The 107,086-nt window shown below is 35.3% G+C and overlaps 1 protein-coding gene, 3 long non-coding RNA genes, 9 other non-coding genes and 1 pseudogene across 13 annotated transcripts; 8 read left to right on the top strand and 6 right to left on the bottom strand.

Moving 5' to 3' along the window:
- Nucleotides 1–119: 119 nt before the first annotated feature.
- LOC127845347 (uncharacterized) lies at nucleotides 120–2,646 on the top strand. Its single transcript, XR_008033186.1, has 3 exons — nucleotides 120–200; nucleotides 1,122–1,285; nucleotides 1,680–2,646. It is a non-coding gene; the product is annotated as an uncharacterized LOC127845347 (long non-coding RNA).
- A 21,280-nt stretch (nucleotides 2,647–23,926) lies between these two features.
- Nucleotides 23,927–54,648, top strand: LOC127844747 (uncharacterized). The gene is made up of 5 exons (XM_052375207.1): nucleotides 23,927–24,187; nucleotides 26,780–26,929; nucleotides 27,327–27,449; nucleotides 53,087–53,202; nucleotides 54,636–54,648. Exons 1-5 carry the CDS (start codon nucleotides 24,110–24,112, stop codon nucleotides 54,646–54,648), a joined length of 480 nt encoding a protein of 159 aa, XP_052231167.1. The 5' UTR covers nucleotides 23,927–24,109.
- Nucleotides 39,260–39,331, bottom strand: Trnam-cau (transfer RNA methionine (anticodon CAU)). The gene has a single exon. It is a non-coding gene; the product is annotated as a tRNA-Met (tRNA).
- Trnaa-agc (transfer RNA alanine (anticodon AGC)) lies at nucleotides 39,461–39,533 on the top strand. The gene has a single exon. It is a non-coding gene; the product is annotated as a tRNA-Ala (tRNA).
- Trnam-cau (transfer RNA methionine (anticodon CAU)) lies at nucleotides 40,711–40,782 on the bottom strand. Its single transcript has one exon. It is a non-coding gene; the product is annotated as a tRNA-Met (tRNA).
- Trnam-cau (transfer RNA methionine (anticodon CAU)) lies at nucleotides 42,371–42,442 on the bottom strand. The gene has a single exon. It is a non-coding gene; the product is annotated as a tRNA-Met (tRNA).
- Nucleotides 42,572–42,644, top strand: Trnaa-agc (transfer RNA alanine (anticodon AGC)). The gene has a single exon. It is a non-coding gene; the product is annotated as a tRNA-Ala (tRNA).
- Trnam-cau (transfer RNA methionine (anticodon CAU)) lies at nucleotides 43,207–43,278 on the bottom strand. The gene has a single exon. It is a non-coding gene; the product is annotated as a tRNA-Met (tRNA).
- On the top strand, nucleotides 44,569–44,641 carry Trnaa-agc (transfer RNA alanine (anticodon AGC)). Its single transcript has one exon. It is a non-coding gene; the product is annotated as a tRNA-Ala (tRNA).
- On the bottom strand, nucleotides 45,821–45,892 carry Trnam-cau (transfer RNA methionine (anticodon CAU)). The gene has a single exon. It is a non-coding gene; the product is annotated as a tRNA-Met (tRNA).
- Nucleotides 46,020–46,092, top strand: Trnaa-agc (transfer RNA alanine (anticodon AGC)). The gene has a single exon. It is a non-coding gene; the product is annotated as a tRNA-Ala (tRNA).
- A 4,627-nt stretch (nucleotides 54,649–59,275) lies between the features above and the next one.
- Nucleotides 59,276–77,023, bottom strand: LOC127844746 (ankyrin repeat and SOCS box protein 5-like; annotated as a pseudogene).
- A 1,315-nt stretch (nucleotides 77,024–78,338) lies between these two features.
- LOC127846790 (uncharacterized) lies at nucleotides 78,339–88,279 on the top strand. Its single transcript, XR_008033674.1, has 8 exons — nucleotides 78,339–78,539; nucleotides 80,252–80,313; nucleotides 81,092–81,153; nucleotides 82,863–82,924; nucleotides 83,699–83,760; nucleotides 85,457–85,518; nucleotides 86,294–86,355; nucleotides 88,057–88,279. It is a non-coding gene; the product is annotated as an uncharacterized LOC127846790 (long non-coding RNA).
- A 14,987-nt stretch (nucleotides 88,280–103,266) lies between these two features.
- LOC127844908 (uncharacterized) lies at nucleotides 103,267–105,182 on the top strand. The gene is made up of 3 exons (XR_008032960.1): nucleotides 103,267–103,367; nucleotides 104,068–104,266; nucleotides 105,103–105,182. It is a non-coding gene; the product is annotated as an uncharacterized LOC127844908 (long non-coding RNA).
- Nucleotides 105,183–107,086: the final 1,904 nt, after the last annotated feature.

Raw genomic sequence — 107,086 nt, 5'->3', positions numbered from 1 at the left:
GTGGCACGAAGTGAAATATTTCAGAAATGTCCGTATGTCATTTCAATTCAACCGTAGTACACCAGAGCTGTCAATATGTTCTAGCCATTAAACTGAAAATAGATGGCTCCTTTCTGGATACAGGTTTGAATCCGAACCCGTTATCGCCTGTGTACGGCTGCACGAAGGCAGGAATCATTCATGCTACACGATGTTATGTAGTAAGTTGAAAACACTATTTATATCTATGTTGATAACACGAAACACAAGATATGTGATCAGTTTCATTGTCGCGAAGGCAGGGACAAACTGTTTCGATCTAGTTTGAGAAATACTTCACATTAAATCATTAAAGTTCTAAACGTTTTGAGTAAATTAACGTACATTCTGACAGACCCCGCCAACACTTATGCTCGAGTAGAAATGCTTTACATTCTGTGTAAACAAACGTCAATATAATTATTCGTTTCTCTTATGATATTAACATACTATGTGGAGCTTCCCCAGTCCACACATAAACAAACATGTTTATGAAGGATGCAAAGCTCACATTAAGAAACATCTTTATTAAAGCGAGATTATACGATTTTGTCAAATATTTATTATTTATATAAAATGTTTAAAAAAAACTTATTAAACATATATTTTAATATAAATTAAAATAAAAGTTGAGAAGAACCTGTGTCGAAAAATGCGAAATAAGCCAGATGTTTAATTCTGAAATCGAAAAAGGCTGTACAGTCGAATTCGCCAGCATGTAAATCATACATGTACGATGTGAATCTAAATTTAGTTTAACGGTTCATTTTCAATTCCTGCAACGATATCTACACTCTGGACCCAACCGGCTTTTCCACTAAAGTCCACTCTTTACGGAGACTCCGAAGATGGACGAAGTGTTACGATTCATTCATATCTATTCATCCGACACACGAACACTAACTAAAAAGACGAATGCTTAGGTTATTGTAGGAAAATATGTACGAAATATCTTCGTCACAATCGCTTATTTGTCTTTGCTGTATTTTATGAAATTCGTCTTCAATGTATAATTTTTCTTGCCTATTTTGTGTTATTGTAACATATTTTATCAATATATTACACTTTAACACATATACAAAATCGTATAATCTCGCTTTAAGGTATCCGAGGCTGCCAAGAAGTCAAATATCCGACTCAACGTGCTGTGTCCGGCATTCGTAGACACGCCCATGTTTAGACGGTTGGCGGCAGGGGACGCTACTCAGACTATCGGCGGGGACCAAACAGCCGTGACGGCGTTCATTGAGCGCATTGGAGTACTCAGGTACTGTTAAAATTCAATTGGTTTGCACGTCGATTGGTCATTTGCCAAATGACACAAAAAGTGTCGCGTCGCTTGATCTGCATATGTTTAGTTTATTTTATTTTATTTTTACGAAGTAATTTTGTAACAAACAGTTTTTACACAAGTGTATAATATCGCAGCATATTGATCTTTCTTTATTCGGCCCGAAAACGAAAAAAAAAGTATCCGCCGTGAACGTCCGTCTGAATTATAATCTTTCGGAACAGATGTTTCGGGTTTTGTGAAACGAAGATTTTTTTGATAATAGCTATCTCATTCCTACTGATGCCGTAAAAACTGTTAAAATTTAGAAAAAAAAAATAAAAATAAAACACTTTTGTAAATGTGACGGTTGGAAGTTTGCATGTTTCAGCACAGAAGAGGTGTCGGTGGCACTAATTGACATTCTCACGGATGAAACGAGAAATGGGTTGATTTTGCGTTGCGCGAAAAAGACTGGAAACGTTTACAGCACGCTTACCGTACAAGACGTGTAACATTATTTCATGCGGAGGAACTTGATAAGAAGGCGAAAAGGTTGAGAAGAATCCACATTTCTATAGTATTACTTTCAATATCTCTTTAATTGAGCTTAAAGACACACACTATGTGCCAACCGACAGGGCTGAAAAAACTACGAGTGTTAGTGTTAAATATATGATACATTGTATGTAATCTTCTACCATTATTTGTGCGTTAACAGAGTTCAGGAATTCATATTGTACAGAGAGAACATATCGTTTTAGAAAAATCTACCAGTATGTGCAAGAAAAATGTATTGAACAAAAAAACTACAATTGTGAGTCGCGCTTTTATTTTTCAGTGTGTTCAATTCATATGTCAGCAGAAAGTCATACTTTATATACCCATTTGATTTGTACATTAATGTTTAAGTTCTCTCATTTTAAACTGTTCAGTTAATTACCATTAGTAATTAGTAATTGTTTTGGAATTGATTAATAATTGTATGTGAATATTTAAGTCTTACACATTTGTTAAAAGTAGCAATTTCAAAAACGCACACTCCTATAGAAATGACTGTTTTAAAGAAAGAAATAGTTGCATTTAGGATTTCTTAATTTGGAAAAGATTAACTCATGTTCATTGTTTAACATACCAACAAAACTAATACAAGTAATGAACCAAAGACATTTTAAATGTTTTGTCTTCTTCACGCAGCCGAGGCGAACGTCGTTATGTCTTAACTTTTAAAGGGATTTGTTCAAATATTTTGGCATTTTTTGTGTAGTTTATCATTAATTTTTATAAGTTGATAAATGTAAACATCAGAATTAATGAGCCCCACCATAGAACACAAATATAATTTAAGAACAAACAGATTTTTTTTTATTCTAGCTGAGCTTGGACGACGGGCTTTTTGATTGAAAATTCTTTTCTTAATCACTATTCGAGCTTAGTGTTTAAGGCAACGCAAAATGACAACTTGAATTGTAAGGTTCAAATCAGAGCTATTTAATATGCACTTTTTTGTTTTTATGTCTTAAAGCGAGATTATACGATTTTGTCAAATGTACATTAATTTATATAAAATGTGTTAAAACGTATTAAATATATATATATATATATATATATATATATATATATATATATATATATATATCAATATAAAATTTAAATACAATGTTAAGAAGAACATGTGACGAAATGCGAAATAAGCCAGATATTTAATTCTGAAATCGAAAAAGGCTGTACAATCGAATTCGCCAGCATGAACATTATCATGGCATGTACGACTGTGAAATATAAACTAAGTTTTAACGGTTCATTTTAAGTTTTTGCAACGATATCATTCATACGACACACGAACACTAACTCTGGTCGGACATTAATTTGTATTTGCTGCATTTTATGAAATTTGTCTCTAATGTGTAATTTTTATTGCCTATATTTGATCAATATATTAAAATTTATCACACATAAATAAATCGTGTAATCTCGCTTTAATAGAAAATAACAGCTTTTAATTTATAAAGAGATATGCGCGCACATCGGTGATTATCCAATACGTACCATTTCTCACAGACGTCAAGACCAGTTTCAGCTCTCCGTGTGTAGTCCGGTCGCGGGGCCGTCTGCAGACGGAACCTGTGATGGCGTTACCGGACGACATGAAAACAGTTTTGGCGGGAAGTTTGCAGCCGCAAATCCCCCTTTGTCTAAAATTCATTTTTTCGTTAGCAATTCATATGCCACAAGGCTTAACAAAATGTAGTTTGTGTGTAAAACATAGTGATAGAATAACCGCAGCCCAATACAATGACTCAGTGCTACTTTAGGCAATGTGACGTCTTTCATGCACAATGGATAGTCTCTGAACTAATAGTATTAAGAAGTAATACCAAAATTGGATCAATATCAAATCCATCTCAATACATATATATTCAACATGCCAAGGCACATATAAAAAGGCAAATATTATTAAATACACCCGACCTGATAACATCCTTCGAAATGTCCGAGGAATTCCCGTCAATATATCCAGATAGCATGCAGCGGACGACAAATTAAAAATCTCCGTCCCGAGTTTGAAGAGCGTGGCGACCAAAAGATGGTCGTCTGCGGTCACTATGGTGACGGAGCAGTTCTGGCATTCGGTATGATCTTGTGTGCTGATGGCTTGAAACGGAAAGAACCATAGACCCGTTTAACGATTTGGTCTGCGAGCAGTGTTTCGTGATGTCAACTTAAATGAATATTGACGAGTGGGGAGTTAAGTATTATTCCTTTTACAATAATGATGATGATGATATAAAAACAATATATGCAGCATGAACAAGAATATTAAAAATCAATTAAATGTAAGTATATAAATTCGCGAAATGCAGTGTACTGCATATATATTCTTTTTATTCCACTTACAGCCTTAAAGAATCGCTAGGCATGTCGAATCATCCTGGGAAAATAACTCGTCCACTCTGCAGACACAATGCTCAAAGTAAATATCAAAATAAGCGACCAAACAGAAAGCTCCATTGAAATAATATGTTTTTACAGTATATAAAATCCTAGTTCTAAATGGTTCTCAGCACACGCCTGAAACTGGCAATACGTTTTTGGCATAATAATGAAGAGTGGTAAACATGTAAATGCGGCAAAATCTGAATTTGACGAGATTATTTACATATATTTGCATATTATTTTAAAGATAATTTGCGGATGATTACCAACAATCAGTTCCGAAATAACAATCTCTTGTTTTCAGCTTGCTTTGTTGGCGCACCGGAATGTTGTTGTTGTTTTTGATTTTTTATCGAGTGCACCGGGATTGTCTCCCATATGGCCATCGCCCCCAGAAAGACGTGTTAGTTGGTTACGGGGGATAGTGCAAGATACAGGAGACACCCAGTTCCAGAGGTGACCCTGGGCTTTTAGTGCCCGGTGTATAGCACCTAGTACACTGCACCTCGGTTTAAACGTCTCTGCGAAAGACGGTTAGAAGGTTAGGTGCAGCGGGGGATCGAACCAGCGATCTCTGGATGTGAAGCCAGTGTGTTACCACCAGACCACGGATCCGCTACACCGGATGTGTGTAATTGTTATACGCATTTATCTGCGAGCCGTTGTGAAACACATTGGTTAATAACGAATAATTACCGACAATTGAGTTGTTAACGCAATAAATGTGTGATAAGTGTATGGTATGCCAAATCTAAATGTGTTCGTGATTTGATATTGATATGTAACCGTATGTTATAACGTGTTATGTCTGAGAAAGTGCTACTATCAAACCAAACGTCACATAGTGGTTTATATAAATTAAATTTTTATCTCTTTCTTAGCAAAAGTCTAAGCGCAGATAAAATCATGTTTTACCGATATAAAACTATCAATAAAACACATCTCGTTCCGTTTCTACAATACGTATTCTTTTATTTGGCATGCACATGTTTTTCGGCGTAAGCTGTATTAAGACAGCTTTTCACCTTACCTGACCTTTGTAAGTGTCCAATAAAATTCAAAATAAAATTTCCCGCGGCTAGGTACGAATGAATACACTTCATTTATTCCATTGGCTGATTTGAGTATACCACCAGAACATTGGAAACAATCCGGCGTCTTTGTAACACTGTTTTTACTGCATGAAACAATTTTATTTCTAATGAAAAGGCTTAATAGATAGAACAGTTTTACACTCAATTCTCGACATCAATACAGTTTGTGCGTGCACCTTTTTTTTCAGAGAATTACCAGCGCAACGTGTTTATACTTAAAGGCTATGTTCTCATATTTAGTACTTACTTCCATATTCTTGTCAACATGTTAACATGTAAAAGTATAAAGAGCAGTGGAAGCGATGCCTCACTTTAATACATTGCATTTCAACCCTCGAGGTATCGGGTCAATTCGCGGCCAGTGTATGAATGTCAGAGTTTATATACAGGTCATCACCGGAGTTCGCGGCCAGTAAAATAATAGTTATGTAATAAATACGCTATCCGTGAACTAGGTTACCTGGAATTTTCTTTAGACCAGAAATATGTAGATTCTTAATGTGTTTTCAACAATACAATGATAAATATTATTTTTGATTAATTTAACAATAATTATTCCACCATATTGACCAATGTATTAAGCATGAGCGCGATGATTATTGATACTGTTAATAATCGAATCAAATAGCAATGTCCGACAAACCACTAAAACAGGTTTGTTCGAAGAACGCGCCTATAAATACGGATACTTCGCGTGTGGCCGGTTGACTCGTATGATTTAATTTCACTTCCATTCTTCTTTTGGTTTTCTGTTTTGTATCTATAGGTTTATGACCAGCAATATGTAATAATGTAAAAAAAAAGCCGCGAAAACTCCGCGTAACATCCCGTACTGCGTGTGATGCAGCTAAGAACTGCACAGAAAAAAGACATTCGCTATCCTTGATCTCATTCATTGAACTATCAACGCCGTATATCTTTTTTAAAGATACTTCTTGTTATAAATATTTTGGAGTAATTGAAATTTAGTGTTATGCAATTTATTTACAGGACACAGAAGTTTCAATAGTTAAACATTTCATATATTGCCTTCAATATCATTGTAAACATATGCATGAGCCACATATTGCACAGGCTTTCCCATCGTGGCAAATGAATTTAAGCTATTTTGTCATTTTTTTAAATTAATAAAACTTGTTAAATCCCATTCTGGTGATTGCTGATACATTTATACGGTAAGTTGTTGTTTCAATTTGTGTTACCTTTAACCCCAGCCTCGTCAAAAATATAAAGAGTAACAGTTTGTTATCCATATTATTTTCACGAACATCTTTTATGGTAGACATTTATACTATAATTATAGTTCATTGTAACACGTGTTGTTCCTTCCCTTAGACGCCTTGGTAGAAACGTGTGTTCATAGTAGTTCCATTAATTTAAAGGTTACTTCGATTGCGATTTATAGCATCTTATGCCCCAAAATATCTATGCTTAACCCCTAGGTTAATGATACATTATATACAAATTTTATACGTATTACGACATTCGACATTGTGAGAAAATCCTTCGACCCCATTGCGACAGGCACTGGTTATGTCTTAAAGTATGTGTAGTGGAATAGATATACGATGAGTAAATCGCTCTCATTTCAAACTTATACATGTATTTATACTGGGCACATTGACATTGCTGTCGTTTCCACATGTATGGAATAAGTCGAAGTTGCCGCACATTACAGTGTGTTTGTTGTTTTTCACACAAAAACAAAACATGAAAAGTTTTTTTTTTAGATTATAGATAGCACAAAAAGTACTGCGTACAATCGATTTACAGTCATCTTTGTAAATACCAGTCGATATGCCTTTTAGACTTCATGTTATATACTCATCTACGTTGGTGATTTGTGTGTTTTTCTGACTTAATACTTTTATACAATATATCCATCTTGAATACCTGTAACAAATCATGTTTATCGGCCGACAATCATCATCTACCAGTTATTTGTTTGTTCATGACCATAAGACATTTGTGACAGTGGATTAGGCCTTGATATACCTAAATCCATGCCTTGCTAAAGTGGTTTAAGAAATAAAACATGACGTCGGTGAGGCGATGTACGGCATACACATAAGTCAACCGGTTCACCGAAATCATCCTGCTCTGTGCTTGTATTGTGGTTTGAGAGTTTGATTATTAGATATATATTTTGTGTATCTTTGTTTGATTGTGCTTTAACTATTGTGGTCGTTTTATAATTGGAGCATAAAGTCGACGAGTCGCCGTACGACATACACCTAAGACAACCGGTCACCGTCGGTAATATGAGATAATATGTAACATTTGTGGTTTGCTAAAATGTGGGAATCGTTTAGGGATTAACGCGAACTTAATTACACCTGTTTTCCGCCATATAATATTAGTTGTCCTTCATTAGTTGTCCATCAAGTACACAATTATGTTAAGTTATTTTGAACTTGTTTTTGTGACAATGATTTCAACACAATATGCAATAATTAATGGACAATAACAGTCTGTAATTTTACTGGATTTGCTAATTTAATCGTCAACCTATGATACGCCGCTTGTAGCGAAAGTTGTAAAGCGAGTATTTTTAATAGTTATCTTAAACAGTGTTTTGTTCTTGAGACAATTTAATTTAAAAAATCTTAAGTTTTATGAGATCACAAAAGATCACAAACAAACATAATATATTATTTAAATTAGAACTAAATCCACGAAGTCCCCGTGAATGCCGTCATACTGAATAATAAATAGGCCTGCCGCTGTTGCAGCGAACTCTTCGAAATGTACATAATCATCGTTACGTATAACGGTTCGGGAAGATAAGTTATATAATAGTTATATAATAAATAAAAGTGACTTATATACTGAATTGTTATCGATTTATTAAATCTGGATATTCACTGACTTCAAAAAAGTTGCATAAACATAGTAACTTTGGCTATGTAAATTGCTTGTACTCGGATTTGCGCGCAGTGTAGAACTTGCAACCGACAGCAATCGTTATGAAGAGCATGATCAGGCAAATAATTGCAGCGACCCCGAGCAAAATGATTGCCAGATTCGCCTTGATTCTATTGCAACCGATTTCGTCGGATCCGTCGTCACACTGATCATTGCCGTCGCATACGCCGTTTTTGTTTATGCACTGGCCGCTCTTGCACGTGAACATGTCGAGGCACGTGATGTTGTGCAGCTTGCAGTCGTTCTCGTCTGATTCGTCGCGGCAGCCGGCATTTCCGTCGCAGACGAGATATTTGTCCACGCATTCACCGCTCGTTTTGCCACTTGAACTGGCCCGCGCAAGTCCGTGTGGTTGAACAGTTCTGAGACAATAAGAGACATATTTTGGTTTGAAAATGATGGATTTGATTTCTTAGTTTAACAATTTTATTTGAATAACAGAACAGCACTAACGTAAGCGTGTACAGTCAAACATGATACATCCAGAAAACGTCGTTTGATTCTTTAGTAAAGGGCGCTTTACTTTAATGACTTAAAATACCAAGTTACAAGTGCGAAGTATGCGGAATATGAATCAATTTTAATCAAGGAAACGTTGTAATACACTCATATAACTCTCAGAATGATCTAATCACTTATTAACTTGTAAACGGGAGATCCATGATAGCAAAATTTAATGTTTTACTGTACGCAATATAAAAACGACAAATACTCCGTTTTTGAAGCAATGATGTGATAGTGTTATGTTACGTTATTAATTGTAATTTCTTCGGAGATATGCGCGACACATCAGTGATTGTCCAATACGTACCGCTTTTTTACTGACGTAACTACAAGTTCCAGCTACGCCGTGGGTCGTTCTGGTCGCATGTCGTCTGCAAACGTACCGTGATGGCGTTACCAGACGACTTGAAACAGTATTGTCGGGAAGTTTACCAGCCGCAGATGCCAACTTCATCTCAAATGAACTTTATAATCGTTTGCGAATCCCATTCGACTTGGCTTCTGGATATAAAAAGTAGTTTCTGTAAAGTATTCTTATTGAATAACAACTCCGTTAGAATGTCGCAGTGCTTTTTTTACCAAGATGTCACGTGTTTCACGCAAAAATACTTTTCTGTATTAATACTATGAAGTAACAATACAAACTTAGATGAATATTAAATCCTGCTTCAGTATATAATGTATTCAACCTGCCAAGACACATACGAAATGCAAAATTATATATAAAAATATACCAGACCTGATAAAATCTTTGAAATTTCCGAAGAATTCCCGTCAAATATATCCAGTCTGTTATATCGCATTCAGCAGCAGAGGAGTTTGAAATCTCCGTCCCAAGTTTATAGAGCGTGGCGACCAAATTATTGTCGTCTGTGGTTACAATGGTAACGGAGCAGTTCTGGCATTTCGGTATGACCTTGTACTGATGGCTTGAAACGGAAATGACCATAGACCCGTTGATCGATTTCGTCTGCGAGCAGTGCTTCGTCATGTCAACTTAATAAATGTAAATTCAGTGACTTAAGTATCACATCTAACGAAGAAAATAATAATAATAATAATAATATTAAGGATAATAATGATGATAAGGATAATAATGATGATAATGATGATGATGGTTGCTGCTGCTGCTTCTGCGCTGCTTGCTGATGATGATGATGTTGATGATGATGAACATACGTTATGACCGTTATCAAAGTTTTGAACGGTGTTGTATCTTATTTCCATAGCACCAGCACACACAAGAATATAAAAATAGATTCAAGTATATAATTGTGTCTGAAATTCAGTGTGCATTGTATATATGTTAATGAAAATCCACTTACTGGCTCGAGCATCGCTAGGCATGTTGAATCATCCTGGGCAAAAACTCCTCCACTCTGCAGACATATGCTCAAAGTCCAAATTAAAATCAGCGACCCAGACACACAGCTCCATTGAAATAATATTTGTATTAGTTTACACTGTATGAAACCCACGACCAAAACTGGTTCAGAGCGAACACCGGAATAATCAATACAGATTCAAATTAGAGATGTACATCATGAAATGCGGAAAATTATTGATTGTCGCGGACATGCATATATATCTCGCAACATTATTTAAATATCTTTGCTGTTGATTACCAACTGTTACAATCGAGATTCATAATGACAGTAATTTGCTTGCGTTTACTGCGTTTGCGGAGCGGAACTATATAAATGATATACGTATGCTTCTGTTTCTATATTCACTCAAGTTTTAATACATTAATAAGAATCGATTCTTGTTTTCATATTCTGTTCCTACGTTAACAAAATTACTGACTTTTTTAAGTTATATATTCTATATTTTTCATATTGATAACGTAAAACGTCAAATACGATTATCGTTTAAGACATTTAATTGCTTTTATTTTTCAAATCTCGCTTTGCAGAATCAAAATCAGAATCTAGCTAAATCAGCATTCAAAGCGCTGGAATAGGAGAGCGAAGAAAGATTGTTTTGAGGAAATGGAATGAGACGGAATCTAGAGATGCGTAGTATAATGGAATGAAGACGGAATCTAGAGATGGGTAGTATAATGGAATGAAGACGCAATCTAGAGATGAGTAGTATAATAATAATAACATAAATATCAGCCATGACGGAACCTAGAGATGAGTATAATAATAATAATAATCAATAAATATCAGCCATGACGGAATCTAGATGATAGTATAATAATAACATAAATTCAGCCATGACGGAACCTAGAGATGAGTATAATAATAATAAATATAAATATCAGCCATGACGGAATCTAGAGATGAGTAGTATAATAATAATAACATAAATATCACCCATGACGGAAATCTAGAGATGAGTAGTATAATAATAATAACATAAATATCAGCCCATGACGGAATCTAGAGATGAGTAGTATAATAATAATAACATAAATATCAGCCATGACGGAACCTACAGATGAGTAGAATAATAATAATGACATAAATATCAGCCATGACGGAATCTAGAGATGAGTAGTATAATAATAATAACATATATATCAGCCATGACGGAATCTAGAGATGAGTAGTATAATAATAATAACATAAATATCAGCCATGACGGAATCTAGAGATGAGTAGAATAATAATAATAATATAAATAGCAGCCATGACGGAATTAGAGATGAGTAGTATAATAATAATACATAAATATCAGCAATGCTCCTGTGAAATGAAGAAGGAACCGAGAGATGAGTAGAATAATAATAATGACATAAATATCAGCCATGACGGAATCTAGAGATGAGTAGTATAATAATAATAACATAAATATCAGCCATGACGGAATCTAGAGATGAGTAGAATAATAATAATAATATAAATATCAGCCATGACGGAATCTAGAGATGAGTAGTATAATAATAATAACATAAATATCAGCAATGCTCTGTGAAATGAAGAAGGAACCTAGAGATGAGTAGAATAATAATAATAACATAAATATCAGCCATGACGGAATCTAGAGATGAGTAGTATAATAATAATAACATAAATATCAGCCATGACGGAATCTAGAGATGAGTAGAATAATAATAATAACATAAATATCAGCAATGCTCTGTGAAATGAAGACGGAACCTAGAGATGAGTAGTATAATAATAATAACATAAATATCAGCCATGCTTTGTGAAATGAAGACGGAATCTAGAGATGGGTAGTATAATAATAATAACATAAATATCAGCCAAGACGGAACCTAGAGATGATAAGTATAATAATAATAACTATAAATATCAGCCATGACGGAATCTAGAGAAGAGTAGTATAATAATAATAACATAAATATCAGCCATGACGGAACCTAGAGATGAGTAAGTATAATAATAATAACATAAATATCAGCCATGGCGGATTCTAGAGATGAGTAGTATAATAATAATAACATAAATATCAGCCATGACAGAATCTAGAGATGAGTAGTATAATAATAATAACATAAATATCAGCCATGACGGAACCTAGAGATGAGTAGTATAATAATAATAACATAAACATCAGCCATGTACGGAATCAAGAGATGAGTAGTATAATAATAATAACATAAATATCAGCCATGACGGAATCTAGAGATGAGTAGAATAATAATAATAACATAAATATCAGCAATGCTCTGTGAAATAAAGACGGACCCAAGAGATGAGTAGAATAATAATAATAACAAAAATATCAGCCATGAACGGAATCTAGAGATGAGTAGTATAATAATAATAACATAAATATCAGCCATGACGGAATCTAGAGATGAGTAGTATAATAATAATAACATAAATATCAGCCATGACGGAATCTAGAGGTGAGTAAAATAATAATAATAATATAAATATCAGCCATGACGGAACCTAGAGATGGGTAGTCGTATAATAATAATAACAATAAATATCAGCCATGACGGAATCTAGAGTTGAAGTAGTATAATAATAATAACATAAATATCAGCCATGACGGAATCTAGAGTTGAGTAGTATAATAATAATAACATAAATATCAGCCATGACGGAATCTAGAGATGAGTAGTATAATAATAATAACATAAATATCAGCCATGACGGAATCTAATGATGAGTAGCATAATAATAATAACATAAATTATCAGCCATGACGGAATCTAGAGATGGGTAGTATTAATAATAATAACATAAATATCAGCCATGACGGAATCTAGAGATGAGTAGTATAATATAATAACATAAATATCAGCCATGACGGAACCTAGAGATGAGTATAATAATAATAATAATAATAAATATCAGCCCATAACGGAATCTAGAGATGAGTAGTATAATAATAATAACATAAATATCAGCCATGACGGAATCTAGAGATGAGAAGTATATAATAATAACATAAATATCAGCCATGACGGAATCTAGAGATGAGTAGTATAATAATAATAACATAAATATCAGCCATGACGGAATCTAGAGATGAGTAGTATAATAATAATAACAACATAAATATCAGCCATGACGGAATCTAGAGATGAGTACGTAGTAATAATAATAACATAAATCATCAGCATGACGGAATCTAGAGATGAGTAGTATAATAATAATAACATAAATATCAGCATGACGGAATCTATGATGAGTAGCATATAATAATAACATAAATATCAGCCATGCGGAATCTGAGATGAGTAGTATAATAATAATAACATAAATATCAGCCATGACGGAATCTAGAGATGAGAAGTATAATAATAATAACATAAATATCAGCCATGACGGAATCTAGAGATGAGTAGTATAATAATAATAACATATATATCAGCCATGACGGATCTAGAGATGGGTAGTATAATAATAATAACATAAATATCAGCCATGACGGAATCTAGAGATGGGTAGTATAATAATAATAACATAATATCAGCCATGACGGAATCTAGAGATGAGTAGTATAATAATAATAACATAAATATCAGCCAGACGGAACCTAGAGATGAGAAGTATAATAATTATAACATAAATATCAGCAAATATTCTGTGAAATAAGACGGAACCTAGAGATGAGTAGAATAATAATAATAACATAAATATCAGCCATGACGGAATCTAGAGATGAGTAGTATAATAATAATAACATAAATATCAGCCATGACGGAATCTAGAGATGAGTAAAATACTAATAATAATATAAATATCAGCCATGACGGAACCTAGAGATGGGTAGTAGTATAATAATAATAACATAAATATCAGCCATGACGGAATCTAGAGATGAGTAGTATAATAATAATAACATAAATATCAGCCATGACGGAATCTAGAGATGAGTAGTATAATAATAATAACATAAATATCAGCCATGACGGAATCTAATGATGAGTAGCATAATAATAATAACATAAATATCAGCCATGACGGAATCTAGAGATGGGTAGTATAATAATAATAACATAAATATCAGCCATGACGGAATCTAGAGATGAGTAGTATAATAATAATAATAACATAAATATCAGCCAAGACGGAACCTAGAGATGAGAAGTATAATAATAATAACATAAATATCAGCAATGCTCTGTGAAATAAAGACGGAACCTAGAGATGAGTAGAATAATAATAATAACATAAATATCAGCCATGACGGAACCTAGAGATGAGAAGTATAATAATAATAACATAAATATCAAGCCATGACGGAACCTAGAGATGAGTAGTATAATAATAATAACATAAATATCAGCCATGACGGATTCTAGAGATGAGTAGTATAATAATAATAACATAAATATCAGCCATGACAGAATCTAGAGATGAGTAGTATAATAATAATAACATAAATATCAGCCATGACGGAACCTAGAGATGAGTAGTATAATAATAATAACATAAATATCAGCCATGACGGAATCTAGAGTTGAGTAGTATAATAATAATAACATAAATATCAGCCATGACGGAATCTAGAGATTAGTAGAATAATAATAATAACATAAATATCAGCAATGCTCTGTGAAATAAAGACGGAACCTAGAGATGAGTAGAATAATAATAATAACATAAATATCAGCCATGACGGAATCTAGAGATGAGTAGTATAATAATAATAACATAAATATCAGCCATGACGGAACCTAGAGATGAGTAGTATAATAATAATAACATAAATATCAGCCATGACGGAATCTAGAGATGAGTAGTATAATAATAATTACATAAATATCAGCCATGACGGAATCTACAGATGAGTAGAATAATAATAATAATATAAATATCAGCCATGACGGAACCTAGAGATGGGCAGTAGTATAATAATAATAACATAAATATCAGCCATGACGGAATCTAGAGATGAGTAGTATAATAATAATAACATAAATATCAGCCATGACGGAATCTAGAGATGAGTAGTATAATAATAATAACATAAATATCAGCCATGACGGAATCTAGAGATGAGTAGTATAATAATAATAACATAAATATCAGCCATGCCGGAATCTAATGATGAGAAGTATAATAATAATAACATAAATATCAGCCATGACGGAATCTAGAGACGAGTAGTATAATAATAATAACATAAATATCAGCCATTCTCTGTGGAAAGGTGGTTTAATGTTTGTGCGTTAAGTGTAGTCACAGATTAGCCTGTGCAGTCCACACAGTCTAATCAGGGATAACAGTTTCCGCCTTAACTTCAATATAAAGGTTTCAAATAAGCATTTGTCCGTAAATTAAATAGCACCTTTTAACATATTATTTAACAATGCTTGAAACAGTTACATAACTTGTTTATTGAGTTTGGTTTAAACATATTTATTTCGGAATGCATATACATCAAATAAATACACAGTAATATGTGGATTGACCTGGAAGCTGAACTTAGCTTATTGTAGGTCGTTCCACGAGCATGGATAAGCGATGCATTAGGCGAGAAGGACTTCACTACATAAATGTTAATGAAGAGTGGTTGTGGTGGAAAGTACATGTGTATAATTAAATTGAAGTAGGGTTTAAAGGGGCCTTTTCACAGATTTTGGCATTTTTTAACTTATTCATTAAATGCTTTATATTGATAAATGTAAACATTGGATCGTAAAAGCTCCAGTAAAAAATCAAGAATAAAATTTAAAAAAGGAAAAGAACATTGCCCGGAGCAGGTTTCGAACCAGTGACCCCTGGAGTCCTGCCAGAGTCCTGAAGTAAAAACGCTTTAGCCTACGGAGCTTTTCCGCCGAGTATACATTGTTAACGTATTTTATACGTTATATAAGCAATGTTCGTAGTTTCACAAAATTTAACGGCAAAAACAGAACTCACCAAATTATTCAATCGTTTCGTGTTGCAACGCTTTATAATTTTAGGTTTTAATAAATCGTCAAAAGATGCATATAATGGCTATATTAGACCATGGTAAATGTTCAGTATTACTGTTTCCTCACAAATATCATAACTAAAACGAAAATTTGCGAATCTGAAACAACTTTTTTCAATTTTGTCAATTTACCAAAGCGTGAAAAGATCCCTTTAATGTGGGAAAAGTAGATGAGTATGGATACATAGATAAAGTGGATGTGTAAGTGATAGTAGGAAAGAGTTAGAGAAATGGAAGCGGAGATAGAGTGGTAGAACGAGGTTGGAGAAAGAGTTTGAAGGAGCTGGGGAGCACGTTATACTAATGTGGGAATTGGTACCGAAGGCGTCTTATCAAACGTTTAGATGTATCAATAAAGGTATGTACAGCTGCAAAAATAGTGCAGTTGTCTTCCAAAGAAAGAATAGGATTTCCAAAAAGCAATACCTTGGTTGAGGGTAGGCAGAAGTGCGATACACAGTTCAAGAGGCGCACTCGAATGGTGGAGTACAATGGGCAGTGTAAAAAATAGTGGCTAGCTGTTTCTTCTTCGCCACAAGAGCAAAGAGGGGATTGTATAATGTTTTTACTAAACAGGTCATGTTAAAGCACACTGCAGTTTGTGCGTAGTCGCGTATGCATTATCTGGGATGTACGTTTGCCATAGTAATAATATTTTGGAACTTTGACTGCTGATGATAGAAGACCTCTTTTAAATGTGTGGATGGATGATGCGTTCGAGGTTTCGGTTGAAAGGCTATTGAAAGCACGAGTTGTGGATGGGATAAATGAGTTGTAGTAGAGCGCAGTTCTAGCTCTAGGGACATAAAGTGATTGATTATTCCTTAAATTATAGCGGTCGTTGGTATTCATTGGTGGACATAAGTCAGACAGATAGGATCGGGTTAGGTTATTAGTCATTTTGTAAAAAAAAGAGTGAGTTTATGTTTGGCTCTGCGATTACTTAAAGTTTCCGATCCGACTTCTTCCAAAAGCTTTTGGATAGAGATTAATTTCGTGGCACCTGTGACTATTCGTGCAGCCTCATGTTTGACGTTTTCTAACAGTTCTTGGTCTTGTAATGTACAGTTGTCGAAAACGACATCGCCGTATTCGAGGTAAAGGACGAATAAATGATAAGTACATGGTTTCCAATGAGGAGCGATCTAAATTAAATTTTAACTTTTTCATTACGTGTATTCTTGTGTAGGCCTTATTAACTATGTACTCAATATGGGCGCCCCATTTAAGATCTTTCGTAAAGTAGAGTCCTAGATGTTTATGTTTTGTTACTTCGCTAATGGCGACGTTATCCATATATACAGGGGGGTGTTGAGTTGTGTTTGTCTTGCGACTTATGATTATCGATTCCGTTTTCTTAGGATTAAAACTGACAAGCCACGTTTTAGCCCATTTATTGATTCTTTCGAGGTCGGAGTTAAAGCGGGTATATACGATTTTGTAAAATATTTATGAATTTATATAAAATGTGTAAAAAACTAATATATATATATTTCAATATAAATTAAAATAAAAGTTAAGAAGAACATGTGTCGAAAAATGCGAAATAAGCCAGATATATAATTCTGAAATTGAAAATGGCTGTACAGCCGAATTCGCCAGCATGTATACCATACACGTACGATGTGAATCTCAACTTAGTGTAACGGTTTATTTGAATTCCTGCAACGATATCTATTCATACGACACACGAACACTAACTCCGATCCTAATACAAGACGAATGCTTCGGTTATTGTAAGAAAATATGTACGTCTTATCGGCTCGGGGCGCTAATTGTCTTTGCTGCATTTTATGAAATTGGCTTTAATGTATAATTTTTCTTGCCTATTTTGTGTTATTGTAACATATTTTATCAATATATTACAATTAAACACATATAAAAATCGTATATACCCGCTTTAAGTATAGCTGCAGCGTTGACTGGATTGTCGACTACAACATAAAGGCTAGTGTCGTCGGCAAATAACCTGATGTGTGCATGAATATCTTTTACAATATCATTAATGAAATTAAAAACAAAAGAGGTCCTAAAATTGAGCCTTGGGGTACTCCAGCGTTGATATGAGACCAATTGGATTCTGCGTTTGGGAGAACAACTTTTTGTTTGCGGTTAGTAAGGTAGGATTCGAACCAGGATAAGAGACAACCTCTTATGCCTATATTGGTAAGCTTAAACAACAAACCCTTATGCCATACACGGTCGAATGCTTTGCTAATGTCGCAGAATATAGCTCTGACCTCTTTTCCAGAATCGATAGCCTCGCTAAAGAAGTTATAGAGATACGTAAGCTGGTTTATTGTTGAGTCACCAGGGACAAATCCAGATTGTAAGGGGGAGAGGATCTGATGAGTGTGTAGGAAGTTAAATGTATATTTAAATACAATTTTTTCAAATACTTTTCCAAGTGTGCTAAGTAAAGAGATAGGACGATAGTTGGCTGGGTTAGATGAGTCTCCCGATTTGAATATTGGGGTGACAAAAGCTTCTTTCCAAGGTTCTGGGAATACAAAGGTGCGTAAGGAAGTATTGAAAATATCACATAAAGAAAGAAATAGTTAAGTTGAAAGTTCTCTCAGGATGCGGTTATTTACTGAATTTGGGCCAGAAGCTTTTTTTTAATGGTAAGCCTCGTAGCACTGATTCAATCTCAGTTGGAGTGACCACAAGGGAGGTCAGAGTTTCGTTGTTATGATATATGAATTGCCTTAGGTTAGGTGCTTCTGAGTCGTCCAGGAGAGTTTGTTCTGTGAAGAAGTTGTTAAGGACAGTAGCTTTCATGGTGTCGTCTTCAATAATTGAATCTTGATGGATAAATGAGGGTATGGATGATGTCGAGTAAGGTCGAATAAAGCTTTTCAAACATGACCACCAGGATCTAGAATTTGGCGTTGATTGAAGCTTTTCAGCCAATTTGTCTTGATGATTTAGTTTTGCGCGTCTAATTTCGGCCACAACTTTGTTTCGCAAAGTCCTGAATTTGAACCAGTCGCGTTCAAGTGTTGTGTGTTTGGCTTTGCGAAACAACCGTCGACGACACCGAATGAGATGTTTTATGTGAGTGGTTATCCAGGCTGGTTCGATTGGGCGAATTGTTATTAGTCTGTTTTGAATATAGTTTTTCGCCGTGGATATTATGTACTCGGATATGTTTTTAGAATAAATATTAAGGTCGTTATGCTTTTTAGCGTCCCAGTCGGTGTTAGCCATAACTTCGCAAAGCGCTTCGTAGTTGCCCTGATCGAAAATCCCTATATGGCGCTTAAATGTGCGTTTATGTGCCTTTTTGAAGTTAAGAAGACCATAGATGGGGCAGTGATATCTAATATTTTGTTCAAGACAGGGGTCTCCCACCCCCAATGAGTGAATAAGGTTAGGCTCAGAGGTGAGTATTAAGTCAATTATTGAAGAGGAACGCTCAGTGTAATGTGTAGGGTCATTAATGGTTTGGTAGAGGCCGCATTGGTTGCACAACTGTTTGAGTTTGTTGTTAGGGTCCTGGAAGTTGATATTAAAGTCACCGGTTATAATAATGTTGGTGATTCCCGTGTCAACAGCAAGATGTATAGAATTTTCAATGGCAGCATGTATATGTGCAGGTGTATCTGGGGGTCTGTAAAATACGCCGAACAGGGTATGTTTAGAAAATGTAACAATTTCAATCCAGATTGATTCAGTACCATTGATTTCGAGGTCTGTGCGTCTTTTGTAAGGTAGATTATTTTTAATGTAGACTAAGACACCACCGTGGCTGTCTCCAGGCCGATCTTTTCTTTCAGGGGGTTAAAATCTGGAAAATACAGATCTTGTATAAGGACGTTTCAGTGAGCCATGTTTCTGAGAACGATAAAATGTCGAAATCTTTAAATTCGGTATATAAAATGTCTAATTTCTTGATGATACTTTGGACGTTGTAGTGCATAAAGGATAAGTGGTTACTTAAATCAACTGATTGAGAAGAAGAGGTGAATGATGTTGAGGCAGATTCTAGGTTCTGTCTCGAAATAGGACCGAGATTGGGTGGATGTCACCACATAGTAAGATAAAAAGAAACATGTAGGCGACATAACACACGAATGACGAAATCAGAAATTTTAGTAACTCGCATGTCACCCGATATTAGATCTGTGAATTTCCGAGATTACGATATTTGAATTGGTATACGGTGTTAATGGTCTGGCAACCGTGATGGTTTGTAGATGATGTAGGATAGAATACTTCTCCACTTGAAAGAGGACCATGGTGCATAAGAAAGAGATTACAAGACGCCATTGGTATTTGAATCGTATGTTTCTCGTGTAGACGCAACACTTGCTAGTCATCATGTAATGCCTGTGCTGAAAATGCATTAACGCTAGGCACGAGAAACAGTACCGGAACCATCGGTAGTTGGGATACGAATTCCAAATTATACCAGACTCCATGAGGTGCTCCAAGAAGTATAGTGAAGAGGGTTAGGAACAGAAGACAGGAAGAAGGATGAAAGAAGCAAAAAGGCATGTCTCGCATGTCTCGATTGAAGTAAGAATTAGTGGCTATTAGGAATGGGGTTGTGTTTTAAGTTTGTGGTTAAGCGTTCAAATACAATGCAGTTGCCAAAAGGCTAATTTAGTCAAGTTGAAATGAAATACTGGTGAATCAATTTAGTGATGTGCCTATGTATGCGTGTATGCGTGTGTGTGTATGTGTGAGCGTGCGTGGCAAAACGTGTATGTTGGTGTTGGTCCATGTAGATGTGTAAGAGGTGTGCATGTGCGCGTGGACCTAGACGGGCGTGAGAGACGACGTTATGGTTTGACCTGACTTAAGAGATTCAAATTTAAATCAGAAATGGGAAATGACCTAAAAGGAAAACACATTATACACAATTAAGATAACACACAAATCCAACCATGGTTAAGTAAAGAGGTATGTCCAAGAAAGTTATCCCGGCTTTGGGTAATGGTCATTTTGTTAACAGCTTCTTTTTACATTGTTAACATTTACAACAATTGGCAGGAAGTGTTTATGACAATGTTAAGAGAAGGTATTACAGTTCACTACATTAATTTAAAAAAAGAGAGCTGAATACGCGTGCTTGAAAAGAAATCAGGATAAAAATAGTTACAGTGGATTCCTTGGTTATGGTTGGAATAACAAATAATAAAAAATGACACACTGATTATTGATACAAAGCACATACAAATTGTAAACACAACGTTTGAATGTGAATGAGTAAATATCGTGTGTTTACTGGTTTATCTTCACTGTCCAAAATAGAAAGCGTTGTCTAGCGATATGGCTCTAAGTCCTGTGGGGAAACTATGCGTAAGGTAGGAGTGCCATCGTCGTGTTTAGCTTTGATGAGAATGTTTCCACCAGAAGACCATGCCCCAAAGAGATTGCCTGCTTTGACAAGCGAACGAGCTTCGAACAAGAGATTCGAACGAACAGATGTAAGCTGTTCATTGACGTAAATGAATTTGAACTTGTCACCAATGTCCTTCAGACTAGTGCGTTTAGTGTTAAGTTTCTGTCTGGCTCTGTACGTTGCGAATTTCTCTTGGGCCCGTTTGCTTTGGTCTACCTAGACGGTGGCTTCTATCGATGTCGGCGACATTTATATTGGTTTGAAGGGCCTCGCAAACTCCAAGGACCAAGTCGTCGGTGTTTTCACTATCAGATTCTGGTAATCCGGAATTCCGCAAACAGTTGCGCTTACTGTATTGCTCAGCTGCGTCGGAACGGAGTTCAAGGTCGCGAACACGTTTTGTAAGGACTTCGTTAGAGGATTTCAGGTTGCTGTTTTCTTCTTCAAGTTTGCTAACTTTGGATTTGAGACCGAAAATCACGCCCTCGACAATCGTTTGAATTGATGACTGAAGCATTACCTCGATGTTGCTTTGTATAGTGTCTTTGAGCGCAGCGGCGATAGCCTGAATAGCGTCCTGACCCAGGGATATATTCGTTGCCATGGCTATGTTTCGAGTATTCGTGTCGCAGGGTTCTGGAGATACGTTAAATTTATGTTTTTTGTAATCCAGTAAAAATTCTGGTGACGACAAGTCCCTCTTTTTAGTATTTTGAATCGGTGTCGATGTATTGGACATACTACAAGGAACACAATGGGTGAATGCTATCTTTTGCGAGAAGTATACTTCACAAAATTGGCTAGCAGAGTCCGATAATCACGAGTTTGATAAGCACGAGTCCGATAAACACGATAATCACGAGTTGTCTACGGATCAACATTGGAGTAACGGTATTTCAATGTCCTGTTGTACAAAATCTTGTAATGTACATGCATTTTTTAATACTTTTTCATAATAACAGTCAATATCAGTAGCTAAAAGAAAACTCAACGTAAGCGTGAACGCTTTAGTACCTTAAGTTCCTCTCAGGTTCAAAATCCCATTCCTAAATCACCGAGTTAGCCACTAAAACATCTCATTTAGCTAACACAAAAAACAAACAAGCTTCTCGCCATATTACCGGAAGCATTTTCCTGTTTATTGAGTTTATTGAGTAAACTAAACAAACACAGTGAATTTCATAAGTTAGCTTTTCATAAGAAATAAATCCACGAAGATAAACTAAATATTAAATATTCCCACAGCTGTACGAGAAGATAAATACTATAATAAATAGAAGAGACTAATATAGTTTCGCGAACTTCAAAAAGGTCGCTAAAAATTGCTACTTCGGTTAAGCTAGTGGCTTGTAACCGGAATTGCGTGAATTGTAGGACCTGCAGCAGACGGCAATTATAATAAATAGCATAATGATGCAAACAAGTCCGGCGACCACGAGCAAAATGATCGCCAGTTTAGCCTTGATACCATGGCAACCGATTTCGTCGGATCCGTCGTTACACTGTTTCAGGCCGTCGCAGACACCATTTTTGTTGATGCACTGTCCGTTCCTACACGTGAACATGTCGAAGCACGTGATGCAGTCGCTCTCGTCTGATTTGTAGCGGCAGAAGGCTTTTCCGTCGCAGACAAGATTTTTGTCCACGCATTCTTTGCTCGTTTTGCACTTGAACTGGCAATAACTCGTGTTATTGACAAATGAAAACCAGACACATAAATTGTTTATCAGAATTACGTTATGGTCATGAGCTAGGTTAGAAATCATTAAGCTAAAAAATAAATGCTTATCGAAACCCTATATATTTTCCAGTAGTATGTTGAGTTTTCTAAGAAATTGTGATTAGTGCAGAACACATTCAAATGTGATGAACCCAGCTTGCCTTTTCCAATCGAAAACCGTGCATGAAAAGCGTTTTCCTTTGAAAAATGTTTCATTTACAAAATGAGTATTTTTATACAATATGGCTACATTTACTTATTAAGACTCAATATTATAATGAAAGAATTAATATTCGTCGTAGTATTTGCGTAGACTGGATATGATTTCGGTTAATTACCGTTTGTTCTTACTTAAATTATGAACTTATTAATATTTATATGTATATTATCTTGTAAATGATAAATAGCAAAGGAATTAATAACTGTAATGAAACGATTAATTTTCAAATACAATGATCATGATTTTTCTGTAAACAATGGTAAGTGCAGTAACTGGCTCAATAGCGTGCGTAGTTCTCATCGAATATTTCAATAAACCCCGAGTATTTATAAAAAATATGTAACAATCTAATTGTGTTATCTGTAAAGCACTTGCTTAATCTGCGATTAAATTTTCTTCAGGATAATGTATGATCAGGCGATACGTGACCGCTTTAAATAGCTGAAGCCACAAAAGAAGCGCAACTAAAAACCTTTTGTTCCACTTATAAACTGTAAACACATCGCACCTAAATGCGGTCATGTCAAATTAAGCTTACATTCGAAGAAAAGCTATGATAACAAACATATGCAATATATCGTTTCTTTATAGCGGACATATTTAACAATGATTTATGGCAAAAATATAATAGTTAATTGGCGAAGTATGTTGTGCCGATATAACCAGCTCATTTAGTGTTTGATTCAAAATCACCATTTGGAATTTTGGAATTTCGCAAATGGATGGATTTACAGGTGTGGATTTCAAGAAAGGGCTCTCGCGATTTGTGCATACGCTGCTCGATTCCTCGTCGAAGGTTTGTTACATTACCTTATCAATTTCGTGCCAATAATATCACATGTGCACATCATCATCATCATCATCATCATCATCATCATCATCATCATCATCATCATCATCATCATCATCATCATCATCATCATCATATCATATCATCATCATCATCATCATCATCATCATCATCACCACCACCACCACCATTATCATCATTAGTATTATTATTATTATACAAATGATTGTTATTATTATTATACAAACTATCGTCGTCATCATCGTCGTCGTAATCGTTTCGCCGTCGTCGTCATAATTGTCATCATCGTCATCGTTGTCATCGCCATCGTCCTTATCATCGGTATCATCGGCATCATCATCGGCATCATCATTTTCATCATGAGCACAAGCAACGCCATCAGCACCAGCACAAGCATACTATTCCTTTTCGTCCTTTGAACGAGATTCGAACAGTCGTTACTCACATATATGCAGCGATTCCTTTGTGCCCAGGGAGTCACCGCATGAACTTCATCGTTCACTTAACGCATTGAAATACGACCCATAAACTTGTTCACCTGCTCTCGTTTTCAGATTGACGCGCATTTGCGACGTTGACTTATTAGTATATTTTCTCGTTTTTTTTAAATTGTTTTGCATATTTCACATCATTAGCGAAAGTATTAAGGGGTGTTGCAGCAGTTTATTTAACCGAGGATATATTTATAGCAACACCGATGATGCTATTATCACAACTCAATATTTTTGTTATAAGTATCATCAGAAATGACCGAGTTGGTTCATAATATAATTGTCAGTGGTTCGATCCCAGGTGGGGTTAACTTTTTTTTTACTTTTTTTCTTTAATTTCATTTTTGTTTTATACTGGAGCTCTTTAATCCTGTTGTTTACATTTATCAATTTAAAGCATTTAAACACAAACTTCAAAACATGAAGGAATCTGTGAACATGTAAATTATTAATGATTAAGCTCGAGTTTGATACTGTATGGTATTATGTTCGTGATTAAATTGTTTTTTTATTAATGTCTTTTGGTAAGCTGTTGTGATCCCAGTTAAGATTGTAAACAATTTCTAATGTTTATGCATATTTCTAACAATCTATGTACCAGTACTTGGATTTTGCCTTATTGCTGTATTTTATGAAATATGTCGTCTAGACGGTAGGGATAATTTAAACTAAAAATCTCTGTTAAAAATGCGGTGACCCCCTATTTTTATTTGTGTTTTATGAATTCTATTTTAATAAAAAATTAAATTTCATTTATGTGGTTACAATAGTAAAAAAATGATTAGAAGTTTTTTGATTGACATAAAAATTATAAAAAGTAAATTTCTTAAAATGTAACTTGTGTACTCCATTTTATTGGTACTGTGTGGTATAATTAAATGATTTATGATGTATCTTAGCTTATATAATATCTACATGTTGCCAATTTCATAGGTTATTAATTATTTTAACGCAATTAGAGATTTTTCAGTTTTATCGAAAAAGTACGTGTCATATAATGTTGAATAAAATCAAAACAAGGCCGGTGACCGTATGTTTTTATTTCATTTTTTATATAGTATTTGTATATATCTGAAATAAATCTCTGTTAAAAATGCGGTGACCCCCTATTTTTATTTGTGTTTTATGAATTCTATTTTAATAAAAAAATAAATTTCATTTATGCGGTTACAATAGTAAAAAATGATAAGAAGTTTTTTGGTTGACATAAAAATTATAAAAAGTAAATTTCTTAAAATGTAACTTGTGTACTCCATTTTATTGGTACTGTGTGGTTTAATTAAATGGTTTATGGTGTATCTTAGCTTATATAATATCTACATGTTGCCAATTTCATAGGTTATTAATTATTTTAACGCAATTAGAGATTTTTCAGTTTTATCGAAAAAGTACGTGTCATATAATGTTGAATAAAATCAAAACAAGGCCGGTGACCGTATGTTTTTATTTCATTTATTATATAGTATTTGTATATATCTGAAATATAAATTTCGGATAAAAATTTATTTGATGGAAAAAAATCAGCAAAACTGCAACAACACCCCTTAACAGTATCAAAATACATTTAAATCAACGTATAACAGTTATTCCACCGAACATTATTAAGCAATATGGTATCGATTATTGAATTATTACCAAAACGTGATCAGCTAAATTAGTTAACTTTAGACAATATCGATTAAAAATCACTCTTAAGCTGTTTAAGTAATCCGCTATAATTATCTTGACCTTTAGTCCTTTAAATATGTAACATTAAGTTGTATAATTTAATTGCATTAAATTATTCATCATTGTGTACAACGTAATGAAGGAATTATAAATGATGTGTTATTATTTTAGTTACATATGAGGGTGTAATAATCGATGTGCATATGAAAGTTAGTATAACTACTCACGATAACACATTAAATAAAAAACGTATCTGTATGTATAACTGTTTAGGAACATTACTTTACATTCAGAAAAAAGTGCGTAACACATCGAATAGAAATTATGCATAGTCTTGCTTCTCGTTCTTCTAAGACGTGCGAATTTCAAGTACGCATTCAAAATAATGTATTGCCAATTTTCATTCTCAACCTTGCAGTTAGTAGAAGTGGAACAAGTTTTTGAACCAAAACCAGCTCCCGATGTACGTCAGTTTACGTTAGAAGACGTCAGCTTCCACTCCGATGCGTCATCATGTTGGATTGTGATTGCCGATAAAGTATATGACGTCACGGACTTTTTGGATACGGTACAATATAAAAGCTAGTTTATTTATTTTACATACGATAAATATATATGCTAGTTTATTATTTTACTCAATTAATTCTGGCAGACGAATAAAGTGCAATTCGTTTTGCAGTAATTATGTAAACAAGAAATGGTTTTCGCTTAGATCATAAATGGTAGATTTGAATGTTGATTATTGTTTATGGCATTTAACGAGCGAAACCAATTTCTCAGTATATCCACACAATGTTAGTTTTGGACCCGTGGTGTATTTCTGCTTAAAATCTTAATATTTTAAATGCATGATTGTAAAAATGAGTTTTGTGTGAGCGATTTATTTATTACAGACGCCATATTTTCCATTCTACTCAACAAAATATTATTGTAAAATTATTTCGCTTATTTCTTAACTTTCCCAGCATCCAGGAGGCGAGGAAATAATTCTGGAGAACGCAGGATTGGACGCGACCATTTCATTCCAGTCAAAGGGCCACTTCGCATCTGCGGTCGACACGATGGCGAAATACTGCATAGGCGAGTTGGTAATCATATATGCTTCACCAAACTCGCCAATGTTATTATTACACGAGTATTTGTTGAGCTATTCACCGCGCACTTGCCTGAACACATTCGTCGCCAAGCCATTATCACTATCATATTTGCTTGAACCAACTCGCCGATGCTATTATTACACGAGTATTTATTAGAGCTATTCACCGTGAACTTGCGTAGACACATTCGACAAACCATTATCGCTCTGATATATTCTTGAACAGACTCGCCGATTCAATTTTAGAATGCATACTTGACTGAAACAACTAGCAAGTGCCATAATAGCACGTATTTGTGTTCACTTCATGTATTTGCCTAAACTTAGTCGGCATAGCTGGTGCTCCATTCAACGCACACTGGCGTGCATCAACTCGCCGGTGCCATTAAAGCTTACATATTTGCCTTAAAAAACTCGACAGTCTCAGTACAGAATGCATACTTGCTTGAACTAACTAGCCAGTGCCGTTATAGAACTCAAACTAGCTTAACCACATAATCGATGACATAATAGCACGCATATGTGCATTAACCAACTCGCCTGTGTCATAATAACACGCTTACTTTCCATAACCAAGTCGACATTTTAACCGATTACTTGCCTGCACCAACTCGCCATGGTCGATAAAGAACGCGTTTTAACTTTAACTAACTCGTCATTGGCGTGAAAGCCCGCATAGAACCAATAAGCCGTTTCCATTATGATTTATTGCACGCGTACTTGCCTGAATTGCGATAATGGCTTGGCGAATGTGTTCAGGCAAGTGCGCGGTGAATTGTTCTAATAAATTCTCGTGGTATAATAGCATTGGCGGGTTGGTTCGGTGCGGATGCATTATATTACGACATCGACGAAATGGATCTAATAAGCGTGTTGGTTCAGTTACATTGAAGTACGTGTGTTATAGAATGGGCGAGTAAGTTGGCAGGGTTTTTATCGCATTGGCGACTTGATTATACCAGGCGCGAGCACGAAAAACCTTGCACACGTTCTTTAATTATCCGCTTGAATCAGTTATAACAATATTTATGTTAAAGAGATAATACTTGCTAGATCGCGTTTTATCCGAAGCATTTTACTAGATATATATAATTTCTTTAATTGTCGGAACTTCTTTCACAGTTGAATGCTTATTTTGTAAAATATTCAGCACTGATTTGTCTTCTTTGCCTGCAGAAAAACAACTCGCAAGTCGTAGTAGAATAAGTTAACGGTTACATGTTAGTGGTGTTTTGTTTCTTTTTAGGTCGGTAAGATGTTAGACTAACGATCGAATGTTCTCTTTCAGCATGACCGCAGGTTCAAAACGACACGTCCACCGTTTTGAGATGACGATAAATGTGTTACCTGTGTGCTAATTTATATAATTTATTATTGTTATTTTTAATAATTATTTTTTTATTATTATTATCATTATTATTGTACAATAAATATCTTACAAAAACCGTATTTTATCTGTTTAACTATTGTTGATATCGCGTTTATTAACAGAACAATTCATGTTTGCAGCTACGTCGTTCCCTGAAAAGTATGTTTTTTGCCTGAGTTAATATACATGCACACGTGCATATGTACAGTTTTGTTCTATTCATTGCAAATAATTCAAACATATATGCAATCGTTGTGTGTTCAACTTTGTATTGTAATATATCTTGAAGTTCTTATTCAGTGTTATTTTATACGATAGTTTCGTTTAACATACAAATATTAACCTGCATGTTTTAGGATGATAACGTTTGCGATGTAAATAAAAATGGTTTACTGTGGGGGGGGGGGGGGGCAACCAGGGAGGGGTCCCCCCCTCCCTATTTATATATTTATTTATTTTTTGGAATTTGGCACTTTGTAAGGTGAATTTTAATGTTTTGTTTCAACAAGAGTACATTTTATGCGTTCAAATCACTTTGCAACAACTTAATGCTTAAAGTACATGTATGAACAAATATATAAATATCGGGCATAATGCGCATCTATTGAAGTGTACAGTAAATACAGTGCATGATCTTATATACTAAGAAAAAGAAAAATAAAGTAAAAAAGTAAGACAAATAATACATGTCTGTCTTAAATACAAGTCTCAGTCTGGTTTGTTATTGAGAGCAACGTTTAAGTTTTAGCTGTTCCACTTCTAGGTCACTGCAGTTAGTTTTACTTTTTTAATATCCATAGTTGTTTTGCACATGTTTTTTTTTAATCTGTACAGTAGTGTTTGTCAAAATGCCTATTTATCCATTTTAACATTATACATGTTAGAGTAACGAAAATACATATGAACCTGAAATCATCTTCTTTTCCACGTACTGTGTTACTAGAAGCAACTCATCATCAGACATCTCTCGACGAAAAGCCTGAATTGCGGTTTACACACCTGCTAACATTCAAGCTGAGATATCAACAAACGTCTTAAATACCAGTCTCATTCTGGTTTGTTATCGAGAGCAACATTTAAGTTTTAGCTGTTTCACTTCTTGGTCAATGCAGTTAGTTTTATTTTTCTAATATCCATAGTTGTTTTGCACATGTTTTTGTTTAATCTCTATAGTAGTGTTTGGCAACATGCTTCTTTATCCTTTTTAACTTAATACAATCATGACTTACTCCGCTAGTCCATATAGTCGAAATTTGACAGCTGTCAAAAATGGGAATTTCCCAGTTTCTAAAAATAGAAACAAGACGAACATTGATGGGCAACAGAGTGAGCCGGAGGTCAAGAAGTAGGACGGAGAGGAGAAGATCAAAGTTCGATGCGCTTACATGAACATTAACGGATTATGTAGTAAAAGGACTGACAAATTGAAATCGGATTTTGTAAAGAAATTATTCGATAACAATGATTGTATTTTATTTACAGAAACATGGACAGATGCTTTTTCAAATTTACATGTAGATGGTTTCGAACATTACGTTTTGAATAGAGAAGATATTAAAAGCACAGCAAAACGAAATTCAGGCGGTATTATTGTTTATATAAGAAATAACCTAGTGTCAGATGATAGTTTAGTTTTTACATCAAAAGATGACATTATTTGGGTTAAACTTTTTGCCAAAAAGTTAGGTACAGAGAGAGACTTTTTTTATAGGTTTATGTTATGTGATTCCAGATGATAGTAGCCGCCAATCTATGGATGAGACTAATGTTTTTGATAGGTTAATTGATTCCGTTATATATGTAGAAAGTTTGTCCGAAAATGAAAATTATTATGCAATTTTTGGAGACTTTAACTCACGCACGTCAACTTTGCCTGATTATGTAGAAAATGATATTGTGAACAATTTCAATATTGATTTACTGCCTGAGGGGTACCAGTCTGATATTGAATTACGTAGGTTTTCATTAGATAAAACGTCTGTCAACAATAATGGAAGACTTATGTTAGATCTTTGTAAGCAAACGGGCTATAGAATTGTAAATGGTAGAAAAGGCAATGATAATACGATAGGGAAACATACATTTGTAAGCAATAGGGGATGTAGCGTGGTGGACTATTTGTTATCCAAATATGCTATGTTCAAGAATATTTCCATATTTGATATCGATGTTCCAAATATTGTCTCAGACCACTGTTTAATGACCGTTACATATACATTAGACTCAGTAATCAGTAAAAATACAAGTGATAGGTGTGATACAAAAGAGTTTGAAAGTGTAAACTATAAATATGTATGGAAGCCCGACTTGAAAAATACTTATATTGAAAATTTAGAGAGTGAAGAATGTTTAGAAAGCTTAGATGTTTGACGAATAATATAAGGGCTAGCATGACATGTGATGATATAGATGTGTGCATAAATAATTTCGAAACTATTTTAGACAATGTTGCCTCACCTTTTGTTAAAAATATATGTACAGACAATAGTAATTATGTTGTTTACTCGGAAAGTTCACAGCCATGGTTTAACGAGGAGTGTTTTGAGAAAAGGAATATTTTCTTAAGATGTCTTAATCAGTATAGAATTAGCCAAAATGATAACACAAGAGTGAATATGGTGAAATCTAGGTCGGATTATAAGTTGACAATAAGAAAATGTAGATACAATTATGATAAAGAAAAAACAAATAAACTGTTGAGTAACAGGCACAAAAATGCTCGTTTATATTGGAATATGTTAAAGGAATCTGCTGGTATCAAAAAGTCAAATATATCAATGTCAATGTTTGAAAATTATTTTAAAGCTGTTAATAACCCAGAAGATAGGTATTTTACACCTGATGAAGATATTATGTATTTTATTGATAGGTACGAAAATGATGAATTTAAAATTATGTTCAGTGAATTAAACACATGTATAACAATTACGGAAATAACAGCAGCCATTTATCAGTTGAAAACCAACAGGTCAGGTGGTCCTGATTTTTAATAAACGAAATGTATACTGTCGGTAAAAATGCATTGATGAACGTTTTTTATACATTGTTTAATAAGATTTTTGAAAACGCATATTTCCCTAAGCGATGGTCGGAAGGCTTTGTGATTCCACTTCATAAAAAAGGCAGTATAAATAATGTGGATAATTATCGTGGTATAACTTTATTGAGTAGTTTAGGAAAGCTGTTTACTAGGATTATAGATAATAGATTGAAATCATGGGCCGAAAAGTATAACGTGTATATAGAAGCCCAAGCAGGATTTAGGGCAAATATGAGTACGGTAGATAATATATTTGTGCTTAACGGTTTAATAACACATGTTCTGAATCAAGGGAAACAACTCTATACATTATGTGTTGATTATACTAAAGCGTTTGACTATGTGGTTCGTGAAAATCTTTGGTTTAAGCTGATACAGCTGGGACTTAGAGGTAATATACTCAATATTGTTAAATCAATATACGATTCTGTTAAGTCTAGAGTTAAGTATTGCAATAAGTTAAGTGATGAATACACATGCACTCTTGGGGTACGTCAGGGGGAGTGCTTATCTCCCTTTTTATTTTCCATGTTTATCAATGATTTAGAAGATATGTTTATTCATAACAATGCAGATGGTATAGATGTTAATATGTTTAAGATATTTATGTTACTGTATGCCGACGACATTGTCATTTTTGCAAATTCGGCTGAATCATTACAGCGTAGTATTGATATATTATATGATTATTGTTTAACATGGAAACTGAAGGTAAATGTTGCTAAAACAAAAGTTATGATATTTAGAAAAGGCGGTTCTATTCCAAATGACATTGCTTTTTATTATAATGGCGAACCAATTGAAATAGTTAACAAATTCTGTTATTTAGGTGTGGTTTTTACTACAGGGGGTTCGCTTAGTACCGCACAAAGTACTTTGGCCGGACAGGCACAGAAAGCCATTTTTACTTTGAATAAATACTTGTATAAATTTACTTATATACCGCCAAAACACAAGTTGGAACTTTTCGATAAGCTTGTATCGCCAATTTTGAATTATTGTTGTGAAATATGTTGTTTTGCGAATGACTTATCAATTGAGACTTACATATGAGATTTTGCAAAAAACTGCTCGGTGTGAAGAAAACTACTCAGAACGATTTTATATATGGCGAATTAGGCAGAGTATCTTTAAAAACTATTCATATGTATAAGGCTATTAAATATTGGTTACGAATTCTTCAAACGAAAGAAAATAAGTATATTTTTCTTGTGTATAATTTATTAAAGAATGATTTAGAATTGTACCCCAATAAAACAAATTGGTGCTCCTTATTGAAGAACTTATTATGTTCGCTTGGTTTTGTTGATGCCTGGACTTTTCAAGGTGTAGGTAATAATGACATGTTTCTATATATTGTAAAGCAGAGATTAAATGACCAATTTATACAGAACTGGTACGCCAGAATAACTCAGTCTAGTAGAGCTTTATTCTACAACACAATTTCATCTTTTAGATTTCAACCATATCTGGAATGTTTTAATATTAGTAACTTTTGTCAATCGTTTTCTCGTTTTCGAGTCTCATCGCATAGATTGCATATTGAGGCTGGTCGATGGACCAGACCTTTGAGTACCCCAATAAGTGATAGAAAATGTGCAAGGTGCAATACAATTGAGGATGAATATCATTTTGTTATGGAATGTGTAATGTATACTGACATTAGGAAAAAATATATTGGCAGAAAATATTGGTTTAGACCTAGCATGGCTAAATTTGTAGATCTTATAAAGTCAGAAAATGAGAATATACTTAGAAACTTAGGAACCTATATTCATAAAGCATTTATTATTAGAAATGAGGTAATGTATAGAAATTGACATGGTAAAATTGATGCACAATGTGTTTCGTGTGAAACTGTAAATACATGATTTCCGTGTGTTTCTTTGTACTTTAATTGTATATATTTCATGTTTTCATTGTGTTTCTGCTGAAACTGTTAATATGTCTGATGTACTATATATGTTCCTTGGTATATTACAGAAACCACACGCAAACTATGTTTACATGTTTGTTGGTTACTGTTACATACATTTTGTTATACGGATAATAAATATGATATGAGGCCTTTATGCCGTTTTAATTGTTAAGTATACCAGACTATGATAGCGTTGCTATTTACAACCGTTATGTATTGTAGTGAAATACGATTACATTATAACATTTACATGCATTTTTCTATTACGATGAATAGATATGACATGTTGCATTAATACCCTTTGTATTATTATATTTACCAGGCTATACTAGCGTTGCTCTGTACAACTTTAAAGTATCGTAGTGAACTAATCTGAAATTGTTAAAGTAAAGTTAATTCTGCTGTTTATGTTAATATCACACCATATAAACGTTCTATCGTATGAATTGATATGACAAAAACATCTCTAATGTCTGTCTTACTCGTTAAATCATAATGTAGTTCAAGATCTTACAATTAATATATTATAACGTGTCTTTATAAGTCTAGTTTCCACAATATTTGTCTTACATGTTTCTTTCGGTAAGACAAATATATGAAAAGTGGTTATTAATTGTTAAGTACAGATGTAAGTGATAGCAGTTGCCTATGATATCAGTCTTACATTTTCGTTTCGGTAAGGCATATATATCTATGGCACTCTTAATGTTAATTCCATAGATGTTAAAATACCCTCTGTGATAGATATATAATTCATACAAGTTAAATGATTAAACTTTATCATATTTTTGTATTTAAAGGTTTCTTTGCGATTGGTTATTTTACTTGTTTTTCGGAATAGTAAAATTGAACTAAATTTATAAACATATCCGAAGTGGTCGATGTAGAGAAACCATTTAATGCAGGATAAAGTGGTGTAATATGGCATATTTATGTAAATGTGTATATATAACTACTCTTTTGTCATTGTTTGTTAAATCGATGTATATGTTTAGAATACAGCCCTAAAAGGCTTCTTTTAAACAACATACTATCATGCTTATATGATGCTATTTGATAGTACGAAACAAATCAAGATAAATGTATGCTACATTTTAAAAACCAATTTCTATGTTTCTAAATTGTTAATAGAATATCATCTAATAATCGGTACAAGGACAAAAATAAATATAGGCAGCTATACTACCCAAAGTAGTTGATTGAAAAACCTCTAAGATAAGAACATATTGTATAATAGTTTAAAATAGATTGGTTAAATGCTTAGAAAACGTTTCAGAATTATCTTGCATGTATGTTTTTTGAAATATTGTTCTCAAAGTGATCTTCTCCAAATGTTGGAAACATACAACTACAACTTTTGTAAAAATGTTGTATTCTAGTCTACACTGTTCGTCAACACTTGTATTGTATATATGTCCTCGTGGGCTTAAATGCCTTATTGGATTGAAATAAACTGTCTGTCTGTCTGTCTGTCTGTCAAAGTAAAGAGCATCCATTTGTACCTGAAATCGTCATTTTCACTTCCTGTGAAAGAAGAAGCAACTCATCATCAGACATCCCTCGACAAGAAGCCTAAATTGCGGTTGACACATCTGTTAAAAATACAGGCTGATATATAAACAAACAGAAACAATATAAATCTTAAACTCCAAATCATTTGCCTTCATTATATAAATTGTATGTATGTATTATTGAAGTCTAATAAGTTCTAACCTAGTGAACAAACGTGGAGAAATGAGAATATACTTAACATTATAAGTTGCATCTTTTACTGTGGCAGAAACAATTTTGAATGCCAATAGGAAAGTATGCATGGCTTACACCAGACTTATATTTCAGTACATGTATTCTACTCTGGCATGTTTTTCTATCCGGTTCATGAAAGAAGGGCAACTGATATTTTGTTTATTGTATAAGATTGTCAATATAATAAATAATTTATTTTGAACCCTTGACATACCTTTACTCTTTTTCTTTAATGCAGCCAGTTCTCGGCCTTCCTCATAGAACTCCACAAACTTGTTAAAGGCCATTTTGTTGACCCATACGTCGTCGAAAGGATCGGATTCTCTTGGATTGGATTCATCTCTCTCCACTTCTGCTACTAGGTATCCAGCGCACCCAGCAGAATTCTACAAAGTCCATTTGAATGACATCCCCTATAAAAGACATGCGCAAATAAAGAACTAAATATTGGCCAGGACAAGTGAAGATTATTTTTAATAGGGATTTTTTTTTATCATTCTTAATAGGACGCGAGTCCTCACTGATATAAAGACACTGTGTACGTTTGATAATAATCTGATCACAACTGTGATTTTGTAAGTTTCATATATAGACATATAAGGAAAATACGCCCCGCCCCCTGCTAGACATGTTTTACATAACATGATTTGAACAAACTATACAGAGAATCACATAAAGTCTCCTCCTGGCAAATAGTGTTGACTGGTTGTTTTGAAGAAGTTTTTTAAAGAAAGGGAACGGGTTGAGCCTTCACATCTATCAAAATATGTAAATGTATGTAATTCAAACCTGAAACAGCCGAATTGAATTTCAAAGCAACCAAGAAGATGTCTCGAATTCGTTATGTCGCCCCTAGCATTCTGGACTACAGTATCTGTCTGTTTTCTGACGGCAGCAGCTGACAGGGTTTTTTACGGTTGTTCTCACAATGCTGACTCTTGATTATTCTCACCTCAGCAGAGTCATTCAGTAAGAGGGACCTATTAGGATCTCGTCGAAACGAAGGCTTTCAAAATGTCACAATCTATAATAAATATATTTTGTTAATGAATGCCTCTTTAAAAGAGTATGTCTCAATCAACAGAGAATATATTTTTGCTCGAATCCAATCAAGTGTTTCAAATGGGAAAACAGAATTTCCCACATGTAGCTTATTGACTGTGTATACTATAACCCGGTTTTACATGTATTACGGGTTGGACTCTCTCGCCGCCAGTATCAATCCATTTTTAATAAATTAATGTTGAAAAATAATGGAAAACATTATTAGAAGAACAACTCAACTTACTATACTAAAAATCAATCTTGAAACGAAATGTCTCAATAAAAGTTTTCCCATGTTCGTTTTTGTGTATGCTTTCAGATGCGTGGGTTACACAGTGTTAATATTTTTAAAATGATTGGGGTTTCAAACCTATGTTCTTCTCTTCGACTCTTGACCTTGTCTTACAATATTTGAATTTTTATAGTTTAATTTATCTGTTGTAAAACAGTAGTCAATGCTTGAAAAATAATTTCTATATTCATTGATTTTTCGTGAATTATATCCCCATCTTTCCTTTGATAGCGTTTCAGATCTTTGTTTATTTATGTTTGATTTAAAACACCCGCGGCTTTACAAGTAGTTAACAGAACGGTTAATATCGGGGGAAATCTGCGTAATTTAAATCACCCTTGACAGAATGATACACATGCTCATATTATCATGCATACAAATGACGTCGTCACTGACAATTCCAAGCGTCAAAATGGTTTCATTTTCCAGCGTCAATACCCGAGTTGCACGGTCAACATTAGGTTTTTAAGTTAATTCGTTCAAAGTAAGTCAACAATGGAAAAGCACAAATACAAAGCAATGGGCGTCGGTATAATAATATATTTGTCAAAAAATTTTCACACTTACCACGTGTAACAATTCCGAATACACAGTAATTAAAACTAAACAATAAAAACACTTTAACTTAAACCTATCGGTCTCCACATACATATCGTCGATCCGCCATATTTGTTTACAAAACAAATGTGGTAGATCCCTGCAATCTCATTGCTCAGAACCTTTCAAATTGTGGTAGCGTTACGTTCAACGATTGGTTAGTATAACCACAATTGATTTTAGCTGAATCGCTAGGGGGATGCCACTCTGCTCTTGTTACTACGTTTACTTTAGGATTTGCAATCTACTGCCATGAAAAAACAACTTAAGTGTATCCATCTACGTATGAATTTAAGTCATACGCAGTGAGCAAAGGTAGTGCTAGAATTATTTATTGAGGGGAATTAGCTTAAGTGGTAGAGCGCTCGCTTAGCATGTGAGAGGTACAGGGATCGATATCCTGATTCACCATTTCTTTTCATAAGCAATCAAATCACGTCTCTGTTTCCTCACTAAACACTAACACATCTGCTTACCAAAGATAACATTGTCATGCTTTGAACATGGTCCGGGTTTGATGTGAACACTTTGCCAGGTTTTCTTTTTTACCTAAATAAAGACAATTTAGCTAAACGTACTATTTTATTCATGATTGTATTAACAAATTAGCGCCTAGACTCTCAGTCCTAAACTCTAGGATTCCTATAACAAGATTATAATTTATAATTATATGTTTTCTTATTTGATAACAATTTAACATGCGCCTGTTCTAAAAACTTCAAAGTTGACCTTACAAAAAAATGTAAACATGTGTTGCACGCCATGTCGAATAACAAGTCACAAATTCGATCGTTTATATGACAACGGCTTTCATTAATTGTAACAAGCAAGCACCTCCGATCTGCATGATAAAACGGCCACTTGTCCAATCATGTTTAGCCGTTTCGATGTTTCAGACTTTAGTAGGCCGGTAGACATTCAAAAATTACACTATTATACACGTGAAGACAGAACTTACGCGAATCACGGTTTACTGTCATTCGCCCTTCGTTATCAAGTCTACCCTCCAGTTCACAGTATACCGCCAATTGTCAATGTCTCATAATAAAGTCAATTACCCCCGAGTTAAACTGTGACTGTGGGCACGTGTCCATACATACAATTGGGTTGTTCAAATACATTGTCGTTTTATTTAGAGATTGAATGTTATGGAATAAGCGGTTAGTTTAGTTTAAACCTATTTATTTTAGCTCGATTGCGTCGAAAGCCTTAGGCTTATATAAACGCTCTCGAGTCCGTTTCCTGGGCCTAGAACCAGTACTTGGTGTCTTTGGGGGAGATCTAAAGAACGCTCCCACGGTGGGGATCGAACCCGTGACCTCCCGGTCGCAAGGCGGACACCATATCCATTACACCACGGCGACCTTAAGCGGTTGAAGGTCATAATCTGGGTTATGGGCCCAGCACGCTTCCACTGTGCCACTCTAATGTTGTTACGATGTATACTGAAGAATTTGCTATTTACTGCCATGAAAAACCCAGCTAAATTTTATTCAGCTACGTTTTCATTTGAGTCATAAACAGTGTGCAAAAGCAGCACAATAATTATCCCATTATGGGAATTAGCTCAAGTGGTAGAGCGCTCACTTAGCATGTGAGACGTACAGGGATCGATACCCTGATTCTCCATTCTTTTAAACCGCTAGTCAAACACCGTGTTTTATGTAACACTTTTGTGCGGAATTTCATTCGAATCATGATTTTGCTTGTTCTATCTATAAACAGTCAAAATTAGAACTAATTGGAACGGAGTCTTGTACTTAGAAGACTTAAAAAAAACTTCAAAACAAAATATCTAGCAGAGCGAGGTTTCGATCCTCGGACCTCTGGGTTATGGGCCCAGCACGCTTCCACTGCGCCACTCTGCTGTTGTTACTATGTTTACATAAAGATTTGCGATTTACTGCCATGAAAAAAAAACAACTTTAGTGTATCCATCTACTATTGAATTCGTGACATAAACAGTGAGCAAAGGTAGTGCTGGACTTATCTATTGAGGGGAATTAGCTCAAGTGGTAGAGCGCTCGCTTAGCATGTGAGAGGTACAGGGATCGATACCCTGATTCTCCATTCTTTTCATTAGCAATCGGACCATGTCTCTGTTTCCTCGCTAAACACTAACACATCTGATTACCAAAGATAGCATTGTCATACTTTGAACATAGTCCGGGTTTGATGTTAACACTTTGCCAGGTTTTCTTTTTTCCTTAAATAATTACAAACTAGCTTTACGTACTACCTTGTTCATGGTTGTACTTAAAAATTAGCGCCTAGACTCTCAGTCCTAGACTCTAGGTTTCCTATAACAAGATTAGAATTTATAATTATATGTTTTCTTATTTGATAACAATTTAACAAGCGCCTATTCTGAAAACCTCAAAGTTGACCTTACAAAAATGTAAGCATGTGTTGCACGCCATGTCGAACAACCAATCACGAATTCGATCGTTTATATGACAACGGCTTTCAATATTTGTAACAAGCAAGCACCTCCGATATGCATAGCTATGATAAAACGGCAACTTGTCTAATCATGTTAAGCCGTTTCGATGTTTCAGACTTTAATAAGACGGCAGCCATTCAAAGATTACACTATTATACACGTGAAGACAGAACTTACGCGAATCACGGTTCACCGTCATTCGCCCTTCGTTATCAAGTCTACCCTCCAGTTCACAGTATACCACCAATTGTCAATGTCTCATAATAAAGTCGCTTACCTCCGAGTTAAAAAGTGACTTTGGGCCAGTGTCCATACACACAATTTGTTTGTTCAAATACATTGTGGTTTTATTTAGAGATTGAATGTTATGGAAACAGCGGTTGAAGGTCATAATCTGAGTTATGGGCCCAGCTTGCTTCCACTGTGCCAATCTGAAGTTGTTACGATGTATACTGAAGAATTTGCTATTTACTGCCACGGAAAAAAAACAGCATAATGTTATTCAGCTAGGTTTGCATTTGAGTCATAAACAGGGTGCAAAAGCAGCTATAAAATTATCTCAGTAGGGGAATTAGCTCAAGTGGTTGAGCGCTCGCTTAGCATGTGAGAGGTACAGGGATCGATACCCTGATTCTCCATTCTTGTAAACTGCTAGTCAAAAACCATGTTTTATTTTACACTTTCGTGCAGAATTTCATTCGGATCATGATTTTGCTTGTTCTATCTTTAAACAGTCAAAATTAGAACTGATTGGAACGGAGTCTTGTACTTAGAAGACCATGAAAAACTTCATAACAAAATATCTAGCAGAGCGAGGTTTCGATCCTCGGACCTCTGGGTTATGGGCCCAGCACGCTTCCACTGCGCCACTCTGCTGTTGTTACTATGTTCACTTAAGGATTTGCGATTTACTGCCATGGAAAAAACAACTTAAGTGTATCCATCTACGTTTGAATTTGAGACAATAACAGTGAGCAAAGGTAATGCTAGAAGTATCTATTGAGGGGAATTAGTTCAAGTGGTAGAGCGCTCGCTAAGCATGTGAGAGGTACAGGTATCGATACCCTGATTCTCCATTATTTTCATCAGCACACGGACCACGTCTCTGTTACCTCACTAAACATTAACACATCTGCTTACCAAAGATAACATTGTCATGCTTTTAACATGGTCCGGGTTTGATGTGAACACTTTGCCAGGTTTTCTTTTTCACTTAAATAAATACAAACTAGCTTAACGTACTACCTTGTTCATGGTTGTACTTACAAATAAGCACCTAGACTCTCAGTCCTAGACTCTAGGTTTCCTATAACAAGATTAGAATTTGTGAATATATTTTTTCTTGTTTGATAACAATTTAACATGCGCCTGTTCTGAAAACCTCAAAGTTGACCTTACAAAAATGCAAACATGTGTTGCACGCCATGTCGAACAACCAGTCACGAATTCGATCGTTTATATGACAACGGCTTTCAATATTTGTAACAAGCAAGCACCTCCGATCTGCATAGCTATGATAAAACGGCCACTTGTCCAATCATGCTTAGCCGTTTCGATGTTTCAGACTTTAGTAGGCCGGTAGCCATTCAAAGATTACACTATTATACACGTGAAGACAGAACTTACGCGAATGACGGTTCACTGTCATTCGCCCTTCGTTATCAAGTCTACCCTCCAGTTCACAGTATACCACCAATTGTCAATGTCTCATAATAAAGTCGCTTACCTCCGAGTTAAAAAGTGACTTTGGGCCAGTGTCCATACACACAATTTGTTTGTTCAAATACATTGTCGTTTTATTTAGAGATTGAATGTTATGGAATAAGCGGTTAGTTTAGTTTAAACCTATTTATTTTAGCTCGATTGCGTCGAAAGCCTTAGGCTTATATAAACGCTCTCGAGTCCGTTTCCTGGGCCTAGAACCAGTACTTGGTGTCTTTGGGGGAGATCTAAAGAACGCTCCCACGGTGGGGATCGAACCCGTGACCTCCCGGTCGCAAGGCGGACACCATATCCATTACACCACGGCGACCTTAAGCGGTTGAAGGTCATTATCTGGGTTATGGGCCCAGCACGCTTCCACTGTGCCACTCTAATGTTGTTACGATGTATACTGAAGAATTTGCTATTTACTGCCATGAAAAACCCAGCTAAATTTTATTCAGCTACGTTTTCATTTGAGTCATAAACAGTGTGCAAAAGCAGCACAATAATTATCCCATTATGGGAATTAGCTCAAGTGGTAGAGCGCTCACTTAGCATGTGAGACGTACAGGGATCGATACCCTGATTCTCCATTCTTTTAAACCGCTAGTCAAACACCATGTTTTATGTAACACTTTTGTGCGGAATTTCATTCGAATCATGATTTTGCTTGTTCTATCTATAAACAGTCAAAATTAGAACTAATTGGAACGGAGTCTTCTACTTAGAAGACTTAAAAAAAACTTCAAAACAAAATATCTAGCAGAGCGAGGTTTCGATCCTCGGACCTCTGGGTTATGGGCCCAGCACGCTTCCACTGCGCCACTCTGCTGTTGTTACTATGTTTACATAAAGATTTGCGATTTACTGCCATGAAAAAAAAACAACTTTAGTGTATCCATCTACTATTGAATTCGTGACATAAACAGTGAGCAAAGGTAGTGCTGGACTTATCTATTGAGGGGAATTAGCTCAAGTGGTAGAGCGCTCGCTTAGCATGTGAGAGGTACAGGGATCGATACCCTGATTCTCCATTCTTTTCATTAGCAATCGGACCATGTCTCTGTTTCCTCGCTAAACACTAACACATCTGATTACCAAAGATAGCATTGTCATACTTTGAACATAGTCCGGGTTTGATGTTAACACTTTGCCAGGTTTTCTTTTTTCCTTAAATAATTACAAACTAGCTTTACGTACTACCTTGTTCATGGTTGTACTTAAAAATTAGCGCCTAGACTCTCAGTCCTAGACTCTAGGTTTCCTATAACAAGATTAGAATTTATAATTATATGTTTTCTTATTTGCATTTGAGTCATAAACAGGGTGCAAAAGCAGCTATAAAATTATCTCAGTAGGGGAATTAGCTTAAGTGGTTGAGCGCTCGCTTAGCATGTGAGAGGTACAGGGATCGATACCCTGATTCTCCATTCTTGTAAACTGCTAGTCAAAAACCATGTTTTATTTTACACTTTCGTGCAGAATTTCATTCGGATCATGATTTTGCTTGTTCTATCTTTAAACAGTCAAAATTAGAACTGATTGGAACGGAGTCTTGTACTTAGAAGACCATGAAAAACTTCATAACAAAATATCTAGCAGAGCGCGGTTTCGATCCTCGGACCTCTGGGTTATGGGCCCAGCACGCTTCCACTGCGCCACTCTGCTGTTGTTACTATGTTCACTTAAGGATTTGCGATTTACTGCCATGGAAAAAACAACTTGAATTTGAGACAATAACAGTGAGCAAAGGTAATGCTAGAAGTATCTATTGAGGGGAATTAGTTCAAGTGGTAGAGCGCTCGCTAAGCATGTGAGAGGTACAGGTATCGATACCCTGATTCTCCATTATTTTCATCAGCACACGGACCACGTCTCTGTTACCTCACTAAACATTAACACATCTGCTTACCAAAGATAACATTGTCATGCTTTTAACATGGTCCGGGTTTGATGTGAACACTTTGCCAGGTTTTCTTTTTCACTTAAATAAATACAAACTAGCTTAACGTACTACCTTGTTCATGGTTGTACTTACAAATAAGCACCTAGACTCTCAGTCCTAGACTCTAGGTTTCCTATAACAAGATTAGAATTTATGAATATATTTTTTCTTGTTTGATAACAATTTAACATGCGCCTGTTCTGAAAACCTCAAAGTTGACCTTACAAAAATGCAAACATGTGTTGCACGCCATGTCGAACAACCAGTCACGAATTCGATCGTTTATATGACAACGGCTTTCAATATTTGTAACAAGCAAGCACCTCCGATCTGCATAGCTATGATAAAACGGCCACTTGTCCAATCATGCTTAGCCGTTTCGATGTTTCAGACTTTAGTAGGCCGGTAGCCATTCAAAGATTACACTATTATACACGTGAAGACAGAACTTACGCGAATGACGGTTCACTGTCATTCGCCCTTCGTTATCAAGTCTACCCTCCAGTTCACAGTATACCACCAATTGTCAATGTCTCATAATAAAGTCGCTTACCTCCGAGTTAAAAAGTGACTTTGGGCCAGTGTCCATACACACAATTTGTTTGTTCAAATACATTGTAGTTATATTTAGAGATTGAATGTTATGGAAACAGCGGTTGAAGGTCATAATCTGAGTTATAGGCCCAGCTTGCTTCCACTGTGCCAATAAGAAGTTGTTACGATGTATACTGAAGAATTTGATATTTACTGCCATGGAAAAAAACAGCATAATGTTATTCAGCTACGTTTGCATTTGAGTCAAAACAAAATATCTAGCACAGCAAGGTTTCGATCCTCGGACCTCTGGGTTATGGGCCCAGCACGCTTCTACTGCGCCACTCTGCTGTTGTTACTATGTTTTCTAAAGGATTTGCGATTTACTGCCATGTAAAAAATCAACATAAGTGTATCCATCTACGTTTGAATTTGAGACATAAACAGTGAGCAAAGGTAATGCTAGAATTATCTATTGAGGGGAATTAGCTCAAGTGGTAGAGCGCTCGCTTAGCATGTGAGAGGTACAGGGATCGATACCCTGATTCTCCATTCTTTTCATTAGCAATCGGACCACGTCTCTGTTTCCTCACTAAACACTTACACATTTGCTTACCAAAGATAACATTGTCATGCTCTGAACATGGTCCGGGTTTGATGTTAACACTTTTCCAGGTTTTCTTATTTTTACTTAAATAAATACAAACTAGCTTAACGTACTACCTTGTTCATGGTTGTACTTACAAATCAGCGCATAGACTCTCAGTCCTAGACTGTAGGTTTCCTATAACAAGATTAGAATTTATAATTATACGTTTTCTTATTTGATAACAATTTAACAAGCGCCAGTTCTGAAAACCTCAAAGTTGAACTTACAAAAAAATGTAAACATGTGTTGCACGCCATGTCGAACAACCAGTCACGTATTCGATCGTTTATATGACAACGGCTTTCAATATTTGTAACAAGCAAGCACCTCCGATCTGCATAGCTATGATAAAACGGCCACTTGTCCAATAATGTTAAGCCGTTTCGATGTTTCAGACTTTAGTAGGCCGGTAGCCATTCAAAGATTACACATTTATACACGTGAAGACAGAACTTACGCGAATCACGGTTTACTGTCATTCGCCCTTCGTTATCAAGGCTAACCTCCAGTCCACAATATACCGCCAATTGTCAATGTCTCATAATAAAGTCAATTACCTCCGAGTTAAACTGTGACTGTGGGCACGTGTCCATACACACAATTGGGTTGTTCAAATACATTGTCGTTTTATTTAGAGATTAAATGTTATGGAAGCAGCGGTTGAAGGTCATATTCTGAGTTATGGGCCCAGCAAGCTTCCACTGTGCCACTCTGATGTTGTTACGATGTATACTGAAGAATTTGCTCTTTACTGCCATGGAAAAAAACAGCTAAATGTTATTCAGCTACGTTTGCATTTGAGTCATAAACAGTGTGCAAAATCAGCACTATAATTATCTCATTAGGGGAATTAGCTCAAGTGGTAGAGCGGTCGCTTAGCATGTGAGAGGTACAGGGATCGATACATTGATTCTCCATTCTTTTAAACCGCTAGAGAAACACCATGTTTATGTAACACTTTCGTGCAGAATTTCATTCGAATCATGATTTTGCTGGTTCTATCTATTAACAGTCAAAATTAGAACTGATTGGAACGGAGTCTTGTACTTAGAAGACTTTGAAAAACTTCAAAACAAAATATATAGCAGAGCGAGGTTTCGATCCTCGGACCTCTGGGTTATGGGCCCAGCACGCTTCCACTGCGCCACTCTGCTGTTGTTACTATGTTTATTTAAGGATTTGCGTTTTACTGCCATGGAAAAAACATTTTATGTGTATCTATCTACGTTTGAATTTGAGACATTAATAGTGAGCAAAGGTAGTGCCAGAATTATCTATTGAGGGGAATTAGCTCAAGTGGTAGAGCGCTCGCTTAGCATGTGAGAGGTACAGGGATCGATACCCTGATTCTCCAATCTTTTCATCAGCAATCGGACCACGTCTCTGTTTCCTCACTTAACACTTACACATCTGCTTACCAAAGATAACATTGTCACTTATTATTACACTTTGCCAGGTTTTCTTTTTTACTTAAATGAATACAAACTAGCCTAACCAACTACCTTGTTCATGATTGAACTTACAAATTAGCACCTAGACTCTCAGTCCTAGACTCTAGGTTTCCTATCACATGATTAGAATTAATAAATATATGTTTTCTTATTTGATAACAATTTAACAAGCGCCTGTTCTGAAAAACTCAAAATTGACCTTACAAAAAATGTAAACATGTGTTGCACGCCATGTCGAACAACCAGTCACGAATTCGATCGTTTATATGACAACGGCTTTCAATATTTGTAACAAGCAAGCACCTCCGATCTGAATAGCTATGATAAAACGGCCACTTGTCCAATCATGTTTAGCCGTTTCGATGTTTCAGACTTTAATAGGCCGGTAGCCATTCAAAGCTTACACTATTATACTCGTGAAGACAGAACTACGCGAATCACGGTTCACTGCCATTCGCCCTTCGTTTTCAAGGCTAACCTCTAGTTCACAGTATACCACCAATTGTCAATGTCTCATAATAAAGTCGCTTACCTCCGAGACAAACTGTGACTTTGGGCCAGTGTCCATACACACAATTGGTTTGTTCAAATACATTGTCGTTTAATCAAGAGATTAAATGTTATGGAAGCAGCGGTTGAAGATCATAATCTGAGTTATAGGCCCATCACGCTTCCACTGTGCCACTCTGATGTTGTTACGATGTATACTGAAGAATTTGCTCTTTACTGCCATGGAAAAAAAACAGCTACATTTTATTCAGCTACGTTGGCATTTGAGTCATAAACAGTGTGCAAAAGTAGCACTATAATTATCTATTGAGGGAAATGAGCTCAAGTGGTAAAGCGCTCGCTTAGCATGTGAGCGGTACATGGATCGATACCCTGATTCTCCATTCTTTTAAACCGCTGGTCAAACACCATGTTTTATTTAACATTTTCGTGCAGAATTTCATTCGAATCATGATTTTGCTTGTTCTATCTAAAAACAGTCAAAATTAGAACTGATTGGAACGGAGTCCTGTACATAGAAGACTTTGAAAAACTTCAAAACAAAATATCTAGCAGAGCGAGGTTTCGATCCTCGGACCTCTGGGTTATGGGCCAAGCACGCTTCCACTGCGGTACTCTTCTGTTGTTACTATGTTTTCTTAAGGATTTGCGATTTACTGCCATGGAACAAACAACTTAATTGCATCCATCTACGTTTCAATTTGAGACATAAACAGTGAGCAAAGGTAGTGCTAGAGTTATCTATTGAGGGGAATTAGCTCAAGTGGTAGAGCGCTCGCTTAGCATGTGAGAGGTACAGGAATCGATACCCTGATTTACCATTCTGTTCATCAGCAATCGGACCACGTCTCTGTTTCCTCACTAAACACTTACACATCTGCTTACCAAAGATAACATTGTCATGCTTTGAACATGGTCCGGGTTTGATGTGAACACTTTGCCAGGTTTTCTCTTTTTTTCACTTAAATAAATACAAACTAGCTTAACGTACTACCTTGTTCATGGTTGTACTTACAAATTAGCGCCTAGACTCTCAGTCCTAGACTCTAGGTTTCCTATAACAACATTAGAATTTATAATTATACGTTTTCTTATTTGATAACAATTTAACAAGCGCCTGTTCTGAAAACCTCAAAGTTGACCTTACAAAAAATGCAAATATGTGTTGCACGCCATGTCGAACAACCAGTCACGATTTCGATCGTTTATATGACAACGGCTTTCAATATTTGTAACAAGCAAGCACCTCCGATCTGCATAGCTATGATGAAACGGCCACTTGTCCAATCATGTTTAGCCGTTTCGATGTTTCAGACTTTAGTAGGCCGGTAGCCATTCAAAGATTACACTATTATACTCGTGAAGACAGAACTTACGCGAATCACGGTTCACTGTCATTCGCCCTTCGTTATCAAGGCTACCCTCCATTTCACAATATACCGCCAATTGTCAATGTCTCATAATAAAGTCGCTTACCTCCGAGTTAAACTGTGACTTTGGGTCAGTGTCCATACACACAATTGGGTTGTTCAAATACATTGTCGTTTTATTTAGAGATTGAATGTTATGGAAGCAGCGGTTGAAGGTCATAATCTGAGTTATGTACCCAGCACGCTTACACTGTGCTACACTGATGTTGTTACGATGTATACTGAAGAATTTGCTATTTACTGCCATGGAAAAAACAGCTAAACTTTATTCAGCTACGTTTGCAAAAGCACCACTATAAATATCTCATAAGGGAAATTAGCTCAAGTGGTAGAGCGCTCGCTTAGCATGTGAGAGGTACAGGGATCGATAACCTGATTCTCCATTCTTTTAAACCGTTAGTAAAACACCGTGTTTTATGTAACACTTTCGTGCAGAATTTCATTCGAATCATGATTTTGCTGGTTCTATCTATAAACAGTCAAAATTAGAACTGATTGGAACGGAGTTTTGTACTTAGAAGACTTTGAAAAACTTCAAAACAAAATATCTAGCAGAGCGAGGTTTCGATCCTCGGACCTCTGGGTTATGGGACCAGCACGCTTCCGCTGCGCCACTCTGCTGTTGTTACTATGTTCACTTAAGGATTTGCGATTTACTGCCATGGTAAAAACAACTTAAGTTTATCCATCTACGTTTGAATTTGAGACATTAACAGTGAGCAAAGGTAGTGCTAGATTTATATATTAAGGGGAATTAGCTCAAGTGGTAGAGCGCTCGCTTAGCATGTGAGAGGTACAGGAATCGATACCCTGATTTACCATTCTGTTCATGAGCAATCGGACCACGTCTCTGTTTCCTCACTTAACACTAACACATCTGCTTACCAAAGATAACATTGTCATGCTTTGAACATAGTCCGGGTTTGATGTGAACACTTTGCCAGGTTTTTTTATTACTTAAATAAATACAAACTAGCTTAACGTACTACCTTGTTCATGGTTGTACTTACAAATTAGCGCCTAGACTCTCAGTCCTAGACTCTAGGTTTCCTATAACAACATTAGAATTTATAATTATATGTTTTTTATTTGATAACAATTACACAAGCGCCTGTTCTGAAAACATCAAAGTTGACCTTACAAAAATGTAAACATGTGTTGCACGCCATGTCAAACAACCAATCACGAATTCGATCGTTTATATGACAACGGCTTTCAATATTTGTAACAAGCAACTTGTCCAATCATGTTTAGCCGTTTCGTTCGGCAGCCATTCAAAGATTACACTATTATACACGTGAAGACAGAACTTACGCGAATCACGGTTCACTGTCATTCGCCCTTCGTTTTCAGGGCTTACCTCCAGTTCACAGTATACCGCCAATTGCCATTGTCTCATAATAAAGTCGCTTACCTCCGAGTTAAACTGTGACTGTGGGCCAGTGTCCATACATACATTTTGTTTGTTCAAATACATTGTGGTTTCATTTAGAGGCTATAGCATTGCAAACCTCAAATATAAAGTATAATGTAACATATGGAAAAAACGTAAAAACGCCGATAATATATTATTTGCAAATATTTTTGTTATTGTGCTACCCTTCAACATAAATATAGAGTTAACTTCATTAAACTCTATGAACTATATATATATATATATATATATATATATATATATATATATATATATATATATATATATATATATATATATATATATATATATATATACAGAGCTAACTTGTGCGTTTGTATTTTTATTTTAGTTGAAAGACTTAACTCTGTATATTACGAAAATTGAGTCCAAAATTGCGCATATTTTGATATTGCCGAAAACAACATTTTGTCGATAAAATCTCAACACATCAATCGTTGACCAAGAATACAGGTTTTGCAATTTGCTAATTAAAAAATAAAGTATAACTATGTTATGGAGCCATTATAAACTGTCATGCTAGGTAATTATTTAAAAAAGACACTTAAACAGCAATATTTCTAACACAAACGTTATTGATCTGTTTGTTAAATTATTGACATTTAACCCTAAATGTCGGGTGGTTCAGTAGAATATTTAAAATAATAATATACTTTTGGCTGCACTTATATATGTGTATCTTAAGTAATTCGTATTTATTTAAAAATTAGCTTGTTCTGTCGCTTGAAAAAGTCCTCAATAGCATGAACTATATATTAAATATTGCACTAAATATACCTTAATTAAATATTATCTTACTTTATTTTCAGTTGTAATTGAATTGTTGAAGTATCTAGGTATGGTCAACTTTAATACCAACGACAGTGTAACATTACCTTATGCTGGAATTAATGAGTATTATTTATATTTCATGTGTATATATTATTAATCGGTATGTATTACATGCGCACACAAAAGCTATTAGATGCGCTCGCGATATTTATCTTCTGCGCACGAGGTGGCTTTTACGAACGCAAGCGATAAGTGTTTCTTGTGCTAGCAAAAGCTTGATTGATACCTTTTTTATGCCCATTACCTATTCCATTAACAGGCGATATATATAACGTGCGCACGTCACGCCGACATTTTACTTGCACGCGCGATACTACGTTACTATGCATTACGATATTACGTTATAGATATCGCGTGCACGCGTATAATCTTTCGAGAGCGCACGCAACGCAATATCGTGCACACAAATAAATAACAATTATCGTCTATACAGCCAACTGTCATGCGTCGGATAAGTTTAACTGATGTTCGTGATTAAACGTCTAATATTGTAACGCACTCTTATCAACCTCACACTGACAATGTGTTTAATGAACTCCAATGTCAAAGCCTATGTATAGTATTTAATCGTTTGAGCGATGCATTTTACGGCAGATTATTTTTTATCATACTGATACCATTGTTATATCAGGTCGATAATCTCTATTGACGCTTCACACATATGAATGTTTTGAAAATATATTGTAGTCCGGAGAAGTTCAAACAATAAATACTGGAGTGGCAAATTCCACTTGCGGATCTTATAGGGGCTACACATTTCACCAGCGGATCTTATAGGGGCCAACGTGGCACACACATACATAAATATGATAAAATATAAATATGCTGTTCTCTTCGCCCGCTCCGTTCGCTAGGCTGCGTAAAATCTTTATTTACGTTAATTAAATAAATCCGTCCTCACGGTTCTAGTGTCTAAATCTGCAGCATAAAGAACACCTGTGCTACTTGTAACGATCTTAGATTACGCTAATAAAGAATAAACCAGCCTTGCTTTTTCTTATTTAAGATCGAATTAAGATATAAAGGCAAAGCCACAAATAATGGCTTTAAATTAGGCCTTAAAATTGAGCTAGCGAGCGAAATAAAAAAGATATATTGTTTTTTTCCATTTTCTGTATGATCAGACGCAAAGAAACCAGGCCCGTAGTCATAGCTTTGAAAAGGGGGTGCGAATTTTTCCATCAACGAATGTTATTGAGCAACAAAGTTTCGAAGCGGGTCGTGGGGGAGGGGGTGTCCAACTCCTGCAATCGGGGGGTTTGGAGGTCCTCCCCCTAGAAAATTTTGAAAAAAAAAGTAAAATCCTGCATTCTAGTGGCTTTTTATCTGTATTAAGAGACTTAAGTTATAGAGCATTTTTATATGAAAATTCAATGTTATTGACTATACTCAGTGACTGATCGACATGAATATGATATAACATACATGTATTCCCCACTGCCATTTTTCAATAAGCACCTTTTTCGATTAGGCACGGAAACACATTATTGTATACCCGAAGCTAGTATGCGCGCACACACTTTGTTTACATATGCAACAACACATTGATATAATATAAAATCAACAATAAGAACGGTATACAATATAATTATTTATTTGAATCTTGAAAAAAATTGTGTATATGACCATTCCAAAATTCTACCTATCCTAAATCAAGCAAATTTAAAGGAAATATTTGACTTTTTTTTCAAAACAACTGTTTGTCTGCTGCTACTGATAGTACCGGAGGCCTAGCATTGCTCTAAACGTGCTAATAGTATATTGTACAACAAACACTGATTAACAAAACTGGTTCTTCTCTAATCTGCATCAAACAGAATTTAAAATGTAATAACTGGTAAATTGTATTTTATTTTTTTTTAAATATTTATATATTTCTAAACGAATTTCAGAATTTAACAATTAAGGCTCCATAGAGACCCTATAACCACACACTACTGGCCCTATGGTCTCAAAGTCCTTATATATGTATACCAGAGCGTTGAAGACAAAAGATTGACTTATTTGCCCATATGTTCAAGATCCGTCAGAGTGCATGAACATTAAACGTTAACGTCCACCTGATCATATATGTTATAACGATTTTAATTTATTATAACAACTCTTTAAGAGTATGGCATATTTCCTAGTGTAAATTTTGACATGATTAAAACATTGTGGGCATGTCTGTATGTGGAGCAGAACAGATGCCATTATGTGTTGGTTAACTACAAAAAAGATACATTGCTTTGTAGAAATGATTTGTTTTCTTGCCATACAACACGAAACAATTATCCTGTCTTGAGCATAGCTGATATTTTTTGTCTGAAAACCCTTTAAACGGCGATACAAAAATGGTTGTACGGGGATATGACAAAAAGACAACGCAGTCTGTCGAAAATGTTATAAATCGTGGTATAATGCAAAATTATTAACCAGTGACGCATTAGTCTTCAGTGGCGATGTAAAATAGGATGTTTCTCTCAACCGAATAAGTGTAAACTAAGTGCTTGTAGTGAAGTTTAGTAATGAGCTGAAGTTAACAGTTAAAATAGCTACATTACTGGCGGCCATATTGGTCACCTGTGGAGATATCGAGTCAAACCCAGGCCCTCCAAAACAAGCTGCGGATGGACCACGCAGAGCTACCTCGACCAGAAATAATTCGACTGTGGACCATGCTACTCAGAGCCCTTACCGGGACTACGACAGGAACACCAATGCCCTCCCAGCCCAACCCCCACCCTCACAAGGGCCGACTACAAGGCAAGGTCAAAGAAGCATTGCGTCCTATGCAACCGCTACGAGCACGCACCAGTCAGTCTCAGGTCAGCAACCATATACCCCATTGACGTCGCATGCACGAAATACCACGATCATTGACCATCAGAGTAACGAAGGAACCGGAAGTAACAACGGTAATGATAACCTTTTTGAATACCTTCGTTCTATGAAGCAGGACTTATTAATGCAAAACAACAATATTTCCGCTGAAATAAACTCAATGAACTCTAAATTTGACTCTAAATTTGACTCACTCCTGTCCAGTATTAACAATATTAAAACTGACTGTGACTTCCTTAGGCAAGAAAATACATCACTTCGTGAACATGTTGCGAAATTGGAAATTAAACTAGAACAGTACGAAAACAACTCTCGTCGAAATAATCGTCGTTTTAATGGAATTCCTGGCAGTGTTATTGAAGATTGGTCTTTGACAGAGAACAAACTAAGGTCATTTCTCCAATCTGAATTACAATTGGGCGATCAAGCGGAACAAATTGAAATCGACAGAGCACACCGAATTAAATCCAGGGACGATCAGAAATCTACTATAATTGCGCAGTTTGTTCGCTATAAAGATTGCCAAATGATCATCTCAAAAGCAAATGATGTATTAAAATCAAGAATTGACTTTTCTGTGCAACAAGACTATTCGGAACGTATCCGTAGGCACCGGAAAATACTAGGTGATCGCATGATTCAAGAACGCAGAAAAGGCAATTATTCGTCGATACGCTACGATAAACTAATCATAAACAATTGCATGTACAAATATGATGAGTTTACACAGCAGATAGTAAACATTGGTCAACGCCGTACTACAACTCAGTCTAGCGATCGTGGGAATACACATGACAGAAGCAGACGATTGGATAATGACATTCACGGGAACAACGACGTAGACCCCCACTATTCAGCGCCTCTCAAGAACACGTGGAAAGTGACAGCGACATTGACACATAGGGATTAGGCCGAGGCTATTTACAGAATAGCACGCCCTTTGAAGATATAAATATCCTCTCGTGGAACGTAAACGGTTTACACAAGTTTGTTGACAATTGTGAAGTGAAAGCATTTCTCTACAATTATAATATAATTGCACTAAATGAAACATGGAGTAAATTTAACGGAGAATTTAACGAATTTTTAGAGTCTTACATTCACTTTGATTTTGTAAGAAATATGAAAAACACATCTATAAGGAATAGTGGAGGTATGAGCGTGTACATTAAAAGCTTTCTTGCGAAACGGATCAATTTTCGCCGTATATTTGATACATTTGATAATTGCATTGTTTTATAATGTGAATTTTCATCCTTTTTTAAGTGTGAAGATATTATTATGTATTTTACCTATATTTCACCAGAAGGATCATGCTATTACAATAGTAAGGAACAAAAGGATGGTATTATAAATATGCTCTCACACTTAGAATGTATTAGAACAGAATATTTTGACACTCCACTTTTTATTGCAGGAGATATGAATAGCAGATGTAAAGATTACCTAGATTTTATACCTGATGATACATTGTTTCATATTTTTGGTAACGTTGAATACGAAGGTAGCTATTTTGATTTACCTCGTTCTAACAGAGATAATCTCCGCGCAAATAATTTTGGCAAGTCTTTAGTCAACCTATGTTGTATTTTTGATGTTCACTTTCTAAATGGGCGATTTTCTAGTGATATTGATGGTAATTTTACCTGTATCTCAAATGATGGCGCCAGTGTGGTGGATTACATGTTAGCGTCTTCCGGTTTATTTTATTACATAAAGGATTTTTGTGTGATCGATCGAGATGAATCTGACCATTTCCCAATCTCATGTTTGCTTAAGCTTAACCAACTACCTAACCCAACACCTGTTAATATTATAACAGGGAATCTTTTACCTATTAAAAGATTTAAATGGAAACAGGATAAACTTACACAATTTAAGGATGATTTTAAACACTGCCAACCATATATGACTTACTGCGAGAATGCATTTCTCAGGGTGTTAATTCAGCAGTTGAAACCATAACCTCTTTGTACTATAACGCAGCTCAGTGTATGCTGGTCAAACCTTTTAGTAAATACACATTTTCCAAGCCCCCGTGGTGGAATTCGATATGTGATACCCTCAAACAGACAAATTATAAAGCATTACGAAAATTTCGAGAAACAAATTCTCCTCTTGACCTACGGACATATAAAGATAAGCGAAATGATTTCAAAAATTATTGCCGATCCTCGGTAAATAAATTTAAGGAATCCAACAGAAAATTATTATTTGACACCAGAAACGATCCCTGCTCCTTCTGGAAAGTTCTTAAAAAAGGTAAAACAATTACGACTGTAGATGATAGTATTTCACCGTCTGAATGGTATCAGTACTTTTCCAGACTTTTGTATGATGAAAATGCTACTAATGTAGACCCATGTACTGATAATTCACATAACCTCGCTGATCCTACAGCCATTGTCTTACATGAACCAATCACAATTGAGGAGATTCAAAGGTCTATTTCTACCTTATCTTTTGGGGAAAGTAGCGGTATTGATGGTATACCAGCAGAATTTTTCAAATATACCACGGATGACATATCTCCTATCTTGATACTTCTATTTAATCAGATAGTAGAAACCGGTAGTATCCCTTTATCCTGGGGTTCTAGTGTCATAACTCCTATTCACAAATCTGGTCCGACATACATTCCTGGCAATTACAGAGGTATATCTATTTCTACCACATTATACAAAATATTTTCTGGCATTACAAATAATCGATTGTCAAATTGGGCTGAAGATAACAACAAGATAGATGAATCACAATCTGGTTTTCGAAAGGGCTATTCAACTGTCGATAATATTTTCTGTTTACATGCAATGGTACAAAAATACCTTTCTAAGAGAGGTGGTCGTTTCTACTGCATCTACGTGGATTTTCGTAAGGCATTTGATAAAATCGATCATAGCAAGTTATTTATCTCCTTAGAGAAGAAAGGCGTGCATGGTAACTTTCTTCGAATCCTTAAAGCCCTCTATGCAAATCTCAAGTCATGTATCAAAATTCAAAACCATATCACTGATTTTTTCCCGTGTAACATCGGAACGCGTCAAGGTGACAAATCAAGTCCGACCATCATTGATGAATTATCTGCCCTTTTACGCAACAGGTGTAGTACTGGTATATTTATTACTGACGATATCCCAGACATTCTTTGTTTGATGTTTGCAGACGATGTGGCCGGATGTGCTGAAACTGCTGCAAAACTTCAACAGCAAATTAATATTATTGACCAATTTTGTTATGAATCTGGTATGGAAATTAATTTGGACAAAACTGAGATAACCGTTTTTCGAAATGGAGGTGCTCTGCGCAAATACGAACACTGGTTTTATCGTGGAAATACAATCAAAGTATCTTCTGTTTATAAATATTTAGGTTTATTGCTAACATCAGGTCTCTCATGGTCGTCTGCCCACTCAAAACTAGTATCACAAGCTCAAAGAGCTCTATTTTCGATCAAAACATTTCAAAAACCTTTTGGCTATTTCTCAACTCCAGACTCATTAAAAATTTTTGACTCTATGGTAAAGCCAATTCTTTGTTATGCGTCCCAAATTTGGGACTATGAATACGTTGATACTATTGAAACTGTTCAAAACAAATATTGCAAAAATATATTACATGTTGCAAAAACCACAAACACGTGTATGGTTCTAGGGGACTGTGGTAGATTACCTTTATGTACGACATACTTTATCAATTATATTCGATACTGGTGTACTTTATTAACCATGCCATCACACAGATATCCAAAACAATGTTACAATATGTTAAAATCGCTTGACGATGCAGGCAGAAAATGTTGGGTAACCAATGTTAAAACTCTCTTATACAAATACGGCTTTGGGTTCATATGGATAAGTCAAGATGTCGGAAACATAAATAGCTTTATTAGAATATTTAGACAGCGTGTTATCGACTGCTGTACGCAAGACTGGCACGCTTCTGTTGAAAATTCGAGTAGATGTTATCACTTTAGGCACTTTAAAAGTCTTTTAAATGTTGAGAAATACTTGTCATTAGATATTTATTTCAAATACCGTGCAGCCATGTCCAGATTTAGATTATCAAATCATAAATTAAATATTGAACTCGGTAGACATAGTGGTATATTGAAAGAAAACCGTATATGTAGTTATTGCCTACAAAATTTAAACACGTTAGTTATTGATTGTGAATTTCATGCCTTTTTTAAATGTCATAAATATGATGATGTTAGAAATTCATATTTGTTTAACTGGTATACACATGGTACTGATCCTCAAGATTTCTATGTACTGATGTCTTCTCAGGATGCTGATATTGTTAGGAAAATCTCTCTTTATGTGTACCACTTGATGTTATTGATATCTCATGAACATTGAAGTTTGACACAACTTAAACTCTTACAACTGTATTAATGACATGTATTTTGGGCCGGAGGCCTTTATGTACAAATAAAGAATTCTGTTCTGTTCTGTTCTTCGGCAATAGTCGACGTAATTCTTTTGATTTACGTCATTTTCGGAAGCTGGAATAACATTCCGTTAATAATATTATAAAATGTACTCTATGCCCTGTCGGTAGCATATTGAATTCAACATTATTGCAACGCTTGAATACGAAGACTCACTGGATTCCGGTAAAAGATCAATTATCGTTTTCGCGTCGAATAAAGTTGGGTTCGTCTTATAGTACTTTTTTTTTTCACTCGTCAAAACAAATTGCGTGCGAACGCACCCAACGCACCCCCTCCCCCTGGCTACGAGTATAAGAGAACGATAATAAAATATGTTGTCCGTATATATTGTGTCGTTCTGCATAACGCATTCAATTCTATAACTATTTCAATAATACGAAATTGTCTCAGATTTTGTTATTTAATGTTGATTATGATAATTCAAATACGAATTATATACGGTTTTTGCCGTTGAATATATACACCAACTATGAGCGAAACCCCCTCTTCTTTTGGAATAATCGGATGCAGGTCAACATGGACTGATGCGGGCGCATTAAAAACAATTCGAATTTAGATAAGATTTAGCTGACTTGAATATAACATGAGTGTATCCCAAAATAATAGTCACTCTTGAAAAACGGGGCTTAATGTATGTGCGTAAAGTGTCGTCCCAGATTAGCCTGTGAAAGTTATCGTTTAAAGGAAGTCTCTTCTAAACGAAAATTCCATTAAGGCGGAAACGTTCTGTCAATGATTAGCCGGTGCGGACTGCACAGGCTAATAAGGGAGGATGTTATACGCACATGCAATTAGCCCCGTTTTTACAATGCGTGGCTAAAATAAATTCCCAGGAGATTTCTTTTTTTTTCAAAGATCTATAAAAATAAACCTTTGTTTTTAATTTAATATGTTTTTTTTATATATTTTGTGTTGAGTGTTGCAGAATCATATTGCAAAACTGACCATAGGCCTTTCCAATCTAAACGAAGAGTTATCGATCCTTTCTATCACATAAAATCTCTGCCATCCCATGAAAATCCTACCAGATTTGGTAGGATTTAATTTTATTGGTTTGAGTTTTAAAGTATTAAACGTAGTATCAGATGTTGTTTTTTTATTTCGAAAATAGTGTTTAAGTTTAGGTGCATTATAACAAATTAATAACCTAAATTAAAAAAAGTAAAAACAACAACGGTACAATTATTGTACCACGTGGCTAGGCTATCATCGCGTGGTTGGTTACGAAAGCAGGGATTTGATCCAGCTATGCTGGTTCCCGTCAAATCTCTGCGCGGAGGCCCCGTCAAATTTCTGCGCGGAGGCCCCGTCAAATTTCTGCGCGGAGGCCCCGTCAAATCTTTGGTGGAGGTTGAGACTTTCATAGAGTTGAATACGTGCAAAACCATCTCACCTTATTTTCAAAATCTCACCTTTATTAAAAGTGTAGAATCATTCTAATATAAATTGCCAATATTCAAAATCAATCCAGCAATGCGTTTAATATTAAAAAATATGCAATGATGTCATATAGTGTTAAAGATAACGGTTTTGTCGGCATTTTGCTGCTGGTAGCATTAAGAATTCATCTGCATCGGCCCCTAGGTCCCAAACGATCTGATACCTTAATTTGCCTTACAGCAAAGCATGCTCATCAGTTCTGCGCGGAACTTCGAGCCACTGAATACGTAGATAGCAAAGTTGAAGGTGGAGTTGAAGAAGCTGACTAGATATGCAACAGAGTAAAAGAACTTAAAGTACTGGGCATCGTACAAGGCCGTGTCTGGATCAACTGACGCGAGCGCAAAGTTCTTCTCCCTCTGGTAGGGGAGGTACACCATACCGACTGACACCGGTGTAACCGTGACGAGGAAAAGAACGCACAGGGCAGTCATTAAAATGAACAATGAACGCGTGACGCTCGCCTGACCGGAAATATTCATCCGCTGACGTCTTGAACGGGAGCGCGCGAGCTGCACTACGATGGTGACGTTGCCAATTAGTAGCAGCGGGAACGGCGCGCCGAAAAATAAAGTAAAGTCTATCCATCTGTAAACAGATATGTCAAATAGATCTTGGTATCCCTTAGAGGACGGTTGGCAATTCGCGCCCTCGTATCCATTCACATCAAATTTCACCAGAATTATTATATTAATTCCGAACACGACTAAAACAATGGTGAAGATGATCAACTAGCGTTTAGTGGGGAACAGCCCAGTTTCACTTTAAGGAAAAGTTTGATGACGTCGTGTTGAACGTTTCCTGTTCTGTAACGTTTACCAATGTCAGATTACTAGAAAACTTTGTAGTTGCATCCATAGTTTACTAACTTTCGATTTTTTTTCGTTAAAACTCCTTTACTTGCACGAGTATTATAAATTTAGGCGTTCATCAAAAGTAACTACTTCCAGAACGTACGGGACTTTGAAAAACAAACATGTAACATGCATTAATCATTTGTAACCACGCTTGAAACTACGTACTACATCTCGTACTGGTTATACGTCACCATTTGTAATCACTAATGGAACGTACATAACTCTACACTATGTGTCGCGGTGAAGCATTCGTTAAACACTAAACATTTACAGACCTATGTTAACTAAAAGCTTTTTGTTAGCTTTTAATCTCTCCCTTTACAAAATGTTAATCAATAAATCGCTCCTTCATGATTCAGTTCGAAGTCATACATTCGTTACGTTACGTTATAAATCGTTATGCCTTTAATTCCATCAGAATTTAAAAAAAAATGTACATGTATCAGATCGATCCCACTTAAATTAATTCCTGTTCTGTAACGTTTATCAATGTCAGATTACTAGCAAACTTTTTAGTTGCATCCATAGTTTCCAAAGTTTCGAAAAAAAATAATTTGTTAAAACACCTTTACTTGAACAAGTATTATAAAGTTATTTTTATTGCGCCATTTTTCCATTTCGGTCTGTCACCTACGTTATTTAATCTCTGATCTGAGGGGACTCCTCTGAACAAGTACTGTTGATTTTTCATAAATTCTCAGCAGATATCGGATCTGGTTCTGTCTAGATAGTTATTTTAGGTGTAATTTGCCTGATTGCTGTGTCATCTATGTTTAGGTTATTAATCTAGTGGGGGGAGAATTTATCATCTCATACTGATATGTTTGTGTTCAAAAGATCAAAAAGGCCTTTTCACGTTTTGGAAAATTGACAAAATTTAAAAAAACATGTTTCAACTTCGCAAATTTACGTTGTTGTCATAATTTTTGTAAGGAAACGGTAATACTGAACATTTACCATATTCTAAAAAAGCCATTATATGCATGTTTTGACGATTTAAAACCCCGAAAATTATGAAGTGTTGCAACGCGAAACGATTGAATAATTTAGAGTTCTGTTGTTGTCGTTACTTTTTGTAATACTACGAGGATTGCTTATATAAAGTATGAAATACATCACGCATTGCATGAGCACGGATGGCACAGTGGTCTTAGCGATAGACTTTTACTCCACGGGTCAGTGTTTCGAGCCCAGTTCAGGGTTATTTATTTTCTTTGTTTCATTTTATTTTGTTTTTTACTGGATCTTTTTAGATCCAATGTTAACAGTTATCAATATAAAGCATTTCACGACAAACTTCAAAACATGCCAAAATCTGTGGAAAGGCCCCTTTAAAACATGACATACTACAGGACCTTTTTTATATTGTTTAAATAAATTCGGCTTGAAATGCTCTTTAAGAAAAGGTATGGTTATGAGGGTATCTACGCGCAAAAGTTTTAATCTACTTTATGTTAAAGTTATTGCTTTTACATTGAATTTTATAAGGAATTATGTTAGTACATTGTGACATCACAAGAGTCTAAATGCTAATTGCCATATTATGATGGCATCGGTTCCGGTTCCGATTTATATAAAACCCGTTTTTGTAAGAGCGTCAGTGTTGTTGTTCTTCTTCTTTTTGTTCTTGTTTATGCGGTTTACATCTGTTAAGACTGTCGATTGTTTATATTTTTTGTTTCGATGTTGCTAAACCTGCTGTCTGACAGCTGTTATTGGGTTGTTTTTGTTGCTGTGATGATGATGGCGGTTGCTTGGTTGCTGTGTGCTCTTTTTTTCTGGGATTTATAAACTACCAGTTATGCCCATTCTTGGCCTCAGGGGACCCAGAATAAGAATCAAATAGTAAGTCGGCCCTTTTTCGTTAAGGGGTGTTGCGGCAGTGTCGGTGATTTTTTCCCAATGATATATATTTTTGACAATGTGTCGGCGAATAATACATACACATACGATATGAACAAGAAACCGTCGGAGACGGGTGATGCTCCCCAAAGTTTTTTGTCACAATATTGCACTATATATTCAGATAAAAGGAAACGTCGTGAGGGGCATAACTTTGTACAAAATAATACGATGGATGGTTTAGCAACTTAAAAATTTCAAAGGGCCATAACTCTCTAAATAAATCATCTGACCAGAACCCACTAATAAAATGCGCATCTCCTCAAGGTAGTTAAGCTTCCCATAAAGGTTCATTGTATTCCAGTCAGTAGTTGGGGAGAAATAGCCCAGACAAGAATTAAACTATATGTACAGTTTATAGAAAATTTCAAAGGGCCATAACTCTGTGAAAAATGATGCGATCATAACCGGCTGATAATATCTCCTGTTGGTAGTGAAGCTTCCCATAAAGTTTCATTGAATTCCCGTAAAAAGTTGCTTAGAAATAGCTCGAACAAGAATTGCACTATATGTACACAATGGAAAATTTCAAAGGGCCATAACTCTGTGCAAAATTATCCGACGAGAACCGGCTGATAATATGCACTTTTCCTTTTGGTAGTGATGCATCCCATATAGTTTCATTGATTTCTGGTCATTAGTTGCTGAGAAAAAGCCCGGACAAGAATTGCACTATATGTACAGTTAATGGAAAATTTCAAAGGGCCATAACTCTGTGAAAAATCATCCGACCAGAACCGGCTGATAATATGCACATCTCCGCTTGGTAGTGAAGCTTCCCATAAAGTTGAATTGAATTCCGGTCATTAATTGCTGAGAAATAGCCCCGACAAAAATTGTGCACGGACGGACGCACGGACAGACGAAGCGGCGACTATATGCTCCACACAAAAATTTCGGAGGAGCATAAACATGAAATAAGAGCATAGGATCACCGGCGTTGTTTGGATTTTATTTCCAATAATGCAACAGGCACTTTTGCATTATAACTGCTAAATTTCTTCTTATTAAAAAAACTGAACATAATCACGAAAACTGACATATGTCGGTAGATTTTAAGCTTTAGTACGCTAATTTATCTTAAATGAGAAATACACATTACACACACAACAATGTAATTTTAATTGTTTAGTTTCGCTGTTGTTGTTGTTAATTTTTAAAATATAATACCGTCAAAAACTATGTATTATAAACGTGTGTTAATTAGTTCCCGAAATTTTGCATATGAGTAGGTGGAACTGTGATATTTTGTATATGAGTAGGCGGAATTGTGATATGTTGCATATGTGGAGGCGGAATTGTGATATTTGTATATGAGTAGGCGGAATTGTGATATTTTGTATATGAGTAGGCGGAATTGTGATATTGTATAAAGTACGACTTGAGGGAAGTGCTTCTTCTCTAATTATTAAGCCTAAAAGGAATTAAACACGTAGATGTGTTGATAAAAGTATTTTGTCATCAAAGCGATATTTGTGACATGAATGTTGATCTTGTGTATTTGTTGCTTTTGTCCTTGCAGCGTTATTTTATCAACTTAATTGGTCATCAATGAACTTCAATCCATTATCTCGGTATATTTTGGCAGAGATCTATTAATTGTTTGTTGATACATCTTCGGTCTTCTTTTCTAACATAGACTGACGAATTGTTTATTACAGTGTATTTTGATCTAAGGGAATAAATTAAAGAACTAATCAAACATTTCACTTCGATTAATGAACTTTACCGATGAGTTAAGATTGTTCGGTTTTGCTAATATTATATTAAAGAGACTTTTACACAGATCGTCGAAATGCCACTTTTTCAACATTTTATCACAGATTCAAAAAAATAAAATAAAAGAACATTAAAATATCAGGGAGTTAAATAGCACTAATGACGTAACCTATAACTGAAAATACTGTTTCGTTTATGAGTTATCATCATTTGACATTATGAAAATAATAAAGCGTTACAAACGCGAAATTATATAGTGATATGGAGTGCTTCTGTTTATTTTTTCGTTATATTTTGTGAAAATACATGGATCGCCTACATACAAACAGTATCAAATTTAATGTATTATTTAAAGGGGCATTTTAACGTTTTTGTAAATTGACAAAATTTAAAACAATTGTTTCAAATTCGCAACGTTTCGTTGTAGTTATGATATTTGTAAGGAAATAGTAAAACTTAACATTTACCATGCTCTAAAATATCCATTATATGCATCTTTTGACGATCTCAAAACCTGAAAATTATCAAGCGTTGCAACGCGAAACGATTGTGAAATATGGAGAGTTCTGTTGTTGTCGTTTGATTTTGTGATACTACGAGCATTGCTTGTAATAAGTACAAATACACCACTCAGTGTATGAGCACGGAGGGCCGAGTGGTCTAAGCAATATAATTTTACTCCAGGGATCAGTAGTTCTAGCCCAGTTGATGGTTACTTTTCTTCTTTCTAAATTTTATTCTTGTTTGTTTACGCGAGATTTTTAGATCGAATGTTTGCATTTATCAATATAAAGCATTTAATGACAAACTTCAATCCATGCCAAAAGCTCTGAAAAGGCCCCTTTTCAGCGTCCGGATATTTAAGTTGTAGACGATAGCTTTTAATACCTCGTACACAGCTGGCATACTCACATTGGACCAATCTCCACGCAGAGTTGTCATTCCATGCTCTCACATACAATCTCTGTCATCACAAGAAAATCCTTCCAGATCAGCAAGGATTTTCAAGTATTATTTAATGAAAAGTAGTATAATTGTCTTTTATATTATTAAAATAGTTTATAGGTTTTGATTCATAATTAAAAATAAATTACATAAATTAAAAAAAGTAAAAATAACATCGGGAAAATTATTGTACCACTTGGCTAGGATATCATTACGTAGTTGGTTAAAAAGGCATGAATTTGATCGAACTATGCTGGTTCCAGTCAAATCTCTGCCCGGAGGTTGACATGGGACTCACCTGTAAACTTTTACGACATAATTAAAATATAGCACACCGTTCCGTGGCGCAGTCTGACAATTTCAAGTTACTTCTTTCGAATTAATGACGGGTCCTGTAGAGAACACAAATACAAAGAGGAAAACAAGCTGAAGATAAGTAGTAAGTTAGAACAGTTTTTTCAAGAAAAAGGTCAATTTGAAGCATTCCATTCCTGAAAATATATGAGAATTAGTAACAGTATTTGGTATGTTATTGTCAAGAAACAGTAGTGGCTTTGTCTACGTAAATAGGCCCACACACATGTTGAACAATCTAATGATTAAATATTATATTCTCCATTTTTTTAAATGATGGTAAAGGCGGTAAGTGTGAACGGATCTTTTTCGAAGTATTTGTACTTTTAATGTCGATATAAACATCTATAATGAACAAATCATTATAAAACATATAATCAATGCAAGTGTGTGTGTGTGTGTGTACAGTATAGCTGTTGCGTGTTACATAGGTATACTGTTCTAACGATTCGGTACCAAAGCAGTCGACGCTTACTTAAGAATCTTGGTTCCGCAAGATAAATAATTCGCTGTTAACACTATTTAACTGCGTTGAACACTACGAAACTACTGTGAACACTACGAAACTCATGTGAACAATATGAAACTACTGTGAACAATAGGAAACTGCTGTGAACACTATGAAACAACTGTGAACATAACGAAACTGCTTTGAACAGTATGAAACTGCTGTAAACAATACAAAACTGCTGTGAACACTACAAAACTTATGTGAACACTACGAAACTGCTGTAAACACTCCTAAACTGCTGTGAACAATACGAAACTATTGTAAACAACACAAAACTGCTGTGAACACTACGAAACTGTTGTGAACAATACGAAACTACTGTGAACAAAACAAAAATAATGTTAACACAACGAAACTGCAATGAAACCTACGAAACTGCTGTGAAAACTACGAAACTTCTGTGAAAACTACGAAACTGCTGTGATCACCACGCAATTGCTGTGAACACTACGGAACTGCTGTGGAACACTACAATACTGCAGTGAACACTACGAAACTGCAGTGAAAACTACAAAACTGCTGTGAAAAACTACGAAACTGATGTGATCACTACGCAATTGCTATGAACACTACGGAACTGCTGTGGAACACTACGAAACTGTTGTGAACACCACGAAACTGCTGAGAACACTACGAAACTGCTGTAAACACTACTAAACTGCTGTGAACAATACGAAACTGTTGTGAACAATACAAAACTGATGTGAGCACTACGAAACTGTTGTTAACACTACGAAACTGCAATGAAACCTACGAAACTGCTGTGAAAACTACGAAACTGCTGTGGAAACTACAAAACTGCTGTGATCACTACGCAATTGCTGTGAACACTACGGAACTGCTGTGGAACACCACGAAACTGCTGTGAACCTTACGACACTGATGTGAACACTACGAAACTGATGTGAACACTATGAAACAACCGATGTGAAAAATGCGAAATCTGTAGTGTAATCATTTGCAGATGTCGCGAATTCTCAACAACAATATAAACTAGCCTAGCTCTGGGAAATATCGATATTTATTAAAACAGTAAAATAATATTTAATAATATGTATTGTTGCAATCGAACGTATTATTACGTTGTATAATCATGAGTATTTACTGTGTAAACACTGTACGCCTAATTAGTCCACCTGGGCTTTTGGCCTTCTGGATGTTATGTTCAAATAAACTTGTTAAACTTGTATGTTATATACACTTAGATATACAAAACGAAAAAGCATCATATAGATTCAAATAATCAAATGTTTGTTATACTTTTCTAGAAACACAACTATTCAATTCACATATATATATATGCTAGATAAATTTTGATAAACCTTTTATAAGATTAAATATGTCAACAACAAAAGCGTTCAGTATCAGAATACGTAAAATAAACATTGATGCACTATCTATTGGGGCAGCAAACCGGCTGTTTGAAATTTGGGAATTAATGACCAAATATAAAAAAAACACAAAACCATAAAGATTTATATGAAGCCTCAACAAAGATAACGTCTGACGTGTATGTGTTGCCTCATCCACCAGCAACCGTAATCATACGTTGGAGGGACACTATTTAATTGGGACACTTTGATTCTCGACTTATCATGATATATCACGATTATCAATCGAAGGCTATTTTTTCCGATTAAGTTACATCGTTAGTAATTAAAACAGTGTATTTACCTTTCATAAAGTATGTCTGTATTTATAACAAAAATTATAAGCATCCGTTTAAAGCTCTGTTTCGTTCCAAATAGATAACACGACAATCGTTAGGATGTTGTTTTTTTTTTACACCAAGGACGAACCTGGTCCCTGAGCTAGTTCCCGTATCAATTTTAGTTTGATCCGTTTTTGTTGTTTCGGTTTCATTTGTAGTAGGAAACCCTACAAGAAATAAGTATAATGATACAGGATATGCATTGATTGTAATATAATTTTATTTCTTCATATTGTCGTAGCCCTTCGAACAGATGCCATTCTTTGTGACAAACTTGACACAATGACTTATACTTGCAGAGTAAGATATACATAACTGTTTTTAAATGTAAGATGATATTTTCTGATTGCAATGAAAATATATTTTTCGGTAATTGTTTGCATTGGATTTGCGCTAATTTCATAATTTGTGTTTTTGCGCAAAAGTCATAATATGTGTTTTTGCGCACATTTCATAATTTGTGTTAGAGAATACCATTTGGATGGGTTTGTTCGAAGGAATCTTCTGTGTGTATGTGCATTCACACATACCATCGCGTGAGCATTTGGCTTCGTCGCAGCCTGTAGTTACTTCGTTTTGTTTTGTTTTGTTAGCATCGAGACGGATGGAAATATAAATTCCCTTGTATTGACGGAGCCCGGAGTGTTGCCATTTCAGGGAAGCCGAAATGTCTACCCTATTTCCAAGAATCTTTTATTTATTATATCATTGAATGTAATGCATTTCATGAGAGATATAGGTGATTCATATTGGTAAGGACAGTTCAATTTAGAATAATATATATAGGTACAGTTGACATCACTTGCTCTGAGTGGAAATAAATCTGTCGCAGCATTGTAATCAGCAATTTCTAGAATGACTTCTGCGGCGTGGTATTTGTCGTGGCTGGCTCGAGTTTCAATAGTTTCTGCAACAAACATATACTGCCTTTTGCTAGGATTATTTGGGCTCGTCCACAGAATATCATATCGTTTACCAGGGTGGATGATAAACGATTGAAATTCCCGTCGTTCTATGTCGTAGGTGTCTGAGCCACGAACAATAAATGTCTGTCCTTCGATAAATACTCGCATTGGATATATGGTCATGGCAACTATAATCCGGAAGCAATAAGTTACCCGTACGTTATCTGAAAACGGGCTGCCATTGTGACTATTTGCTGTTTACCAGTAACGACCTTTTCCATTAATAAGACTTGATTGACACACAAATCTAGCTCTATCCAGGGAATAGTTTGTAAGGATAACTCGCTGTGTCGCAAAATCAAATTGTCCTGTTAGTCTCCTTTGATAGGCCGTTTCAGGACTAAATGGTTGCAGTCCTGGAACAGTATAACAATATGCTTTAAGCCAATTATCGCAGGATCCTTTCTTGGATAGACTATGAATGCACCTTAAAGATCAATGCTTCGTTGGTCTCCAATATGAGCGTGGTACATGCTAGTACCGGTTGGATAAGCTTTAAATACATGCTCAAGCGATGGGCATTGTGATATGAAAGCTACACCGTTCATCCACGGTCTGCCTTTCTGATGAATTCCATGGAAATGAACCGTGACGCTGTCCGTGTGTAGCTTATTGACGATTTTAAGTTTGAGTGTTTGGTCGACATATGTTTCAATTCTGGGGCCGGAAAACTGTCCGTTTATCGTTATTTATAATTTGGAATTTGCACAATCAGCGGTGTTAAATTCTCTTGTTTCCACGGGGCACAATTTACGGCTTGTTGTGAACTATATAGCTCAACGATGTTAGAATAAACAAGGTCTTTGTCTTTTTCCAGAATCATCGTCAGTTTATGTTTAATGACTAGGGTCACTGAACATACGGTGTCGGTGTCCTTGCAGACAGTGTCAGCAGAGGTGGCATGTGACTGCAAATCAAATTGGGCCCCCAGCAAGACCATGCACATAGACATCTAAATGTAGCCTTGTAAAGCTATACTAACCAGAGAATGCATTTAAGACTTGCAGACGATATAATATTTTACAATAAATTTACATACTTATTCATTTGGTCTTAAACTTTACGTATATGTAAATTTCAAATATATCTTCCATGTAAAATAATAGCAGTTAGTCACCGATTTGAATACTCGAATATTATTGACTTTATTTAAGTGAATGCAAAACAAATGGCAAAATTACACGCTCTTGCCTCCTGACATTATCATTCATTCAGTTCAAGGACGTGTCTGTGTTTTTGACTTGTCGATTTCGGCTATTATTTTCAACAAGTACACGATAATATTTGATCATAAACTAGGGGCCAAAATCTATGACACAGATCAGGTTGTTTGATACCAGTATTGATTGAATTCATGTGAGCGTTTACGGGCAATCCAGGCCACTTTGTTTTAGAAAATAACGGTTGATGTTTTATCATTCCTGTTCCCCCATACTTGATTATCATTATAGTGTCTCCAAAGCGTTTAAACGAATGCCCAACAATGCCGCCAAAATACTTCAAAATGACCGGTAACGCGACTTCTTCGGCATCTAAGTTGCATAACCGTCCTCATGCTACATCAATCAAGTTAAAGCTATATTTTGACGTATTGAAATACTTGTTCTTCATACTTAACTTGCGGAACGGCGTTCAACACGATTTGAAATTTCATAACATGTATTGGATAGTTCGATAGAAAGGCGCAGTAACAAATATTTGAGTTTAAACATATTTTATTTCCAAATTGACAATTACAAATAAATAACTATTCACAAAGTATTATATGGAAAAAGGGTTGGACCTAAAGTTCTACAACATTATCGGGGGTCTTTCCCTAGAGTACAAAGTTACATCGATAAAGGTGACTGTTTTAGAAGTAAATATTAGTCGTCGTTTTGGAAATTTTTCAAAAACTACTTAAAAAATAGATGCAAAACTACTTTGACTATAATGATAGTAACAATAATTAACATAGCAGTATTAATAATGGTAATAATAATTATAATAGTAATAAAATAAATAATAATGACAATAATGGTTATAATAATAATAATAATAATATAAGTATAATCAAACAAGGTAATATACAATAATGCACAATAATGAGTCCTGTCCTGGTGCGTCTATGCAAAACGCTTCGTCTCCGATATAAATCTTTGCACTTCAGTAAAAATAATGCCATTTTCTTCGTCGTTCAATGATTGTTTTCCATGGAGAAGAATTACATTATTTAAAGGGTGAAACGATCGCAATGCATTAAAAGATTCAATCGCTGTGTGTGGTACTTAGTGCATACAAAGAAAAAATGTGAGGCATTTTCTATCTCGCTGCCACAGGAGCAAACAGGCGAAGCAGTCAAATGGTTTTGGAACAAGTCGGAGTTAAGGTCACTGCAATTATTTCTTGATCTTGCATGTAATATGGAGGATTTCCTATACCCAGTAAAAAAATATTGGGGAATCTTTTCGCTAGCGAAAAATACGCGTTTCAAGTTTGATTTAAAATGTGAAATAGTATTGCTGTTACGAATATTTATGTCTAAGGAATTCTATAGATCTATGGCAGAGGGTAAAAAGGAACGGGAATATAATTGTGTCCGCCGTGATACAATGACGTAGTCGTCTCCGTTGCGAAGAGAGCGCGATGATTGTTGATTTACTGTAGGTGGGAGAAGATTTGCCAAATAAGTGGGACTATGACCATTATGTATTTTGTACATATTAATTAGTTTCATATACTGTCGTCTTTTATCAAGAGACGGCCATTTACTTCGTTGTACAAATTAACGAGTGAAACAGATTTGGTTAGACCGGAGACAATTCGCGCAGCTTCGTGTTGAATTTTATCTAATAATTCCTTTTCGTATAAAGAGCATCCGTCCCAGACGACACATGCGTATTCAAGTATTGGGCGCAAATGAGTGACATATATAGTGTTTAAGCTTTTTCTGGAAACTTTAAATTTAAGAGACCTCATTATTCCCAGTACTTTCGATGCTGATTTTAGAATGTTATTAATATGATCATGCCATTTGCCGTAATGTCCTAAAGTTAGACCAAGATGTTTATGACTTTCCACAAAATTAACCGGAATATTATTAAAGGAAAGTTGAGGTAATCGAACATGTTTTTGGGTTGTAAATAAAATTGCTTCCGTTTTCTGTGGATTGAAGTCAACCAGCCATCTTTTGGCCCACAAGTTTATCTGATGTAAATCAGGATTCATTATTCCCTCAAGATCACTTAAATTGGATGTTGTACAAGATAAAGACGTATCATCTGCGAACAAACGGGTGATGCTAAGAAGATTATTGACAATGTCATTAACGTAAATTAGAAAAAATAACGGACCAAGGACTGAGCCTTGAGGAACGCCAGCTTTTACTTGCAACACATTGGACATAAAGGATCTGACAAATACTTTTTGAGTTCGGTTAGATAAATAACTCTGTATCCATTTTAACAAACTACCACTGATCCCATTTTCTTTAAGTTTGAATAAGAGGCCTTGATGCCATACGCGGTCAAATGCCTTGGAAATATCACAAAAAACATACAAGTAACTGTTTTATCGTCAAGAGAACGAGCTATTTGATCGAAAATATCAATAAGCTGGAAGACAGTAGAGTGACCTCTAAGAAATCCCGACTGCTTACAATATATAAGGTTATGCGAAACAAAGTGGTTATAAAGATGCTTATAAACAACTCTTTCCATTAATTTACCAAGGCAGCTTAGAAGTGAGATGGGACGATAATTCGAGGGTGTATTTGCATCTCCTTTCTTAAATAAGGGCATGACCATTGCTTTCTTCCACAGTGCAGGAAACGTGCATTCTTGTAATGATTTGTTAAAGAGAAAGCAAAGAGGTTTTGTTATTGAAGAACACGTACGCTTAAGAACTAAATGGCTGATTAAATCTTCACCAACCGCTTTATTAGTAAATTAAATCTTAATTATATCTTTTATTTCAGATTCATTAATTGAAATTTCGTCTAAGCAATTAACGCAAAAACACAAGAGTCAGGTAGAACTCCGGAAGATGTGTCTAGCGTTGATATTGAAACGCAATAATTATTTAGACAATTTGCCTTTTCTTCGTCAGACATATAAATATTTACATTTCCATCAGGATCAATGGTTTTTAAGAGCGGTATCATATCAGAAAAAGAATGTGAGCGCATGAGTTGTTTTAAGAGCTTCCAATATTGCTTAGAGTTAGACGACTGTAAGTCGTTTAAGTTGTTTCTATATATGAGAAAATTTGTTCTTTAGCATGTTTAATCATATTGTTAACTCTATTGCGAACATGCTTGAATTTAGCCAATTGTTTGCAGATGGGTGTTTTATCGCTTGGGATTTGAGTCGATCGCGTTTCCGCGTAAAAGAACGTATCATGGAATCATACCAGGGTTTATCGTTAGGACGCATTGTGACAAGTTTAAATGGGATACTCAATTTCATTAATTCAAGTAATTTGTTTGTAAACAATAAAGTTGCTTCGTCCATGTTCGTATGGTTAATGAAGTTCCAGTTTTCGCTATCAATTAAAGCATTTAAACGATTGAAGTCTGCACGTTTATATAACCAAACATGTCTCATGGTCGGTTTGCTGATAACTGACTCAACTTTAATATGTACGGCCGTTGCATGGTGATCACTGATGGAAGAAACAGACGGGAATAATCTCGCTATCGAGCACATTAAGAGTATTGGATACAACTATAGGATCAAGTAAGGTAGAAGTGTTAGCCGTGACTCTGGTTGCATTTGTAATCGTATTACGTAAATTAAATAGAGCCAGTGTTTGTTTTAAGCGCGTGAAGTTTTTTAAGTTGGTCCTCATTAATGTCTCCGACCATAATTAAGTTTGAATTCACGTCAAGAGCTTTATCGATACTTACTTCAAAATCATCCCAAATATTTAATAACATCGCAACCACAGTGCAAAATATATTAAAGATACTTTATAAATATAAATTGACCATTTATTGAAGTGTTTGGGTTTTTTATGATTTATTAAGTTCAGTTATGCATGTCTAGTAAATAGCACCGCACATTTTGTTGTTTTACAATTTAATTCAATGGGGCACAGATTACTGCATACGATACTAGATGTAAATCTTTATTATTTTGTAATATTCGAACGTCAAGTTTTTAACATCATGTTTTAATTTTCTGTATGAATATGCACAGTTGGTTCAAATCGCATTAGACCCGCGTTGAAATATGAATAATAATGGGTTACTGGTGGTGTTCGACTAGCATTTAAACCGGTTTAAACGCCACTTTTGTGTGCCAGGGCAATGATCTCAAGAATTGTACAATCACAGAACGCTTAACCAGTGCAGCAGAGGATAACGTGATTGTATTGTTGTGATTGACTGAAGTCGCTCTGAATTTGAGCGTAGTTATAGTTTCTTGCCCAGGAAATCAAATAAATATTTATAAATATGTATAATTCTAACATTTTATTAGTGAATTTAAGAAGTAAAATAATTAATTATTCTGTTTAAATACAGAATGTGTATTGTCATGTCTACAATCTTATTTAAAACTTTATTTAACTCATCACGATGATAATTTATTGAAATTGAACCTTTCTTCGTAAAAAAAATGCTATAATTTGAATCTCCAAAATTAAGATGCTGTGCAAGTTTATCGGTTTAGTTTTTGTTCAATTCGAAACATTATGTCCAGATGTTCGGTCGAGACTGGTCAAAGTCAGCTACGCCGAAAATGCACCTTAATATGAAATCAAGTTGAACATCATAGATATATATTGTTCTCTTAGTTTACGGCTCTTATTCATACAGACTTTAGACGGTTTATAATGAAGGTATATAAACTAGCTTTTTCCGACCGATCCATACTGCAAAAGTGGCACCCAGCGAATACAATACGGCTCATGTCAATCTATTACTCGGGAAGGGTATACTTAATGCTCATTTTTTTATCTGATCTTCGAAATAAAAATTACTCAAATAGTAGTCTTTGTTTATGTATGTGTATGTATTCAAATGGCCAATGTATGTGTATGTATTCAAATGGCCAATGTATGTGAATGTATTCGAATGGCCAATGTATGTGTATGTATTCAAATGGCCAATGATTTGTGACCGCAGAATTTTTAATCATACAGATATTATTTATTGTTAAAATACAATTCAATGTAGTCAATGGAAATCACAATTGATCCAATCACATTTAATTCCACCAGCGGATCTATTTTTAGTGGATCCGACTTCAACCTCATGAATACAATAAAAAGACTGGTGTTATTTTCCATCGCTTAATCGCTTAAAATGTACATAAATTACATGTAATTAGTAACATAACGCAGACCTAGCGGTAGGATAGGAACAGAAGAGCACACTGTGCCTGCTGTTACATGGATATGATCAATTCTTTCACCGCGTATAAAATACTTCATCAACGAATCCTATGCTGCGCACTCGGGCAGGAACGGATTATTCGAGCGCCCGCAGATGATCATGCCCTCGATAACGCGTGTTTATCCCTATAATGCTTTGTCTTTTATGGATTGACAAATTATCCTGAAAATGATTGTGACACTTTCCATGTATGATACCGACAACTATATAAAACGAAAAATCACCACATACTCAGTCAGTTTTAAAAGATCATATCACTAAAAAGTTACCCAGTTATTAATGTAGTAAAATATCCTCTTTTGTTCTCTTTAGATGTTGACGAATGATCTTAACACTGGTTGCAGTCCGAAAAGCAAACACATCTCAGCCTACAAGCAAACTATTTTGCTTCATTCATTTCGGATATCGCTCTTCAAGTGTCATGTTTACAATATGTACTGGACTGCAATGTGTAACTATCATTTCGGATCAAACTGCAATGCTGGGTGTTTACGGTCACCAGCCCGATACATTTAAGTGGCCGCGGTTTTGCACAAATGTGCATGATTTCTTGCAATACTTTTATGCAGCGGAACTATTTTCTACCAATATAGTTCCATGTATGTAATTGTTTACGTCATGCAAACATTAAGGTAATGTATTGGTGAACGATTTCAATGAAAGTCGGTTATAATCATAATAATGTTTTCATTCACAGAACAAGTAATTATTTAATTTAGCCTACACAAAGGCATTGTCATTGTTAGTTAAATGGATCGACGAGAAGCATAGTGTTTGTTAATACAGCTGCGGCGATTTTAACCGCAACAATGTTTTACTGGCCTAACTTTGGTTTATTTTTGTTAGGGGTTTTATTGTTTCTTTTCTGTTATAGATTAAGGTCCTTACGACAAGAAACTGTCCGAGTAACACCAATTTATTAAGCAGTATGTAAGCGAGCGTTTTTTATCAGAACAGTCAGATGTTCTTCCGACCTGGCCGAGTTAACATCTCAGTTCGCATTAAAAGGTAATTACAAAAATATATATACTAACAAAACATTGGGACTTTTTGCACACATACACCGGCAATCTCCTTTTAGCGACGTAAGAGCATTTTAGTAGAATTCCTAAACATCAGTGGCTCGGGTCGCTAATTAAGAAATAGAAAACCTCACTCAGGGCCCTATGACAGAATAGTGACCAGCCAGGCAGCCCCAAAAAGTATATAGACCGAAGCCGAAGGCCCAGTTTTCTCAGAACGCGACTCAATGTTATACTTGAAAGCAGAGACTTTTGCAGCTGATAAAGTTAGTTCTAAGGTAAGAAAAGACCATTTCACCTCAACGTAATAGAGTACTATTGACATTGTCTCCCTTGATTGTTAACTCCGAGACACATTACTGATTTTAAGATTATTTATAGCCATTCTATTTTACTCCTAAAATGTGTTTTGTAAAGACAAAGTCACCAAGCAGACGCGGCTGCTTTATGAACAAAATGTCTCTTATTAATACGACCATCAATGAACATAAGTATAATTATATGAGCCGCGTTCCGAGAAATTTTGGGCTCAGTGCATGTGCGTAAAGTGTCGTCCCAGATTAGCCTGTGCAGTCACCACGGGCTAATCAGGGACGACAGTTTCCGCTTATATGACATTTTTCGTTTAACTAAAGTCTCTTTATAGCAAAAATCCAATTAAGGCGGAAAGTGTCGTCCCTGATAAGCATGTGCGGACTTTAGGCACATGCATTATGACCCAGTTTTCTCAGAATGCGACTTAAAGTAATACTGCTTGAACACAGCCAATCTTATTTGACCGACGCTTTGCTTAATGGAACTAAGTACCAGCTTTACGAATGCCAAACAAACATTGCATGGAGAACTAACGTATGTAAACATTAGAATGTGTTTAAAATTAATGGTCGTGTAATTCTTCTAAATACAATAACTCTTGATTATATCCGGAACAGGTAGAATTTGCAGGTGGTGGTAAAACTGTCGCCCAAGATGATGTCGAATCCACTTACGACATAGTTGTTTCAAAGTCTGCGCACCAGTTCCAAAATCGGACCAATGGTAAAACTCTTCCACTGACAACAGCCAATCAGAATACGCGTTACTTTGTAAAATTTCTCTTACGTGAGAATGATCATATCCAGTTAAAATAAAGAATTTTACGACATCAAACATATTATTGTGAAACGCTAAACGAGCTGGGCAGTCGTATGATGTAGAAGTGGCACATGGTTTGGAAAGTGTCGACGTGACTGTAGGCTTGTTATAGCAACCTTACCACGTTCACTTTATTATTTTGTATGGCATACCACAGCGGTGTTTGTTATAGACATCGCACGCGTTTATGTCCGCGCCTCCAAACACCAGCGCATTAATACATTCGGTGTGACCTTTAAAAGACAGGACATGTAACGCAGTCTTTTTAACAGAGTTATTCGGAATATTCACATCACATTTAGCTTCTACCAAGGCCTTCTACAACGACATCGAATCATTCAGATGCCGCCATTAATATATTTTGTTATATTGTCATTATCCCTTACATCCGGGTCCGCCCCAGCGTCCAAGAGCATTGTAACCCACGAGCTTTTGGCAGGCATAAAAATGCCAACGCTGTCCAAAATATGTTTGTATTGCGGCCTTTATATTACAGCTGGCTTGATTCAGATCTTCTCATTGCTCCGTAATGACCGTTAATAGCACTTAGCACTATTGGTGTTACCTTTCAGCATTTTAACATTTATTGAGGCATCGTATTCCAGTAGCAAGTTTACGCACTTTTCAAAGCCTATTGTACCTTGAATGAAATTGGATTGCTGCTTTAATTGGCCTTTGTTTTCCGACATCAAAACATAGATGAGACAAATTCAGCCCCACCACACATTAGCCCCACTTTGTTGTGTTTGATGGTATTTTATTGCAGAGGTGTGAAGTTGGCTTTGCTTGACGAAGTTGCTTTCCGCCTAATAGCGCCTATCGGACTGACAACATTCGTGTGGTACCTGAAATCAATAGCTAATCTAGCCAAATTTAATTATTAATGCATAGGGAAGATAATAATTCAAAGATAAACCATTTCATCAAAATAAATTTCGTTAAGGTTAAAATCACACCACCGTACGTTTTTTTAATCTAAATCTTCATTTATATGAAACACAAAGGTTAAATACATTTTTTGAATATTTCTTTCCGTTTGGAACTGTTGTAAACTTTGATTTAGGATGGAGATTAAGATTGACAGTTCTATCAAGATTAAAAAAGGTTGACCGCTGATTCGCATTGAGTTCTTTCTTACATATTGGATGACCTATGTTTTTTATTGTTAAACAAAAATCATTGCGGCTTGGAATGCTCTTAAGAAAAGGTATGGTTATGGGGGGTGTCTACGCGCAAAAGTTTGACTTTATTTTTTGTTAAAGTTATTGCTTTTACATTGAATTTGTGCAGAAATCTTTTGGTATGTTGTGACCTAAACTAACTTATGATAAAAATGAAATATCATCTGCAAGTGCATAAATATGACTGGTTAAAGCAGATTTTTTGGTCATTTCTAGCAAAAGGGAAGAAATAAGTGCATTAAATGCATTGAATTCAGATTATTTGACCTGGAATAGTTGTTTTTCAAGTTGACCCCCCACCCCTTATATAGTGGAATAAGGGCTAAATTGCTTTCTCCGACTTAAAATTCAACCGCATATTGGTTGACCGTGTCGCCGCTAATGTGTTACATGAAGTTAGAATTCAACGCCAGGGACTCCGTGATCGAGTAACGCAACTAAAACTTTTGCGAAAAGCATGAACATTCAACAGAGCCCCATTTCACCGACATGGAATGGCAGGCATTTTTTACAGTATGGACAGTGCAGCAGAATGCTTAACTGAGCCAGCCTTCATATTTAGTACAATCATGAATTGAGCAAGATTTTATCACTTCATATTATTCATAAAAGTACACTTAAAATACATAAATGCATGTTTTTGTTTCATTTTTTTTATCTTTTTCTATTGGGTATTTTGACTTTTTCAGGAAGAGGAATGTCTGCGACTAAGTCAAGGGCCACTGGATAAGGGTTGTTGATGGCAAAACAGGTAATAATATCATTTTGTTATCATGTACACAAGCAAATAAGCATATGTATGATGCTTTAGGTGTGAAAGACTGTCATAATCAGGATTGTGGTCACTCACACCCTTGCCGTCATGTAATTCTCCTCGCAGTTTGTATTGATAGTTCCGCGTCCTGACATGTAAAGCTCGTGCTTTGTTGGCAGCTGAAGTTGGCACTTAACAGGGTTATCCTTGTACCTGAGCATGTATACAGTACAGCTGAGTTGATTTGCTACTTGTTACCCTACAATTAGCTTGTTTTTTGGTATTGTTTTCTCACAATATGCTTATATTCATGGTTCCGGCTTAAAATGGTGTCGCGCCTTACTTAAACATAGGATTGTTATAGCAAGTGTCCCCTTCATCATTTACCTTAGAGGGATTTTTTTGACAAAATTTTGCACTTTTCAGCAACTTGTTTTGTTTTTTATTTGGTACATGCTTCTCTCATTCAGTGATTTAATGACAGTATTGTCCTTATTCTTTTGTCTTTGCATAGAAAGGTGACATGAATCATTGATATTGTTGTGTTGAGAATTCTGCAGGAAGCTGTGTCCCCAAAAGAAGTACTAGAACCCCTTTCAGGACACTGCCTTGATCTGAACTGCCTTTCTACCCCTGTTACTACATGGAACATCATTGCTAAGCTTATAATGCTTGCCTACATATGTGTTTTTTGTTCAATTTAACTTTTCCTTCCAGCTTAAACCCCCCCCCCCCCCCCCCCCCCCCCCCCCCCCCCCGCCCCCCAACAAATGAGCATTGTATTCTTTCGCTTGGTTACAAACTCCCATTTGGACCAGATTGCCACCATAAAAATAGCCTAAAGTACATATTTTGTGTCCAAAATATGAAAATTTGTATTGTCTTGAACCTCTAATGAGAGCTGGCAATGCATTTTGACCATCTGCTGCAGTTAAAGGCACCCATGACATTATATGCTAGAATATTTCATTGGCGGCTGGTAAATAAATGGGAACCGATCGACAAGGCGCTTTCAAGATTTTACACTTTTATTGGTGTGAAATAACAAGTTATTGGAAGCTTATTGATTTCTACACTTCAAAGTATCTTTGATCTCTCATTTTGACTAATAAGTTTATTGTCTTGGATGAAGTGGATTGTTTTTGCTTTGAAATTGGCATTTTTTGGGGTGATTAAAAAAAAACACACAAAAAAGACATTATCAAAATTGCTTAGAGTGAAAATATCTAACAAATTCATTCTTTCCCCACCACACATTAGCCCCCACTTGCATGTCTTTTTGGTTTGTTTTGGTATTTTATTGCAGATATTGAACACAACAGCTTTAAATCTTTAAAGGGGCAGTTAAGCTTTAACAGGCCTAATATGGCCTTCTTCGGACTGAAAACACCCGCGTGTGAAAATATGATACAGAATGGCCAAATGGACAGCTAATCCAGCCAAACTTAATATATTGGTGCAATATGGATGGGATGATAATAATATGAAAGAAAAACACATTTCAGTAAAAATAAATTTCTCTTATAGGTTACAATACACTAAATACTTTTGGTGTTCAATGCTATACCCTCTAAAAACAAAATCTTCATTTATTTGAAGACACAATTCTCTGTACGGGCACTTGCCATGACTTTATTTTTGAATATTTCTGTGTTCATGTGGTAGGGAAAACATTGTTGTATACTAGAAATTCCCTGTTTTGCTTTTAGGTTGGAGACTACATAAGACTTTGACAGTTGGCGGGAAACCATCATCAACTGGAGAGATGCCGGTAAAAAGATGGCCATAAAACAGTGACCGCTGATTCGCATTGAGTTCTTTCTTACATATTGGATGACCTATGTTTTTTATTGTTTAAATCATTGCGGCTTGGAATGCTCTTTAAGAAAAGGTATGGTTATGGGGGGTGTCTACGCGCAAAAGTTTGACTTTATTTTTTGTTAAAGTTATTGCTTTTACATTGAATTTGTGCAGGAAATCTTTTGGTATGTTGTGACCTAAACTAACTTATGATAAAAATGAAATATCATCTGCAAGTGCAAAATATGACTGGTAAAAGCAGATTTTTGGTCATTTCTTAGCAAAAGGGAAGAAAATAAGTGCATTAAATGCATGAATTCAGATTATTTGACCTGGAATAGTTGTTTTTCAAGTTGACCCCCCCACCCTTATATAGTGGAATAAGGGCTAAATTGCTTTCCGACTTAAATTCAACCGCATATTGGTTGACCGTGTCGCGCTAATGTGTTACATGAAGTTAGAATTCAACGCCAGGGACTCCGTGATCGAGTAACGCAACTAAAACTTTTGCGAAAAGCATGAACATTCAAACAGAGCCCCATTTCACCGACATGGAATGGCAGGCATTTTTACAGTATGGACAGTGCAGCAGATGCTTAACTGAGCCAGCCTTCATATTTAGTACAATCATGAATTGAGCAAGATTTTATCACTTCATATTATTCATAAAAGTACACTTAAAATACATAAATGCATGTTTTTGTTTCATTTTTTTTATCTTTTTCTATTGGGTATTTTGACTTTTTCAGGAAGAGGAATGTCTGCGACTAAGTCAAGGGCCACTGGATAAGGGTTGTTGATGGCAAAACAGGTAATAATATCATTTTGTTATCATGTACACAAGCAAATAAGCATATGTATGATGCTTTAGGTGTGAAAGACTGTCATAATCAGGATTGTGGTCACTCACACCCTTGCCGTCATGTAATTCTCCTCGCAGTTTGTATTGATAGTTCCGCGTCCTGACATGTAAAGCTCGTGCTTTGTTGGCAGCTGAAGTTGGCACTTAACAGGGTTATCCTTGTACCTGAGCATGTATACAGTACAGCTGAGTTGATTTGCTACTTGTTACCCTACAATTAGCTTGTTTTTGGTATTGTTTTCTCACAATATGCTTATATTCATGGTTCCGGCTTAAAATGGTGTCGCGCCTTACTTAAACATAGGATTGTTATAGCAAGTGTCCCCTTCATCATTTACCTTAGAGGGATTTTTTTTGACAAAATTTTGCACTTTCAGCAACTTGTTTTGTTTTTTATTTGGTACATGCTTCTCTCATTCAGTGATTTAATGACAGTATTGTCCTTATTCTTTGTCTTTGCATAGAAAGGTGACATGAATCATTGATATTTGTTGTGTTGAGAATTCTGCAGGAAGCTGTGTCCCCAAAAGAAGTACTAGAAAACCCCTTTCAGGACACTGCCTTGATCTGAACTGCCTTTCTACCCCTGTTACTACATGGAACATCATTGCTAAGCTTATAATGCTTGCCTACATATGTGTTTTTTGTTCAATTTAACTTTTCCTTCCAGCTTAAACCCCCCCCCCCCCCCCCCCCCCCCCCCCCCGCCCCCCAACAAATGAGCATTGTATTCTTTCGCTTGGTTACAAACTCCCATTTGGACCAGATTGCCACCATAAAAATAGCCTAAAGTACATATTTTGTGTCCAAAATATGAAAATTTGTATTGTCTTGAACCTCTAAATGAGAGCTGGCAATGCATTTTGACCATCTGCTGCAGTTAAAAGGCACCCATGACATTATATGCTAGAATATTTCATTGGCGGCTGGTAAATAAATGGGAACCGATCGACAAGGCGCTTTCAAGATTTTACACTTTTATTGGTGTGAAATAACAAGTTATTGGAAGCTTATTGATTTCTACACTTCAAAGTATCTTTGATCTCTCATTTTGACTAATAAGTTTATTGTCTTGGATGAAGTTGGATTGTTTTTTGCTTTGAAATTGGCATTTTTGGGGTGATTAAAAAAAAACACACAAAAAAGACATTATCAAAATTGCTTAGAGTGAAAATATCTAACAAATTCATTCTTTCCCCACCACACATTAGCCCCACTTGCATGTCTTTTTGGTTTGTTTTGGTATTTTATTGCAGATATTGAACACAACAGCTTTAAATCTTAAAGGGGCAGTTAAGCTTTAACAGGCCTAATATGGCCTTCTTCGGACTGAAAACACCCGCGTGTGAAAATATGATACAGAATGGCCAAATGGACAGCTAATCCAGCCAAACTTAATATATTGGTGCAATATGGATGGGATGATAATAATATGAAAGAAAAACACATTTCAGTAAAAATAAATTTCTCTTATAGGTTACAATACACTAAATACTTTTGGTGTTCAATGCTATACCCTCTAAAAACAAAATCTTCATTTATTTGAAGACACAATTCTCTGTACGGGCACTTGCCATGACTTTATTTTTGAATATTTCTGTGTTCATGTGGTAGGGAAAACATTGTTGTATACTAGAAATTCCCTGTTTTGCTTTTAGGTTGGAGACTACATAAGACTTTGACAGTTGGCGGGAAACCATCATCAACTGGAGAGATGCCGGTAAAAAGATGGCCATAAAACAGTGACCGCTGATTCGCATTGAGTTCTTTCTTACATATTGGATGACCTATGTTTTTTATTGTTTAAATCATTGCGGCTTGGAATGCTCTTTAAGAAAAGGTATGGTTATGGGGGTGTCTACGCGCAAAAGTTTGACTTTATTTTTTGTTAAAGTTATTGCTTTTACATTGAATTTGTGCAGGAAATCTTTTGGTATGTTGTGACCTAAACTAACTTATGATAAAAATGAAATATCATCTGCAAGTGCAAAATATGACTGGTAAAGCAGATTTTTGGTCATTTCTTAGCAAAAGGGAAGAAAATAAGTGCATTAAATGCATGAATTCAGATTATTTGACCTGGAATAGTTGTTTTTCAAGTTGACCCCCCACCCTTATATAGTGGAATAAGGGCTAAATTGCTTTCCGACTTAAATTCAACCGCATATTGGTTGACCGTGTCGCGCTAATGTGTTACATGAAGTTAGAATTCAACGCCAGGGACTCCGTGATCGAGTAACGCAACTAAAACTTTTGCGAAAAGCATGAACATTCAAACAGAGCCCCATTTCACCGACATGGAATGGCAGGCATTTTTACAGTATGGACAGTGCAGCAGATGCTTAACTGAGCCAGCCTTCATATTTAGTACAATCATGAATTGAGCAAGATTTATCACTTCATATTATTCATAAAAGTACACTTAAAATACATAAATGCATGTTTTTGTTTCATTTTTTTTATCTTTTTCTATTGGGTATTTTGACTTTTTCAGGAAGAGGAATGTCTGCGACTAAGTCAAGGGCCACTGGATAAGGGTTGTTGATGGCAAAACAGGTAATAATATCATTTTGTTATCATGTACACAAGCAAATAAGCATATGTATGATGCTTTAGGTGTGAAAGACTGTCATAATCAGGATTGTGGTCACTCACACCCTTGCCGTCATGTAATTCTCCTCGCAGTTTGTATTGATAGTTCCGCGTCCTGACATGTAAAGCTCGTGCTTTGTTGGCAGCTGAAGTTGGCACTTAACAGGGTTATCCTTGTACCTGAGCATGTATACAGTACAGCTGAGTTGATTTGCTACTTGTTACCCTACAATTAGCTTGTTTTTGGTATTGTTTTCTCACAATATGCTTATATTCATGGTTCCGGCTTAAAATGGTGTCGCGCCTTACTTAAACATAGGATTGTTATAGCAAGTGTCCCCTTCATCATTTACCTTAGAGGGATTTTTTTGACAAAATTTTGCACTTTCAGCAACTTGTTTTGTTTTTTATTTGGTACATGCTTCTCTCATTCAGTGATTTAATGACAGTATTGTCCTTATTCTTTTGTCTTTGCATAGAAAGGTGACATGAATCATTGATATTTGTTGTGTTGAGAATTCTGCAGGAAGCTGTGTCCCCAAAAGAAGTACTAGAAACCCCTTTCAGGACACTGCCTTGATCTGAACTGCCTTTCTACCCCTGTTACTACATGGAACATCATTGCTAAGCTTATAATGCTTGCCTACATATGTGTTTTTTGTTCAATTTAACTTTTCCTTCCAGCTTAAACCCCCCCCCCCCCCCCCCCGCCCCCCAACAAATGAGCATTGTATTCTTTCGCTTGGTTACAAACTCCCATTTGGACCAGATTGCCACCATAAAAATAGCCTAAAGTACATATTTTGTGTCCAAAATATGAAAATTTGTATTGTCTTGAACCTCTAAATGAGAGCTGGCAATGCATTTTGACCATCTGCTGCAGTTAAAAGGCACCCATGACATTATATGCTAGAATATTTCATTGGCGGCTGGTAAATAAATGGGAACCGATCGACAAGGCGCTTTCAAGATTTTACACTTTTATTGGTGTGAAATAACAAGTTATTGGAAGCTTATTGATTTCTACACTTCAAAGTATCTTTGATCTCTCATTTTGACTAATAAGTTTATTGTCTTGGATGAAGTTGGATTGTTTTTGCTTTGAAATTGGCATTTTTGGGGTGATTAAAAAAAAACACACAAAAAAGACATTATCAAAATTGCTTAGAGTGAAAATATCTAACAAATTCATTCTTTCCCCACCACACATTAGCCCCACTTGCATGTCTTTTTGGTTTGTTTTGGTATTTTATTGCAGATATTGAACACAACAGCTTTAAATCTTAAAGGGGCAGTTAAGCTTTAACAGGCCTAATATGGCCTTCTTCGGACTGAAAACACCCGCGTGTGAAAATATGATACAGAATGGCCAAATGGACAGCTAATCCAGCCAAACTTAATATATTGGTGCAATATGGATGGGATGATAATAATATGAAAGAAAAACACATTTCAGTAAAAATAAATTTCTCTTATAGGTTACAATACACTAAATACTTTTGGTGTTCAATGCTATACCCTCTAAAAACAAAATCTTCATTTATTTGAAGACACAATTCTCTGTACGGGCACTTGCCATGACTTTATTTTTGAATATTTCTGTGTTCATGTGGTAGGGAAAACATTGTTGTATACTAGAAATTCCCTGTTTTGCTTTTAGGTTGGAGACTACATAAGACTTTGACAGTTGGCGGGAAACCATCATCAACTGGAGAGATGCCGGTAAAAAGATGGCCATAAAACAGTGACCGCTGATTCGCATTGAGTTCTTTCTTACATATTGGATGACCTATGTTTTTTATTGTTTAAATCATTGCGGCTTGGAATGCTCTTTAAGAAAAGGTATGGTTATGGGGGTGTCTACGCGCAAAAGTTTGACTTTATTTTTTGTTAAAGTTATTGCTTTTACATTGAATTTGTGCAGGAAATCTTTTGGTATGTTGTGACCTAAACTAACTTATGATAAAAATGAAATATCATCTGCAAGTGCAAAATATGACTGGTAAAGCAGATTTTTGGTCATTTCTTAGCAAAAGGGAAGAAAATAAGTGCATTAAATGCATGAATTCAGATTATTTGACCTGGAATAGTTGTTTTTCAAGTTGACCCCCCACCCTTATATAGTGGAATAAGGGCTAAATTGCTTTCCGACTTAAATTCAACCGCATATTGGTTGACCGTGTCGCGCTAATGTGTTACATGAAGTTAGAATTCAACGCCAGGGACTCCGTGATCGAGTAACGCAACTAAAACTTTTGCGAAAAGCATGAACATTCAAACAGAGCCCCATTTCACCGACATGGAATGGCAGGCATTTTTACAGTATGGACAGTGCAGCAGATGCTTAACTGAGCCAGCCTTCATATTTAGTACAATCATGAATTGAGCAAGATTTTATCACTTCATATTATTCATAAAAGTACACTTAAAATACATAAATGCATGTTTTTGTTTCATTTTTTTTATCTTTTTCTATTGGGTATTTTGACTTTTTCAGGAAGAGGAATGTCTGCGACTAAGTCAAGGGCCACTGGATAAGGGTTGTTGATGGCAAAACAGGTAATAATATCATTTTGTTATCATGTACACAAGCAAATAAGCATATGTATGATGCTTTAGGTGTGAAAGACTGTCATAATCAGGATTGTGGTCACTCACACCCTTGCCGTCATGTAATTCTCCTCGCAGTTTGTATTGATAGTTCCGCGTCCTGACATGTAAAGCTCGTGCTTTGTTGGCAGCTGAAGTTGGCACTTAACAGGGTTATCCTTGTACCTGAGCATGTATACAGTACAGCTGAGTTGATTTGCTACTTGTTACCCTACAATTAGCTTGTTTTTGGTATTGTTTTCTCACAATATGCTTATATTCATGGTTCCGGCTTAAAATGGTGTCGCGCCTTACTTAAACATAGGATTGTTATAGCAAGTGTCCCCTTCATCATTTACCTTAGAGGGATTTTTTTGACAAAATTTTGCACTTTCAGCAACTTGTTTTGTTTTTTATTTGGTACATGCTTCTCTCATTCAGTGATTTAATGACAGTATTGTCCTTATTCTTTTGTCTTTGCATAGAAAGGTGACATGAATCATTGATATTTGTTGTGTTGAGAATTCTGCAGGAAGCTGTGTCCCCAAAAGAAGTACTAGAAACCCCTTTCAGGACACTGCCTTGATCTGAACTGCCTTTCTACCCCTGTTACTACATGGAACATCATTGCTAAGCTTATAATGCTTGCCTACATATGTGTTTTTTGTTCAATTTAACTTTTCCTTCCAGCTTAAACCCCCCCCCCCCCCCCCCCCCCCCGCCCCCCAACAAATGAGCATTGTATTCTTTCGCTTGGTTACAAACTCCCATTTGGACCAGATTGCCACCATAAAAATAGCCTAAAGTACATATTTTGTGTCCAAAATATGAAAATTTGTATTGTCTTGAACCTCTAAATGAGAGCTGGCAATGCATTTTGACCATCTGCTGCAGTTAAAAGGCACCCATGACATTATATGCTAGAATATTTCATTGGCGGCTGGTAAATAAATGGGAACCGATCGACAAGGCGCTTTCAAGATTTTACACTTTTATTGGTGTGAAATAACAAGTTATTGGAAGCTTATTGATTTCTACACTTCAAAGTATCTTTGATCTCTCATTTTGACTAATAAGTTTATTGTCTTGGATGAAGTTGGATTGTTTTTGCTTTGAAATTGGCATTTTTGGGGTGATTAAAAAAAAACACACAAAAAAGACATTATCAAAATTGCTTAGAGTGAAAATATCTAACAAATTCATTCTTTCCCCACCACACATTAGCCCCACTTGCATGTCTTTTTGGTTTGTTTTGGTATTTTATTGCAGATATTGAACACAACAGCTTTAAATCTTAAAGGGGCAGTTAAGCTTTAACAGGCCTAATATGGCCTTCTTCGGACTGAAAACACCCGCGTGTGAAAATATGATACAGAATGGCCAAATGGACAGCTAATCCAGCCAAACTTAATATATTGGTGCAATATGGATGGGATGATAATAATATGAAAGAAAAACACATTTCAGTAAAAATAAATTTCTCTTATAGGTTACAATACACTAAATACTTTTGGTGTTCAATGCTATACCCTCTAAAAACAAAATCTTCATTTATTTGAAGACACAATTCTCTGTACGGGCACTTGCCATGACTTTATTTTTGAATATTTCTGTGTTCATGTGGTAGGGAAAACATTGTTGTATACTAGAAATTCCCTGTTTTGCTTTTAGGTTGGAGACTACATAAGACTTTGACAGTTGGCGGGAAACCATCATCAACTGGAGAGATGCCGGTAAAAAGATGGCCATAAAACAGTGACCGCTGATTCGCATTGAGTTCTTTCTTACATATTGGATGACCTATGTTTTTTATTGTTTAAATCATTGCGGCTTGGAATGCTCTTTAAGAAAAGGTATGGTTATGGGGGTGTCTACGCGCAAAAGTTTGACTTTATTTTTTGTTAAAGTTATTGCTTTTACATTAAATTTGTGCAGGAAATCTTTTGGTATGTTGTGACCTTAAATGAACGGTGCAAGTTCACTGTAAATACATAGTAAAAAGTCCTATGTAAACAATAGAGAATTGACGTTCTGTAGTTTTCTGCTTGCAATAGGTAAATCTGTATTGAAACTTTCTTTTTTTGTAATTATTTGCATCACACCCAAAACAGGATCTTTATGAAAAAAATATTTGCCGACAAATATTTCTGTTGTATTTTTCAGACGGAATGGGCGTGGCCCTACTTTTTTGAGATCATTTGGTTTTTAAATTTTGTGCTTTTTTCAAATATTAAACGTCTGTAAACATCAACATAAACGATTGTGTTGATAGTGTCGAACCGCCATCTTGAAAGTAAGGTCTTTCTTGAGGCATGGGTTGATTGGCTGTTCCAACCTCAAGATGTTCAGGCTTTAAATAGCTTTTAACTAATAGCATGTCTTTCCGTAGAAGTCCTCTTAAAGAAAACATTCGAACTTTGGAAGTGAACGAATACAAAACAGGCATGTGTTGTATGTCAATATATAACTTAATGTGTATTCTTAAACATAACAATGAAAACTACATTCAAATCGGCAATGATTTGACACAATACTGGCTAGACTTAGCTTACTTTGGTAATCTGTTTCATGTACACCTTGTCTCATAGTATCGGCCTGTCTGATTGGTTGTTAAGATTTGTTACTATGCGCACGTGCTTGTTCTAAAAATATTATCTTAATGGAAAAACAAAACTCTTGCTAATTTTGTTTTCAAAATATTTTTATATTTTATTGAAAAATAAGCGGCATATGACACATTTGATAAAGCTTCTATTAATCCATCAACAAACTACGTGTGTGTTACATAATTAAAAAATCATAGCATCACCCTGGAATAAACACGACCTACTTTCCAATGAACACCGGAAATCGTGAGAATGCTCTTCGTAATAGTCATGGATAATCATATCAAATAAATTACAACTGCTAAAAATTGAAAAAAAAAACAAAAAAATATTCCCGCATTTCTTGAAGGTTTTTCGTTAAAAGCAAGATAATATGAGAAGGGTCGATACTTTGAAAGTAAGGGATAATGCGATATTATTACAGCGATATTTGAACAGTACAAATATCGCGTGTCGCTTCCTATATCGTGCAAAATATCGAGTATTGCTTTGTGAGTCGTGTGTCAAGGTCTGATATTAGACTACATTACACGAGATTCGGATAATATGGGCGATATTTGAATAATAAAATATCGTGTATCGATTGTGTTCCCCTTCGTGTTTCGTGTGTCGGCCTTTGTACGCGAGACACGATATTTTGCGCAATGCTCAAATCGACACACGATATTTTGCGCAATACACGAACCGACACACGATATTTTGCGCGATACACGAAGTGACTCGTGATATTTACCACGATATATCACCTTTTGGGCTACCTACGCAAGGGCGATATTTCGTGTTACATTCTTGCGCGTCGCCTGTGTATCGCCCAAAATACCGTGTGTCGCTTCATGTGTCGCGCAAAATAGCATGTCTCGTTTCACGTGTCGTGTGTCGCCCTTGATGAAAGAAGGGTGAGATTATAGATGGCACAATCCGGATTCCGTAGAAGACTGATATTCTATGAGGTCAAATTTTTGCATGGTTAAATCAGTCAGAAGGATTTACATGAAATTCACCAGGACTGTTTATTTGTTGCAAAATTGTATCATCTTTCGTTTAGATTTAAACTAGGAAATTATTTTTAAATATTGCCAAACTATTGCAAAAAACACAATTCAGTACACCTATTTCTGCAATTCAAAATTGATCCCAGCATTTTCAAATTGACTCCTCAAATTTCAATCAAGGGTTCATTGACTCCTGTTTTTTGTGAATGACCTGAACCGTTTTATCGACTGTCGGATATATTGCGATCGCGATCTGCAGAGCCGGCGAACCGCGATATAACAGTAGTAGCAGTTGAGAATATCCCTTCCAAGGCTAATTGCATCTCTTCGTTACATTGCTTTCTTCATGACACCATAAAATCCTGCTCTTATATTAGACCAATTAAGTGATACTTCATTATTTTTTAATAAATTTCATAGACCTTATTTGATATTATTTGAATGCCTATCTTGTTTTGATTCTCTATGCTCCTGATTCAAATGGCAGTTTTTAATGACTGCTAACAGGCATTTAAGGGCTTTCAGATTATGGATCGTTTTAGATCACAAACATAAATTACACATACCATATTTGTTGATTTCTAAAATTAAAATGCCTTCTTCGTCTTTAATTATTCCTTTATAAGTGTTATTATGAAATGTCAAGCTTTGTGTCATTTTTACAGTTTTCAATTTTCTAAGTGCACTTTCTTTTATTCTGAGATATTTTAGGAAACCAGACTCGAGATTATTTGTCAATTTGCAACAAAAAGCGAAAGGTACTGTAAATTGGTGTTTGTTTAATGGATGATAATGCGTACTTTCTTTCCGCAAAATATGGTTTTGGGTTGTGAAATAGCAAAATTGTTACATACATATTTATAAACTCCTAATATTAATTGGATAATTTCACATCACCTGCATGCTCTATGGTTATTTGATTTCTGATTGTCATATTTGTTATATTTATATATGCTTTTATTGTTTTTATTTCTCAATTCGACCAAAAAGTTGTTATGTTTATCATTATAATTCAGTATTGCTGTAATTCAACAATTGAAAAAAAAACCACAAAAATGCTTAAAAATATGTCCCTACGGTATGAATGGTGCATATTTTCATGTGATCTAGTAAATATTGAACTGATCCGAAACACCGCTCTTGATGAGTCATGTTTTCCAGTATTTCTATTTCTCTTGGTTTGTCTGCAACTGAGAAATAACATTGCGGTTGCATCCAATCGCTAACGTATCCATCCTCTACAGTATAATTTGGGAATTTGATTTTGTCTCTTATTTGTTACAGAGAGAATGCAAGTAGTACTCGGTAACTTTTAATCACGTGTCCTATTCCATTTTGCTTGCACACGTTTATTCGTTCCGTATTTTCATTTACGGTTTTTCCTCATAGATCGGGTTAACGTGCATTGGGAATGTGCAATTAGGTCATCATAGCTATAGATCCAAACAAACCAACTAAGATACGAAAGAACGTGTACCTCCCGCCGCGGTAGTCTTATAAATGAGACGCTTTAGGCGCAGAATGTTCTGGTTAGAATCTAAAGGTTTAACTGTTCATAATATTTTCAACAAGTACGTGATTTATCAACATATCTTACTTAAACAATAGCACGGCCGTTAATCACGCGAGCCACCTCTTTTTTGAGATGCATTAATAAATGATCCAATGCATCTTCCGAGGTGGCGCTCAGGCCCGGATGTTTTGAAATTTAACGGATACTTTTACAGGGTGATTAGGTTTAATATGTTTTTTAACACATTTTGCAATATTTAAAAAAAATCGGCCAATGTAGTGCGATTCAGCGATTATAAATTCATCTAAAAATGTACAGAAACATACTTTCACAACCCGTTTGGAAATGTGAGGACCTTTATAAGTTGTGGCATGCTAGAATTCGTAAAAGCAGATCGATGTATTTTGCCTGTGTGACGAGCAAATCCCTTGCAAATTAACTCGCTAATTACATAAAACGATTGCTTTGAACCTGTACAAGTGCATGCGTTCACAAAAACATCGGCTTCTAGCCGATCTAATAGATAAATTTGAATTTTTCAAAAAGAGATGGAGCCAATGCCAATGAGGTGGCGCTCAGATTAGGAGGTAGCGCCAATGCACATGTATAGCCTTTTTAAAGTATAATATTTTATGTTATGGTTTCTATTATTTTTACAGGACTTACATTATTTTTTGTAAGTTGTCTACTTCAGCACATTTGAGTCGCGTGCGTTTTCAATAAGAAAAAAGTAGTTTTCTAATAATGTATTGATGGATTTAAACGTTCGTATTTGTAAGATTACAACATTTAACATGTATTATACAGAAATGTTAAGGGAAAAAGACCGAGCTATTTTCTTTTTTTTTTGAGTTGATAGTGGGAAAAACAACATAAATGAGCCTATTTAAGATTCGTTGACCTTGGCCTTTTAGTAAATTAAGCATTTGGATTAACGGCCACAAATCATAGTTTCAAGAAGAAGTGTTATCTTATACTTACTACGTGAATTACCATACTGTATACAAACATTGATGTCGATGAATTATTTTGTCAATGTGGAACATTTAGTAAATGGTTTGATTGAGTATTACAAATTTTCGATATACATCGTACCATATGTTTTATTCATGTTGGTGACTTCTCAATTGAGTTGATCACTTATATATTTAAAAAAACTACATCTTATTTATTAAAGATTGTGTTTATGTTCTGTAAAAATTTGAGACTTCGTATGAAAGTTGAAAAATAAGTTTAATATAACAAATAACATAATCTATTAAATCTACGTCATGTGATAAGGTCATTGCGAGACTGTTAATTGAAACATCCTGCATTGGCGCCACCCCCTATCATTAGCGCCATCTCATAAGCATTGGCTCCATCTCTTTTGGAAAAATGCAAAATTATCTACTACGTCGGCAAGAAGCCAATATTTCTGTGCATGCAGCATGTAATGTAAGTTGTATTCAATCGTTTGATGCCGTTAGCGATTTAATTGGGTGGACATTTTCTCGTCACACAGGAAAAACTCACCGAAATGCTTTTTAAAAATCCACCATGCCAAATCTTATAAAGGTTCTCACATTTTAAAATGTACTTTTTTGGACGAATCAATCTTCCCTGAATCGCACTACATTGTCCGATTTTAAAAATAATGCGAATTATGTTGAAAAAAGATATAAAACCTAATCATTCTGTTAAATTGTCCATGACATTTCAAAACATCCGGGCCTGAGCGCCACCTCGGAAGTTGCATTGGCTCATTAATTATTGCATCTCAAAAAAGAGGTGGCGCGCGTGATTAACGGCCGTGAATAGACTAGTTATAACATGTCTAACATGTTATTTGTGATAGTTATGTCAATATTATCTTGCATTTATAAAATTGGTTAACAGATAAACGGTCATTATCACAGAGTCTAATAAAATAAAACATGTTTTCTTCAAAGATCGTTTTGCGTCTTAACATCAACCTACAGCAAAGGAATAATAATTAGTAGTGTAATGATAAGCATATGGGAAGGAGACCCCTCTTGATTTGGAGATAAAGGTAAAATTTACAGGGACACGCACTAAAAAACAATATATTATCAATTTTACATATTGCTGTTAAAATCAATATTCAATTCCATATTTTGAATATTTTCAGATCCAATACTGTAAAATTGAATCTTTTAAACAAAATTTAAGTGAATCTGAAAAAGAAGCCCAACAACTGTCACAGAGCAGCCAACCAAAACACACACTCTCCGTTTTTTGTAGAGCCCTGCATATATGACATATGGCTGAAGGTGGCTCAAGCATAAACACGACACGGGAGTCATCTGTTGATTCAGAAGTGGTGAAACTTAAGGTACGGACAGACTTCGACTGAAATAAATGGCTATTGTATCATGCTAGTTTCTTGTCCCCACGTCAACACAAAATATATACATTGTAATTTGTTTCAGAATTTTATCATTTTGAAGGAAATGAAAAAAATATATTTCAACCTCTAGAAAACAGCATTAGACGTAAACATTCCTTGGATGTAGAAAATCACTGAATTCGCTTATCACATTACAGAATGTTATCAGACTGGTCTGGCTGTCCACATCCTTGCACCCCTTTTGTTAGTTACTCTGTACATTTTTTTTTCTTTAGGTGAAGCAGAAGGACTGTGAGTTGACAGTGACACAAACTGAACTGTCGTGGACAATTAAAGACCAGAAGAAAAATGGTAAAAGCTAACTGAACAGCTTCGTACTAATTATTTTTTAGGACACAGACCTGCCTTGCATGATATAGTAATGAAATGTATAAGCATTCCTACAAAAAACACAATACAAAAAAGTCTGTATGTTGAAACTTTTTTGAAATTCAAATGAATTCTTTTTAGTTTAGTGTATGTTATGAGTTTTTTAGAATACAGAGTGTAGCCAGATAGTCTAAGCGCCGTTCATAAACCGTTATTGCAGTTCAAACATGAAAGCGGAAAGACTGCGTACCGGTGGCATTGTTTTTTTACTTGTCTTTATTTAAGGGTGGTTTTGTTCTAATATATTTCGCCATTGATCACATGGATATTTGTCTCAACAAGTATGGTGTTACATCGAGCAAACATTGTGTCTGAATACGAAATATCGAGGAACAATGCAAAACATTCACATTGATTTAATAGAAAGTTTTGTTACTGTCTTTAGAAATACTAACATATGATTTTGCTGTTTGTAAGCTGACATAAACTGCTTGAAGTCCCCTCTGAAGTTAGTTTGTTTTAAGATCGCGCTGCATAATATGCGCACACAGTTCGTCCAAACCAACTGCCTGTGAAAAAAATTGAAAGATGCCTTATTGCTAATGGAAGAAACCCGAACATGGTACAGTCTTGAGCAGTGCAATTTTAAATAGGATAAAAAAACGTAACCAAATACATGATGTACAAACACCTTATTTACTTTACTTTAAACAAATTTTATTTCCAAATAATGATATTGTATACATATTTACATTGGTCCATACATGCGTAATGGAAAAAGGGTAAGACCTGAAGTTTTTCAATATTATCGGGGGTCTTTCCCTCATTTACCGACCTAACTTAAATACAGTTAACAAAGGGATGCAACTTGAGGAACAAACAAGCACTATCTAACAAGACCTGCGGATTTATACCTAGTGTTAAAAATGCTGTATGTGATCAAATTTACTATACAAATACAGGCATATATCTAACTTGTCACTTGAATGAAGAATATCCCCCTATGCTGCATGTAGTAGTATTAAGCAAGTTATAATTATGAACATTTTGACCCATTGGTTCGGCAAGTTTTTTAGGGGCTTTGTGCTTATTTTTACCCATTTCGGAGCGGTACAACTTTTTTTCCACAATCGGTCAAAAACAAAATCGCTGACTTATGGAAGTGTACAAAGTTTGAAATAACCACTTTTTTTTTCGTATCTTCATCTCTTGTTTAACCATCAAAGTTATACTTTTAGTTTAATATCATTATTGTTTCTTTACACTAAGTATAATTAAGGTACAATCCTTAATTAATTGGTTGTTGAGAAACAGATCTCAAATGTGTATTTGTTGACGTCTTTAAAGAGCAGTTATTACAAAAACCTTTACAAAGAGCACAACACGGTCTTATTCACCAATCCATTTTTAGAATTAATACTTAAGATAATACACAAAGACCCAAGAAATTGAACTTTAGAGTTTGAATAGATGTATTACAGTTTTAAGAATACGCTTTATTCTCTGACGTTAGTCTAAGAATGTGTTGGTGTCCATTTAATGTAATTTATGTTCAATGCAATCTTTATATTCAATCAGGTACATTTTCTGTACGTCGTCGGGACCTGGTGGCAGTGAAAACAAAAGAGGATGTGAAGAATAAAGACTCTACAGTCTTGACGGTTGTTTACGTGAAACAGCAAAAGGATTTTGTTTTGAAACGCTGTGAAGAGTCATTTAGTGGCAGTAATAGCGTGTGCTTGGCAGTGGCGAAAACCCTCCAGGATGGAATTAACCAATGTGAGAATTTTATTCACAGTTCTTAGATTGATTGAGACAATATTTTTATGTTAAATCAATTAAGTAATAAGAATGCATTTATGTTATTTGTCTCAAAACGGCGCTGAGATTAGTATGTTAAAACTGATATGAAGAATCACAAAAAAAGGTATTGTCAACATAATTCATATCAATTATTTATTATGCTAAAACAATAATTATGTTAGAAGACCACTCAATATATATTGAGAGGTTTTTATGCCCCCGCCATTGTTTATTAAATTGCGGAAGATCATATAGTGTTTGTCTGTCCAATGTTTGTTTGTGTGTAAGTATGGGAGGGACATTTCGTATTCAGCGCATAACTTTTGTGTGCATTATAAGATTTCAATTACAATTTGCCCAATTATTATCGTATCAAGACGACATGTCGCTTTCAAAACCATGTTGCTCATTACAAGATCAAGGTCACAGTGGATACTTGTAGTTTTTGCATATCTATTATATTGAATGTAGTGGATGTACTCGTAGATGTTAATGACCAGCTCATAAATTTTGTTTGCATGATGGAATTTCTAAATATATTTGCACAAAGGGTTATCATATCATGACAAAATGCCGCATGCAAAAGCCATGTTGGTAATCCAAAGGTGATATTTTGAGTTAGTGCAGATTCCCCATGGCTGTAGTCAAAAAAAATGTTTGCGTCCGGTCAATTACTTGGTCATTCTTCATGGAATTTCAAAGTAAATTCGCAAAAATGATTTTCATAAATAGACATGTCACATGCAACAACCTTGACGCTTGCTTCAAGGTAAATGTCGCAGTGGGCTTCTTTTGCATTTACAACTGTAAATGCATGCTCGTGTCCAAGCCATAACTTTGACATGCATGACTTTGCGATTTTAAAATAATTGGCCAAATGATTAAATATCAAGAGGACTTGTAGCATGCAAAAAACATGTTGCTCGCTTCAAGGTAACATCGGACAAGTAAGGTTTGTGCATACTCCTTATAATAGTGATATGTATTGTTAAGGTCAGAGTGCTAGCTAAAAGGTCACTGTCAACAATAGTGGCAAAGGCCTTATGTGTAGCAGTTGCAAATACTTTTTGTACACACGAGCTGTGTTGACTGTTCACATTATGTCTGCCACAAAACACTCATTAATGTGTTCAGTGACATTAAGTGGAGACATTCGCGTCATTCGTGTCATAGGGACATATTTCTGGTTGATTTTATATTGATATAATTTAGTTACTATTGAGACTGAGGTCAAATATCGTTAACTAAACATGAACTTATCAAATAAACCCCTCCTTAAATTATGTTATATGAAAGTAGCAGATGTCAATCTAAATATTAATGGTTGTATTTTATTTCCTTTCAGCTTTAACATTTTGCTTTTTTATTTTGAGTTATACATGAAAATTTTCATACCAAATGTTTGGGAAACAAGTAACAAATACATCTTTTTCGACCAAGATGCAGCTAAATATGTTATTCTCATGTGACTCAATCTTAATTAGCCATGATTTGAATCTGAGTTATTTGCATTTAGAAAGTAGATGAACAGGTTAAAAACATTCTACCATTTTTGTGTAAACTGTTTGACTAAAGCTTTATGAAACTTGATCATAATGTTTATCTTAACACTATCAAGGTTAAGTTTGGATCTGGGTCAGGCGTGTCCAGGAACTAGCTCACTAGGTCAAAAATCGAAAAATCTTGCAACCGCTCTGGGGGCCACATTTATGACTCATTCTTGATAAAATTTGGTCAGTTTGAAAGACATCTGACTTAGAGCTAGACACAACTTGTTTAACATTCTAGTATACATAGTGCATTGCATGATACTTATGTATATGAACAATTTGTCATTAGCCTTAAACTAAAGACTGCCGGAAGGAATTTCTTCCCTGATAATATTTCTGTTATTCCCATATTACAATATTTGTGAATAAAATAGGATAGTGTCCAACTTAACCCTCGATACCCATATTCCATAACCAGGTGCTGACAGGCCAAAGCGTCTCCTTGTATTGATCAATCCTATCTCCGGGTTTTCAAGAGGAGAGAAGAATTACAAAAACATTTGCGCCCCTATTTTTGAGGAAGCCGGCATTCAAACTGATGTCATAGGTATGTGCCGTTCTATTTTTGTCAATGTTAATATTTTTATTTCTATAGATACATTAAAATATATATTGTTCACTCGAATACAGTGAACATACCATGGCATGCGTTGGTATAGAGAAATCAACTAAATTAAGTCCTGTGAAGTCAATATTAATATAATTGAAAAAAAAAACAGTCTTGGTGGTAAGCCTGCGACCAAACAATAGACTAAAATTCAGGGAAAAGGTACAAATATGTTATTAATTTTAATACAACTCTTTAAACAATGATTGTTGTTATTTTGTAAAGGAGATTTCTTAGATATTTTTCCATATTGGTAATGGCCCATTTAATAAAACATCATTTGACCTGATAGATTTTTGTGCGAACAGTTATTTGTAAACATATAAGTTTAGCTCGACTTAGCTCAATATAGGCCTTTTGAATGTCTTTCCTCCAGCTTTCTTTGTTTTATTTCGGTCTAAAGGCCACATATGTTTTTGGCAAATTATCACAAACTTGCTGAGACACTCAAGTGAGTTTACATTGTCATCCAATTACCTTTGATAAAGATGGGTGCAGATAAGAAGATACTGAAATGTATTTCCCTTTCGATCCACTTATCTATTTATGAATTGTTGCATATAAATATAGTTTATATTTGTAGAACATATTGTTCCAAGAAAAGATAATGTATTTTAAACAAAAACCAGTTTGGAAACAAACTAATGGAAAAAGTTGCTACATATGTTTTGTTGGCAATTTAATAGTTTTAATTTATTTGAAAACACTAATGTTTTAAGACACACCTATTTGTTAAATTCAAACTTTCTTAGCTGGATATGTTTTTCAAGCCATACTCAATACAGTTTTATTAAGCATCACCAACCCAATTTTCTATGCATTTAACAGAATGGGCTAATTTAAGTTAAGCGCTTAACACAACTGTTAATTGCCTTCAACATGTAGCAAAGCAGTACCATGGCGAAATCTGTTATCACGGCGGAAATTTAAATTGAAGACAATGTGTGTTTGGCAGATAATTGAAATCATCGCGTTTAACTTTTATTTGTTCCTATGTTAAGTCCATAGCACTTGAAAACTTAAAATCCAAATCATATCAAACCAAAACCGTCATGAAGTTACGCAAAATAATACTCATCAGCGCATCTTAAAATAAAAAAAGTTGTTTTCGCTCCAAAACTGGCTGACATGGCGGCAGGTTTCGTGATGCCCTTAATATGTCCGTTTATTAATTTCGAGTATTTGTTTCAAGACTATGCTGACGGAGAATGCTTGAAATTTGATTTAAAATACAATGAGGTCATTTTATTGAATAAAATGACCTCATTGTGTCATACGCCTTGCTTAAGATTTCAGTATGGAAAGTTTGTCCGACTGGCCGTTATTTTGCCATTGACGTCTTGATGATGTTTAAAAAGGTAAAACTGTTTTTGTCTACGGATTATTTTGTTTTCTAAAAGCTTATAGCTTCGCTTCTACAAAATACTGATTAAACGTAAAGGTGAGATTTCAAATTAAAATTTTCTACTTGGATTGATTATTTTATCAGAATAATTACATTATGTTGATTTCAGTTGTAAAAATATGTAATGTAATTGACTTAAAAATTGAAATAGTCCTTGACCTGTCTGACAAAAATAATTTTACCATCAGTCAAGTTAACCTGTCTTGTCAGAAAATATTTTACTAAACATGTATTTTTTTATGTGTATTTTTATGTTATTGACTTACAGTATGTACCGGTAATATATGTATCTTCAAATCTTGTAGTCACACAGAGCGCTGGGCACACAAAGGAAGCCATCAATGGGTATAATCTTCAGACAATTAACGGGTTAGTTTTAATGGTTTATAAAGTATGTTAAAGTATTATTGTTCACACAAACTGTCTTTTTGTCTGTGATGTCTGGCATTTGAACTTTGGACATAACCAAGTTTGTCGTAAAAAGCCGTTATTTCGGCGTACTTGTCTAAGTCTACTTTTGGCCTAGATTTCATGCGATAATTATTGGTACGCCAATGCAATGAAGCAAATTTTCTTTATTTCGGGAATGCAAACACCGTGTAATTGTTAAACCTCTAGAACGTCATGTTACATGCTTTCTGAAAGTTATAATGTGTACACTTGTTTAAACAAAGCCATCAAAAAGTATATGGGTTTATGTAACCTACACTGAAGGCTTGTTAGTGCTGTAGCTGTATTTATCTGATCAGAATTTAACGTGAGTTCGTAGATTGGTAATTTGGGTTCTGTGTCTGCGACACGAATCAAATTTGCAATGCTTCCAAAATTGCTCACGTTGATTTGTCCTACCTGTTTTTCCCTATTAGCCCAACTTTAGTATTTAGATAGTGTTTTATTTTTCGTGTAAGGGTACAGTTAAAAGTTTAAAGTAGACATGTTATCGCTCAAGATGACTAATTTTGCATCGGATCTAGAGGAAACTTTGTCACATATTTATCCGGACCAAGTTCGAATCTGGGTAACGCGCATCCCAAAACAAGGTAAAATAAAACAAAACATCTTGGTGCCATTCGAAAGGTTTCCTTGATAACTCAGTATTGATGAAACTTGGGAAAATGATTATTGTTCGTTGGAATCAGTGCAACGTCTGCCAAAAAGCTAGGCCACATGTTTAAAACTTAAAAAAATCGTTGTAATAACTCAATAGGCCATATTTATTACTCAATTTTGATTAAACTAGGTAAGAATGATTACTTTAAAAAATCTTCACAAACAACGGATCTGGGTCATGTGCGTCTTCTTACAAAGAGGAAGGCGTCCACAAACCATATACACTCTTAGAAAAACTTTATAACCTCTCTAGAGACCATATTTGTGACTCAATCTTGATGGTCTTGGTCAGAATGGTAATCTTGAAGAAATCTGATCAAATAATAAGTCTTGGCCGTGTGCTAAATATAAGGCCATCAAGGCGTTACAATTATGCTTTTGAAATTGGGGTCACTTGTTCAAAGCCCTGTTTGGGGAGAATGTGTCTCCGACCGCGGAACTCTTGTTTACTTTTATAACATTATTGTCATTTGTTTCAGCATCATCTTTGTTAGCGGCGATGGTATGTACCACACCTTGTTAAATGCCCTCTTCAAAAGAATGGCAATGGAATTGGGCAAGGATTTAAATGATCCAAACTATGAACCGCCAGAGTTAACTGTGTCTGTTGGACATATTCCATGTGGTAACCGTTAATTTCTTATATGCCCTCATAATACGAAATTTTTAGGCTAAATATAACAGTATTGATATTGATTATTTGCACATTATTTTTAACCAGGTTTTCCAAAGGAAAAAACTGGTTATTAGATTGGCGAATGCGGGCGGGCTGGCTGGCTGGCTGGCTGGCTGGCTGGCTGGCTGGCGGGCTGGCGGGCTGGCGGGCGGGCGGAACAAGCTTGTCTGGGCCATAACTTTGTCGTTCATTGTGAGATTTTAAAATCATTTTGCACATTTGTTAACCATCATTAGACGGTGTGTCGCGCGAAAAAATTACGTCAATATCTGCAAGGTCAAGGTCACACTTTGAGTTCAAAGGTAAAAAATAGCCATAAATGAGCTTGTCTGGGCTATAACCATGTCATTCATTATGATATTTTAAAATCATTTGGCACATTTGTTCACCATCATGGGACGGTGTGTCGCACGAAAGAATCACGTCAATATCTCCAATGTCAAGGTCGCCACGACTAAAATAGATTTATTTTAAAACAAACTTACAAAGGGGGTTAATTTTGTTTGTTCATTTCAAAAGTTCAGTTTGAGTTGTCTCCCTTTATCAGATTTTTTTTCACACTGAAAACCTGGTTTTGTGACAATTTTGTCCCTTGTTTAATGTTATGTTGAATTTTATAGCAGTGCACATTATTCTTCCCTAGTTCCAGAAAAGTGTCTGAACATTATATTTCCACTAAATATATATTACTGCGAAAAGTAAATTAAATGCATAATTCAGTTTATTGACAGTTTACAGTGGGATACATGTTTTCAAACAGGTTAATTAAGTTCCTATTTTTCACGTGTTGTGCAGTTCGATGACAATATTGTATTTAATGGAAATCCAGTAATTCATATACATCACCAGTTGACTTATTAAATTACGAAAACGAAAATATAAGCCAAGAAAACGTCATAACAACCATGTTTTCATTTTTGTTTAAGGCAGTGGAAACAGAATAGCTTTTGGAGCTAATGGATGTTTTGACGTAGCAACTGCAGTATATGCTATAGTTTTGGGTAACCAACAGTTGTATTCTTTGTTTACATTTAGTCATACACATAAGTGTATACACTCAGTGCAATATGATTTCGTTATTATATAAAACACATTATATACTTTACTACTATAATGTAGAAAAAGTAAATATTTGAATAATCAATTTCATTACTGGTCTTCTGTTAACTTAAATGAAAGATTTTTATAAAAAAGATATATTAACTTTATGCCTTATGTTGCAGGGTTCAAAACAAAGAATAATATTTTCAGTGTGTATTCGGGCAATGAGTTTATTGCGTATGCATTCCTGTTGGTCAGTGGAATATGGTCAGACTTGCTGACACTCAGCGAAGGACGGCGAAGCATGGGTCAAATTAGAATACCATGTAAGAAGATTACGCATTGAGCATGTATTTGCATTACACCTTAAATAACATTATACCGTTATTTGTATAAAAATTAAAATCATTGTGTTAAATCATTTATGAACCTTTCATTTATGTTTAGGTGTAAAAATGACATAATAAAATAAGAATTTGCGCAACACACACCTGAAAGAAAGTAAAAACAGGTCAAAATGCATGAATATGAATAATAAAATATAATGCTATTGGATCAATTTGGGTGTTTCTGGGCTAAAAAGATGATTATAAAGAGTACCATTTGTGTGGCGATTACAAATATGCTCATCTCATTATATCAGTGCTTTCAATGATTGTGATTAATTTACAAGCATTTTCCCTTACATTTTAGCATGTTTGTATTTGGTATCGTACGTTTAACGCATGTGATATTATAACTGACCATTATTTACTGTAAACAGACAATTGGAATTATATTCAGTGTCGGCGATCCAGCAGTTCTTAATCAAGAGTCAGAGAGTGGCAGACTTAACCTTAAAATTTAAAGCCGCGGAAGATTTTCTGATCGGAATGAAACGGCATTACAAAGGTTCTTGCGAGATCATCGGTACACAAGAAATACTGAAAAAGAGGCTAGTGATAGTAACACTCAGGAGAGGTAAGTTAATGCGTATGTGTGTGCGTATGTATGAAGCACCTTTTAATTAAAATTCTTTAACTTTCTTAATTTATTATATTTGTTTTGTCAATTACTCTCAAATCTTAGATGAACGTATTCATTGGTAATGGCATGAAACGGTACGCTTATTTCCGAAAAGATATTTAATATTAATACTAACAAACCATAATTGGCAAATATTTGAGATATGTCATACAAAATAAATTGATTTGAGATAATAAATAAAAATAAGTGTACAATATGTGTCTTGTTTGGCTCTTGTCATGTGCACATTTTGAGAGAATATATAGGTGACACTCAAAGCATGAAAACGACGTAGAATAAGCGTGTCTACTGATATTTATTTGTGTGGTTCCTAAGTTTAAAGTTTGAACTATGTTGTTAATCTTATATTTCAGACTGTTGGCGCTTATTTTCTTTAGTCTTACTATATCTTATAGATACTGTAATGTTTATTTTATTTAGTTCAAGTGTCTTTAAAATGGCCATTTATGGCATGAAATTTATTAATTGTAGTATAATAGGTACCAATTATTTTGAAGCCGTAAAATTTAGTGTATTATAATGACCTTTTCGCCGTTACAAATATAAGAAATACCCGAATAAGTTTTTTGTAAAAATAAAAAGTGTTATGCTCTTGAACTATGACTGTCGGTGAAAATACATCTTTGTTTTCCAGTGCAACATTGACAGTGGTTCGGGGACCCTTTGTTGCTCTTGTTGACCTGGACGTCATGGTGTCATCATTAGTTGACACGTTCCATATGCCCAATTATAAGCCGATAAGCGACGCCTCACAGCTCGTAATTCACAAGCCGTGCAGCAAATGGGAGATGCTGAAAACTATGTGGAATATGGCCTTGAATACAAGCCAATTTGTATGTTATTTTAATAATTTCAATAGACCATTGTTATGAGCACGAAACCAAATAACACAAATTATAGATCTGCACGTTCATTTGAGGGAAAAAGGAAGACGTCTATTGAATTTTACGTCACTTAACGTATACTTATTGAGTGGCAAATCACATTTGCCATCTTTTAATTAGCTCCCTTTAGAACTTAAGAACAACTTATCTTGGATTGAAAGTGTTTCAATTAAGCCTCAAACAAATTTATATTGGCCCAGTATATCACATGAAACAAGTTAAATCAAAATCCATGCTGTTTTAAATAAATTATGTTAGTATAAATGAGTACAAACACCTAAATTTGAACGATAAAAGAGAAGATTTTAGCTGTTAAACATTTTGAGTTAATGAGTATAAATCTAATACTAATACCATGATTTTTCTTAACTATATACAAAGGGGCATACCTGTTTTACACACATCTCTTGTCTTTGGATCTCTGTGCCTTGGAATTTAGTTTAATACAAATTCTTTATCTAGTCATTTTGCGTGCCATATTAAGTCGTATTGTGAAGCACCGAGTAAATGTTAAGTAAGTTGGTTTGTTTGTGTGTTTGTTTGGATTTTGTGCCACATTTTCTTGGGATAGCCGGTTACCAGTACAAAGGCTGGTACATACCTTTAGCAGTAATAACAACGTCCAAACTCGGCGCAGAGGTAGAGGGTGACTGACCGAAGATATGGTCTGATGACCAATCAACAATCAAGTCATGTTGCCGGGTCCGGGATGAAGGTCGTGTAAACTTAATTTCATTTGAACAATAATGTACATTTGCACAATTTACGGCTTAATCAAATTGTAGGCTGACGAACCGCCAGAGTACGCTTTGTCCTTGTTTGTTAACGAGTTCTCAGTCCATGTCAACAACCCTAACGACGCTGATCTTATTTGGGACGTCTCGAACGAACATTGTCCATAGATGGAGAAATGTTCACCCTGAAGGAGCCAGAATTCACCGCCCGGTAGGTGTAGACATCAATAAAGGTGTAACGAAACTGTTTTTTGTATGCATTCTTCATTCACTTATCTTTATTTTATGTAAATTAAATACAGCTATGTTGTACAAAATATGATTTTCAGAGTGGATATTTGTATCATATTTTATTTAAATATGAATCATTGTTTGCATAGTTACTTAACGTAGTGAGTGTACATTGTACATAATATTGCTGTTTATTTCAGTTATTACCCCGGAAAAGTTCCAATCTTTTGCCAACATCCCTGGCGTGACAGGAAGAGTCGGCTGAAGTGTATACTTTATTCCGCTCCAGGCTATGTGATATATAGATTGGTGGGAATAATGGCCCATATATAAACGTACATGAAAATAACGATATTGTACACATAAAAGTTCCTGTATTGGATTGACAAGTTGCACTTGCTCATCATGCCGTGTGTGTAGCACTTTAAACATGTAACTGAAATCCCATCAACACGTTTGTTATATTTCTCTGATTTATACTAGTATGTTATTCATGTTTCGGTAACAATATGGATTCTAATCTGTACACGTTGTATTATGTTATTGTGTAATTACTTGCTACATATACATCAAAACTGTTGATGTTTTCGTTGTAATCGTCAGCTGTTTGCGTTTACGTAGATTTTTTTCTACTTGATTTTTTATCCAAGCTTTTTTCCACGCTTATTGAACACTTTGGCGTTTATTTTATATAAGCCACACAACCTTATTGTATTTTACAGTCAACCCACACCGTGAATGAAGTACCTGTTAATCACTACATATATATCCAATTTGAAAGTGTTGCAAAATTGTCAATAACTCTAGATCCTAGTACGCAAGTAATGTTTTTTTTAATTTTAAAACCGAAAGTGGGTTTCTATATGTAACATCCCATTTTGACAAACGTGATTATATTAGTTTTTAAAGCGCAAAAAGACGGATTTCTACCTTGTAACCACCAGATATATTCTAATGAGATAGATGAAATTAAATCTATAGCCTACTTAGCAAGTAATTTATTATTTCTAAACGGTACCGCTTTTTAAAACCGAAAGTAGGATTTCCTAGACGTATCCGTCCATTTTCGACAAAACTCGATTTTGTTAAGTGTAAATTGCAAAAGAGGCGATTTATACCCTAGTAACCACCAGATATATTCTAATTGGTATAGATAAACATATGTTTCTTATTTATACTGAAATTACCTATGTCATGTATGTCATTTCAAGGTGTGTGCCTTTAAGCCAGTTGACTAATGTGCTGTTGAATACTGAACACCATTCCAGAGGTCCCGGTTCAATGCCTGGCCGGGCATTGGAAATTTCAGAAATGCTTCAAGTGTTTCCTTCTATCTAGAGATGTAATCGTATGAAACCCAGGTGATTCTCGCGTGTATCGGTGCTATACCTGAGCACGTAGACGAACCAAGGGATCTATGCGCAAAGAGCTAGGGTATCGCACCCGGATACCTGTATCTCAATACTGTCTCATCTGCATGCTGCCTCTCCAGCAAAAAAAGGACCCCATTGGATATAAATACTTGCACTTTCATGGGTTATCTTAAATGCAAGGTCAAAACTTGATTAAAAAATAAAATAATAGTGCGTCTTTGTAGTATTATTTTTGTCAATCTTGATTATCTATACATATGTGCAGCAAGTCTGAATTACGATGTGTACTTTTTCGCCATAGTACTTTGACGACTATATAGCTCAATACGTTAAAACATGTGACACCTTGAAGTCTATTACCAGTCGTATTGTAATAGTTTTCATATGTTTCATTTTGCAGCAAATTATACAAAGTGTTGTACATTCGCGTG

Source organism: Dreissena polymorpha, chromosome 9 (genome assembly GCF_020536995.1).
Source record: "Dreissena polymorpha isolate Duluth1 chromosome 9, UMN_Dpol_1.0, whole genome shotgun sequence".
In the NCBI taxonomy this organism is placed as follows: Eukaryota; Metazoa; Mollusca; class Bivalvia; order Myida; family Dreissenidae; genus Dreissena; species Dreissena polymorpha.
This window is presented reverse-complemented; position numbering and strand designations above follow the sequence as displayed.

Coding starts and splice junctions, on each gene's coding strand:
- LOC127844747 (XM_052375207.1), top strand. CDS start 24,110: ATGGATGGATTTACAGGTGTGGATTTCAAGAAAGGGCTCTCGCGATTT. Junction 24,188..26,779: donor TGCTCGATTCCTCGTCGAAG/GTTTGTTACATT, acceptor TCAACCTTGCAG/TTAGTAGAAGTGGAACAAGT. Junction 26,930..27,326: donor TCACGGACTTTTTGGATACG/GTACAATATAAA, acceptor TAACTTTCCCAG/CATCCAGGAGGCGAGGAAAT.